Source organism: Aotus nancymaae, unplaced genomic scaffold (genome assembly GCF_030222135.1).
Source record: "Aotus nancymaae isolate 86718 unplaced genomic scaffold, 86718_ANA_hifiasm-v0.15.2.pri h1tg000108l, whole genome shotgun sequence".
NCBI lineage: Eukaryota > Metazoa > Chordata > Mammalia > Primates > Aotidae > Aotus > Aotus nancymaae.
In genome coordinates, this window is record NW_026988523.1 from 38,662,183 (window position 1) to 38,775,387 (window position 113,205).

The following is a 113,205-nucleotide window of genomic DNA, read 5'->3' on the forward strand; positions in this document are numbered from 1 at the left end:
AATACTCCCTGGAGACTCAGGGAGTGCCTGTTAGAAGGACATTAAAACGATAATGACACAACATCAGTGCTGACTCATGGACTCCTAGAACTTCCTCAGTGAGCCGACCAATTCCCACTCCCCACATCTAGTTGGATTTTCCCGTCTTCACTTCTCACCCACTACCCTGCATATGTGCCCCATACCTTTCCTTCTTGGCCCTTTCCCACTCTCTCTCTCCCCTGAGCCAGGAAATAAAGTAACCTGGCCAGGTCTCTCATTGTCTTCACCCTGCTGTTCTCCTTCTCATGCCGTTCACAGGGCTATGTGCCCCTTCGGTTTCCCCAACTACCAAGGTGATCTTCATTCCACTTCTCTAGCAGATCCTCACACTGCAGGTGTGGTGAGAAGGCTTCATAATTCTAAGTCTGCCCACCTGCAGGACTCTTCATGGCCCCTGTCACTCACCACCATCAGATGCACTGACTGATGACAACTTGACAATTCATAAACACAGGGGAGGAGGAGAACCATAAAAGAATATGTGTTCCACAAGTTAAATGGCACCATGAGAAGGCAATCACACAAATTCAGAATGTGAGATATTATTAAAGGCAACTGGCCTAGCTGCTTCAAAATATCAGTGTTATAAAAAGAATGAAGAAATGAATGAATGAATGAATGAATGGGGAAACTCTTCTAGATGAAAACAAACTACAGAAATACAACTGAATGCAATGTGCAAATCTTGATTAACGTCTAGTTTGGAAACAAGAAAGCCAGAAAGACATATTTGGAACAACTGGGGAATGTGAATGTGGATTAAATATTCGGTGGTATTACGGAATCACTGAATTCGAGTTTTTGATGGAGGAGGTGATAATGGTATTGGTGACTTGTGAAAGAGTGTCCTTGTTCTTCAGAGCTGCAGGCTGAAGCATTTAGTGGCAGAGTGTCAAGATATCCGCAATTTACTTTCAAGTAGATTAACAGTAAAAAATACATATATACACCTAGAAAGAAACAAGCAAGTAAGGCAAATGATTAACAGTCATTAAATCTAGATGAAGAGTTTATGGGTGTGATACAATTTTTTCAACTTTTCTGTGTGTGCAAAAATTTTCAAAATAAAAAATTGAAGGAAAAAAATAAATTTTCCAAGTGCCTGCCATGTCCCTCACTGTGCTAAAGGGTTTTATACATTGCTACAGCCCAGAGAAGGCACATAGAAGAGGACTTTTTAAATCTTAGTTTGAGCAGGTATGTCATCATTTCTTTTGCAATAGATATGCCTACTAATTTTATTTGGACTAACAGGAAGAAAAGATTTGACTTTACAACACAATTAATGACAATGGGATGCTATGTACTCTGAGTAAAATAACAGCAGGGAGCCTGGAATGAAAATATTGCCACTGTTTATCTATGAAGTATGTAATAGCCCTAGATGGTTGAAGGAAGACCATAAAACATCGTATGTTTACTTGCGCAAAGCATGTAGCCATATATATCCTTTACGTGTCTATTCACAATGATATGTCAGTCTTGGACCCCAAGTCCCTGGAAGGCAGGGACGGTATCTATCCAAATCACTGCTCATCCCCCAGCATGACACCATGGTGAAATAAATATTTAACATGGCAATAAAAAGTTGAAGGTGATGATGTTGTGAAATGAGCATGTGCCTGACAGAAAATCAGTCACAGCCTGAAAGCCCAGAGTCCTGAAGGGTTTCGCTGCTGCTGCTGCTGGTGAAACGTGGCACCGTCTGTCTGGCCTGTTACCTTTAGATCCTCCTCTTGGAGCTGCTCCATATACTCCAGCATCTGCTCCTTCTCCTGCTCCCGCTGCTCAGCAAGCAGCGATCGCTCCTCCTGGTTCTTTTCCATCTGTTCCACAATTTGCCGCCTTCCTCTAGGACAGAACAGTGCCACCGTGTCTTAGACACCCAGGGTCCACGTCTCCCAGGGTCTGACCTCCACCCAAACAACTCCCAAGATGGGTGATGTCACAGAAACAATTTGACAAGTGTCCCCTAAACATCGATATGTTTCATGAGCCCAGACCAAAGTCCTTCCCCCAGGAAGGACCTCAATGGTCAGCCTTCTTTCTCCTGAGCTCCTGGTTCTAAGGCTCACTCTCCCTGAGATTCTCCTTCTTTATTTTTTTGCCCAAGAGGGCACCCCACTTGATAAAGCTCATTGTACCTTCCAGTATATAAAGAGTTTCTGAAGTCCTACCACCTCCCAAGTCTTCCCGGAGCAATCGTAGGAAGCTAGCCGAACAGCAAAAAGACCAAAAAAAAAAACAGTGTCTACAAGCGGTTTGCCAGTGATTCCCTATGTGTTAGTGGCATGTCAATAAACCTGGACGCAGAGACCCCATGACATATGAGTAAAGGCTGGGAGAATGAGAGGAGACACAGATTAGGATAAGAATCAAGAGGAAAGAGTATGAGAGTCACATTCAGGTGGACTGCTTGAATGGCTTCATGACTCCAGATGAAATAAACAGGAATAAAGAGTAAAAGTGTTCCATGAAAACAGGTTAGGCTTAATATATTACCAATGCAAATCATAACAGTTGTCGAATGAGACAGATTTTTCCTTTGCTGGAGCCGTTTGTGCAGAAGACGGACAGCCACTTAGCCACTAAATAACATTTTACTGAGAACCTACTATAATATACCAGGTACCTACCAGAAGTGCAGAGGTGAATATACCAGGTGCAGTATACCAGGCACAGAGATGAATGGTTCCAGAGAACAGAATACAGCTGGGGAGATAGAACTGCCATTCAGTGTGGCACAAGGATTATTTATAGAGGTAATTCATTTATGGTATGGTTGGTGTTCTAAATCTAGGACACTATTATTCTATAATTTACTTGCTCTGGGACTTGTCCTTTTCTGCCCCAAATGAAGGGGAGACTGGATTTATTCATCCTAACATGAATTAAGCACCTACTACAGGCCTAACACTCTGCTGGGCTCAGAAGCTACAGAAATGGATATGATAGGACTTGTCCCCAAGGAGCATAGCATCTAGGAGGGTCAGAGAGCCACAGCACAAGAGTGGGGTGCTGGAGTCTAAACACAGAGTGACGGGAACAGAGAAGGGAGCCACGAAGCCTACCTGGTGACATGAGGGAGGCGACAGCAACACTGTATATGAAGGGAAGTAGAGATCATTTTCCAGGAGGAAAAGGAAAGAGAAGGATATTCAAAAAAAGAGAGAACAACAAAGAATCAAAACCTGTGACCAGGCCTGGCATGTTTGAGGCCTGGGAGAAAGCACAGAGTACCTAGCAGATAGGAGTGAGAAACGAGATTGATCGAAGCCAGATGGTGAAGTGCCTCCTAGGAAATGGAAATAAGCTTTTAAAAGTTCTGTGATTCGGGTCGGGCACAGTCGCTCATGCCTGTAATCCCAGCACTTTGGAGGCTGAGGCTGATGGATCACTTGAGGTCAGAAGTTTAAGACCAGTCTGGCCAACATGGGGAAACCCCGTCTCTACTAAATTCAAAAATTAGCTGGTGTGGTTGTGCGTGCCTGTCATCCCAGCTACTTGGGAGGCTGAGGCCGGAGGATTGCTTGAACCCAGGAGGAGGAGGTTACAGTGAGCTGAGATCATGCCACTGCACTCCAGCCTGGGCAACAGAGTGAGACTCCCTTTCAAAAAAAAAGTTCTATGATTCTATGTATTACTTCATACAGTTATGAGATAATAAGTAGATGACAGTAATGACCATTTCGTATCTCTTCCCTCTTTGCTAGGCTTCATGGACCTAAAAATACATGGAAATAGCTTAGAGAGAGAGATGCTGAAACCACATCTTTACCGAATTCTTTCCTCCCTCCTCTTCCTGTCCAGTTCCTCCTGCCTTTGAATGGATTTCTGCCGCTCCACTTCCATCATCTGATCCAACCGCTTCTCCTCTGTGTTCAATTCTTTTTGGATCTGCCGCTTCTCCAGGATTTGGGCATCCCGGATGGCGTGGCACTTAGCATTGAGGATAATCTAGAGAGTGGAGATAAAACTGTAGCACTAGGCCTAGGGATGGTAAGTTTCAAGGGAAGAAATGGAAACAGAATGCTGTGCTGCTGAGCATGCTGGAGGTGTGCATGACTGCTCACAAGTCCAGGGAAATAAGAACGTTCTTATATTTACCTTTCCCTTTAATATAGTTCAGCTCAAACATTTACTGGCCTCCTGCTGGCTGCCAGGGTCTGTGCAAGGAAGGACCTGGAATAGCATCTTTCAGGGAGCCACATCTTAGGGTTTTGGTGGTAATGGGTCACACTTTGGAAATATGATGAAAGCAATAGGCCCTCTCCTCCATCAGATTCACTTACATATATACACACAAAATTTCTATAAAACTTCAGAGGTCCATTGTTCCGCTTAGAGACCCATGAACTCCGGGTTAGACCCTTGTTCTCCTCAGGGGAGCTAAGACACTCTTGCAGAGGCCAGACCACAGGATTTTTAAGCTGGAAGAGCCCAACATGACACAAAAGGAATGAAAAACCACGAGTCCATCAATAAGAACCCAAAAGTAAAACCTTTAGAAAAGAAAACGAGGCATATGTAGAGAAGATTTACCTGAGAGACAGAAATCAGAGGTGAAGGGATTGGGGATTCAGCACCTTTCATTTGGTAAGGAAGTGAACCACATGCAAATGAGTTACGACAGAATTCAAATGAGCCTCTGGTCTTTAAGCTCTCAGCCAAAGGAAGAGCTTTGGGTACTTGAAAACGCATCCAATTGAATCGACCACCCTTTGTGGCCAGAACTGAACTAGCAGGATGAAAATAAAAGTAACACCTCACATGTAATTTACCAATCCACAGCTCACAAGCTCACAAAGCCTCTCCCATCTATTAGCTTATTTCATCCTGCCAATGATTCTGCGAAGTAGTTTCATTTTGTTTTTTGTTTTTGAGACAGAGTCTTACTCTGTCACCCAGGCTGGAGTGCAGTTGCATGATCTTGGCTCACTGCAACCTCCACTTCCCGGGTTCAAGCGATTCTCCTGCCTCAGCCTCCTGAGTAGCTGGGACTGCAGGCACCCGCCACCGTGCCCAGCCAATTTTTGTATTTTTAGTAGAGACAGGGTTTCACCATGTTAGCCAGGATTGTCTTGATCTCCTAACCTTGTGGTCCACCCGCCTCGGCCTCCCAAAGTCCTGGGATTACAGGCGTAAGCCACTGCGCCCAGCCTCTGTGAAGTAGTTTTACCACCCTCGAGTTACAAATGAAGAAAGTGAGGCTCAGGGAGGGCAAGTGACTTGCCCAAGGTCACACAGCAAGCAGGTGGCAGAGCCAGTCCTCCCTGTGATCACTGCAACTACCATGGCAGGTGAAGCCCTCCCCACATCCCACCCCTGCCCATGCCCCCACCAGTCCCTGGCCTGTCCAGTACGGGAATAAGAGGAGGGAGGAGGGATGGCAGTGAGTGGTCAGAGGGAATGGAGAGACAAAGAGCCCACCTTGCTCATGTCCTTGAGCTCCTCCTCCTGCTCCATCCTCAGCTTGCTGGCTCTCTGCAGGAGGTTCTGGGCCCGCTCCTTGGCCACCTCCTCCAGGTCACTGAGCTTCTTGTTGCTGTTCCACACCATCTCCTTCTGCTTCATGATCTTCTTTCGTGTCACCACTGCATCCTAAGGGAGACCAGTCTGGCTCAGTGGGGGATTATTCCATGCATTCTGTGCCCTGGGAACTAGCCTGCCTACCACAAGTGACCCAGTACAATGTTGCCTCTGCTACTGATGCTGTCAGAACCGGGAAGATCCACAGCCTGGCTTCACTCTCAGCCCTCCCGTTGCCCAGGTTGCTCCCACCTCTCCTCTCAGGTATTGCTCTTTGGTCTCCTTTCTGCAGTATTTCTTTATTAAGTACACAATTCATGCCTCCTTTCAGGGTCCCCTAACGAGAGCTCCCCAGTGCATTATTATTCTGCCACGCCTCTGCAGAGGTGAAGGCTTATGGAGGTTAACTACCATGATGGCTTCCTTCTCCTTCTTGAAGGCTTGGTCCCTGGCCTCAAGCTCTTCTCTGGTCAGGACATGGGATCCCCATTTGATTCGCTCAAACTCCTCAGGACTGATGATTAGGGATTCCCCGGAGGGATCCTCTGTGGGAACACTGACACAAGAATGAACAAAGTTAGGGAGGGGAGAGGGAAAGCTCTCGGCACCATGCTTCAGGCTTCTCTGCTCTCTTCCCCTCTCCCCATCATGCCAGTGGACACCCTCAATGGCAGAAGAAACTTTAAGTGTGCCATGGGTCCACTGAGGAGTAGAGGTTCCAAGTGGCAGGGATGGAGGGCGCGGAATCAGGTAGCATTACAGGCTAAAAAGAGACATGTTAAGTCCTTTTTCTATTAGGTCCAGCTCATACATTACCTTCTCTGTGCAGCTGTCTGACCCCCCCCACCACCATGTCCACCTGTGCCCACTCTGCCCCCACCAAGGCCCAATAGATCCCTTCCTCCTCTGAGCCCCCACTGCACTCTGTTCTTACTGCCTGTATCACAGCCCGTGGTGCAGCCTCTGTTTCCTTTATGAGCTCCTTCAGGACACAAACTCTGTCTTAACCACACTGGCAGCCTAGTCTCTGGCACAGCTCTTGACACAGAGTGAGAATTCAAAACAAAGCTGTTGAATTAAACTTTTAAAACAGATTATTCCTCAAGGATGACATAAAAAGGATAAGGGGACGCCAGACAAGGCTGATACAGATGCTAGTTAGAATCCTAAGCTTCCCTGCCCATCCAGCCTAAAGAGAAGCTTTGAACACTAAATATTAATTAAAATCTATGATCAACAATAGCCAGAGACATGTCTATAGACTTCTCCTTTCTAGCTGTCCAACGCATTCAACAAACCAATAGCTAATTATAATGATTACAAGCAAATGACATACATTAAAGATGGGGGAGGGAGTAGTTAGGGGGGTGGGAAGAAAGCTGCTTCTGGGTGAGGCAGGTACATGCCACTTTAACAGGTACATGCCAATAAGACACAGACAGCCTGAGACAGGAAGTGAAGCCTCATCTAATAAAGCTGGTGTGTGTGTGTTGGGGGAGGGTGGTCCAGGAGATGGACAGAATGAGTGAGTGGATTTGCAGCTTAGTCAAGATCTTGTGTTCCACAAAGCAGCATGGCCCTAAACAGCCTGGGATCTGGAGTGACCAGGGGTGATCCAAATCTAAGACAGCAGATCATGCTACTTTCAGCAGCCCTGAAAAATAAACAGCAACTTGTCCTCCAGCGTGTTTTCAGGACTAGATGGCTCCAAGAAGGAACCTCTGGGAGTGGCTGCAGGGCTCTAGCCACATCTGGCCACTTGATGCCAGGGCTGACCAGTCATGCTCAGGAAGGGGCCGCAGTCCAACACAGCCCCCAGGGTGTGTCCCAGATGTGCCTCCCCAGCTGTGACACAGGCAGCATTTTCTGGGAGTTTGGGTTGTTAGCGGGTGGAGCCAGAGCAGGGAGAACAGCTGTAGAGAGTGAAGCACTAACACAAGAGCTAAACCACCGAGCACGGTGTTGGCTCACGGCACAGGGCCAGGCTAGGCTTAAGCCCCACAGGAGGGGCTCAAGCCTGGGGGCAGCTCTAGTCAGGAAGTGGGGCTGAGCTAATCCCAAAGGAACCCAGAGAGCCCCTGCGAATTTCCTCTTATGGCCTTAGAGTCTGGGAGGAAGCCAGGGGGCTAATTAGGCATCTGGTCAGTTTCCCTTTGCTTTGGATTCTTAAATGCAGCCGAAAGGAAGTGACTCATCTGGATACTTCCCTCTACCGTGTGCACTAATGGGGACTTACAGAGGACTCACTAAGCACCTCCCCTCTACCAGTCCCTTGGCTCTTGCAGCCAGCCTGAAGTAAGGGAGGAGAATGAGGCTGAGAATAAAGGACAATGGCAATAATAGATACAACAATGAGAGAAACAAGAGAGGCCAGGTTGGAGAAGAAAGAAAGAACTATGAAACGAAAAGGGGAAAATGAATAGGAAAGCAGTGGGGATTGGACCAACAGGATGAAACCAGGTGGGTTTACTCACCTCCCTGCAAAGATCCTTAGCAAAAGAATGGGGGCAGGACAAAGAAGGGCAGGGGACTGTGTACTCACATGAGTTCTCGGACCATGTCCCGAGTGATGAGCTGGATAGTCTCTGGCTTGCGATCCAAGGCCACGGCAGTGAGAGATTTTCGAAGGGTATGCTTATCTCGGAGCAGCACGATGGGGCTGTCTCTCTGGCCCTGGGCTGGGGACTATGAGTTCATAAAGTATAGCTTAGAAGCTTGTCATCCCCACTTCTTGCTGGTCAGTCCTAGTTTCATGGATAGAGCAGCATGATGCCCTATATCTGAACATGGCTGGATGTGTTCTGTACTAACCAGCTTTTCTTTTCTTTTTTGAGACAAGGAATCTTGTCCTGTCACCCAGGCTGGAGTGCAGTGAAACAATCTTGGCTCACTACAACATCTGCCTCCTGGGTTCAAGTGATTCTCCTGCCTCAGCCTCCTGAGTAGGTGGGATTACAGGCACCCGCCACCATGCCTGGCTAATTTTTGTATTTTTAGTAGAGACAGGGTTTCACCATGTTGGCCAGGCTGTTCTAAAACTCCTGACCTCAGGTAATCTGCCCGCCTGGGCTTCCCAAAGTGCTGGGATTACAGGCGTGAGCCACCGCACCTGGCCCTGACCAGTTTTTCTGAGAACAAGTCTCTCGTTCTTGTACAGACACTAATCACAGAATAGTAGGGATAGCAGGGAGTGGGGGTCACTAGCGTGTGTCTATACCTCGACTAAAATCATCAGGAATGAAAGTAAATTTCTGGTCTGTAGGTTTTCCTCTCACCATGAAAGATTTTCCTTTATGAAAGAAGAAATAACTGTCTCTCTGGGACCACACAGTGAGTCTGAACCAATACAATTTGTTGCAGACTCTTAGACTCTATAACATTAGCAATTTAAAATTCTTTCTTGCAATTAAATTACTTTAAACCACTACCACCACCACCCCCGACCACGCCCACAAAGAGAAAGCCATATTGAGGGAATTAGAAATAGCTGAATGACCTGCAGAAACCTACCCTTAAGATCTAAGGGCAGTCCTCTACCAGATGATTGAGTTGGTGGTGAGGAGGTCAGTGAGTTAGAATTCAGCAAGAACACAGACTAGCTGTATGATTTTTTTTTTTTTTCAAAATTTTTCTGACCCTGAGGGAGTTAGGTAACAAGAAAATGAAATCCCTTGTTTCAGAAAATGTCTAAACACAGGAAAGAATCTGTCATTAATGCAGCAACTGTGATCCTGAGCAGAGGCAGGGGGATGGCCCCGCCTGTCCTACCTCACTTTGCACCCACAGTGCCCTGTGTGCTGCTGCCACCTGGTGCCCGTCTCTACTTTCACGTGGGCACAACTCAGTCGTGCCACAGGCCACTTCTGCCCTCTACTGCCAGTTGAGAGACTTCCTGAACTCTTACCCACCAATAAGTCCAAAGAAACTGGACAAGGGACACGCATTTTTCTGATAGCCCCCTTTGCCAGCCAGCATGACTACTCCTGGAGAACTCAGCCAATTCCACATCTCTCTTTGCTTTGACTAGAAAACTCCACATGTACCCAAAACAAACAAACAAACAAAAATGTAAGTGACATTGCATGTTGGCCGGTGGGGTGACTCATGCCTGTAATCCCAGCATTTTGGGAGGTTGAGGCAGGCAAATTGCTTGAGCTTGGGAGTTCAAGACCAGCCTGGGCAACATGATGAAACCCTGTCTTTACAAAAAATACAACAATGAGTCGGGTGCAGTGGTGTGCACCTGTGGTCCCAGCTACTTGGGAAGCTGAGGGAGGAGAATCACTTGAGTCTGGAAGGCGGAGGTTGCGGTGAGCCGAGATTGCACCATTGCACTCCAAGCTGGGTGACAGGAGTGAAACCCTGTCTTAAAAAAAATAAAAATAAAAAGGCCAGGCACGGTAGCTCATGCCTGTAATCTCAGCACTTTGAGAGGCCAAGGCGGGTGGATCACCAGGTCAGGAGTTCAAAACCAGCCTGACCAACATGGTGAAACTCCGTCTCTACTAAAAATACAAAAATTAACTGGGCATAGTGACATGCACCTGTAATCCCAGCTATTCAGGAGGCTGAGGTAGGAGAATTGCTTGAATAGGGAGGTGGAGGTTGCAGTGAGCCAAGATTGTGCCATTGCACTCCAGCCTGGGTGACAGAGGGAGACTCTGTCTCAAAAATAAATAGAGTATTCTGTTGATCCTTTCCCTTACCAATAGGAAAACTGCTGCAGAGTGAGAGTCTTCTACATGTGTTAAGAAGCCTATCTTAATCCCTCTGGATAGTCCTCTTCGATTCACAATGAAGATGTTGAAGAGCAGAGATAGACGTCAACTCTCCTCTCCCCACCTGCTCCACTGGCAGAGGGATTCAGGTCATGATTGCTGTCCCTCTTTCTCTTTTCCCCTCCTCTTAATCTCTCACTGCCCTTCTCTCCATGTCTCATTCTTTTTTTCTCCTTCCCTCTCTTCCTTCTCACCTACTAAACTCCACGTGTACCAAAATCAGCCAAAGCTCTATTATCTAGCTCTCTTTATCTGAAGGAGTTGTCAACCTCTTGGTCTAGATAACACTTGCAAGTAAAGACCTGCTCATTTCCCAAAGCTAAGTAATTGTTTCAGTTGAGCAACTGGGAAAGGAGGATGGTTTTGTGTTGTACTCTGAGGCTATTATCCTTGGACGGAGGGGGAAGATGTTGCTCTTGTCTGCAAGCTTAGCCCATCAGCCCTCCAATGTTTCCACCACGGAGCTCTCACTGAGCAACTATTGCACTCTCTGCAACCGAGCCTCCCTTTTGACATTACAACAGATTTTAAACACTGTGAAGACATGAGACGTTCCAGGGTAGAAGCCAGATGCCCATTTATACAGGCCCCACTAGATCTCAAAGCTTTGCAGCTCAGGTCTCAGAATTCCCCTTTGTCTTCGGTCTGAGAATTACCTAAGAAAGCAAGGTTACTCAGCATAAGCTTTGTCCTGAGCTACATTTTTGGGGCTCTGCCTGCAGGTAGCATCGACTCGGAAGGACTTGTTCAGGATTACCTTGGTATCTCCAAAGAGGTTCTCATCCACCTCAGAGCTCACAGCTTTGGTCCGATAGCGATTCTTATTCCTGGACCTGTTGGAAGCGGTAGAGGAGGAGCTCAGGACGCCAGCTGTGCTTAGCAGCTACAGGAAGAGGCAGAAAGTTTGGGTCATCAGTACCGAGTGGCATCCAGACCTTGTGCAGTCAACAATTCTCCAGCCCATGTTGGGGGAGTAGGTGGGCATGTGAAAAAGAAACAGGGAAAGCAGCTCTGTAAACTCTGACCCCTAGGGGACAAAGAGCAACAGATGGAGGGCATCCCCACAGAGCAGGGGGGTCTCTGCAGAAAGAGAGCTCTGCACAAAAGAGCATTTCTGTGAAACAGCTGATCTCATAGAAGTGTGAATAAAATGGTGGTTAAAGAGAGGAAGGGGAGGAGCGTGGAGAGAGGTTGGTCAATGAGTGTGCAGTTGCAGCTAGATAGGAGGAGTAAGTGCCGGTGCTCTATTGCACAGAAAGGCCACTATAGCTAATAATAATGGGCTGTCTATCTCAAAAGAGATACACAATATCTAGAAGAGAGGATTTTGAGAAATATAAATGGTGTGAAGATTAAATGAGATAAGATCAAGTATTTGATAGCACAATAGAATGACTAGAGTTAACAATAATGAATATTACTATGTATAAACATATATTAATATACATGTATACAATAATGTATATTAATTTATATTGAATATTTCAAACTAGCTAGAAGGGAGATTTTTTTTTTTAATTTTTTTTTTTTGAGACAGAGTCTTGTTCCATCACCAGGCGCCAGGCTGGAGTTCAGTGGCGCAATCTCGGCTCACTGCAACCTCCGCCTCCTGGGTTCAAGCAATTCTCCTGCCTCAGCCTCCCGAGTAGCTGAGACTACAGGCGTGCGCCACCACGCCCAGCTAATTTTTGTATTTTTAGTAGAGACAGGGTTTCACCGTGTTGGTCAGGATGGTCTTGATCTCTTGACCTCGTGATCCACCTGCCTCGGCCTCCCAAAGTGCTGGGATTACAGGCGTGAGCCACCGCGCCCAGCCAAGAGAATTTTGAGTGTTCTCACTGCAAAGAAATGGCAAGAGTTTGAGGTAATGGATATGCTAATTACCCTGGTTTAATCATTACACAATGTATACATGTATCAAAATATCACATTGTACACCATAAATGTATACAGTTATTATGTGTCAATTAAAAACAAAACTTTTTTTTTGAAAGAGCATTTCTTTAGTCTCCGAAGCTGAAGGCCAAGTCAGCCACATAGTATGGAAGTAAGGATAAAGGAAGCAGGGATGGCAGGAGAGAGAAGCAACAGTTTCTCATTATCTCCCTAGTACCAGTTTCCCACGAGGACAACCTCTCTGGGGCAGTTTGGGCTTGCCTCCCCAGAAATGCAGTGTCTCCTTTGCCTCCAATCTTTTCAGCCTGTGTTTCAAGCCTTTCTCACAAATGATACTACTGTTTGACTTGCTTCATGGCTCCACAATCTTACAAGGTTATGGTGGGGACCACAGGAATATAAAGGCTGGAAAAGCACCTCTCCCACTGCTTGGCATGTGGTTGATGTCCAATAAACTTGAGGCAGTGTGTGAATGATAAATGATTACTAGCTACAATCAGGCAAACCAGTTCATAATATCCACTATTTAGCTGTTTCTCCCCCAAAACCCTTTTAGTGTGCCTTAGTCATTTCTTAACCACCCACTATCTTCCTATTTTGGCGAATGCCCCATCTAGTATGGGAGATAGTGCTCATCTCCAACTACAGAAGTTGAAATCATCAATGTTCACCTTCCGAGCCTGGCCAAGGGACCTAGGCTTAGCCAATGAGATCGCCCTGGACTGACAATGACTAGGGAACTAGTGATGCAAGAGGCAGAACACGGAAAAGCTTTCTGACCCAAACAGCACTGGCAGCCAGACCCAGTGTCTGGGCGACATTGACAGCGATACCAGCAGCGGCTCCCTACGTACAGAGCTGGCCGTCTGGGGAGTGCAACAGTGCATTGGGGTCCTTGCCAGACCAGTCCTAGGTTTTGATTTTGGCCTTGGGTCCAGCTGCAGAACCTTCCTTAGTTGCTATTTGTGAGCTCTCCAAAACCCTCGTAACACATTCTCTTTTACTTGAATTGGAATTCTGGCTCTGTTGCTTGTAACTAAGACCCCGACTAACACAACCTCCATTCTCAAAGGACAGGCAGCTTCGGTTCAGTCCCACGAGTAGAAGTCTATCTCTAAAAGGTAGCATCTGTGAGGACCACTAGACAACTCCAGCCTTGTGCTAAAGCTGATTCAAACCTCACTCTGGTGGAGCCCAGGTGCCCCACTCCGCCCTCGAAACTGGGCTATCTTGAACGAATGGGCCAGACACACTGGGTCTTCTCAAGCTTGGGAATCAGCAGCTGTCAAGGGAACAGGGTAGACAGGGAAATATACCACGTGTTCCAGGTCACTAAAGCCCTGGACGGTGGTCTGAAAGCTCCTTCTGATCTGCTGTTACCAACCAGACACCCCAGCACCCGTTCCACCTGTATCACTCAATTGGACAATTATTTTCCAGCTGTCTCTGTGCTGTACATTCAACACTGCTGTGCATGCATTTCCCTCACTGCCTGGCACAGCCAGCAAAAGGCTTACACAGGGAGTCTCCCTCTACATCCTCAGCCAGCCCGGATACAGTAGAGCAGAAAAGCTTGGATTTATTAAAAGGCAAATATAGCAGCCCCAAGGATGCCCAGGAACAGCCTCTGAAGGGTTATTATATGATAGGTGGTGAGTTATGGCTCCCCTTTACACCAAAAATAGAATAAGAGGAAATGAATAGAAACTTCAGTAGGTGGGATTGAGGCTAAGCATTGGGAATAACTGGAAAAGGTGGAAGGCTTTGGATCATGAGTTTTGTATGTAATTAAGGGAAAAGGCACAGTGCCTGGCACATAGTAGGAACAATATAGCAATGTGCATTTGATGAAGAATGAATGAATGAAACTGAACAAGATGACCTCTCAAGGACAGGACTGCAGACCAGAGGGAGATGGATACTTTTCTGGAATACGCCTGCCTGACTCCAAGTCACTCCACCATTCCATGTTTTCCAGATCGCGTATGTGGTCTCCACTGTGGATAATAACGTATGTGAAAGGGCTTTGAAATACAGATGGAAAGCATTATTGTTTTTCATTTGTTTTCCTGTCTCTTTTCAAGGACTCTAACAGGTTTGCCCTTGTCCTAAAGTGTCCGCCAGATTGCAGGTTCCTACCGGCCTGAGGCTGCATCTCCTGTTTCCGATGCCCTTGGTACCCAGGTCAAGAGGAAGTCATAGCAAGGACTGCCTGAGCCAGAACAGAGGAAGAAAAACAGATGACCACAGAAAAGTGGCCACTGAGCCCGACAGAGGGAAGCTCTGAACTCTAGGGTTGGGTGGCTAAGAAAACCTCATTTAGGAAATGCTGACTTTGAAGCCACAGCCTTACACCAGGGTTAGAATAAGCAATTTTGCCAAGACTAACAAGGATTAGAGGAATCACTGTATAAAAGTATTAGAAAAAAATGAAGAACCAAGCATAAATGGAAAGTTGGATCCTTCTGGGCCAGAAGCAATAGCGAGGAAGTTCTTTTAGGCGGTGAAGGGCTGGTATTCTTCCTTGCATGACCAAGTAAATATTGCCAAGAGGCTGAACAGTGCCTAGCAAGAAGCACGTCCAGTCCTGCTTGTGGGGAGACAGATCTCGAAGGGAAGGCAGCTGAGAAGGGGAGACAGCTCTGGAAGGGAAGGCAGCTGAGAAGGCAGGCAGGCCTGGGGAAGATGAGGACTGGGGACAGATAAAGATGCCAGCTCTGCTTTGGTATTTTTGTCTTGGTGACTCAGCTGACTCCCCCTCTCTTCATAAGCCATCCAACTCCTGGAGCATAAGAATTCAGCCACAGCTAGGAGCTCTATGAGAGACTCTGATGCAGAAAGATTTGCTGATCAAACAAATGATGATACTGACTTACAGTCATTGATATAGGATGATCTCCGTAACATGTTAAGTTGTAAAGAAAACAGATTGTAAGAAACACGTAAGGCTGGATGCAGTAGCTCATACCTATAATCCCAGCACTTTGGGAAGCCAAGACAGGTGGGATCGATTGAACTCAGGAGTTTAAGACCAGCCTGGGCAACATGGCAAAACCCCATCTCTACAAAAAATATGAAAATTAACCAGATGTGGCAACATACACCTATAGTCCCAGCTACTTTGGGAGGCTGAGGCAGGAGGATCGCTTGAGCCCAGGAGGCAGAGGTTGCAGTGAGCCAAGGTTAGCCACTGCACTTCAGCCTGGGTGATGGAGTTCAAGAATAGCCTGTCCAACATGGTGAAACCCCATCTCTACTAAAAATACAAAGACCACCCGGGTGTGGTGGCGCACACCAGTAATACCAGCTACTCAGGAGGCTGAGGCAGGAGAATGACTTGAACCCGGGAGGCGGAGGTTGCAGTGAGCTGAGATCATGCCACTGCACTGCAGCCTAGGTGACAGAGCCAGACTCCATCTCAAAAAGAAAAAGAAATGCCAGGCATAGTGGCTTATGCCTATAATCCCAGCACTTTGGAAAACCAAGGTGGGTGGATGGCAAGGTCAGGAGTTCAAGACCTGACTGACCCAACACCATGAAACCCCGTCTCTACTAAAAATACAAAAAATTAGCTGGGCGTGGTGGCAGGCACCTGTAATCCCAGCTACTTGGGAGGCTGAGGCAGGAGAATTGCTTGAACCCAGGAGGCAGAGGTTGCAGTGAGCCAAGATCGCTCAACTGTACTCCAGCTTGGGTGGATGGAGCGATACTTTGTCTCAAAAAAAAAAAAATATATATATATATATATATATATATATGTATTCTGGCAAAGATGTTTGTATAGCGGGTATGCACCCAGAATGTATTACCAAAAGCATGTTCACAAAAATGGACAGTATGTCAGGTTAGCTTTACCATATTAAGATTTTTTTGTATTGAATAATTTTCTGCAATGAGTAACTTTTTATGACCAGAAAAAAAAATAATAAAACTATTTTTATTTGAAAACAAAGCATAGCAATGGGCCTGGTGCCCCAACTCTGCAAGTAAAAGAGTATAGACCTTAAAAAAAAAACCACAGCATTCCCATGCACCAGAACCCTTGCCTTTTACTCTGAATGATTCATGTAGTTCTCCTCTTTCTTCAAATGGGACCAAGTTGGCCATCTGTAGGATGCCACCAGAAAATAACATCCCAGTCAGTACTGAGGTCCCAGCTCTCCTTCTGAACGATGTTGATCATTATTTTTGTAAGAGTTCTGGAAGTCTGCCCAATTGTGAGCCTCACCACCCCTACTATCTCTTCTCACTCCTTTAAATATTCTCCAAACCTAGTTGAGTGGCACCTTATGTACACAAACACACACACACACCTGGCCTGCCACAGATCACTAACTTACGCCCACTGCTTCTCAAAGGTGTCCATATGCCAGTCCTATCCCAGGGATTTCAGAGGGGCTCAGTCAGTGAGTCAAACCCCTGCCCAAAGTGGCTCCTGGATGGGGAATCCCTGATCTGGGTGCTTTGAAGCCCAAAAGGCTAGGCCAGGTGCAACTTAAAATCTGTGAGAGCTTGGAAATAGGAAATTCTAAAAAGAGGACAAAATGGGAACTGACATTGACTACATGCCCTTAGAAGCCAGGCATGACGGTAGGTGCTCACATGTATACGTACGCCATTGCATTTGTAAGGTGCTGAGGGAAGATGGGACACTGAATCAAATAGAATGCATAAGTGAAAGGGGAACCCCCCACACACTACAACACTGCAGGGAGTCCTCAAAAGTCAGGAACTGCTCTTTGTTGGAGACTTATTTATTTAATAATTGACAAAACTCTTTCGAAGCTCACTGAGCCCCAGAAAAGCAATGCAGCCTCTGGGCCTGAAGTCTGTCCACAAATAAACCGAAGTAGCAACTTTTGCCACCTGTTGTGCCCCAGACGTTCTAGGTCAGTCCCAATAACCCAAGACTCCATGACTTCTCCTCTGCCCTTCCCCCTCCCCTCTGGGACCAACACACTCAAGCCCAGGCATCCTTCCTCCCAGGCATCCTTCCTCCCAGGCCTTGCTGGCCTTCTCAACCTTCAGGACCCTGACAGTCCCCCCCCATCCCAGCGAACCCCAGGCTGCCAGGCCTGTCCTAATCTCTCTCCTGGGCCTTGCAAACCTAAGACCCTCCTCATTCACTCATTCATTCACTCATTCATTCATTCATTCATTCACTGACAAATATTTATTGACTAGCTACTGAGGGACACGGAGGCCCACTAACAGAAGAAAAACTTGAGGCTCAGGCACATTAAATGACTTACCCACAGTCACCTTGCCAAAGTGGCAAAGCAGGTACCACTACCCATTATCTAGCCTCCTCACCAGTGTTTTTCCCCACACCACATTAACAATCTTTGGTCCACGGAGGCCCCGGTCTGATGGCATAAAGGAGAAGGTTGGGCCATCCCCTTCTCTCCAACTCCCCCGTTCAGCTCACTCCACATTTCCAATCACTATCGACACCATCCCTAATTCCTCTTCTAAACCCACCTCAGGATCGCCCTTGCTTCTTCTAGAGGTGTTCTCCTTGCTCCTGGGCCTTCCTAACCCCTAGACCCAACCCTGTCCTCCCCTAAACCCCCACTTTCCCCACTCAGAGTCCCCACCCAATTCAGGACAGAAGAGGCCCCATCTGAGGTTCAACCCTCACCATCTCCTCAGCCACACGCCCTGATTCCGGACCTCTGCCGCCGCCCCGGCGCCGCCAAGGCCCCGGTGTTTACGCGTTACCGTGGCAACCACTAGCCCGCGTTCTTCGGCTCAGGCCCCGCCCCCGGCCCCGCCCCTCCCACCTCCAGTGGGCAGTTGCCTTGTGCTGGTGGCTTAGGACCAGAGACCCCCGCTCGAAACGTTCCAGCCCCGCGCTCCAGCCCAACCGCGGCTCTGAAAGAGTGACCCACCCTGGCGTGCCCTGCTCTCCACTTTGGCTTTGGCCAAACTTTTGGGTCAGGACCCGAACCTAAAGAGCTTACCATGCATTGGCCGAGGGGATTCTAACTGTCGGCGGCCCCAAGTGCCTGGCCCAGGGTCACAGTTTTCTCCTGCGACTCCACCTAGGTTACTATGGTTACCCTTGCCCCACTGCCCAGGAGGCGCCAAGCCAAACCCTGATGAGTGTAGTCTGCAGAGAAGCCAGCAGGATCAGATCAAACTAGTTTCACAGCAGTAGAGAGTCTGATCAGGTCAAGAAAGAACTTCCAGCCCTGAGGATGTCTATGCAGTCTCAGGAGCAGTTTCTTAAATTGCGGGCCTCAAATCTGCGGCTAAGAATCACCTGGGAGAGTTTATTAAAAATATAGGCCCAGCCCGGCGCGGCAGCTCATGCCTGTAATCCCAGCACTTTGGGAGGCTGAGGTGAGTGGATCATGAGGTCAGGAGTTCGAGACCAGCCTGGCCAATATAAACCTGTCTCTACTAAAAATATAAACATTCGCTGGACGTGATGGTGCATGCCTGTAGTACCAGCTACTGGGGAGGCTGAGGCAGAAGAATCGCTTGAACCCGGGAGGCAGAGGTTGCAGTGAGCTGGGATCACACCACTGCACTCCAGCCTGGATGACACAGTGAGATAGACAAAGAAACAAAGAGAGAGAGAGAGAGAGAATGAGAGAGAGAGAAAAGGAAGGAAGGAAGGAAGGAGGGAAGGAAGGAAGGAAGGAAGAAGGCAGGCAGGCCGGCCAGCCCTACATTAGACAATCAAAAGCTAAGAAATTGACTTTGGGGAACTTGTCTTTTAACTTCCTAGCTGGTATGTACTGTTCTAGAAAAGCGTTTAGGGGTTTTATCACTTTTCCAATTTGGTTTGGCCTCTCTACCTCCCAACTTGCAGGGATGGCATTGAGCACACTTTGGTAGGCTGCGTGCTCCAAGCCTCACGAAGCTGTCTCACGAGACCACGGATATTTGTCTTCCTCCAGTGCTGACTAGCTAAGCTCTTGGTATGGCTCTGTGAGTCTCTCAGCAGCTTTCTCAAGGCTCTCTCCAGACCCTCACAGCCAGCCTTTCTGAAGCTTTTATTCCAACTTGAGCACCGAGGGCTGTTCACAACCCCCGGGGGAATGGAAGAAGGGAGACAAGGTCATTTCTTGCTGCTTTTAAAAGGACTCACTCCAACAGGCTTCACATTCCTTCCCCAGATTTCCCAGCCTTTATCTCCTTTGGGATCAAGAGTACAAAACTGTGTCCCCTGCCCAGAGTCCCGCAAAGTGTTGAAGGCTTAATCAGAGGGAGAATAGAAGGCCTGGAGTGGAAGAGCACAGTCCTTGGGAGGCCTGCGACTGAGAGAAGGGGTTGTTCTGTTCCTGGGAACCCTCCTCGCTAAGCCTTGGCATTATAACCTCCTTTGCTGCAGCTCAGAGAGAAGGGAAGACAAGTAACTGGCCCACTGTGGATAAGGTGCTTCCTGTATTCTTCTCACCCCATTCACCCAGCCACATCTGTGTGATGCAGTTACTATCCCTGTAACCAAAGAGGAAACTGAGACCAAGAGAAATAACTGTCCAAACTCAAAGTCTGTATTCTTTTCTCAGCCTGAAGAATGATTATCTGAAGAAATGGTGCAAAGTTGAGGCTTGAAGGAGGGAATGACAGAGTGCAGTATAAGGGACTTGCCTCCCAGCAGGCGATTACACGCCTGTAATCCCAACACTTTGGGAGCCTGTGGCAGGAGGATTACTTGCATCCAGGAGTTTGAGACCAGCCTGGGCAACATAGGGAGATCCCATCTCTAAAAAACTCAAAAATTGCCAGGCATAGTGGTGCAGGCCTGTGGTCCCAGCTACTCGGGGGGCTGCCCTAGGAGGGTCACCTGAGCTTGGGAGGTCGAGGCTGCTGTGAGCCATGATCGTGCCAATGCACCCAGCCTGGGGGACAGAGTGAGACCCTGTCTTGAAAAATAAATAAAATAAAAATGTATCTCAAAGCTAACAATGCTTAAGCTTCAGGCCTCTCATTTACATAAGCACATGTCAAGGCTCAGAGAAGAACCCTTGGCGATCTGTCTACAGGTATGTATACCTTGGAGATATTGCAGATTAGGCTCCAGAGTACTGCAATAAAACTAATATCACAATACAGTGTGAGTAACACAAATTATTTGGTTTCCCAGTGCATATGAAAGTCACATTTGCACCATACTGTGGCCTATTAGGTGTGTGACAGCATTATGTCTAAAAACATGTGCATACCTTAATTGAAATATACTTTATTGCCAAAAAGGGCTAACAATCATCTGAGCCTTCAGAGAGAGTCATAATCATTTTGTTGGTGGAGGGTCTTGCCTCAGCGTTAATGGCTGCTGACTGATCAGGGTAGTGCTTGCTGAGGGCGGAGGTGGCTGCGGCAGTTTCTTACAATAAGACAACGGTGAAGTGTGCTGCATCAGTTGACTCTTCCTTTCATGAAAGAGTTCTCTGTAAGATGTAATGCTGTTTCATAGCATTTTGCCCACAGAAGAACTTCTTTCAAAGTTGGTATTGGAAATAGATGCTCAGTGCTGCAAAGGAAAATTAGCACCTTGACAAAGGATCTTTCAGCAACGCAATTTTTACTTCCTGGACTGCAGGAAAGGTACCCTCACTAGCCATCATGCTAGGAGAGTACAATGAACAACAGAAAACAGACAAGTTTATCACTTACACATTTGGGGTCATCCTTACTGCTGTGTCTGGTCTCCATTGGCTGGAGCCAGACCTCACAATCTAAACTAAAACCCGATTGGCTAATAACCTTTCTAAACAGGTAAAAGCAATGGAGAGCTGGGACATGCTTGTGAGCCGTAGAATGTACTACGTGCCTGTAAGCACGGCATGTCTAACAGCTCCATAGGATAGGGCTTAACAAAGTTATTAGCACAACTTATTCTTTAACAAGAAAGGAAACTTTAAAAATGAACTTTTCTATTTCCCACACTTAGCATCAATCCTCTTAAGCCCTGCCACTGCTTATCATCTAAATTTATGAAATTTTCTAAATTCTTTTTTGTCATTTCAGTAATGATCACAGTGTCTTTACCAGGAGTAAACTCTTTTCTGTTTGTTTATTTTAAAGCCCCATTGTCAGTGGAATAGGAATCAATTCTAACCCCTAAGAAACAACTCCTCCTCACTGGGTGCGGTGGCTCACACCTGTAATCCCAGCAAGGCAGGGAGGCCAAGGCAGGCAGATCACAAGGTTAGGAGTTCAAGACCAGCCTGGCCAACGTGGTGAAACCCTATCTCTATTTAAAATAAAAAAATTAGCTGAGCGTGGTGGCGTGTGCCTGTAATCCCAGCTACTTGGGAGGCTGAGGCAGGAGAATTGCTCAAACTAGGACCCAGAAGGCAGAGGTTGCAGTAGCCAAGATTGCACGATTGCACTCCAGCCTGGGCTGTAGAGCAAAACTCTGTCACAAAAAAAAAAGAAAAGAAAAGAAAGAAAGAAAAGAAACAATTCCTCATCCATTCCAGTTTTATCATGAGATTGCAACAATTTGGTCACATCTTCAGGTTCCATTTCTGATTCTAATTCTCTTGCTATTTCCACCATGTCTGCAGTTACTTCTTGCACTGTAGTTCTGAACCCCTCAAAGTCATCCATGAGAATTTAAATCACCTTCCTCCAAACTCCTGTTTACGTCAATGTTTTGATCTTTTCTCATCAATCATGAATGTTCTTAATGGAATCTAGAATAGCAAGTCTTTTTCAGAAGGTTTTCAGTTTACTTTGCCTAGATTCATCAGAAAAATCATTATCTATGGCAGTTATAGCCTTACAAAATTTATTTCTTAAATAATAAGACTTGAAATTGGAAATTACACCTTGATCCATGGGCTACAAAATGAATATTGTGTTAGCAGAAATAAAAACAATATTACTCTTCTCCTACATCTCCATCAGAGCCCTTGGGTGACTAGTTGTGCTGTCAGTGAGCAGTAATATTCTAAGGAATCTTTTTTTCTGGGCAGTAGGTCTCAATAATGGACTTAAAATAGTCAATAAACCATGCTGTAAAGAAATGTGCTGTCATCCCGGCTTTGTTGGTCCATTGATAGAGCACAGGCAGAGCCAATTTGGTATAATTATTAAGGACCTTAGGATTTTTGGAATGGTAAGTAAGCATTGCCTTCAACTTAAAGGAACCAGCTGACTAGGCCTGGTGGCTCATGCCTATAATCCCAGCACTTTGGGAGGTAGAGGTGGGTGAATCATTTGAGGTCAGGAATTCGAGACCAGCCTGGCCAACATGTGAAACCCTATCTCTACTGAAAATACCAAAAAATGAGCCAGGCATAGTGACATGTGCCTGTAATCCCAGCTACTCAGGAGGCCGAGACACAAGAATCACTTGAACCCAGGAGACAGAAGTTGCAGTAAGCTAAGATTGTGCTGCTGCACTCCAGCCTGGGTGACAGAGTGAGACCCTGTCTCAAAAAAATAAAAGTAAAGAAATAAAGGAACCAGCTGCATTAACCCCTAACAAGAAAGTCAACCATCCCTTGGAAGTTTGGAAGCATTGACTTCTCCCTAGCCATGAAAGTTCTAGATGGTATCTTCTTCCATAGAAGGCTGTTTCATCTACATTCAAAATCTGTAAACGTAGCCACCTTCCTCAAGTGTCTTAGCTATAGGTCTTCTGGAAAACCTGCTTCAGGTTCTGCATCGGCACTTGCTGCTTAACCTTGCACTTTTATGTTACGGAGAAACCTCTTTCCTTAAACTTCACGAACCAACCTCTGCTAGCTTCAAACTTTTTTCTTCCTCGCCTCTCTCAGCCTTCACAGAATTGAAGAGAGTTAGGGCGTTGCTCTTGACTAGGAAAACTTAAGGGAATGTTGTGGCTGGTTTGATCTTCTATCCAGAGCACTAAAACTTTCTACATATCAGGAGTAAGGCTGTTTCTTTGGCTTATCATTCATGTGTTCACTGGAGTAGCACTTTAATTTCCTTTAAGAACATTTCTTTTGCATTTGCAACTTGGCTAACTGGCACGAGAAGCCTAGTTTTCAGATTATCTTGGCTTTTGACGTGCCTTCCTTGCTGAGCTTAATCATTTCCAGCTTTTGATTTTTTTCAGAGAAAGATGGGGTCTTGCTACATAGCCCAGGCTGGACTCCAACTCCTGGGCTCAAGCCATCCTCCTGCCTCAGCTCTTGAGGAGCGGGAACTACAGGCGTGCCCCCTCACCTGGATCAGCTTTGGATTTAAAGTGAGAGACATGCAACTCTTCCTTTCATTTAAATGCTTGCAGGCCATTGCAGCGTTATTAACTAGCCTAATTTCGATATTGTTGTGTTGAATACACACAACACTTATTGATTCGGTTTGGCATTTTATACAGGTGCTGTTTGTGGTGCCCCAGGGCAATTACAACAGTAATATCAGAAATCACTGATCACAGATCACTGTAGCAGATATAATAATAATGAAAAAGTTTGGAATATTGCAAGAATTACCAAAATGTGACACAGAGACATGAAGTGAGCACACGCTGTTGGGAAAATGGTGCCGATAGACTCACTCAAACCGTGTGTCGCACACCTTTATTTTGTAAACACTGTAGTATCTGTGAAACACAATAAAGCACAGTGCAATAAAATGAGATCTGCCTATAATTCAATGGCAGGAATAGACAGGCCAGGCACAGTGGCTCATGCCTGTAATCCCAGCACTTCGGGAAGCTGAGGTGGGAGGGTGGCTTGAGCACAGAAGCTCAAGAACAGCCTGGGCAACATCGCAAGACTCCATCTCTATTTTTTCTCTTATTTTTTTTTCTTTGTATTATTAGATAAAATTGAAGCCTGTCCACCCTTTTTATTAAAAGAAAAAGGAATAGACCTTTTTTTTTTTTTGAGACGGAGTCTCACTCTATCTCCAGGCTGGAGTGCCATGGCTCAATCTTAGTTCACTGCAACCTCCACTTCCCGGGTTCAAGCAATTCTCCTGCCTCAGCCTCCCCAGTAGCTGGGACTACAGGCAGGCTACAGCTCAGCTAATTTTTTTATTTTTAGTGGAGACGGGGTTTCGCCATGTTGGCCAGGATGGTCTCGATCTCCTGACATGGTGATCTGCCTGCCTCAGCCTCCCAAAGTGCTGGGATTACAGGCATGAACCACTGCGCCCAGCCAGAATAGACAAATTTTTAATAGAATAAATAGGCCTTTGGATTGTTTGTAATCCAATAAGAAGAAAATTCCATGAATACAATGGGAAAATACTAAGTGTCTTGTTTATTTGACATAAGACATTGACACTGTGGAGACAGTATGAAATTCACATTAGTACACTAAAATGAGGACCTATGACAAACTGGTTAATGAGTGCCATCAATTCAAAGAACATTTAGGAGTCAGGCATGGTGGCACATGCCTATAGTCGGCTACTTGGGGGCTGAGGCAGAAGGATCTCCTGAACCCTCAGCTACTGCAGTGGCTGAGATCATGCCACTGCACTCCAGCCTGGGTGACAAAGTGAGACTCTATCTTAAAAAAAAAAAAAAAAGAGAGAGAGAGAAGAGAGAGAACATTTAGGGTTAATTACTGAACAGTGCTCTGAAATCACACAACTCATAAAAAATTTAATACAGATTTCCCCAAACTGACAACAATCATAAAAATTGATATGATTTACAAAAAAACTGTGAAGTGAAACATTCTAATCTATCATAGAAGTGTTGATCAATCCATGCCTGTGATATTTATCTATCAATCAATCAATCACCTACATATATATTTTTTTCATCCACCATTCCTGGCTCATAACTTGCATAGATAGTCCTTTGTTATAATGTTTGGGTGCCCTAGGCCTCAGAAGCAGGTCTCAGGAAACAGAATCGCTCTCTCTGATCTTCTTCTGCTCTCCTTTCATCTGCCCTAATCTGGCTGTGGGCCACAAGATCCTTATTTCAGACAGAGTCATGCCCCATACCCTAAGTGAAGGAATGCTGCACAGAGAGGCCAAGAAGAATCTCAACAGACAGGTCCTGTGGGGTTTTCCCCAATCGGTCTCTCTTTTTTTTTTTTTTTTTATAGAGACCATGTTGGCCAGGATGGTCTCTATCTCTTGACCTTGTGATCTGCCCGCCTCGGCCTCCCAAAGTCCTGGGATTATAGGTGTGAGCCACCGCGTCCGGCCCCCAGTCGGTCTCTTAATATCAGATTATTCCCTTTTTGTCCAATCATATTTCTACACAATGTCCGTGCTTCAATCGTGGCTATCCAACCAAGTCTCCATAAAAGGCCTGAGAGGACAGAGTTCAGGAGCTTCCAGATAGCTGAACATCTGGAGGTTCCTGGGGGTAGTGCAACCGGAGAGGGCATAGAAACTCTACACCTCTCTCTCCAAACCTCACCCTATGCATCTCTTCAGCTGTATCCTTTACAATATCCCTTATAATAAATGAGTGAACATAAATGTCGCCCTGAGCTCTCTGAGCTGCTCCAGCAAATGAATCGAACCCAAAGGGGGGGTTGTGGGAACTCCAGCTTGAAGCTGGTCAGTAAGAAGTTCCTGACACCCAGACTTGTGACTGCTGTCTGAAGCGGAGAGCAGTTTTAGAGGCTAAGGCCCCAACCTTTGGGATCTGACACTATTTCCAGGTAGACAGCATGAGCTGCATTTGAGCTGTTACCTGCTGCAGAATTGACTGCTTGTTTGTTGGTGGGGACAGAACCCCCATGTTTCATCACAGAAATCTCCTGTCTGCCTTGATTGTTGTTATTGAGAGAACAAGAAAAAGCATTTTGAGTGTAGAAAATAATATTAGAATATTGTCATATAAAGAGACAAAGTATATGCAGGCAAAAATGGAACTGAGCACAATGACTCACACCTGTAATCCCAGCACTTTGGGAGGTTGAGGCAGGCGAATCACCTGAGGCTGGGAGTTTGAGACCAGCCTGACCAACATGGAGAAACCCCGTCTCTACTAAAAATACAAAAAATTAGCCGGCGTGGTGGTGCATGCCTGTAATCCCTGTTACTCTGGAGGCTGAGGCAGAAGAATCGCTTGAACCCGGGAGGCAGAAGTTGTGGTGAGCCGAGATCACACCACTGCACTCCAGCCTGGGCAATAAGAGCAAAACTCCGTCTCAAAAAAATAAATAAAAGTAAGGATAAAACTACTGTATTTTAGAGTTGCTTTAAGCAGTTAATTCACACAAATCCTGTGTTACTTTTCTAGATCTTATGATGTTTATAGCATTTGCCAGGTTTTTTAAATTTGTAATTTGTTGTGAATTTATTATTCAAAACAAATGTTTACTTCTGTAATCTTGTCTTAATAATTTTGTGTCGTTTTTCACAAATGGAGCTTTCGAAATTGTATAAGCTTCATACCTCACAAAACCAGGGTCCACCCTGATAAGGAGAAAGGCAACCTTCTCCTTTTCAGCAAAACTTGGTTCAAAAATGCAGCCATATCCGGTGCTGCTGGGGACGGGAAGCGGGGTGCCCTTACTCTCACCTCCCAACCTCGGCCAAGCTCTGCTCACTCTTCTCCTCGCTGTTGTTTTCCAGCTCTTCTTTCCCCCATTTCTACTTCTTCATCTTTGGAGTCCCTTTCCTTCCCCCATGCTCTCATTTCCCTCTCTGCCTAGTTCGCTATCCCATTTTCAACCGGCTCTCACTGCCCAGCAAGCTAAGGACTGAGAACAGTGGGGAAAGTTTAGAGGCTAAAGATGCCTGAGAAAGAGGGCAGGTCCAGATTCTCAGTCCAACTCTAACCCCACCTCAGGCTCCCTGATCCTTCCTACTCCCAGAGAAGTCTCAGGATAAAGCCTGATTGTCGGCCAGAGGCCAGGAGCTCAGAGCCAAGAAAGGAGCCGGGTGTAGAGGAGCCAGGAGCAGAGCCCAGCAATCTCGGGCTGGACTTGGTCCTGGCACCTCTACCTCACAGCCACTAGACCTGGGTGCTGGTCACCCCGCTGGCCCGGAGGCGCTCCCCGTTTGGCGCTTGGTGGAGGTGGGAGGGATAGGAATTTTGACTCTCTGATGAATAAGCACATTTAAATGGGAGGAGCCTGGGAGACAAGGTCCAGCAGAGCCGTTTGGTTACAATGAAAAGTCTGGCCTGTTACTTGAGCCTGTCTCCTGTCTAAGAATAATGAGAAAGGAGACTGGTTCCCTGATTCCTGCTCTGCCCTTCCCATCCCCTTCCCTCCCCTCCTGTCCCCTGCCTTCTCCTCCTCTCTTCCCTGTCCCTCTTCTCTGAAAAACATTTAGGAAACTGCACCTCGCAGGGCAGGGATCAGAGATGCTGAAACTGGATGTGAAAGAAGAAGGAACTGGGATGGGGGTAGCAGGACCATAGATTTGGAACGAGACATGGGATTTCCACATTCCTGTGGAAGAGTCTGTGTACGTGCATATAGCTTGTGTTAGTGATGGTCTATTTCTCTCAGGCTGCCTCTGAACTCCTTTGCTAACTGCTGGGAATTCTCCAAGATAGGGGTCACCCAGCTTCCTTTGGACCTGTTCACATTTCCCTATACAGCCTCTGCTCCCATTTTAGGGGTACCCCCCCATAAAGGAATTCTGCGATGCCCATTCAGTCCTCAGTACAGCATTACTTCTTCTAGGCTTGGTTCCTAGTCAATAATTCCATCTAGGATATCCTAGAAGAAGCTCTCGCTAATTTGTGTTCCCCGGAGGAGCAAGGTGGAGAAGTGGTGACTAATTCTGGAGACAGATCAGCAGGGTTTGAACCCTGTCTCAGCTACTTAGAGGTGAGAGACCTTGGCTAACTTCCTGAACCACCTGGGCCTCATTTCTCTATCTGTGAGATAGGGTCAGAGCCCCAAAGAAAGATATCATGAAGATAAGACCAGGCTGGAAAATCAATTTTCATAGTGTCTGGCTGTTTTCTTTCCTGCAGAGCATGGGAATATGGTGATGGGAGTGGGGGGTTATTTGTTCTTAATGTAATATAAGCACCATCAGGAATCAGATCATAAATCCTCCAAGTTGCATAGAGGCCTGAGAGGCTGTTTCACTATTTTCATTATTCCCCTTCTTCCTGGAACACTTGAATTCTCAAAACTGCTTTAAATTCTTTCTAAATCAAAGTATGGCTGAAAACATAAACAAATACTTAAATGCATGAATTATTTTACTCAACTATTTCCTTTCTTCCCTCGTTCTTCAAAACTTTTTCTCTTTTCCATTCTTGAAGACTCTCAGGGCTTCCTGCTACCTTCTAAGAGACCCAGCATGGGCCACGGTGAGGGGACGGAGTCTGAAGAACAGGAAGAAATTTGCAGCCAAGGAGAATAAGTAGGGGTGAATAAAGCTGGGGCAGAGATGTTAGGGTGGGGATGGTAGTGAGGAGTACTGAGGGCACTGGAGGCCCTGGGTCTAGAGAGCAGAGGGAGGAAGGAGGAGAAAGGGGGACGCAGGCCAGGCCACAGTATTATTGGCGCCCCTACTCCCAGGAAGGGGGAATTAGGCCATGAATGAGGAGTTGAAATGCCAGAATAATGACAGACAGAGCCCCAGGCTGACCAACGCCCTTCCCCACATTCCCACAGTGCAGCTATCTCTCAGACCAAAGAGAAAGACATTAACAAAATCTGCAGCCTCTTGCCTGCCCCAAGTCCTTGGGCCAGCCTTGCCCTGGTGTCCTAGGCACGCCTCCACACGCCTGGCACCAGCTTCTCCTCCTACGTGACCAGCACAGGCGCTGGACTGGGTGGCGGATGCTGAGATAAGGCCAAGGAGGGGAAAACCGCCAAAGCCAGGAAGTTACACAGCCTGGTTCCCCTGGCAACCCAGCCACAGTCACCAAACAGTGCAGGGGGAGGGGGAGGGCCAACTCTTGTTCAAGGCCTCAAGGCCAGGCCTTGCAGACCTCAATTTTCTTGCTGGAGAAACTCCTCTTGTGAATCTCCTAGGTCATTGTTACCTAAGGATTATGGAGGAAGCCTGTTTAAATGCAAATTCAAGATGCCATGTCCACTACCTCTGCTTCAGATTCTCAGTCCAGAGGTCTCATAGGTCTAACTGGAATCTGCATTTTTTTTTTTTTCATTCATTTAACACATTTATTTGTGGAAGGCCCACTCTACCAGGCAGCATGTGGAGGCATGGCAGGGAATCAAGATAGTCCATGCAGAGACCACATCCCTTGGTGACCACTGGGCCTTGTGTCTCTATGACCAGACCACATCATGGAATCTGCATTTCTAACTAGCATCCCGGGAGATTCCAATGCTGGCAGACTGAGGATGTCACTTAGAGAACAGAACAAGTTTCAAGAAGTTGAGACTCCTCGTAGCAGGGTTAGGAGAAAACAGAGGATGGGAGCTGGGGTATCCCACCATCCTGTGTCCACTGTAGTCTACAGCCAAATTCATCTCCAGGGGTACACTTGACTTTGGGTATTTTCAACATCAAGTGAGTAACCAGGAGTCCAGAGACCCAGATTCTAGCCCGTGCAGAACCGATTCAAAACAATAGACTTGAACTAAGCTCCTTCTGGGCCTGACACTGTTCTGAGACCCGTGAGCCACATAAAGATACATAAGACATGCTTTCTACTCCGAAGAGCACTGAGACCCTGAAAATCACTTACACTCGCTAGGCTTAGTTTTCTCTTCTCTCTAAAGGGCATAAAACTACTAAAACCTTACCAGGAGGAGACAAGCCTCTCGGGAATTAAGATATGCTAATGCCTTGAAAGTGCAAGTCTCAGGCATCATCCTGACGGTTGTGGTGGCTTTTATTGCTGGAGATAAGAGTTAGCTGTCTGAGGAGCATCTAGAAAGATCAGGGGGACTTGGGGACAGAAACCCCCAGTTGCTGGATCCAGGGGCTGGACCTCAGGTACTCTCCATTGGTTCCCATCTAAAGCTGCCAGATCCTCACTTGCTTCAGAGAAGTGGCAGCTGCAGAACTGAACTTCCTGCACGTCTTCCCAAACCCGACCTCTTCCTTCCTCCACTGTGGCCCTGGGCCTCCACTCACAGAGAAACCGCAGCTCAAGCCTTCTGCAGGCTGAACCCTTCCCCAGGGTCAGCCACCTCACAGGGGAGCCCCATGACAGGGTGGCCAATAGCTTGGACTTCAGTGGTCAGAAGCTTAAGGTTTTCCACTAGCTGGGTTCAGCAAGTTACTTTTATTCCCTTAGCTTCAGTTTCCTCATCTATAAAATGAGAGAGGGGCCAGGGGCGGTCCCAGCACTTTGGGAGGCTGAGGCGGGCGGATCACCTGAGGTCAGGAGTTCGAGACCAGCCTGGCCAACATGGTGAAACCCTGTCTCTACTAAAATACGAAAATTATCCAGGCATGGTGGTGGGTGCCTGTAATCCCAGCTACTCGGGAGGCTAAGGCAGGAGAATTGCTTGAACCCAGGAGGCAGAGGTTGGAGTGAGCCGAGATCGCGCTACTGCATGCCAGCCTGGGCGACAGAGCAAGACTTCGTCTCAGGTCTTGCCAACAGTGATGTAAAACAGTTGACAGTCCCAGTGTCTGAGGAGATGTTTATATAACCCCTTCAGACCTACCCCCAGCTCCAGTGATGTTGATCTGTCCTTACCTGATCCCTGGTTCTCATTGTCACTCAGGCCTTTTTGCCCTTCCCCACTCCAGGCAGGAAAGAAATAGCCCCTCACCCCACACTGAAACCTGACTTCTGACCACAAAGCCAGGGACTGCTCCTTCTTCCAGAACGGTCCCCCCACCCAGCTCTCCTACTACCCTGGGCTGATCATCAAGGGAGATGATCCCTGAGGTATGCCACCTCGGCTCCCCGTGACATCACCACCAGTAACCATGCAGGAATTCATCCAGAGCGTTGAAAGGTAGACAGTAGTCCTCCCACAAAGCCCTATTTGCATTTCTCCAAAGGCACACGTCACAGGTTTCCTGAATTATTGTGGCTCCTATCTGTGTTGTATCTACAGAACTAAGCACTCTTTGAGCAGAGAGATCGTGTATTAATAATCCACACCCCCCATAAAACCTGACATAAAGTAGGACCTCAATAACTGTTAAATGAATGAATATATGAATGAAAAAAAATCAGTGCGTATATGAGCATTCCCAGGCAGAACTGCCCATTTTCCTCTGCAACAAGATGCCGTTTGTCCTGTTATGAAAGACATTCCTCCTGACCCTTAAGAGATTCCAAAGGCTAATAACCTTCAGAGTCAAGAGGATCGTTTTTCCTTGTCTAATCTAAGTTTCTCTAGATGCAACTTTGGTGCAATTTCTTCTAATCTGCCTCCCTGGCCACTGGGACTAAAACCCATTTCTTCTCAAGAAGACAGTTATTAATTCACCCTTTTAGCCTTTTCTTCAACAAATTTAATCCCAGGCCCTTTATTGTTCCCTCCCGGGGGTCCTATCCCAGCACTTTCCCTGCTCCACTGCTCCTTGGGCCTTCTGCCAAGCTCTCAGAGGCCTCCTTCAGCTGTTAAGGCAGGAATGGGACATATTGTTCTCCACGGAGCCACGTACAAACACACAGATGCCTACGCACGCAGGACAAACACCTCTCTGCACCCATTATCCCCAATCCTTGGTAAACACACACTCATAGGCAGCCTCCACCCACAGTCACAGGTTCATCTCCTCCCACCTGCACTGCCCCCGGCCCTAGCCCTGCGAATTCTCACACACCTGGATGCACACTCACACGCATATGAATAAGCTGCACAGAGCTACGCTTGTTACCCACAGGTGAGCCAAACTGGGTGGAGCATCTGAAACCCTCTTCCTTCTCCCCCTCCTCCTCCTCCTCCTCTCTGCCTCCCTTCTCCAGCTCTCCTTTCCATTGGCCACCGTGAGCCAAGCCTACTTTCCCTCCACCTCCATGGTGATTTTCCACTTCCAGGCTGAAGGCAAGGAACAAATAAACTGAAGCTGGTTCCTCCCTCTTCCTCCTGCCCTCCTCCCATTCTTTTTTCCCCAAATCCTCAAATCACCTTCCATTGAGAGAGAGGTGTGGGGAAAAAAAAAAAATCACCTTCCATTTATCCAGAGCATGGACTCCACCCTCCAACCTCCTCTCCTCTGTCTGTAGGAAATGCAGCTTTTCGGGCTTTTATTCTTTGGAAATGAATAATCTGGAAGCACTGGAAGCAGACGGACAAGCTGGGCTTAATCTCAGATCTGATGGCAGGCTGGGTTGCTAGGCCCTTGGGCTGGCTGGGCACTATGTTGCCAAGCCGGGGGACTGAGGAGCATGAGGGTGGTGTCGTGCTCATTCATTCATTCAACAAATATTTATCCAGCACCTACAACATGCCAGCCCCTACTCCACGTGAGCAAAACCAACAAAAGCCTGCTTTTCTGTAGTGTACATTCTATGGGAGGGGACAGAAAATGAATAAGTAAAATATATTGGGTGTCAGGTAGTGATAAAAGCAAGCAGGAATGGAGCACGGGGCGCAGGCTGAGGGTGAAGTGTGCAGTTTTAAATGAGGTGATCAGGGAAGGTGACGTCTGAACAAAAACCTGAAGGAGATAAGGAGCAACTGGGGGTGAGACCTGGAAGGAGATAGTTCCAGGCGGCAGCAGCAGCCCTGCAAGGGCGGAGTGTTAGGAGACACCTGATAGGGTGCTGAACAATGAGAACACATAGACACAGGCAGGGGAACAACACACGTGGGCGCCTGTGGTGGGTAGAGCGGTGGGTGTGGGGCTTAAAACCTAGGTGATGGGCTGATAGTTGGAGCAAAGCACCATAGCACACGTACACCTATGTAATAAACCTGCACATTCTACACATGTATCCGGAACTTAAAAAAAAAAGAGAGAGAGAGAGAGATTGCCACCGTAGGGAGCCACGGAGAATAAGGTATTGGGAGAGGGCAAGAAATGGCAGAATCATACACAGGCTGGGGCCTAGTCTGGGCTCCTGGGCCTGAAGTGGGGTCACGGATGAGAGAGGCCGAGTTGGGGATGCAATTGTGACCTCAGGTGAGACAAAATACTAAAAAGTAGACAAACAGAAAGCAAAACAAAATGCTGAGACGCCAGTGGAGGCCAGTTCCAGAAGGAAGCGGCAGCTGAGCCTGCAGTTAGATGGAGTAAGGGGACACTGAGATTCCTTACAAGGCTTGTGTAAGGTTTGTTCTTGTCGGATTTAAAAAGGAAGAAACTGAGGCCAACACAAGAAGATTCAATGTGAAAGAATTTATTCAGGCTCCCGGACGAGGTTCTGCAGTCTGACAGGAGGGGCCAGAGAAGTCGCAGGGACTCCTGTCAGACGTGGGGTTTTATAGGGAGTGGAAGAGCTCGATTGGTTGTGGGAGAGCAGGACTGCTATTGGATAAGGTTACAAGCCTTTGTTTGCATACAGGACTTGGTTGCTATTGGCTAGAATCACAAGACCCTGCTTGCATACTGGGTTCTTTAGGGGAAAGCCAGGCTGTGCGAGAAAGGGAGAAGGAAACATGCCCGAGCTTGTCTGAGCTTTTGGGGGGCGGGGGGAAGGGGGTGCGGGTGTGCGTCCAAGCTCCCGGTGAGGCAATCGGCCTTACAGCTTGGGTGGTGGTGGGTGCAGCCAGAAGAAAGGTGAGCCCCATGGATGAGCACCTCTCAAATCCAGCTGGCGCCTTTCTTGAAAATAAACTATTCCAGGGAGTGGGGATAGGGCAACTCGAGGCATCTTCGTCCGTGTTCAACAGGACGGTGGTGAAGGGCGTGACACTGCCGGCATCCGCTTCCTCTCAGCCCAGGGTCCACACACTTTTATTCCCCACACTTCCACTTCCTGAGCACTGTGTGCTCGCATTCCCCGTGCAAAGTGCTTTCCGTGGCTCATCTAATCCTCAGGGCAACTTCACGAGGGAGGAACTATCACCTTCAGCTTGCAGATGAGTAGCACCGCCCTGCCACCACCACCACCTCTGTCCCCTAGTCCCTCCACAGCGTCACTTCTTGCTGAGCCTAGAACTGCACAGACTCAGCTGGGTTCAGAGCCAGGTTGATTGGATGCAAATCCCTGCTCCTCCCTTAATTGCTTTGTGGCCCTGGGCACGTTCCTTGGCCCTTCTGAGACCCAGTATCCTCATCTAAGGACAAAATGGGGAACATATTACAGTGATATCCACCTCCTGGGCGTTAGTGAGAGTCTTCTAGGAGAAGGCAGTGGTTCTCAGTGCTGACACGGTGACAAACGGTATTTCTGAGTTGTGAGGCGTGTGGCCAAAAATTTATAGCTATAAATAGTTAAACCAGGGAAGGTGATGGTTTGTTGTTCTAGTATAAATAGCGAATTCAATGTTTTCTCTGCGATGACATCACTCTCCCTCACTAGCATTCCACAAAGCCTTCCTGAATGGGAGATAAAGGATCTAATCCCCTGGGAATTTGCCCATAGGCTGCAGCCTATCTTATCTGTGCCACGGTCTGTGAGAGCGCAGCAAGCAAGCAAATACAGCCCCTCCCAAGGTGTGGCGTGGTGTGGCGGGGCACGGGCGAGGTGTGGGGCCAAGGCTGACAGCCATGGCTATGGAGCACTGGCAGGGGGCTTGGCCCCTAATGGGTGCTTCTTGGAAGAGAGAGCCTCTGAGAAACAGGGGAGCAAAAGGGGAGAAAATAAAAGCCCTAGTTATAAACCTGTTTCCCTCAGGCACAGGGTCCTGACTTTCTCCTCCTAGGGAGACAGAGATAACCCTAAAGTAGAAAGGGGGAGAGGGGCAAGGAAGGCTGATGGGGCTGGAACCTAATGTCAGGCTGGCCCAGGGCACCTCAAATTCCCTCTGGGGAGACACAGGGTCTGTTTGGGAAGCCTTGGGGTGAAGGTTAGAAACTGTGGTTGGGGCTGGGCGTGGTGGCTCACAAGCCCGAAATCCCAGCACTTCCGGAAGGCCGAGGCTGAGGTGTTGGGAGATGGCAAGAAAAGGTGGAACCATGAGTTCAGGTGAATCACTTGAGGTCAGGAGTTCGAGACCAGCCTGGCCAACATGGTGAAACCCCATCTCTACTAAAAATACAAAAATTGGCTAGGCGTAGTGGTGGGCACGTGTAGTCCCAGCTACTCGGGAGGCTGAGGCAGGAGAACTGCTTGAACCCGAAGGCAGCAGTTGCTGTGAACGAAGTGGAGCCACTGCCTTCTATCCAGCCTGGATGTCAGAGCCAGACTCTGTCTTAAAAAGAAAACTATGGGTAGTGCACTCATGTATGGGTCAGGGATGGGCGCTGGAGACAATGTGACCCAAAACTGACGATCTTGGCCCAAGGCCACCCACCTAGAAAGGAAGCTCTGTCACTAGTCCCTCCCAGGCCCGTAGTTAGCATCAATCAACAAGGCTCCTTCCCTCCAGCCGCCACCACCAACTCACTCCTGCTCATTCCCCAGCTTTCCACTTTCCTCACCACCGCAGCCCCCACCCTCAGCCCCTACACAGGTCTGGCCAACTCCAACACAGACCACCTCGTCCCAAGCCTGCCTGAGGGCCTCTCACCTGGAGACAGCTGCCCTTGCCAGGATTCATGGCGGTGCCAGCAGCCAGCCCCACCCTCCTAGTGACTGAGAAGCTGCTCTGGCTGTAGAGGCAGACCCAGCCAGAGGCATTGACTAGAAAGGGCCTTACCTCCCAGTGGACACTGTCTACAGTCTTCATCCAGCTGTGAGATCCTATCCCCACCTCAATTCCAACCCACCCTCCCCTAAGCCAAGTGAAAATGGGGATGGGGAGGAAGCTGAAGGCAGGGGTTAGCACTGCAAACTCTCATCTCTGCCCTCCTTCCTGCATCACTCACTGCACTTTGCCCAGTATTCCTCCCTTCCCCACAGTGGCACAGTGGTCCCAGACACAGCCAGAGTCCATTCAAAAAAGACAAATTCTTTATTTAAATCATCAACAAACTCATCTTCCTCAAGCCCCAGACCATGGTAGACAGCCCTCCCTCTCCATCCCCTCACCCCACCCCTCAGCCACAGTGAAGGGAATGGAAAATGAGAAGCCGTGAGGGCCTTTGCCAGGGAAGGCTGCCCCAGATGTGTGGTGAGCACAGTCAGTGCAGCTGGGGCTGGGGCAGCAGCTGCCACAGGCTCCTCCCTATAAATTAAGTTCCTGCAGCCAGCCACAGCTGTGGGAGAAGCATGCTTGTAGAAGCAAGGCGAGTCCAGCATCAGAAAGCGGAGGCAGCATCACTGACGCCCAGCATGGATGGATGGAGGGCAGAGCTCAGGGACAGAGCAGGCCAGGAGAGAGGAGAGGCATGGTGGTGGGGGTGCTGAGGCCCCTACATTTTGGTCCCAGGGGAAAAGAAGAGCCCAGTTGGTCCAGTTTTGATGGGTATGGGGTAGGGAATGTATTAGTAAGCTGGGGGGAGGGGCTGCCAACAGGCACCCCAGAGGTGACAGGACAGGCTGAACCCCCACCCTAACAGAAGGGAGCTTGAGAGCTCTGGGGCTCCCTGGGAATGTCACTGCTAAAATATATATCTACATATATATTAACCATCCGTGGGAGGGCAGGGGCAAGGCCTGGGCAGGATCAGAGGATCTGGCGTGGCATCCCGTAGCCGGTCATGCCTGCCTGAGACGCCCCGCGGTTGGTGCCCATCTGTAACCCGATCACGTTCCTGCCCTCTTGCAGCTGGTTGTCCGAGAAGTTCCGAGGATTCTCCTTGGATTTCCTGCATGGAAAGGGAGAACCGGTTAGGAGGAGGTCACAGGCTGCCCCAGTAAATCCCTTCCCTGGACAGAGGGCAGGCTTTGCTGTTGACTCAAGGACTGGTGCCAGCTCTGCTCTCAAGAGCCATAAGCTGTCTGAAGCCACCTCCCCATCTGTCCAAAGGGACAATCACTTGCCATGCCAGAGGGTATTGTGAGGATTAAGTGAGATGAGGAATGTTCTGAAAGTGCTTTGTAAAGGGCCAGCTGCTACTGAGATTACTTAGTTCCCAGGGACAGGGCTGGGTACCTGCCGGACCCTGAGGCTGCCCCAGCAATACTTACTTAGGGAACCAATTGGGATCCCCAGAGAAGAGCCCATCATCCCGGGCTACTGCCAGCCCACCCAGATTCATCAGCGTCCGCTGCACACAGGCCATGTTCTTTCCTGGGAAGGAGAATGGGAATGTGTCAGCCTCCACAGGGTCCCAGATGCCAGGATTCCACCTCTGTCACTAAGCCAGCAGGCCTAGCTTCCTGATTATTTTTACAATTCATTTGCATACCCTTCTCCATATTCCAGCCCGCAATATGACCAAGTCCTCCGTGAAACACAAACACACCCCTCTTTCTCCTCAGGGAGCCAGAAAACAGTCCCTTCTCCCTGGTCAAGAGGGCCCAGCCCAATCTCTGGTCTCCTGGATGACAGGCCCCAGACCCTGGCCCTGTCCCACCTTCCCAGAGGTCCACAGTTTGGAAGATGTCAGTGGTGTTAATGCCATAGCGCTCAGCTGCCTGCAGGAACTGAGAGATCTGCTCCATCTGCTTGAAGGCCATGGTGGAGGCCTGGATCTTCTTTACAGGGGCCTGCCCCTCAGGGTACAGTGCATTAATGAGCTCACATAGCACCTGGATGAGGACAGCAAAGGTGAGAGCATGCCTACCTACCACAGCTCAGCGTGCACCACCCTCAGAACCAGAGACAAGGAACCAGAGAGGCTCCTGTCCTGCCTGAAGACAGCTTGGACTCTTTCACTAGGGTAAGCCTCAGGGTCCTTCTTGCCAGCCTCCTGCCTCCAAGCCCAGAGTGAAAAGCCGGTTTTTAGTCTTTCCTTGCTAATACACTCTCCCACAGTCCTTTCCTCAGAGCATTCGCCCTTACCCTTCACTCCATGGGAAAGGAGGAAAGCATGGGCCCCCTCACATCCTCGACAAAGACCTTCAGGCTGAGGAAGAGGCTGGGATTTGCGTGCTCTCAGCCTTCCCCTCTGCAGGTTAAACAATCCCCAGTCCACTGGACCCAGGCCTGCTCTGCCCACACTTCTAAGCCAGTGGGGCTCAGCTCTCACCGTGCCATCCTTGAGCCAGTTCTGGAAGTTCTCCCGCCCAGGCTGGGGCCGGCCCACATCCTTTCGGCACTGGGTGGTGATCCACTGGATCAGGATCTGCTCCAGGTCTGCGTCATATTGCTTTTCAATCTTCTGCTGCACCTCCCGGCTCAGGCCATATGCAGGTCCCCTGTTGGCCATTCCAATGGGTGGCGGTGGCTGTGGGGAGCGAGGGAGAGGACACACCCAGGCCTTCGGTCAACACCTTGCAGTCTGGGGACTGGGGAATTCAGGAATTCTGCCTGCCATATCCCCCAGGGTGAGCCCCAGGGGTGAGGACCAGAACTGCTGCCAAATGCAACCCTGCTCTTTATAGCCCTGGAAAAGAGAATGATTTGGGGAGAGGAGGAAGAATGTGGAACAGCTTGGGAAACTGGTTGGATCTACTCTCACTCAACCTCTGGGTTTTCTTTGCTTTTTTTAACCATCTAGATTGGTGCAAACCACTGGAATTTTAATTGAGCACCTACTATTTGTGCTAGGGATTGTGAAAGAGAAAGAAGTCGCTGGTCCTCAAGTACCCCCAGTGCCATCAGGGAGACATAGTGAGTACGTATGAACAGGTAAGGATTGCACACAAAGAATACTGAAGTGTACAGTTCAGATCACGTGTTGTAGGAATTAAAAGAAGCAGATGGGCAGGAGCAGCCTGGGAAAGCTTTCTGGAAGAGGTAGGCCTCAATAGGTCCTTGAGGGATTTCAGCAAGCAAAAGAAATTGGCTACGAGAAACCAGGCAATAAAAACAAATTCTAGGGCAGGGCCCGGTGGCTCACGCCAGTAATCACAACACTTTGGGAGACCAAGGCAGCCGGATGATCACAAGGTTAGGAGATCAAGACCATCCTGGCTAACACAGTGAAACCCCATCTCTACTAAAAACACAAAAAATCAGCCAGGCATGATGGCTCATGCCTGTAGTCCCAGCTACTTGGGAAGCTGAGGCAGGAGAATTGCTTGAACCGGGAAGGTGGAGGTTGCAGTGAGCCAAGATCACACCACTGCACTCCAGCCTCAGCAACAAGAACAAAACTCCGTCTCAAAAAAAAAGAAAAAAAGAAAAAAAAAATCTACTTTCCCTTCTCGGAGCTATGATAGGCAGAATCATGGCTCCTTAAAAGGTGTCCATGTCCTAATTCCCAGAACCTGTGGATATGTTACCTTACAGGACAAAAAGGGACTTCATAGATGTGATTAAGATCTTGAGATGAGGAGATTATCCTGGATCATCCAGATGAGCCCAGTATAATCACAAGGGTCCTTACTAACTGAAAGTGGGAGACAGGTGAGTCAGAGTGGGAGAAGTGATAATGAAAGCAGAAGTTGGAATCACACAGGGTCAAAAACCAAGCAATGCAGGTGGCCTCCAAAAGCCAGAAAAGGCAAGGAAATGGATTCGCCCGAAAACCCCCAGAAGGAACACAGCCCTGCCAACACCTGCATTTTAGCCAGCGCCCTGTTGAAGTCTGTAGAACTATAAGATACTGTATTTGCGTTGCTTTAAATCACTAAGCTTGTAGCAATTTGTTACAGCAGAAATAGGGAACTAATATAGGAGCCCTGGGTGATATTTTTGGGGAAACCTGGGAAGAGAGGGCAGGATGGGGAAATACACGGGAGGATTTCTTTAACTTACTTGGAGGACCTTGATTAGCAAGAACTGGGTGGTTTCCCAACCACCAATGGCCTGAATCGGTCAACCTCACTGTGGCAGTGTGTTCCCATCCAACACCTCACCGCCTGGGTCTGACACTCAGAGGCTGAGCAAGACCCAGGCATGCTACTGATGCCAAGGGGAGCCAAGAACCGAGAAGGGGCACAGTCCCCATTTTCTGTCCCATCCCCACCCTGGTTTGGTCTTTCTTCTCCAAAACAGAACTAGCTGTCAGGCTGCTCATGAAAGGGGACCTCCAGGACAGTCATCTTCATTCAAGGGAGGAAAGAGAGTCACCCTTTCTTTATTTTTGAGACGGAGTCTTGCTCTGTTGCCATGCTGGAGTGCAGTGGCGCAATCTCGGCTCACTGCAACCTCTGTCTCCCAGGTTCAAGTGATTCTTCAGCCTCAGCCTCCCGAGTAGCTGGGACTACAGGCATGTGACACCACGCCCAGCTAATTTTTACATTTTTAGTAGAGATGAGGTTTCACCATGTTGGCCAGGATGGTCTTGATCTCTTGACCTCGTGATCCGCCTGCCTCAATCCCCTAAAGTGCTGGGATTACAAGCATGAGCCACCTCACCCAGCTGAGAGCCACCCCTTCTAACCACATCTGGCTCCAGGCCAGGTCAGCCTTCAGGGATGAAGTCACTCTGGCTCCCCCTCTCCCACACACTCAGGTTAAACAGTCCCACCACCCCCTCAGTAGGCCTTGGGGCTCTGCAAAATACAAGGGGACCAGCGTGCCTCAAACCCTCAACACCTCTCAGTCACACAAGCTGTGTTGCGGGCCAGTCCCTCCCATCCCGACTCCAGCATGGCTGCTCCTTTCTCCCCCAGCTTATCAAGCTGCACATTTCCGGCATACCCTCCCCGAAATCAGTTATTTTTAAACCTCATTAAGAGCAATTCACCCCCTCACTTCCCCCAGCCCAAAAGCTGGGTCAGATAAGTGTCAGTCTGGGCCTTGACCCACAGTGCCAGGCACCCACACCATCAGCTGGGGGAAGGCAGGTTGGGGGGGTGGCTGAGGTCTGAAGAGAAGGCAAGACAAGCGGCCCTGCCCTCCCCTACGGCCACTCCGCCATAGAAACCTCTAACCTCTGATGCGCGGGGAATGGCTGGAAGACAGGTAGGAGGAGGAAGGGGCTAAGGGCTACTACCACCAGTAAGCCCCCTTTCTGCAGCCCAGTCCCACACCTCTCTTCTGGGAGTGGCTGTGCTCTAGTCACCTGGGTCTCTCAGGACTGTGTTTCCAGGGACCAAGTGGCCTGAGGCTCAGGGATTACCATGGCACAGGTAAAGAAAGGGCAGGACAATGATTAACCTAGATACTGGGGATAAGAGCAGAGAAGAGACTGAAGCCAGACCCTTCCAGGGCCCCCCAAACCCCAAGCCAGGACAAACTCGGCCTCCCAGACCCACCACTGGGTGGAAAGTGGAGGCTGAGGGCCCCCCGCCCCCACTCCGGGGCCTGGACACAGCTGGCAGGGTCACGGCCTCCAGCTGCAGTGCATCTGCTCCACTCTGGGGCCATTGCCCTCCAGCTCTGAGGTGCCAGAGCCACAGGGCGGAGTCCTGAGAAGGGGCAGCTCCAGCCAGGCCAGCAGCTGTTTCTCCTCCCCACCCCCACGGGCAGGCAAGAGCTGATGGGCTGCGGCTGCTGGAGCTGGGAAGGTCCAGCCTAGGGACCCCCAGGGGACCTGCCCCTGCCCTCCCTAAATCACAAAGAAAACAGCAAGCAAGTTGCCTACCAGGGTGGGGAGAAGAGATATGCCCAGCTGCAAGACAGGTGTGGGGGACCCCCAGAGCTGGGGAGCCCAAGGGAAGGCGGCAGCTGAACAACCCGGGGGATGGGCTGGCAGGGAGCAATCTAAACCCTAGTGCTACAGCAGCCGGGAGAACAACCCTCACCCTCACCCTGGAGTTACAATAGGCGGGAAATGGGGAGGGGCCACGCCAGGCACTCGGCCCCACCCAGACCCTAGGCTGGAAGCTTACCTCACCAAAGCCAAAGCCAAAGAAAGGGCGGACACGGGTGGGGGAGGGGAGACTTCAGGGTTCTTGGCTAGGGTGTTTAATTGGGAAGACAAAGGGACTCCCATCCTCCGTGCAGATGGGACACGGGGGAACTTCCCAACTCAGATTTGGGGCAGAGACTGTTCTCAAACAGCACAGTGAGGGCACCAGCCCACTGAGCGAGGTGCCACAGGCAGCCGCAAGGATGGGGGGCGGCCCACCGTTAAGGGAACCACCGTAGGGCAGCCCCTCACCACCAAGAGTCAGGAGCAGAAGAGAAAGCTGAGGCTACACAAACAGGAAGCTCCAAGGGTTGCGTGGGAGGAGGGATGAGGTGGGGGCCGTTGCCATGGCTTCTGTATACCAAACACAGTGTTGGAGGCTGGGTGGGGGCCCCGGGCAGGAACACTCGCTGCACACAGACATTGTGGTGAGCAGGCTGTGAGTACGGGGGCAGAAGTGGGATCGTCCCAGCAGTTCCCCGGTGTAGCCAGGTGCAAGGGATTCTTCCAGGAGGCAGCTACAGTGGGAACGGACAGCACGTGGGGGAGATAGGAAATGACCCGCGTTGGGGAAGAAGCAGGCGCAGGAAGCAGCAGTCCAGGAGTACAAATGCCCTGGGAAGGGAAAGCGTGTTCTGAGCTAGAGAACTCACAACTGAAAATTCTGGAGGGAGAAGGGATGGAATGAGAAAGGATTGTGGGGGGAGTTTGGCGGGGAGGAGGGCCGGGGCAGAGGCCTTGGGGTGAGGAAGGGAGGTGCTGTTGGACCTATTTGTTGGTTCTGGAATGGTAGGGCCCTACTGGGCCCGCCCTGCCTTGGCCTCCTCTGCAGTTTTAGGTCTCCCTTGCAGTGGGGAGGAGAAACTGGGGCTGGAGATAGAGCGCTATCGCTGTCTGGTGCTTTGGAGTTAAAGAGAAAACTGGGGGGAGTCCCGTCCCAGCCACAGGTCTACTACATCGGATCCCACACTCCATCCCCACTCTCACCCCGTTTCTCTCTGCCCCACAGATACCAACTGCCCACAGAACTCCCAGCACACCGGCTCCAGGTGGCCCCGGGAGGCCCGCGGCGCGGGAGGAGGCGGCAGTTCACTTCCGCTCCCGCAGGTCCGGCCCCCCAGCCGCCGCCCCCACCCCCACGACCACACCCTGGGCCGTTACAACACATGAGTCACCCACCGCCCTCCCACCGCTGGGGTGACGCAGTGGTCTGGGCAGCCCGCCCGCACGCCCGCGGCCACCACCGGCTTTCCCAGCAGCAGGGGGCACCCGGTGGGGGCAGCGGCGCTCCGACTGGGGTAAAAGCCGCCATCCCTACCCCCACAACCTCACACAGGCAGGGCACCCCGGGGCGCAGTCAGGGCTGCAGCACTCGGACCTCCGAGGTCCGGGGACTGTCACAGAGATGACTGGAGCTTCACAGAAAGTCACCGTGCGACCCAAGCACAGCCCTCCACCCCCAGCCCGTGACCTCGAGTCCCCAGAACAGCAAGCTGGCAGGAGCAGGAATGAAAAGGGCGGCCTCGGGGACGCAGAGGGCACGCAGTGCCCACACGTGCTCCTGGAACCAGGAAGTGAAGGGTCGCGCGGGAAAGCCCGGGAGCCCGAGCTGAGCCAGGGCCGGCGCCGGGACCCGGGGTCACTCGGGGACAGCCAGCTAATGTCCGACGCCCTTTTTTCCCCTCGCCCCATTGAGGACGCGGCGATGGAGCCCGCGGCTGGGGCTCAGTCCCCGAGTCCCTGCTCCGGACGGACGCCCCGTCTGTGCACAGGCTAACCTCGCCTGACCTCGTCGTCCAACAATGTCGGGTCAGGGCTTGGAGACAGGACCTGACGGCACGGGGAGGGGCACAGCAGTCACCGCACCCTTGCCTGGTGGCGGCCCTAGATCCCGGAGCTCGCTGGAGCCAGTCCAAAGCGCTGGCCTCTTGCTTTCTACAGAATGCGCACAACCCCCCCACCCGCGTCCCCCTCGACCTGCTCACCGTTCGAGCGGGCTGGAGAGCTGCGCACTCACTCAAGGCAGGGGCTGCAGCTGCAAGTGGTGTGCCCTGCCCAGCCGGGGGTTTTCTGGAGGGTCCGCCTCAGACGGGGCGGACCCGGGGCGGGGCAAGGGCCAAGAAGGTTTAAAGGAGCCGCAGCGCAGAGGGCGGGAGGACTGCTTGAGGGAGAGGAACAGTGGACCAGAACAAGGGTTAAAGGTTCGGGGAGTCTGGACCTGCAGAGGCAGCTGCAGCGGTCTCCACCCTGGAGAACTTCAGCCTCCACCGGGAGCCCGTAGACTTGTGCCACAGTAGGAAACTTTCTGCCTAGAAAGTTAGCTAAAGACTGTGGGCGTGTTTATGTGGGAAGAAGCCTCCTAGTTTAGAGGCTGGCAAGGTAAACGAAAGCACAGGAAGACCTTCCCCGACCCCAACTGACTAGTGTGTGGCAGGACTGGGACTTGCACGCCGGGACAGCACCCCCACGTGATCTTGCTCCCCTCTTACTTCAAGCCTGGGCGGCGACTAACAGTGAGGTCACTCTTTGCCCAGGGCCCTAGGGGCGTAGTTGGTGTTGGGACCCAGGGTTCAGACCTGTCTTCTCCCCACCTTTCATCCCCTCTTTATGACCTGGTATCTCTTCCTAAATCCTGGAGGGATCAGAGGGGGAGGCCTCAGCAGGAGGAGGCTAGCCGGGGTTCTTTTGTCTCTGAGGGTGGAGGATAGCAAAGTTCAGGGGTGGAGAGCTCCCGATCCTTTCACGCTTCTGTTAAGCAGAGTCCCCCCGCCCCCCGTGGAGTCCTGGTTACAGCCTTCATGGAGTTTTTCACACATGATAGAGCCCTCCCTTGACCTGAGATTCCAGGATGTCAATATCCAGTCCTGTCCAACTTTTCTATTCTGTTCCCTCCCTTACTACCCAGCCCTATATTCCAATCCCACTGATTGTCAAGCTTTCTCACTCCTCTGTGCCTTTACAAAGGCACAGAGGAGTGAGAAACGTATCCTCTGCCTAGGATACGTTCCCTTCCTTAACTGGCTTCCCACCTGCTCTTCCCTTTACCTGCTGTGTGACTGTTGTGCATATTACTAAAGCATTCTATACTTCAGTTCCTTGCTTTATAAAACAGAGCTAATGCGACTGCCTAACTCAGAATTGTAGAGAACTAAAACAGTCCACCTACAGGGCTTAGAGCAGTGCGTGGCACATAGTGAATGCCATTATTATTTTTTGACGGAGTTTCGCTCTTTTGCCCAGGCTGGAGTGAATTGGCGTTATCTCTGCTCACTGCAACCTCTGCCCCTGGGTTCAAACGATTCTCCTGCCTCAGCCTCCCAAGTAGCTGGGATTACAGGCACCCGCCACCACGCCCAGCTAATGGTTATATTTTTAATAGAGACAGGGTATCACCATGTTGGCCAGGCTGGTCTCGAACTCCTGACTTCAGGTGATCCACCCACCTCGGCTTCCCAAAGTGATAGGATTACAGGTGTGAGCCACCACGCCCGGCCACTATTATCATTATCACCACCATCTGTGAGGGTCCTGAGGACCCCCCCCCCATATGTGGCGTTTGTCCCAGCACAAGATGTAAGCCTTCTCTAAATGTGGCCTTGAATGCAACTCCTTCCTTTGTGCCACCACAATAACCAACACATAGCTTTATCACGAACTTATCATGTTATACTGTAACTATTTCTTTACTTGTCTGCCTCACTGACTACAAAGAACACCCCAAGGGCAAAGGCATGTCTTCAACAATTGTGTATTTTCTCAGTATCTAGTTCAATGGCAGGCCTTTAGCAGCCGGCCTCAGTAAGCACTCAATAAATGCTTCTTGAATGAATGCTGAATGCACCTCCATTCATTCAAGAAGATTCCCCTTCTCTTTAAGGGTCCAGGGATTTTCCCAACACTCTCTCAGATTCAAAGACAGATAACACACAGAAACATCTTTCAGATTTAGTTTATTCACCTGTAAAAAACTTCACCCACACCACGAACACACACACACATGCACACGCACACATAAACACACACAGAGGGCAGACCTAAGATCCCTGTTCCAATCCCCAGAATCACCCTGGGGGTCAGCACATATATTCCATACCAAGGTGACCCAAGTCCACTATCAGGGTCTGTGCCTGGGCACCAAAGGGGCAGGGGCAGTGCCCTAGGTTGAAGCTAGGTCTGGTTGGGGGCCTCCTTTGCAGGTCCATTTGCCTTTTCCCAGCCTCGTATTAGGGGTGTTCACAGCAGAGTGGCCTGTTCGGGGTGGGGGACTGGCTGTCGATAGGCTGGCAGCCGAGCCCTGGTAGCATCTCGGCGGCGGCGGAAGGCCAGGAATTCCTCCCGAAGGGCAGCACAGCGGGCCTCAGGGCCAGTAACATGGGCAGTGTTCAGGAGGCAGCCCTCCTCTGGAGTCTTCACACCTGCAAGAGGCGGGCAGGATAATGAGAGAAGAGGCCCTGAGGTTCACTGAGTGAAGAGCTCAGATGTGAAGCTCGCTAGGCCCTTCCAGTACAGATGGGCCAAGAGGCACAGTCTAGAGCAGAGGAGCCTGGGAGGCAGGGCCTGACTGGGAATAGATGGGTCCTAAGGTGGCAGGGGGGATGTGGGACAGCGTGGCTGAGATGCCTGCCTTTCCAGGGGGCTCACACACCTAGCTCTGGCTCAGCTTCAGGTCTGAGCCGGGAGCTGGCCAAGCCCAGGTGCAAAGTCTCCAGCAATTCCATGTCCCCAGGGAATTCTGAGTCCCACTCATAGTTCTCATCCACAGATGTGTTCCTCCTGTTAAAAAAGAAAAATGTATGGCGTGGGTGGAGGAACAGAGGATATTCAGAAAAGACTGAACTCAGGGACCCCAAACTCAGGTAGGTCATGGGTTTCCCCTGAAAAAATGCCTGGACCTCAGCAAAAGCTTTTAAAAGGAGATGAGGTTTCCCGTTCCCAGGGTAGGAGTGGAGCAGAGAAGGTGCAGGGTATTGGGAGATGGGTGAGAAGGTCTGGGGCGGGAGTGGGGCCGAGGCGGGGACTGGGGCCGAGGCGGGGATGGGCAGGGACTGCTCTCACCTCTTGCTGACTGTCACCACATGCTCCCTTCGGGGCCACCTCTCAGGGCCACTGGCCCAGCTGCTGGTGTCTCCTGGAGCAGGGCTGAAGTAGCTGCCTCCTGCAGAGGGGGCTGTGGAGGGGGGCCGCAGGAACGAAGCGCTGCCTCGCCCGCTGCTCTGGCTGGTGAGGCTGCCCCGAGGGGCGGCAGGGAGAAGGCCTGGCAACAGCCGCTCCCTCAGTGTCCAGTCAGCCAGGGCTGTGTAAGGGGGCTCTGCAGCTGCCCCAGCCCCTACTACATCCCCAGGAAGTGATGCCCTGGGGGACATAGGAGGGGTGTCTGGGGGACGTAGGAAAGATGAGGTGGGGCAGGGCCGGGTATCCATGTAATCTGGGGGCACAGCAGGGCTGGGATCCTCAAGAGGGGGCCAGTCCCCATCCACATTCATCTCCCGGAAGAAAGGCAGGCTCAGGTACTGGAGCAGGGGCCCAGGACCTGGCAGGGGACTGGGTGGGGCTGCTGGAGGGGCCACCACAGGGCTGATGTCTTCAATGCAGAGGGGCTGCGGTGCCCCACTGGGGCTGCTGCTGCTACAGTCAAAGGACCTGGCCAGACGCTCGGCTGGAGTCCGAGCTTCTGCCTGCTCCAGGCCTGCCCTTTCCTGGGGGGCCACCACAGTGGGCCCCATCACAAAGCGCCCATCTGGGCCCCGGCAAATGGGCTCCAGGGGTAAGGGTCCCCGGCTAGGTGGAGGATCTGAGTGGGGGCTAGGAGTTCCGGCAGGATCCCCCCAGAGCAGACTCTGGCGCAGGCTGGGGACTGGGGAACCCTGGAGCTTCAGCTTCGCCACGCTGTCAGGACTGCCTGAGCCCAGAGCAGAGCTGGGGAAGGACAGGAGATCAGGGTCTGTGGTAGGGGCAGGTCCCCCTCCCAGGAGCCAGCGTCAGGCCTTGAGAGGTTTGGTGAACAACAGAGCAGAGCTAGGGAGAACAAGCGAGGAAAGGACCAACAAGGTGGAGGGGATGGAGGGAAGACACAGGCCACACTGGACCGGCCTCAGGCTGGGGCCTCTGCGCACCCCTTCTTACCCTCTCCCACTTTCGTTCCTGCCCCACCCCCACCATCCCCCCAGTAAAGGTGCAAAAAGAAAGCAGAGGATACTGGCACGCACGATGGAAAGGCAGAAGAAAGCCAAGGAAGTGGAGGCACTTACTGTGCAGCTGACTTCCCGGTGGGAGAGAAGATAAGAGGTGGATCTGGAAGGGCACGAGAATAGTAGGTGACACAGGCAAAAACCAAGGCCCTCTGGGCGCAGACTCTCTCACCCAACACCAGGCGCCCAACCCCATCCGTCTGGGAAGAGCGCAGGCAGGACCAGATGCAGAACTGAGAGAATGCACCTGGATCATCACACAGGAGGGAGGGATTTTCCCCAGGTAGGAGGGGCTTAAGGAGGGGCGGGGCCCTCCGGTGCGCTGGGTCCCAGTGCGCGAGAGGAGAGATGACGCTGGAGGGGCCTACCTTGGCGGAGGCGCTTGCGGCGGCGACGGGCAGCCCTGCGCCTGTTCATGAGGCAGGCCGCCAGGATGCTCACCAGGACGGCCACGCCCAGGAAGCAGACCCCGCCCAGCACGCCGGCCAGCACCGGCTGGGGCAGGAGGCCCGGCAGCTGCGTGCGCGACGGGTAGACCTCCAGGCCTGGGCGGGGGGCCACGAGGGAAGGTCAGTGGGCTCGCAGCCCCCGCAAGCCCCGGCGCTCCTCCCTCCCACCAGGTGCTCACCGGAAGTGGAGACGTTGGCCGTGTTGCTGGGGTCGCTGACGTAGCTGCTCGCGAAGGCCACGAGGCGGAACTCGTAGAAGACATCCTGCGACGGGGATGGGGTGCCAGGAGGGAGGTCAGGGCCCAGCACCGCCCATCCCAGCGGAGCGCGGAAAGACTGTGCAGGCGGAGCGGAAGGGTGAGGTGGGACGCGGAGGTGAAGAGGTCAAATCAAGATGAGAAGATGGGCTTTGGGGAATGGAGGAGGACGCAGCAGAGCCTCTGGGAGGCCGCGCCCTGTATCGCCTCCCGCACATACCTTGATGAGGCCTGGCACCAGCAGCTCTGTTTCTGTGCCTGCCACAGCCGAGTCCAGCACCTCCCAGCCCTGGGAGCCCTGCCGTCCTTCCAAGACATAGCCATCCAGTGTCTTAGGGACCAGCTCTGGGGGATCCCAATGCAGGAGTACTCCCCGGGGTGTTCTCACTGCCACCAGACTTCGCGGAGGGGACAGAGGAGGCGGCACCTCTGTCGGGGGAAGCCTGGGCGCAGCTGGTGTGGTAGGAAGCCCTGCATGAGGCAGATAGGCAGGTCAGAGAGGGGATTCCCAGCTCCCCTCCCCTGACCTTCCACGACCCCCAGAGCCCCTAAAGACAAGCCCAAATCATCTTCCACACACCCCTCTGGACCCCAAGCTGCCCAGCACCTCTGCCCCTTCCCATCCAGGACCTCCCATATCCCAGCTTTCCTAGCGGCCCTTTCCCATCCTTGTCTCTGCTGTTCTGGGATGAGAAGCCTCTCACCTTCAGGAGCAGACAGGACGATTTCGCTGAAGGGACCACTCCCCAGCTTGTTCTGAGCTAGCACGCTGAACTGGTACTGGGTGTGGGGCTGCAGCCCTGGCACTAGGAGGTGGGCAGCCCCCACAGGCACTGTCAAGGACACCCAGTCATGGTGCATTCGGTCAGGACGCTTGGCCCTGGGATACATGAAGACAGAGGGGGCACCTCATGAGCTAGGAAGATCTGGGGTCCACAGATCTAACCAACTCCCCTCTGCTCAACCATCCAAGGTCTCAGGACCTTGGCCCTGAATGTCTCAGAGTCTGGAAACAGGGAAGCAGAGCTAGGACCGGTGAGGGATTGAGGGATGGAAGAAAGGGCACAAGGCCAGATAGGTTCAAGGAGGAGAGGAGAGGAGGCAAGGTTGGTGCAGAGAAACGGCAGGAGCAAGTCACTCACAGTGGGGTGTACCAGACACTGAATCTCTGCAGATAGCCACCATCAAAGCCAGGCTCCCAGGAGACATTGGCACCCTTGGGCAAAGGCACCACGGACACATTGGTGACAACATGAGGGCTAGTGCCTGGGGAGGGGTGTGGAGGGAGGGATGGTGGTCAGGGCCTGAGGGAATATAGAAAGTCACAGGGGCCCCAGGACCACTGACCTTCACCCATCATCATCCCAGGTCTCCCACACCCATGATCCCCTTTCTGGCCCTCCAAAAACAATTCCCCTGTCTCCTGTCCCACGTGGTTTCTCCCAGCCCGGGTCCCCCTCTCCAGCCACTAACCCAGCACGTGGACATTCGTGGAGGTGGCCACTCGGGCCACAGCATTGCTGGCACTGCATTCCCAGCGCCCATGGGCCTCCTTGGTCAACGGTCGCAGGACGAGGCTGCTGTTGCTGTCCACCTGGGCCTGGCCTTGCAGCCCCCGACCCACCTACAGAACCACTGGTGAGCCCTGAGGACACACGCAGCCACCCCTCACGAAGGGCGCCCCTCATCTCTCCAAGCAGCTCCAGTTCCTCCCCACCCTGCCTCTGACAGCCCACTCCTTCCCACATCCTCCCTCCCACAAAATGGGGCACGTAGTGGGTGCAGGTACAGGCAGAGCAGGCTCAGAAGCCTTACCTTGGCCCAAGAGACAACAGGACTAGGGTCCCCTCGGGCAGAGCAGGGGATGAGTAGCTCCCGCCCTACTTCTTGGAAATATTCTTCCTTGGGCCGTTCTATAAAAGCTGGGGGAGGCTGCAAGCCAGATCTGGCATCGGGAGGGGCCCTCTCTTACACTGCTGTCTAAGGCTGGCTACTCCCTGGCTCTGTGATCCCTGTCATGCCATGTCTCACCTCACTCTTCTCACTCCCCCTAACTAAACACCCACCAAGCCTGTCTCTACCTCATTCTCTCTCCATCTCTCAATTCCTCTCTGGCTCTGTGTCTGTTCCCCAGTGGGTAGAGGCTGGAGGGAAATGGTGGTGTAGTAAGGACTGGCAGGCTTGGGCAGGACTCTCGGAGATGTATGAACCTCTGCAGAACATTCTTCCTCCCAGAACCCCAGAGAGGGAGGCAGCATGGTCAAGGTTAGTGAGAGTTGGACAGACAGGGTATCTTACTGTGTCTGTGACTGATGTCCCACCTCCCGAGCACCACCTCTGCGGAAACCTCTAGGATGGCATCAGGCAGCTGCTGCCATGGCCACCATGGGAGACAGACTTGGGAGCCCCTCCCCACCCCCATCAGCCTGGCCTTAGCTCCATCTGCAGCCATCTGACCCACTGTCACCACAGGCCCCCACCCCAGCCTCACCTTGAGCAGCACGCGGGTCACAGGGGAGGGCCCGGCGGTACCAAGACTGTTGTAGGGGGTGCAGGAGTATTCTCCCAGGGCATCCTCATTCCCCAGGGCAATGATCAGTGAGCCTTCTGTGCCCTGGGACCAGCCAGGAAACTGGAAGGAAGAGGAGGTGACAGCTAGAGAGAGGAGTTCAGCAGAGGCAAGGCCGGGATGGCAGTACAAGAGAGGGAGCAGGACGAGAAACCCACAGCTGTGCAGAGGACTCCACAGCTCTATGTCTAGGCCTGACCTCTCTCTGAATGCCAGTGCTTTCTTTCTCTCCTTCCTACACAGGGACCCCTCCCAACAGTGTGAGGCTGTGACTGCACAACTCCAGAGGGTGCCACTCCCAGAAAACACAGTGTGGATGGCCACCCCTGGAGCTGGGCCACATGGGGCTTCCTGCCTGCTGGGATTTCACCTAGCTGTCTTCCCAGCACTCCACAACCAAGTTCAGCATCTTCCACCCCAAACCGGCTCCTATTTCTCTATTAAAGGGCCCATCAGCCTCTTTACTGAAATCTGCCTCCTCACATTCCCTCATTCCTCCTAGCGAAATACCAAGCCAGTCATCCTGGGAAGTCCCTTTTATCTGGGCATGAGCCCACTCATCTTCATGTCCTCCTCTCCAACTCAGACTCCACAGCTCTCACCTGGGCCGTCTCAGCAGCCTCAGAACCCCGCTTCCTCTGTCCAGTGTCTCCCACTACATTCCACTGGACAAGCTCAGCCCCTGGTACTAGCTCGGATGCTATCACACCAATACTCAACAAACTCCAGTGGCTCCAGCTGCCTGGAGATTTTTTTCTTAAACATTCAACAAAGATGTACTGAGTACTATTGTTGTAGAAGCCCCAGGTACACTATGATGAAAAGATGCAATACTAGGCCTCAAAAAATTTATAGTCTCTGCAGACAAAAGATCCCAATTGCCTTGGAATGAGGTAATACTAACTTGGCATCCACAGTTCTTCCTTTTGATGCTAACCTGTCCTTCCAGCTTTCTCTGCACCATTCATGTCCCTACAGGCACTCCAGCTCCCACCCAGTTGGTCAATTCATAATTCCATAAATGCACTACATTGCTTCCTGCCTCTTGGCCCTCGTTTCTGCAATGGAATGACTATAGTCCCAGAATCTGTTGCTGGTCTATCCTCACCCACCCTAAGAGGAAGGCACGAGCTCCATCCCTGGCCTTCCACCAGTGTCTATGTTGCTGTCCTCTGCCCAGACAGCGCCCACTTTAAGGATGGATGCCTCCTTGCCCTGCCCCCTTCACAGCACCTGGTAACAAGTGTGTGTTCCCCCGGGACACACAATTCCCCAGTCATCAACCTTCAGTTCTGCTTTTTGACTCTTTGCCATCATTTCCCCAGAGATCATCTCTCACCTTTTCCCCAAAGACACAAAACTAGCACCTTAAACCATGGAAATTTTCCTCAGGGGTTTTAAGTAATTTCCTACGAAACGTGTTTTTTTTTTTTTTCTTGAGATGGGGTCTAGCTCTGTTGCCCAGGCTGGAGTGCAGTGGCACCATCTCGGCTCACTGCAACCTCCACCTCCCGAGTTCAAGCAATTCTCCTGCCTCAGCCTCCTGAGTAGCTGGGATTACAGGAAGCCGCCACCATGCCCAGCTAATTTTTGTATTTTTAGTAGAGATGGAGTTTCACTGTGTTGGCCAGACTGGTCTCGAACTCCTGACCTCGTGATCCACCCACCTCGGCCTCCCAAAGTGCTGGGAGTATAAGTGTGAGCCACGGTGCCTGGCCGAAACATGTCTTATAACACAAATTAAATTCACAAGATATATGTGCCACCAGTCACTGAATTGAATTAAATGGAGCTAACTCCACCCAGCTGTCCTGAGCAGACTAACACCAAGTTAAGACCCTCCTTCCCCTTCCCCAAGCCTGTACCTTGTCCAGCTGCAGGGCCTTTCCATCCTTGGTCCAGCTGACAAAGTGCAGTGGGGGGTTGGCGCGAACCGGGCAGTGGATCACCCCCGGCATGCCTATGGGCAGGAGTGTCTCAGGAGGCATAGTTGTCACCTGGGCTGGGTCTGGGGGAAAGTAGTGGCAAGTTAGGGGAGAGGGGCTTGGCTTGGCCCAGGGGAAGGGAGCAGGCTGAGGGAGAAGCTGGGGCCAGGCTTACAGAGCACGGTGAGGTAGGCAGAGGCTGAGGGTGGTTGCAGGAGGCCATTGCTGGGCACACAGGTGTAGCGGCCGGCGTCATCAGGCTGGGTGGCCTGCAGCCACAGGCTCCCGTCCACCAGGATCCGCACCCGGGACTGCAGGCGGCTGCAATGTGGCATGTGTGAGGAGGGGTCCAAGCCTTGTCCAGCCAAACGGCTCCTCAGAGACTGTCTGCCAATTCCCCACCTCCACCCTCCTAATGATGGCGACCCCACCTAATGTGGAAGACATTGGTGTTGTCCCAGAACCAGCTGTAGGTGAGGTTGGCAGGGTATGCCTCAGCATGGCAGGCCAAGGAAACATCCTGAGAGGCATTGACTGTGCTGTTCTTGGGGGGCACCACGATGACTGGGGGTCCTGTGGGGTGCACAAGGGGAGGAAGGTGGCCTCAGCCAACAGTCTTCCCAGAACCCTGAGGTCACCTCTACAACTCTTCCCAGCTCTGCCCTCTGGAATCGTAGGGCTCATTGTTATGGGGCTTTGGGGAATGGAAACAGAAGCTTCCCCCTGTATGTAACAAGAATTCATCCTCTCCCTGAGACCCATTCCTCTTTCCGAATTCTCTTTGTTCCATCAAGAACAACCCCATTCATGCACTTCCACTGCTTAGGAACGATGGTGTGTATGTTTGGGGGAGTCAGTTTAACTGCTCATTTGCCACTTGTATCCCTGCGTGTCACCTCTTGAATCGCTTCTGTCTCTGACCCTAACCCAGGTACCCAATACCTCACCTCAAGGTGCTGCAGCACCCCCTGACTCCAGGCTCCCCTGTGGCTGCCACTCTAATGGCCATTCCTACAGAAACAGACCCTTGTGCCACAGAACATTTCTGCTCAGGAACCTGCAACAGCACCTGACTCCTACCACACTAAGCTCAAACCTAGCCCTGTGGACCTCTTCGATCCAACCCCTCCCTACCTGGCCAGCCATCTTCCCATATGTCAGCCCTCATGAACTCTTTCAGGTCAGTGTGGGCAGCTGGCTGTCCCCCATCTCCATGCCTTTGCTCCCCTCAACCCCGGCCGGAATGCCCCTCCCAAGGTCCTGGCCACACCACATACCTCCTGCAAAAGCACCTCTGGCTACTACAGTTCCACTGCTCTTTCCCCGCTCTGGGCGGATACTGCATGAGCAATCAGTAAGAAGAGGCATGATGCGAGCTGGCTCAAACAGAGCACTGACGGCATGCCCCGCACTGAGTGCCACCTGCGTGACCTTATTTAATCCTCACCAGAACCTTTGTGGGGGAAATTGTCTCCATTTTATAGATGAAGAAATGAAGGCTTAGAGGCAGAGAGATTGTGAGGTGAGTGCCCAAGGACAGCAGGAGAGGCAACATTCATATGAGGCTTCCTGATGCCAGAGACGACACCTTTAACTACTACCCGGCACTGCCATTCTTACAGTACCACGGACAGCAACACTTCCCTGGTTCCCCAGTTAGTCTTCCCCACAAAGATAATAGGCTCTACAAAGACATAGTCCAGGTCTTCTATTTCTCAGTTTCTAAAGGAAGGATCTTGGCCAGGAATTACCATGTGCCACCAACTGGGCTCAGCAGGATCTAAGTAAATTCTAGTAACAGACCTGAGAGGTAGATGTTACTCTCTTTATAAAGATGAAGAAACTGGGATTCAGGGAGTTACCCAGCTCACAGCCTAACACAAGCTGTCTACTATAACACACTACTGGGCACTAAAGATCACTCTGTCTGCTTACTGAGCCTTTTAAAATTAAGGTGTTGGTTTCAGAGCAACAGTCTGCATTGGGAGCCCCCTCAGCCTCCACGGGCCCTGCCCTCAGGCACTAATCTCCTTCCCATCCTGCTGTGCACCAGTTCAGCCACAGGTCACAGCCCCCTTGCACAGGTGTCCCTGGACCCCAGCCCTCCCGCCAGAGAGCACCTAGCACCAGCAGCTGGGTGGAGTGGGTGGTGCTGCCCTCAGTGCTGGAGGCTTGGCAGGTGTAGATCCCAGAGCTGCCTCGCTCTACCCGGTGGATCTGCAGCGTCCCGTTCTGCACCTAGGGAAGGAATGGGTGAGGAAGAGTCCCTTCTCCTGCCAGCCTCAGACCCTGCACTTCTGAGGCTGGCCACCAGAGGGAGGCAGCACCCCAGGCTCAGGGAAAAACAATGCCAAGCCGCTCTTCCCGCCCATCTTCCAGCCTGGCCTTTGCCCCTTCTGTCCTCTGGCCCCACTGCCAGGCCCCCACTGCCAGGCCCCCACCTTCCCTTCACATTCTATCTGGTTCATTCTGTCCACGCCCAGAACTCACTTGCACCTGGCCCTGGCCCTGGCCAAGGTCCTGTCCTCGGAGCTTCCAAGTCACACGAGGCAGGGGGCTGCCACGGGCCACACAACGCAGGGTCACAGGCTCCAGTTCCTGCACTTCCAACACAGCAGGAGGTGTCTCCTGGAATTGAGGGGGCGCTGCGAGAGAGACAGGCATCAGGGGCCCCAGGGGGGCTATCAGCCCAAAGAGCTGTGTCCCAGGGCCAGGGAGACAGACCACTCAGGGCTACAGCCCACTGCCCACCTGCCAGCCTCACAGGAATCCCCAGCCTGGGGGCCATCCTCTCTAAGAGGATTCTATCAACCCACCCCACACAGTGGCCTGGGGCTGAACCCAGACTGGATGTCCAGAGCTGGGGAGAGAGCCACGTCCCCTCAGGAGGAGCACTGTTCTGGGAGTCAGGAGGCCTGGGTCCTAGACTCTGCTCTGCCACTAATCAGTAGCATGACCCAGCCTCGCCTATGCAATGGGGATGATTATGACCTCCTTCCTACTTAGGAGTGAGAGAGAAATAATAAGGGCCTGAGTGAAAAGGTGTTTTGAAAATATAGTGCTGGCCGGGCACAGTGGCTCACACCTGTAATCCCAGCACTTTGGGAGGCCAAGGCAGGTGGATCACCTGAGGTTGGGAGTTCGAGACCGGCCTGACCAACATGGAGAAACCCCATCTCTACTAAAAGATACAAAATTAGCCGGCATGGTGGCATATGCCTGTAATCCCAGCTACTCGGGAGGCTGAGGCAGGAGAATTGCTTGAACTCAGGAGGTAGAGGTTGCAGTGAGCAGAGATCACATGATTGCACTCCAGCCTGGGCAACAAGAGTGAAACTCCATCTCAAAAAAAGGAAAAGGAAAGGAAGGAAGGAAGGGATAGAAACACGAAGTGCTGTATATGTGAACTGTGTTTCACTCAGGGTCCAAGAGCCCCCTCTCTCCCACCCATTTTCCTGGCCAGGGAAGCAGCAGGGAAGAGAAAAAGGAAGTTCCTGACATGGAGCCTAGCAGACTGATTGGATTTATATTGAAGAACCGAAAAGGGCGGCATGGGGAGGGATGAGATGCAACCACTAAGTGAGCAAACAGGGGCTTCCAGGAAGGGTGGGAGCTGCTTGTGGAGTGGAAATAGAACTCCCTCTTCCCCTTTCTCCCACCAGCCAGAGCTCCCCATTCTCCTCCACCCTGTCTTTCTCCACCACCTGCCCCCCAGCTTCATACAATTAACTGTCAGATGCACCCAGGAGCCGTTAGCAAAATCGTCTTCAGGGATGTGCTGATCCAGGAAGAGCACGCGGCACTCGTACCAGCCCTGGTCTTCCACCCGCAGACCCTTGATCTGGAGAGAGGCCCCCTTCTGCAGCCGGACTCGTCCTGGGGAGGAACCCTGAATCAAGGGTGCTGAAGGGACCCCACGAGGGCCCCAATTTCCTGGTCACACTGGTAATTCGTAGAGGTAAGAGCAGGCTCAGTCTCTCCCAGTTACTCTGGGAGTGTGGGGTCCAGAGAGACACAGATGGGGTTGTGGTCATTCAGGACAGGTCCCTCCATTCAGCCCCTCTGACCACTCTTGCCATTCAACAGCTGGGACCCCGTCTAGACAAAGAGAAACCTAGAGGGACAGCAGGTGGACAGAACCTTCCCCTGAACTGCACTTGGCATCCAGGACTGCTGGGGAAGGAGGTGAAGAGCCAGCACGTAGTCTGCTCTGGATTCTTACAGGATCTGTCCACCTCTGGGTTCTTTTAGTAGGGGAAAGTGTGAGCTCCTAGGAGTACTCCTAATGGAGGACTGTGTCCCTGAAAACCTCAGCAGTGTTTGAGGCCCTAGCAGGGGAACCCAGACCCCGCCTGCCAAAGCCCCTAATCCCTGCGGGCTATTATCAGCAGCCTAAGCGCCTTAGGGTGGCTAGAGTCCAGCCCAGCAAGCAGCAAAGTCAGCAGCCTCCTCACCCCATCCTCTCCACGCCCCAGGGCACTCAGGCCCCAGCTGGCTGACCACACACAGTTCCACAAAGCCACACAAGCACAGCCCAGGCAGACACCTCAATCCCACCCTTAGTCAGCATCCACACCACACCATACCACCAGGCTCAGAGCGAGGGTGCCTACCCAACCCCTCAGCACCCTCCCTGGATGGCACTGTGCACCCCAGACAGCTTCATGGGACCCTGGCAGTGTAGCCTGGTGAGACAGGCACACACTTGGGAGCCAGATAGACCGAGGCACGAGTCCAGCTCAACTGCGTACTCTTTTGGGAAAGTTACTTAACCTCTCTCAATTTCAGTGTCCTCGTCTGTAAAAAGAAGAGAAAGAAACAGAATTGGGGTGGGGTGGAGGAGAGGAATAATGCAGGGAAGGTGCATAGCATGGTGCCTGGCATCCATGGATGCTCAAATAAATGTTGAACAAATAAATGAGCTCTAGATTTGAAATCAGAAAGCTGCACTCAAGTCCTGGCTCTGTCCCTAAACTCATCACACATCGTCTTCCTTTTCTCTCCCTGTATCAGTGAACAGCACCACCACACACCAAGTCACCTTATCAGGAACCTGGCGTCTCTGAGATTTCTGGATTACCTCCCATGTCTACTTGCTCATTAAGTGTTTCAAATCCTACCTCCTAAACCGTGTCCCTTCTCTGCTGTCCTCACCTTTATACCTGTGGCGTGTCTCACCTGGGTTTCCCCAAGAGCCTACTCGCAGGTCTCCCTACCTCCGGCCTCCTCCCCTCCACATCACATTGTTCATCCCCACCTTGGCCTCTGCTATGGGCAAATGGAACTTTCTTTTCTTTCTTTCTTTTTTTTTTAGAGACAGGGTCTCAGTCTATTGCCCAGGCTGGAGTGCAGTGATTCGATTGTAGCTCATTGCAGCCTCAAATTCCTGGGCTCAAGCAGTCCTCCTGCCTCGGCCTCTCAAGTAGCTAGTACTACACGCACGTGTCACCATGCCTAGCTAATTTTTTAATTTTTGCAGAGAAGGGTCTTGCTGTGTTGCCCAGGCTGGTTTCAAACTCATGGCCTTAAGGGATCTCCAGCCTCAGCCTCCCACAGTGCTGGGATGAAGCTGTGAGCCACTGTGCCTGGCTGCCTTTTCTTAATCTTATGTTGTATGCAAATGCAGCTCCAAGGCCCTTTACATAGTGTCCACCCCAGCTCTTTCTAAGACTAGAAATTCTGAAGCTGTGAATGCACTCAACCCCTCCAATTTGCTTCCATTCTACCTCTAGAGTGATCTATTTCAGAAATGAGATAATCTATTTCAGAAAGAAGAGAAGGATCAGGTTGAGGGAGGCTTTGTGATCTTAGGCAAGAGTCTTTTTCTACTTAGAATGAGTTCCAGGGGTGTGGATTCTCTAGAATGGGTGGACCTGCTTAAAGGGCTAGGTGTTTAAATCCCCACCCGGGAGATAAGACCAGGCCTAGCAGGTAAATATTTAACATAATCACACCCTTCCGCCCACGGTCAGGGTTCCTCAGGAAGGCTGATATGCCTGGCTCTGAGCCCTGCAGACCCCAGACTGCAGCCTCTTCTACGTCCCACATGATACTTTTATTATAGCGATCTTCTAGCTCTACAAAGAAGGAAGAAGAGGGAAGGAAGATTGAGTGTGGAATATGGGCCATGTAATACTATGCATTCTCACCATATTTAATCCCCTCAAGAATGCCATTGTAGCTGAAGGAATTAATGTTAAGTTTTTTTCCAAAATCACGTGGCTAGTAAGTGACAAAGCCAGGCTTCTTTCTCCAGATGCAGCAATGTGCTTTCCATGGACACGGGTGTTAGGACCAAGGGCTGTTCAGGACACTGAGCATAATCGGTGTATTCTCACTTGGGAGATGCTGGTAGTGGCTGGGTAACAGTCCAAATATTACTCAAAATATGCAATGAAGCACACTGCGTGTCCTAGCTTTTCTGTGACACTTGGACTGCTAGACCTGTAGTGTCACAGAAGAGCAGGAAGATTGCCAGTGGGGAGCCCTGAGTCCTCCTGAGTCCTGGGCCCACCTCCTGAAGGCCTCCCTCCACCTGCATCCCCAAAGCCTGTTGATTGCAGATCTTGCCATATGCATGGGTGTGTGAAGAAAGCAGGAGACACACTCTCCACTCTCCTAAGCTCTCAGAAGGCAGGGAACCCACGCTAACCTAAACAGGTAAGTTCATGCCCACACGTCCACAGAGAAGTTCAAAAAATGGTGCTAACTGTGCCCAGACATTGCACTAGGAAGCAAGAGCGGTAAGGAAGGCTTCTGGGAAGCTGCGACTGGGCGGAGGGTGAAGAATTAGAGGTGGTGAGAGGAAGTGACTCCCTTGCTAAGCAGAGGAGTTCAAAGTGGAGAACAAGGTCACTGATTTTTATCAGACAACTCGGGGCAGAGAAAAGCTGCACGTCCCTTCTGCTATGTGGGGCATCTTGAAAATCCCGATGTACAGCACAAAAGTCAAAGACCAAAAGCCCATCCCGGATCGACCTCAGGAAAGCCAGCATCGACTAAGCCTAGCCTGCCTTCCCTCCAGAGGCCTGGTCCTGGGTTCACACCACGCCGGCACTGTGAGGGCACAGGGCGGGGCGCTTACACACTGCGGCTACCTGAATCCTACTCTTGAGTGCTAGCTTGTTTGATATTACTTTCACTCCTTGGCACTCATTGATAAATCCAGTCCCCTCTGCTAGACGCTTCTAGAGTCCTCAAAGGTGGGAAGCCTTCGGTTCAGCGTGGTCCCTAATGCTCCCAACAGCCTCTCTCAGGGTTCCTCACGCATTCTAGGCCACCAGCCCCATAACAGTCCCCGGCCCATCTCCCCTTCACTGCCCAGAGGGTTTATGACAGAAGAGCATTGTCCTTAGCAACCTCCACCTCCTGTTGCTTAGCAACTGCAGTTCCGAGTCCCCTACACAAAGGCTGAGAGGCCCCTTCCACACCGTGAGGCAGTAAAAGGGTTAACAGGCTCAGGGGCCTCCCTCCGGTCCTGCTCCCTCCCTCGGCCAGCTCTGGCCTGACCAGGAGCTCCAGACCGAGGCAGGAGTGTGAACAAAGCATAGGGGTAGAAAGCAAGTCCCAGCGGCCACTGCTGACAGCCCCTACAGCTCAAGCAGCAGCACAGACAGAAGACCCACAGGTAGACAACGGTGCTAACCATCCAGTGGCTTGAGGCCTGAGGGACCTCAAGGCAGGACACAAGCTGGAGAGAAGGAACAGCTTCCCGTCTCCCTGGTGGAGTCCCAGGAAAAGCCCCTCTCTCCTCCGCCTCCCCTTGCCTTGCCCTCAGTCAGGCAACATTCTGAGTCTGTCCAGCCTCGGCCCGGCAGCCCAAGACCCCTCCCAAGCCCGGGCAGGCAGAGGCAGGGAGGGAGGGCTGGTGGGCACAGCCGTTTCTTCTCCACTGGTGCTAATTGGGGCCCGCTTTCATTCATTTCCACAGGGCTTGTGCAGACACATACACTCCCACCAGGCTGTTTGCCAATAACTGCCCCCAGTTTGAAAATAAATTTCCCATCTGTACCACCTGCCTGTACCTCCTCCCCTCTCTGCTCAGTCCACCCCGTGTCAAGGGCTCAGCCAATCCCAGGGTTTCCCTCAGGATTCAAACTGAAGAGGGAAAAGGTGGGGGTCTCCCCATCAACGCCCTCACAGGTGGCGTTTCCCAGATTTTCCCTCTGAAGAGGAGGCAACAAGACTCGCCCTCGCCCTCCAGACCAGGCCCGTCCTTAGGGCCTCCCGCGCGCTGCCCCTAAGACCTGGCACTAAACCGCTTAGACTAAGGCTCCATCCGGGATTAGGAGGAAGCAGAGCCATTGTAACCATTCTAGGGAGCCAGCTGGGGCGCAGCAGAAGGCACCCGGGGAGGCTACACACGATTTTAAGTCCCGACAGGAGCATCTAAAGCAGCAGCCCTGGCCAGCCCCTTCCAGTCACTGACCTTTGGGGAGCCTGGACCCTCCCCAGCCCACTCTCTCTGTACACCTGTGCTTCTCTACGCAGAAGCAGGCTGAGCCCCCCTGGAAAAGCAGAGAGGTCACAGCCACGCCCACCCTGCTGCCCCCTCAGCCCACTCCCAGAAGCCTAGAACCGCCAAACTAGCATTTAAGACAATGGGGAAGGAGAGGGCAGAGGAGTGAGCAGGCAGAGGAGTGAGCAGACAGGAGAGCCAGGACCAAGGTAGGGCCACGTGGGGAGACTCGAGTTCAGGATGAAATCTGGGAGGTTTCGATGAGATCTAGAAAAAGCAATTACAGAATTAGGATGGATACTTGGAATAGGGCTGCAGGATCTCCTTTGGAACAGACCACGTGGAGTTCTAAATAGCACAGCTATAAGTGTGTGTGTGTGTGTGTGTGTGTCTGTGTGTGTAAATGAATGAAGCGTTCAATGAATGAACTGCTTGGGAGCAGAGCCGTGCTTGTTAAGCAGAGTTAAGGCAGTAGAGCTGGAGATGAGATCGGCGCCTGGACAGAGCAGTTCACGGGGGGCCTTGCCCGACTCTACGCAGCCCACCTTTCTTGCTGATACCTCCCTACCCCCCACCTGAGGAGAACTCTTACCCACGTAATCAGGGTCAATTCGGGGAGAGTAGAGGCCGAACTGGATGAAGATGGGAAGCAGGAATCCAAAGCGCATCCACTCGATGACATGCAGAGGGGGCCGGCCGGCCGGGGGCAGCAGGTCACAGCCCAGCACCACACTCTCCCCAGCCCGGCCCACCACTGAGTCCACCTCAGGCTTCCCTCGACCTGCATGATGGGTGGTATGAGGGCACAACAGGGGGCCAGGGTCAGTGCTGGGAGGGGAGATGCCATCAGTATCTCTACAGGCACCTTAGGACTTTGGGTGACTGGAGGAACCCCCAGTTCAGCTTCTCCAGAACCAGCCCTGTTCATCCCCTGCCCTGCTCAAAGAGGAACCCTTGAGGAACACCCCCATCTCCACCCCAAGGCTAACAGGGAGTTCTTGAGCCCAGGAGTTCAGCTCACCGTCAGCTCCCTGGCTGATGACCAGGCTGAGGACGGCCAGGCCGAGGCACCACACCATAGCCCAGCTGGCCTGCTCGCCCAGCCCCTCCTATCCACAGGAGCCCAGGTGGAGGGGCCAAGGGATGTCCTTCCGATCAGCTCAGGGAACAGGTTTCAGCTCTCACTCTTCTGGACAGTGAGGGCTTGGCTCATGTAACACCCAAGGAAGCTGCTTTCTGGATCACCAGATCTAAATGCAAAGTGCAAGGCAACATGCAGAGTTGGCCAATACTGGAGTCCAGGAGAAACCCCACAGTTAGAGAAAGGCGCTGGGAAGAGAAAGGAGTGGGGAGTGTAGGTAACTAGGGGGAGGGGGAAAGGGGGAGGATCTTGAAGCCCTGGGGAATAAGAGTAGGGGTAGGAGTACTGGGAGAATGGTGAGTGCTGAATGCAGAGACCAGAAAGGTGAGGAAATGGGGAAGCTGGGAGAGTTGGGAAGGTCTTAGGAAATGTGGAAGGATTCTGGGGACGCCTAAGTTCTGAGGGTCTTGAAAAGCTAAGCCAGGAGAGAACTGGGGTTCCTTATATACTTGAAAAAATATTTTGGAAGGAAGTACGGTAGATCAAGACACTCACGGCCCAGCCTGCTCTTGCTTCTCCCCTTACCCTTGATGCTAACAAGGTATAGCAGCAAGAAGGAACCAGTGCTGTCGCCTTCACCCCACTGTGATAGATAAGGCCCCTGAGGATCTCTGCTCAGGGACAGAGAGCCAGTCAAGGGCAAATCTTGGATGCAAATCCAGGGTCCTTAACCATCAGAAAGTGGTCCCAAGGACACCCCCATACACTCCCTTGCTCTATTTCCCCAGCCTCTATGAAAATCCCTGGAAACTGGAGACCCGGAGGTCTTTCTCCACTCAGTCTCCCTACACTGCTACACTGCCTCGGCAGTGAGTGAGTCAGGCATTTGCGAGAGGAGGAGCTGCTTCCCCCACCTGCCTGTATGGGGGGCCCAGGCAGCATCCTCCAGGTCCGGACAGGTCCCGGGGCTGGCAGCTGGCGCCACTTCTTCCTCATGATACTGCCAAGCAGCCCGCCCCCTGCCAGGCACCACCACTCAAGGACCTCACCCAAATTCCTCCCACTCACTCCCCTCCAATATCTTCGGGGTGCTACAGTTTGGTTTGTCAGGCTCTCTCTTCCTCAACCCCAGGGGCATGGTCCAAAAAAAGCCTGTGAGTTCCTGAGGTGTACAAAATTAGCCCTGGGGCATGGAGAGTAGGAATTCTTGACAGCCCCACAGATTCTAGGGCAGTCTCAGAGAACCAGAGGGTCCATGCCAGGGCCTGGCACAGCCAAATGGACTCTGCTCTGAGGCCTCCACCCCACTCTTGGCCACAAAGTTCAGGACAAACTATAAAACATCCTCTATGGAGTCTGATCAGAATCTCTGCCTCTACTTAATGATCCTGTAAGTCTAACTTCTGGCAACTCACTAGCAACCAAGCCTCCTGCTTCCCACTGCCTCCAGGCAGCTCTCCCATACTTCCCTAAAAAACGGTTTTCCAAGTATATAGGAACCCCTAGTTCTCTCCTGGCTATTTTCCAAGACCCTGAGTAACCAGGCATCCCCGGAATTCCTCCGAGTCCCCTAAGATCTTTCCAACTCCCCAGCCTCCACTATTTCCTCACCTTTCTAGTCTCCCCACACACAACTCCCTCATCCTCCCAGGACTCCCTTCCCAGTTATTGCTACGACACACAGTCCCCCTCAATTCCAGCTTCTCGCACCTGATCTCAATTGCAGCAGGTCCTCCGCGCTACAAAGAACTCCCTTCTGGTTTCCCTACCCCACCCCCAGCCACTTCCCATCCTCTCCTCCCGAGAATTCCCCTCCCTGGGATTCTCCTGCCTCAGCCCACAATACACTTCTGATACCCCACCCCCAACAATTCCTTTCTCCCTCGCACTCTCGGGTCGCCTGGAACTCTTCCTTTCTCTTGGAACCCACCGAGAACTCCCCCACGTTGCCTCCCGAACTCCTCCAGTTCTCCGGGAACCCCCACCCACCCACCAAGAATTTCACTTCCCTCCCCAGAACTCCTCTAGTTCTGCTCCCCCAAAGAATTCAACTTCTCCCTAGAACTCCCCGCTTTCTCCTGTCCCCCATAACTCCGCACTACTCTCCTTGCCCCCGCCAGCACCCCCACTTCTATCCCCCCAGGACGCCCCCTCCCTCACCTGCTCCGCACGGCTCTGCTCCACTCTCGCCACTACACAATAGGGGGCGGACCCGCCTCCCCGCCTCGGATGCCCCGAGCGCCTCCCGTCGCCCTGGAGACCGCCAATCCTCCTCCCGCAGCGGCCAATTGGAGCCGCCAGAGGCGCGGCGAGGCGGGCGGGACCCCTGAGCGGCCTGGGAGTTGTAGTTTCAGGAGGGAAGGGCTCGGCGGCACGTGGGCTCAGGTCGCCCCCTCGTGGACCTCTGCACAGCCAAGCGCGGAAAGGAGGGTCGGCCGCTTCCCGCCGCCAGCAAGAGGGGCCGTGGGGTCCGGCCCGCGTTCCGGGGCTGCGGGAGCTGGCCCCTTGCCAGGCTCCTGGTACGCCGTCCTTTCTTCCCAGCCTACGGGCGACCCTCTCCGCTCCCCTAACGGGCGCGCCACGGAGGCGGCAGCTAGGGTTGAAATCTGAGCCTGGGGCCAGGAGCACCAGGAGGGGAGCAAGACTCCCCGCCCTCCTCCCAGGGGATCCACCCAGGTCCCGGGCTCATCCGATCTCCTCCCCATCCCCGTTTCCACCTCCACCCGTTGCTTCTCTAGCAGGACTGGAAATACCTGTCTGCATTGGCGAGCTCCCAAATCTTGCCCTGGCGCCTCCCACCGTGTGCAGCCGGGGAAGGCTGTGCTCTGAGCGTGGGGTTGCCAAGTCAGCTCCCGAGGCGGATCCAGCACCAACGACCCAGAGAAACAGGCCCAGAGGGGAGAAAAGACAGATACCCTGACACGGGAGATTGAAAGGGGCGAATGAAATAAAAGATCACTCACTGGACCCCTGCAGGGTGCCAGACCGAGACTAGATGCTTTATAACTCCTGTGTAAACTGCACAGAAACCCTGAGAAGTAAGTAGAGCTCCCTTTGACTAATGAGAAAACTGAGGCTCAGGGAGATGAAGTAACTTGGCCCCAAGCTTTCCCCTCTAGGAAACGGCAGAGCTGGATTCAGACCCAACCCACACTTCATCTAACCCACTGCCTTTGAGACTTCACCCTCAGACACAAAGATATCTTGCGTATCTCACCCCTTAGAGATTCGATTCTACCTCCTCAGCTTGGTGATGCTGCAGGGATACAGGGTCGAAGCAATCCTTGGTTGTCCAGGTCCTTCCTTTTTCGTTGGCTCCCTTGGAAGCTTTCCTTGAAAGCAACATGCCGATCTCATTCCAATCTGAAGTACTAAGGCTCACACTGAGTGCACCAGACATCAGACTCAGAATCACTGCTGCAACATCATGAGAGACCCTCCGGGATAGGCCTAGACGCTGCTTGGCCCCAGAATCCCTGGCACGTCGTTTCTCCAGGTAGTCATCCAAGCACCTATCTGATCACATCCTTGCCAGGAAGCTCAGCACTACTGTGATACCCATTCCATCCTTAGTAAGCTCTGCCTGCTGGACAGTTCTTCCAGGTGTAAAGGTTTTAGTGCTTTGGGGTGACTGAGATGGAAGAGAAGAGGCAGGAGCAGTGGGTCAGCCTCTCCCACCATCCCTCCAGCAAATGTTCCCAAAGTGGCAGCTTCTCAACATGACTTTTCAATGTAATACACTGATCTACTGGTAAGATTATAATGGAAACGTGTTAATGAATGCAGCATGGAAGCAAGGCTAGAAAAGATGGTCAAAGAGCGAAGCGTTTTTAAAACTTTGGATCCTCACCAGTCATCGGGAAGGAGCTCCCTCCTACCCTGTTAGAATTGGCCACACTTCTCATCTAAACTGCTGTCTCCACTGGTTTCTTGAGGATAAACTAATCTCATTTGGATATTAAAATAAGTTTTTGTTAAATGACATTTAAAACGGCTTTCAATTTTTTAAAGTTTATGATACAGCCTCCTTTCTTTCTGGAAGTTTATTTTGCGAGTTTTATTGTTACTGCCATTTTTTTTTTTTTTTTTGTCTGATTCACAGGTATATTGGAGGAACCTGGCCCTATAACTTGTTCCCTCACTGTGCTCGGAGTGAAAGCTGATTTAAAAAATAGTCCCTGAAGTTCAAAACAAAAGATTTTCCTCTAGGTTGTCCTTGATTCATAGTCATTACTCTCTGGGAACGCTTATTCAGCCAACGAGGATTCCACCTAATCTAAGTATCAGCCAGCCCCCATATTTTCAAATCGCTGACAAGGATATCAGAAAATATTCTCTCTCTCCCTCTCCCTCTCCTCCTCATCCTCCTCTGGTTCCTTTTCCGCCTCCTCCTCCTCTTCCTCCTCCTCCTCCCTCTTTCTTCTTCTTCTTTCTTTCTCTCTCTCTCTCTCTTTCTCACAGAGCTGGACTACTCTCCTCCTCCCTGAACATCAAAACTCCAGACTCTCCAGACTTGGGACTGAGAGTTATACCACTGGCCTCCCCGGTCGTGAGGCTTTTGGACTTCACCAAGCCACACTTCCGGCAGCCCAGGGCCTTCAGTTTGGCCTCCATAATCATGTAAGCCAATTTCCCTAATAAATCCCATCTCACTTTTCTGTATCTGTATCTATCTATCCTATTGGTTCTGTCTTCCTGGTGTATACCTAATATTTCAGCAGGCCTTGTGAAGAGAGGACCCGAACTACTCCACAGCCCTGCCTGCACAAAGGGGATGGTGTGACCTCAGAGGTGTCTGCCTGGCACCATTAAGCACATGTGTTCCCAATCAGCAATTTCTCATTGTCCATAGATAAGCAGAGAATTACTTGATATCAATGAACCCTGAAAGTTGGAACACATGAACTTTCAGTAGGAACCATATTTGATGTGTTAATGCTGCTTGTACCAATTAAGCACCACATAACTATCCCATATTCTAGAATAGATAGTGCAGATTTAATCATCAATAATGTGGACGTTGTTAATCAGGCATATATTAAATTATATCTGAGCTGAAAAAGAAAAGAAAAGGTTGTCAATTCCAGGCACTCTGCTGACCACATGCCTATAAGCGGCAGTCTTCTTACCACATCAGTAAAGAAGTGTGGTTTCTCATCTACTGTCATTTAACTTCTTGTGTGCCTGTCTTCTGTCCCAGTGAGACACTAAGCCCCACAAGGGTGTGGCTATTGTCCTGTTTGTCCTCGAATTCCCCCTTCAGAAAGGCCCTGCTTACCTTTCCAGCCTGGTTTTCTCAGCTAGCCCTTAACCGCAGCGTGCATGGCCTTGCAGGCTTAGAACCACTGTGCTCTTTCACGGGTCAGTGTCTTGGCACTTAGCTGCCCTCTGGCTAGAATGCCCTTTTCTCCTTTCCCCAGACTCACTGCTGATCACAGGTCAAATTTCTATTGATCTGTTCCCTCCAGGACACCCTCCCTGACTCCTCCCACCACACCCTCATCTTCACCCCAGCCCTGTCACACCTTGTTATTTTAACTTTACACACTCCACAAAACATTCCTTGAAGGCGTAGGTGTCTCTTCTGCCTCCCCAGTCCTTGCCAAGTTTCTGTCTTCTTGCAGAGGCAGAGGCCTGTGCCTCTCTGAGTTAATATTCAACTTTCTTTCTTTTTGTTTTAATTTTATTTGAGACGAAGTCTTACTCTGTTGCCCAGGCTGGAGTGCAGTGGTGAGATCTCGGCTCACTGCAACCTCCACCTCCTGGGTTCAAGAGATTCTCCTGCCTCAGCCTCCCGAGTACCTGGGATTACAGATGCATGCCACTGTACCTGGCTAATTTTTTGTATTTTTAGTAGAGATGGGGCTTCGCCATGTTGGCCAGGCTGGTCTTGAACTCCTGACCTCAGGTGATCCGCCCGCCTCTGTCTCCCTCAACTTTCTTTAAGGTCTCATCCTTCCTTTTCCAGACGCTCGGCCTGTTTTGAAGCCTCAGCCCTTCTCTGCTCAGAGATTGGCTGTGAGAAGAAGAAACTTTGCTAACCTCCAGGAAAATCCCTGGGCCTATCATACGTTCATTCCTTTGTTTATTTTCTATGAACTCAACCCTGCAATAACGAGAAATGAGCTGCCCCTTTGTGTACAGATGGACTCAAGGTGACCCTTCCAGACAGTCCTCAGCCCTGCAGTGGTAACTCCTAGGACAGGTATAAAAGGAATCGGAGGAACTGGGGGCTGCTGGCCTTTTGGGAAGCAAGACTGCTCAGGGCCTGAGGGAGGCCCAGAGAACCAGCCTCAGGCCAGGGACTGCCTTCCAGAGGGACAAGGGCTCAGGCCCTCAGAAAGCAGAGGGGACCAGTTCACCAGCACTAGGAGCTCTTGGGGCCGGTTTCCCAACCTTACTACCTCCTTCCCAAGCCCCAAGGGGCTGCATCTCCTGCACAAATACCTAGGGAGACCCCTATTCTTGGCTTCTGGCCTGCCCCACACAACTCTCAAGGCCCTCCTCCTGGGTGGTCCTGTGCCAGCCCATGTGTCCTACTTTCCTAAAAGCCAGGTGTCCTTGGTCTCATTGGTTTCCCAGTTGAATGCACTTCACTGACCCCTTCATAGACTTCTCGTTCCTTTTTTGGAAGATACTTTGGAGATCGGCATCCTCTCCTTCAAAAACAAAGAGGAAGAAGAGACCCACAGCAATGTCAGGCGTGCCTCCTGCCACGTGGCCCTCTCCTCACCCTTCAGATACCTCTTCGGAAGCTTCCTAGGGCGCCCAGCCCACCCTGTCTCGTGGGAGCTCCGAGCTGCCAGGCTGCCTGCCTCTGTTTTCCGGTGTGCGCTTCTTGCAGAAAGGGGCTGTAGGTGAATGGAAGTTTGCTGAACACAGGGTCACAGGCCAGAGGTAAGTGGCAGATCAAAGCCCAGAGCTCCAAAATGTCACCTAGGCTCTCCCCGCCATACATATCACAGCCTTCACCAGTTTCTGCAATTCGCCCACTGTGGACACCCATCCTGGTTTCTAATTCTCTCTCCAGGCCCCTCTCCCTCTAACCCCCTGCCCCATGGCAGCTGCATAAGTAACGTCCACAAGATCTGATTTGGAGGGAATAATGGAGACTTGGGCAGGGGCACTTCAGGCCTGGGAGGAGAATTCAGGCTGATCACCGGGCTAAGGAAACAGCAAGCACATAAACTTACAAGCCTTTGCCAGGGAGTGGGGGGTGGGCCCTAACCCAGGACAAGACTCCAACGAGAAGGCCTAAGCCATGGAAATCTATAAGCAGGGGACAGACAGGACAGTAATACTAATCACAAGCAGAAGTCAAGGCTCCATAATCTCGGCTAACGATCCAGTGGAGCTGTCATTCCTATGAGGTAGGCACCAGAGGCCCAGAGCGACTGGCATCAGGGAGATGATGGAGAGGTCGCGGGGCTCAACTCAGACCCAGAGTAGGTCTGAACGAGGCCCTTCCTACCTCCCTGTTTAGGACAGTTTCTACACCAGGCTGGGATGGATGGAGTTGTTAAGCAAATGTATCTGCCAGGATGAGAGTTGGGTAAGAGAGCAGAAGAATCTTAATAGGAATAAGGCCACTTTTATGCAAGATTTGAAATGCCTGAAATTCTCAAATTATAGGTTCAGTTAGATTCAAAGAAATCTCTCACTTTTCTTATTTAATGCATAAATAGCAAGCATGTTGGTGGAGAATGGGATAGGTGGTGAGTGACAGCACACCAACACTTCCCTGTGAGGGGCCTTTTAGACCCACTTTCCTCCCCAGAGGTGGGCCTGAAAAAGCACGTGGACTTGGGGGAAGGCAATTGGATTTGGGGGAAAGGCAGCAGAGTGGGTTTTGCCAGAGCCACCCAGCGAGGACAGAAGGACCCAACACAGCTCCTGCAGAGTTGTGGTCGCTTAATTTGACTTTATTGCCAGCCAGTCTTCCCTCAGAAGTATGGCTCTCCGGATACCCACCCCTGGGCACCTCCGTCCTCTGGAAGGAAATGTTGAGGAAGGACTCTCTGGGTGCTGGGAAGAAACCAAGCTCAGGACTGGGGTTCCCAAGGAGCAATCAGGCAGGACTAGAGCCAGGCTTTGCCTTCCTTCTCAGGCTTTGCCTTCCTTCTCAATTTCATTCTGTTTCTCCTGAGTTTCTTCATCCTTGGCATTCTGCATCTTTTCTGGACTCGGATGACCCAGATCCCAATGGCCAGAATAACCAAGAGGAGGAAGACGAGTAATCCCTTGGTCAAGAGGCAGAGGTCTGTTGAGGGCTTTTCAGAAGCATAGTCAGGATCTGGGATGGAAGAAGGGAGGAAACAGGCCCATCAGAGATAGGGCTAGAATTAAGATTAGGGGCAGACTCCCATCCAAATTTCATGTAGGGGTCTCAAGTTCACAAACAGTTGATGTCCCCTTGCAATGTCTCTGGAAATATATTCTATGCACAGAAGCTCAGAAACTGAGATCTAGGAATCATTCTGAAGCCAAGCAAGAGAAAAGAAAAGTTGGGAGCACTAGAAAAAGGGAGGACCTCCTCTCCAATCCAGGTGTCAAGCCTCCATGGAAGGGGGTTAGCTTCTGGATTCCTTGGGCTCTCTTGGGAAGAGCTGGGGGAGGGAGATGATGCTATGGTGCTCCAGGCACGGTCTTGCATGAGCTCAGGGGAAGTCTCAGGGGTTCTGGTACCTGCACAGAAGGGCCCAGCAGGGATGGGGCGAGAGCTGACGTTGCTGATGGGGTTGCTGGCTCTGCAAGTGTAGGAGAGGGCACTGTCCCCCGGCCTCCAGGCTGTGCTGAGGACAGGGCCTTCATGGGATGTATAAGTGCTATCCTCCCAGGAGAGCCAGCTGTAGGTCACGTCCATGCCTGCCTTCTCCACAGAGCACATCAGGGACACATTGCAGGCACCTTCCCCAGAGATCTCAAAGTTCACAGTGATGTGGGGCTTTGACAGCCGTCCTAGATGAACAAAAACACAAAGGCCCTCTAAACAATCAGGGTTTGGGTCTGTTTTCCTAAACTCCTCAAACCCGGGGTACTGATGCTACCCCTTGACAGTCCCTTCGCCTAAACAACAAAAAAGCAAAAACAAACAAACCCATCCACTATAAAAGCTGTGGTTCCAAGGTCCCCAAGGCAACTGTCGAGGTAGACGGGGCTGCCTTTGGCATCTTCCACTTCCCCTTTATATCTTCTCTCTCTTACTTTTGTACTCTACCTTCCTCCCATCCTCATTCTGTCTCTTTGATCCCATCAAATATTATCACCCCTCTCGGGGGCATTTACATTTTAATCAGTGTCTCTGCAAGCTTCAAGGTAGATGCAATGTGACAGGCACTAAGAAGAAATCTGGGTTCAAGTAAAGAGAAGATACTCATTAGTAGCCCTCATCACACAGGAAAATAAAAGGCTCAAGAATGCAGGTGGTGTTCATCCCCAGGACGCAGTTTCGTTGGAAGAGAAAAGCCCTCTACAGGGTCTGTACATGAAGCCCTGATCCCTGCCCCTGCATCGAACACCTCCACGGGAACAGCCTCCTTGCCCCAGCTCACTTCACCTGTTGCTGCAGTTCAGATACGACAGGTGGATTGGGCACGCTCAATCCCAGCATCTAGATTGGAGACAGTCTGCCTCCAGTTCCAGCCCCTCAGACTATCATCCCGGGTCCTGAGACCCTACTTCATGGTGTGAGAAGCTCAGAAGAGCTCCAAAAAAGCAGCTTTATGGTTCCCAGCCTAAACTCACGGTAGACACGGAGATTGTACTGCTGCATGATAGAGATCTGGGATGATCTCAGGTTGACTTGAGCCTGGTAAAGCCCCGAGTCCTCCCAGCTCAGATTGCTGATATGCAGGGAATAGCTGGGGTCCAGGAGGCTCACTCGGCCCTCGTACTGTGGGTTGGTCACCATGATGGTAGCTGGATGTCCCTCTTTCCCTGGCACCACAGTTGCAAGAGTTTTGTGGGAGGACCAGATGATGTTCTCAGCCTCTTCATCGGGCGGTATTTCCAGGGGGAGGCTGATGGACTCCTGAAGGACCGCAACCACTTCCTCAGGATCCACACCATCTCCAGAGTCTCCTTTGGCTGCAGATACAGGAAGAAAAGAGAAACAAACAGTCCAGCTGGTGTCTCTGGGCTGCTGAACCTGGCAGCGGAGCTGTAGGGTAATCTCAGCTGGGCAGCTTCTATGGCTCTCACACTAAATCCTGTTCTCCAGCTGCTGCTTCTGGCTCTAGAGTTCCCCTATGCCTGAGTTGAGCACCTACCAGGAGTTTGCTTCTGTCTGTCCCTTCACCTTCCAAGTTTTACCTTCTCCTTTGCCGTCTTGGGATTGCTCTTCCTTCCATATCCCCAGGTGTCTCTAGGACCTGGCCTGAAGCCACACATCCTATTCCTTGTAACTCCAGGAGAGCTGACACATTCACGCCCTAAGGAAGGGTCTTGCTGGCCCTGGCCCAGAGGGACAGGAGAACAGAGGTGGAAGGGGACATTCCTGTGCAGGAGCTGGCAGCCTCACTCACCCTCCTGGAGCAGCAGGAGACGGAGCAGCCAAGGAAAGGCATACATGTCAGCAGCCCCCGGTTCCAGAGGTGTGACTCAGTCGGTCGGTCCCCAGGACTGCACAGAAGACTGGGTTAGGAGGCTCCTAGAGACAGAGCCTGACAGTCCTGAGGAAAGGGAAATGATTTTCCCCTAACTACAGTCCTCTGACTTCCGCTGTCCTCACTAAGCCCCACCCTATCCATCGTGGCTTTCTTAGTTCTCTCTCAGGTCCTGATTGTCAAGACAGTTTACTCACTGACTCGTGATGCAATCCACCAAACTCAGCCCAAATCCCACTTCTTAAATGAAGTCTTTCAAGACTTCCTACCCGCTGAATCCCCAGGTCGTCACACATACTGCATGCCCCAAACTCTTACAACATTCCCTATTTGGTTCCCAGGATACTCTGCCCTAGCTCTCTCTGGGTAGTTTCTATGTTGCTGTGATGATGTGGTCTTATAAACATCTGTATCTCCCCAGCCAGACTCCACTTTCATTTCCTGCGTCTGTCCCACTGTTGCTGGCTGGCCCCCATACTGCACGTGTCTGCACTCACCTGATAGTTTTACAATGGATGAATGATGAAGCCTTTTTATTTAAAGCTAATTACGTTCCCACCTGAGAGGCTATTCACAGGGGAAAAATTTTGATTCGATCCTCTTTAAGAAAGCAGTTTGGTCAGGTGCAGCGGCTCACACCTGTAATCACAGCACTCTGGGAGGCCAAGGCAGGCGGATCACCTGAGGTCAGGAGTTTGAGACCAGCCTGGCCAATATGGTGAAACCCCATCTCTACTAAAAATACAAAAATTAACTGGGTATGGTGGTGTGCGCCTGTAATCCCAGCTACTTAGGAGGCTGAGGCAAGAGAATCACTTGAACCCAGTAGGTGGAGGTTGCAGTGAGCCGAGATTGTTCCACTGCACTCCAGCCTAGGAGAGAATGAGACTCCATCTAAAAAAAAGAAAAAAGAAAGAAAAGAAAAGCAAAAAAAAAGAGCAGTTTGAACCAGAGAGTTGAACTATGTTGTTCATATTATGAAAAGACTTTAAATCATTTTGTGAGAATATAATGTTGATCAAACCCATATGAAATCAGATTCAGGAAGAGACTGCAGAGGATCAGGGTTATTAAACAGCTTCCTGACAGTCAAAGCTGTTCTCGATGCAATGAGTTGCCTTAGAGAGTAGTTTCTGTCCCTAGATGGACAATCTAAGCTAAGATGGACAATCACTTCCTTGGATGATCTGCAACATCTCTGGCATCAGGTGGATTCTCAGACTGAATAATCTTTAAGTTCCTTCTAATAATCGATTCTATGAGTCTGTGCTGTGATGAGGAAGTAAGAGTGGTTCCTTAAGACCAAGGGAACAATAGAGGAAGATGTATTCAGTTTTGGTCTTATGCCAAAATTTTGCAATTTTAGGTTAGCGAATTCAGAAATCTGTTAAATGTTTATTTATTGAGTGGCTTCTATGGCCCACACACTGTCTTAAGTGCTGAGGAATTAACAGTGACCAAGAATTTTAGATCGTGACTTCATGGAGCTCATATGCTAACAATTGACATTGGACAAGTAACTACAAGTTTGATGAATCTTACCGAAGGAATAGTTGAAGGAGCCTATAACAAGGAGATCTGGCAAAGTTGGAGTCACGAGGGTTGGGGAAAAGCTATCGAGGAGAGATGTTTAAGATGAGACCTCAATCCTTCAAACATTGATAGAATCTGCTTAGTGAAGAAGATAATGAAGTGAGTGTTAAAGTTCTTAAAGTTCAATTTATGAGTATAAAATCTGAGGGATTAGAATTTTTTCTTAAAGGTGAATCAGATTTGAGTCTGGGTATAAAAATTTTTTTATGTAATAAATCCATTTAACAAAGAAATTTAGATCCAGCAATGCCACTATTGAGTATATATCCAAAGGAAATGAAATCAGTATGTTGAGGTATCCACTCCACGCTCACTGCAGCACTATTTACTATGGCCAACATATGCAATCAACTTAATTGTCTATCAATGGATGAATGTGTAAAGAAATTGTAGATATATACACAATGAAATGCTATCCACCCTTAAACAAAGAAGGAGGCTGGGCAAGAGGGCTTCTGCCTATAATCCCAGTGCTTTGGGAGGCCAAGGCAGGAAGATCCCTTGAGGCCAGGAGTTTTAGACCAGCCTAGGAAACATGGAAAGACCCTATGTCTACAAAAAAAAACTTATTAAAAAACATTTTTAAAAAATTCAAAAACACTATCAGGGCATGGTGATGCATGCCTGTAGTCCTTGCTGTTTGTTTGTGAGGCTGAGGTGGGAGGATGCTTGAGCCCGGGAGTTAGAGGGTGCAGTGAGCTATGATCATGCCACTGTACTCCAGCAGAGACCACCTAGAATAGAGATGCATCCACCCCCAGGCAGGGGTGAGAGAGAGGCAACCAGTGGAAACTTAACCAGCAAAACTGCCCTTAACAGAAAACAGTTGATCCTAGCCATCTGCCAGACCCACAGAATGCAAAGTCGCTTAGCTAGATAAGAAGAGTTTTAACACTCACCCTCCCCATCCTTCTGGAGTGCGAAAACCTGAGAGTGGGGTGGTGAGTTGAGGGGGAGCAAAACAAATGAATCACACAAAGAAGGCAACACTATCATTTACAACAGCACGGACGGACCTGGAGGACGTTATGTTTAGTGAAAGAAGCCAGACACAGACAAATACCACGTAATTCACTTACATGTGGAATCTAAAAATGTTGAACTATGAGTAGAGAGTGGAATGGTGGTTACCAGAAGCTGTGGAGGGACGGGGATTGGAGAAATGTTGGTGAAAAGGTTTCAAAAGTCAGTTAGATAGAAGGAATAAGTTCAAGAGATCTATTATACAATACGGTGACTATAGTTAATAGCAATGTATTGTATTCTTAAAAATTGCTAAGACAGTAGATTTTCAGTATTCTCACCACAAAAAAAGATAGGTGTGTAAGACAACACTTACATCAAGTGCTCAATTTAGCCATCTCACAACATATTCACACATTTTTTTTTGAGACGGAGTTTCACTCTTGTTGTCCAGGCTCGATCTCAGCTCACCGCAACCTCTGCCTCCTGGATTTAAGCAATTCTCCTGCCTCATCCTCCCAAGTAGCTGAGAATACAGGCATGTGCCACCATGCCCGGCTAATTTTTTTTGCAGAGACAAGGTTTCTCCATGTTGGTCAGGCTGGTCTTGAACTCCTGACCTCAGGTGATCCACCCACCTCACCCTCCCAAAGTACTGGAATTACAGGTATGAGCCATAGTGCCCGGCCTGTATTCATGTTTTCAAACAACATGTTGTACACCATAAATATTTATAAATTTTCGTAAATTAAAAAAATAGAAATAAAAAATAAAAGCAAGGAAAGAAAAGAGGGTCATGTGCATCATGCTCAGAGCTTAAAAGATGAGTATATCAGTTAGGTTCTCTGAGAAGCAGAAGCTGAAGTTCAGAGCAAGAGTTTTAATGTGGGGAAAGGCCTGGAAAAGATAAAGAGAAGGAAGCAGGGTGGAGCCAGAAGAGCCTCAGATTTTGATGCAGGTCCCAGAGTCTCAGCTGACTTAGCAGGGAGCTCTGGCACCGACTGCCCATTAGAGGAGGCCCGTGGTGGGCAGGCATGTCCAGGCACTGGGACTCTCGCTGTGCAAGGATGTCCCGGTGCCAGGACCCACGCTGTGCACGGGAGCGTAGGTCCCGAAGCTAGAGCCTATTGGTTAACTGCACTTCTTGCAGCCAAAAATGTGTTTACTCTTGAAGGGGGAGCCAAGGCTGCTATGTGAGTATGCTGATAGCCAGAGGTAACTGTTCAGATTTATTAAACCTGTCTCCATAAGTAGGCATAAACAGTCCATTACGCCTATTGAGGAGAGGAAAATAATTTCCACCCCACTGAGCTCTCAGAGTCCAGTGCAGAGAAAGTCATTTCTGAGAGGATAATTGTCAAATCTAATTTTCGTTTATTTACTTTTTTTTTTTTTAAGAGACAGGGTCTTGCTCTGTCACCCATGCTGGCGTGCGGTGGTGCAATCATGGTTCACTGCAGCCTCAACCTCCCGGGCTCCCGTCATCTTTCCATCTCAGCCTCCCAATTAGCTGGGACTACAGGTGAGCCCCACCATGCCCAGCTAAGTTTTAAAAACTTTTTTTGTTGAGACAGGACCTGGCTATGTTGCCCAGGCTGGTCTTAAACTCCTGGCCTCAAGGGATCCTCCCACCTCAACTTCCCAAAATGCTGGGTTTCCGGGTGTGAGCCCCAGTGCCGGGCCAAGTGGGATTTTCGTTCTTGCTCATGGATTGTGATTCCAATAAAACTTCAATTTTGTCTCTTACTGCCCTTTTAATCTTATTCAGTGGGGTAGTCTTCCCTGCCCCAGAACTCTGGCCTCCGTCTCAGTCCAGAAATGAGTACTGGTCTCAGTTTAGAAATGAATACTTCCTGTCCTATGTAATATACAAAATTTCAAACTGACCTTATTATCAAAGAATCTCCCTTATCCTGGCTTAGGTCATCCACGCTAGAGGCCGTAGGTGCAGGAGGGAGCAGTCTCTCCTCTCCGCTGTGCTCAGCTTGCCTTTCCCCATCTGCTCCCCTCACCAGTGCTCCCCGTCAACTCACCTCCCCCTACTCAGGTTTCCCCACTAGGAGGATGGGGAGTGTGGGGAAGTGTTACAACTCTTCTTACCTAGCTGAGTGGCTTTGCACTCTGTGGGCCTCGCGGATGGCCAAGATGAACTATTTTCTGTTAAGAGCAGTTTTGCTGGTTCCTTCTCTTTTACTCTTCACCAGGGGTGGATGCACCTCTATTCTGGGTGGTCCTTTGCAACTCCTTCCTCAGCCCCTGGTCATCTGGCCACACATCTCATCTCCTCCTCCTACGATAGAGGCCTGTCCAAATGTCCCTATCGTAGAGCACCCGGGACAGCCAAGCAGGCTGTGTCTCATGGGTGGCCCTCAGCTACCCATCATAAACACCCCTTGCCCTGACAGATGCCAGGATCTACAACATGGCACCATACTCGTGACCACCTCGTGGGAGCCCATTACCGGTTTTAACTCTCCCAGACCTGTCATAGGTGCCTGTCCCCTCTGACTCCCACCTGCAGGGCCACATTCCAAAGCTCCCTAAGCTTTCTCCTTGAAGTCTCCTTTATTTGGCTTGTGGTCAGAGGCAACGTCACCATACCTTGGGGAAGAAGTGTGGACTCACAGTAAAGCTCTTTCCAAAGAAGCCTCTTTCCCATTCTCCCTTTCTCAGCCCTCCATCTATAGATGAGGGGGTTCCAAAGGCAGTGACACCAGTTCTCCTTGAGTCCCACTGCACATTCCTCAAGGGCAGATCTCCCTCACATTGCCTTGGAGCTCCTGATACCCATCACACTGTCAGCTTAGGGTAGCGCAACCAAGGCAGGAAGAGATCAATTCTAACATCTTACTTGTAGCAGACACTTAGGATTCCCTGTAGCACGGCCTGTTTACCCACCTGACTTCTACACTGCTGTGTGGCCAGTTTCATGATGGAGCCCCCCATGGAGTTTACACCTGGGCAGTCTGTTTTTCTGCTTCCAGGCTTTCTCTATGACAGTGAAGGCTGCTCAGCCCAGCAACTGGGAAGTACGCAGGCGGGGTGGGTGGAGCTAAGGGAGGGCCACGTTGGTGGGTAAATGTGGATAAATGTTCCAGCCCCCCAGCCCTATTTCCTAAGCAGTTCTGAGGCATGTTCTCTCTGGTTCCTCAGAGGGATTGGGCCCCAGGTGTCCACAACAGTAATCAGCTATTAACACACTTTTTCTTTTTTTTTTGGCTTTCTTCTTTTCCTTGTCTCATTTTCCTCATTCTTTCTTCTTGGATTATCTCCCAGAAAGACTTCCTCCACCCAAGCTTTCATCTAAGGGTGTGCCTTGGAGAGAGACAAAACTATGACATTACTATATATAATAAAGTACTTGCATCAGTAACGTTTAGATCTTCTCTCTCTTCTTCCCGGATCTTTAGGAGAAATTAAGCCAATGAGAAATCAGCCCCCCACCCTACTTCTGATGTAACAGCCTTGGGAAAGAGGGTGCAGTGTAAAGCTGGCCCTGCTCTGGTACAGAGAACGGAGGAAAGATAATAAAATGCCAAACCTTTCTCAAACTTTCTCCTCAGCTTCTCTTCGGATCTGGAAAGCTGGGGATGCACACAGCAGAGCCGTGGTCCTGCAGGAGTCATTCACAAGTAAGTTCCAAATAAACCACCTGCCTCCCAAGGCAACGCATGTTGAGGTCTGCACCTGTCTTCTATCCTATTCTGGGGCCAGCCTGTGTGCTTGATATATGGTTTCTTTTTCCTTTCTTTCCTTTTTCTTTTTTAAGTGTCAGTGTTAAAAGGGTGATTATTCAGTTGAACCATGAAGGTGGCTGGAGAAAACTGTAAGAGTCTGCAAATTGTTGAAGTGCACCCGAAGGAGTCATTGTCAAACAGAAGAGAAAAGAGTAGTCCTCGCAGAGGGAGCTGCCTGTGCAGGATCCCTGGGGTGGAGGAGAGAGCGGGGCACACAGAGGCACGGAGAAGCCCACACAGCTGGGGCCGAGAGCTGGAGGTGGAGACGAGTGGAGATGAGGCTACAAAGATGAACTGCAGGCAGCGCATCAGGGGCGTACAGACCTGCTGAGTTTATAAGTCATGCACTCAGGAAGTTTACCTTTGATGGCGAGGGGAAATAGAGGATGGGAGGCAAAAGGGAAGCATGGGGTGGAGGGATGGTTTTATTGCCAAAGATTTTGTTTTAATATGGGAGAGATTTGAACATATTTAAATGCTAAGGAGCAGAGCCAGTAGGGAGAGCGGATGAAGATTGGGGGAAAAGGTGATGATAATGGAGCAAGGCCTCTCTTCCACCCATCGCATCCCCCACATACCCAGAAGACAGGAGGGAGCTGAGATTCAGAGCCGAGGGAAAGGAAGACTGACCTTGGATTACAAGATGGGCCTCTGCTCTCATGAGAAAAAAATGAGCAGAGATGCAGATAGGTTTGTATGTGACAAGCAGTTAAGGGAAGGCCTGCATGGTGGTTTTGATTTTCTCTGAAGTGGAGTCAAAGTTATCTGCTAAAACCGAAGGTTTACATGAAAGACAGACATTTGAAGAGAATGGACGCAGTTTGAAGCAGATGATGCAACTGTGTTAAGGTTTCTTAGGAAGGTCCTCATGTCAGCCTATTATCCTGGCCCAATTATTAATAATGCCCCCTTTCACTCTCAAAAAGTGCGCGACTTTGGAGGATTAGTTATGGTTACCCTAGAGCAAAAGCAAAATCTTACTAAAGGAATCATCGTGAAACAGCTAAACTTTTAAGAGTTCAAAGCTGCCCTTACCTTTTTCAGTCAGCAAATTGCCCTGAAGATTTGGAAGGAGACAGTGGGTGGGCAGTGTGGAAGAGCATGCCTCTGGAACCAAACTGGCTGGGTTCCTTTGTCTATAGGATGGGATACTCACAATACCCACCTTATAGGGTGGTTGCGAAAATCAGATGAGCTAATGGCTAGAAAGCATTTGGCATGGAGTTGGCACATGGTGAGGGCTCAGTGAATGTGAGTGGTGGTTATTACTGAAGGTTGGTTAAGCATAAAGACCGTGGGCTTCAGCATCAGGAAGACCTGGGGCCCCTTGCTAATTGGCCAAGGTCTGTGATTATTGAAGAAAATACACAGGAAGTCTCTAACATAAGACATGTGAATAGGTTTATTCAAAAATGTTAGCTGGCAGCACCAATCAGCCCATAGACTGAAGAGACAGCAAGCATTGCTGTCGGGAGGTACAACCCAGCTCGGTGTTTCCATGCCAGCCGCCTGTTCATCAGATGAGCCTGTTACATATGCAGAGATGGAACACGCGGGGCTGATCCCCTTAACCACACTGCAAGAGCAACCCATTCCTTGTCTCTCAGGCTTCACATATCACAGATTGGTTCATGCACACACAGACCCTTCCCTCAACTTACATCTTAAGTACAGTGTGTCTGCCCTTCTTTCCTAAAATGGCCTCAGCTCATGTTCCTCTTGATTGCATGTCCTGTGACTCCCTGATGCTTATTGCTCTCAACGTGTAGATTTCGTACCACCTGCATCATAATCAAGCTGAGAGCTAGTTAAAACGCTGATTCAGACCCACAGAGCCACAATGGGGGAAAGCGGAGTGTGGCCTGTGAATCCACCTGCTTTATCAAGGTCCCCAGATGATTCTACTCCAAGCTAAAGTTTGGGAATCACTACACTTCACCTGCTCTTCTGTTCTGTTGGAGCAAAGAGGAAGTTCCCCAGCCAGTGATATCTTTTGTCTCCCATCACAAAGAGCTTCTTTCCCCCTGAGTAAAGCCATGAAATAACACTCTCTGCTTCATTCTTGGTCTGGCCTTTGGAGAACATGAGAGGGGCTCCGGGAGCTTTTAATCTGTTCTCCTGGGCTTTCTGAGGAGCTGTCTTAAGGACTGCCGCAGGGAAGCAGGTGCAAGGCCAGGGAGCTTCAACCACAGACAGCCTGCTTTTATCTTTTCACATAGGGAGTTCTGATGCAGGATTGTTTGAAAATAGGGTGCTCTTGCTAAAAGAAAAAAGTTTAGAATCTACGGATCTTGTCCAACCCTTTATTTCACTAATTAAAAACTAAAAAGCAAACAAACAACAAACAAAAACCAGAGATTTGGAGGGGTGGAGAGACTTCCTCAAGGTCACACAGTTTAACAGCAAATCTGGGGCCAAAACTCGGGTCTCCTGGTGTCTTGCTGGTAGAATTTTACTTGATTAAACAAATTTGAGAAGTAACAAAACTACCTGGCATATAGAAAGCCTCCAGTGTGATTATTATTGTTGATGTCATCATTAATTTGTATTTTTATTCCTTTGTTGTTATTAATTTGTATTTGAGACTGAAGGCACACAAAGAAAGCACAAAAGAAACGGAGGGGAGTGGCCAGAGGAAAGCTGTGGGCTGCTCAGACAGGTCTGCACATGATGCCATTTTTCTTGGTTAATTCAGCACTTTTCACAGTACAGGCTCAAATTCTAACTCATCAATGTCCCAGAGTTGATCAGAATCTGGAATACTGCTTCATTTTATCAGAGGTGTCATCAAACTGACATATAAAATTAGCCATTCATCTTACAAATATTTATCAAGCTTCAATTAAATGCCAGGCACCATTCTAGGTGTGGGATGCAGCAGTGAACAGGAAAACTTGAAGCTTACATTATCATCAGGGTCAAGGTTGGGGGAGGATAAGCAATACACAACAAACAGATCTGTAGCATCAGGTGATAAAGTACCGTGAGGAAAAACAAGGCAGGATAAAGGAACACCAAGGGATGGGGGCAAGAAGCCTTCTTTGGTTAGAGTTCTGGTCAAATACGCCAGTTGTAGCTCCATTGCCCTGACATTCTCTCCTTGTACACAGTCAGTATGAGGAGCTGTCAATAGAAGGCTGCCTAGGGAACATGGTGCTAGAGAAAAGGAGATGAGCTAAGATTCAGCACTCTGATGACTATCTATGGTGTCCATCTCCCTTCTGTGAGGTTGCCTGATGCTGAGTCTGGCTGACAGAGTCCCTAGACAGGACTTGAATGGGCACTGTCAGGGTGTATACTTCCATGACTCTCCTTTTGCAATAGGTCCACAACACCCACCTCATTTTTCTAATAATGTACATAGCTTCATTTTATTATTTGTTTTGTTAGGGATAATTTGCACACCTCATCTTTGATCCACTAAATATTGTCTTAATACTTTGGAACTCAGAAGGCAATATCATTGTTTCCTTTTCCAGGGGTATTCACTTCCCTTACCCCCCACATTACAATGTTTCTTTTTAAGAATACTTAAATAATACTTAATTGACAAATTATAATTATATTATATTTATATAGTACGATGTGATGTTTTGATACATGTCTATAATTCAGAGTGATTAAATCAAGCTAATTAACATATCCATCACTTCACTTTCTTGATATTTTTGTGATGATACATTTGAAATTGCTCTCTTAGTTATTTTGAAATATATAACATATTATCATTGATTACAGTCATCCTGCTGTGCAGCAGATCTCATAACTTATTCTTCTTGTCCAGCTGAAACTTTGTACCCTTGGATCGGTAATTCCCCATTCCTTCGCTCCTCCCCTACCCACTGCCTCTAGGAACCATTATTCTTCCACAGATTCAAATTTTTTTTTTTTTTTTTAAGGCTAGTCAAGTGAAGCAGTGGGAGTGGAGAAGGAACAAAGAAATCTGTAACTGGTTGTGATCAATTAGTTGTAAACACCACTGCACTCGGACCAGCCTCAACTTTTTTTACATTCCACATCTAAATGAGATCATGCATTATTTATCTTTCTGTGCCCAGCTTATTTCACTTAGCATAGTATCATCTAGATTCATTCATGTTGTTCAAAATGACAGAATTTCATTCTTTTTAAAAGTTGAATAGTATTCCATTGTGTGTATACACCTCATTTTCTTTATCTATTTATCCACTGATGGACATTTAGATTGATTTCACATCTTATCGATTGTATATAATGCTACAGTAAACATGGGAGTTCATGTTAAAGGGATATCCCTTCAACATAGTTATTTTAATTCCTTTGGATATATTCCCAGAAGTGGGATTGTTGGATCATAGGGAAGTTACATTTTTAGTTTTTTGAGAAACCTCCATACTGTTTTCTATAACAGCTGTACTAATTTACATTCCTACTAACAGTGTACAAGTGTTCCCTTTTTTCTGTGTCTTTGTCAATACATGTTATCTTTTAGCATTTTGGTAAAAGCCGTTCTAACAGGTGTGAAGTGATACCTCATCGAGGTTTTAATTTGCATTTCCTTAGTGATTAGTGATGCTGAGCATTTTTTAATGAACCTGTTAGCCATTTGAATACCTTCTTTTGAGAAGTGTCTGTTCAAGTCCTTTGCCCATTTTTTAATCAAGTTACTTGTTTTTTTGCTAATGAGTTGTTTGGATTCTTCATATTTTTGGATATTAACTCCTAATCAGATGTATAGCTTGAAAATACTTTTCCCATTCCGTGGGTCTCTTCACTTTGTTGTTTTCATTTTGCTATGCATAAACATTTTAGTTTTATGCAATCCCATTTGTTTATTTTGCTTTTGTTGCCTGAACTGTCAGAGTCAAATCCAAAAAAGTCTTGTCCAGACCAGTGTTAATGAGGGTTTCCCCTCATGCTTTCTTCTAGTAGTTTTACAGTGTCAAGTCTTACATTTAAAGTCTTTCCTCCATTTTGAGTTAATTTTTATGCATAGTGGAAGATAAAGGACTAATTTCATTCTTCTGTATGTGGATAACCAGCTTTCCTGCACAGTTTATTGAATAGATTGTCCTTTCCTCATTGTAGGCTTTTGGTACCTTTGTCAAAAATCAATCAACTACAAATGCATTGGTTTATTTCTGTTCCATTGGTTGATGGATCTGTTTTTATGGCATTACGATGTTGTTTTTATTACAATTGCTTTATAATATACTTTAAATTTAAGTTCTGCAATGCCTTTAGCTTTGTTATTTTTGTTCAAAATTATTTTGGCCATTTTTGGTCTTTTGTTTTTCCCTACGAATTCAGGGATTTGTTTTTTGATTCCTGTGAAAAGTGACATTGGAATAAAATTAAAAATAGGGATTGCATTGAATCTGTAGACTCCTTTGGGTTAATTATGGACATTATAACAGTATTAACTTTTCCAATCCATGAATATGGAATATCTTGCCATTTATGTGTGTTTTCATCCATTCTTTCATTAGTGTTTTATAGTTTTCAGTATATAAGTCTTTCACCTCCTAAGTTAAATTTACATCTATTTTATCTTTTATTGCTATTGTAAATTGGATGGTTCCTAATTTTCTTTTTGGATAGCCTGTTATTAGCATACAGAAATGCTACTAATTTTTGTGTGTTGATTTTGTATTCTGCAACTTTATGGAATTTATCAGTTCTAAGAGTTTTTGATTGAGTCTTTAGTGTGTGTATATATATATATATATATATATGATCATGTCATCAGCAAATGAAGGCAATTTCTCTTCTTCCTTTCCTATTAAGATGCCTTCTATTTCTTTCTCTTGAAGAATTGCTCTAGCTAGGACTTTGAGAACTATGTTGAAAAGGAGTAGTGAAAGTGGACATCCTTGTTGTGCTTCTGATATTAGAAGCAAAGCTTTCAACTTTTCTCCATTGAGTATAATATTAGCTGTGGGCTTGTCATATATGGGTTTTATTGTGTTGAGGTACATTCCCCCATACTTACTCTGTTGAGAGCTGTTCACAACACCTCATCTCATTTTTGTAGTTCTTTAGGGGTAACATGCATGCCTCATCTCTGATGTACCAAGTATGTACTTAACACTTTGAGATTCAGAAGGCAATCTCATTTTCCCTTTTCTCAGGGCTACTCACTCCTCTCCTTCCCATTAAATATTTTCCATTATCACATGCAAGATCCTCTCTCTTCCCTGTCAAGTTCCCCAAATGCCTTGCCAGATACAATGGTTTTGTGGCACCCATGGCCCTCTGCTCTCTTGGTCAAATCCTTCTTTGAAGGGGAGAGAGAGACTGCCTGGGATTCTGACTTTGGAACGTTGGAGGTGGCTTGGAGTTTGAGTCATTGGACTGTGAGGCAGGATTTTCTATGTTTGAGAGGTTTCTTCCTCTGAGGGGAGAAAGCGTGGTAGCAGTGCACCAACAATGGAGATATTTTCTTCTAATCTACAGAAATGGTTTAGAATTAGGGAAGGACTAGGCATGGTGGTTCACGCCTGTAATCCCAATACTTTGGGAGGCCAAGTGGGGTGGATCACCTGAGGTTAGGAGTTCAAGACCAGCCTGGCCAACATGGTGAAACTCTGTCTCAAAAAAAAAAAAATCAGCCAGGTGTGGTGGCAGGCACCTGTAATCCCAGCTACTCGGGAGGCTGAGGCAGGAGAATCGCTTGAACTCAGGAGGCACAGGTTGCAGTGAGCTGAGATCTCACCACTGCACTCCAGCCTGAGCGATGGAGCAAGACTCCATCTCAAAGAAAAAACAAAAAGAAGAAGAAGAAGAAAGAGCAGAAGAAGAAGAAGAGGAGAAGTAGGGGAGGGCTTGGGGATTCCCTCTCAAACTTCTAGAAGAGGAAATGAGAAACAGAAGGAGAAGTGGAGGGTTAAGGAGCAACCTCTATACTGCTCTCTGCATGGAGCAAGAAGAGGTGGAGAGTAGTTTTCTATGATGGACAATTTCTAGCACTAGGGATAGCCAATTTTGCTGACTGTGGCTAGCTGTGTGGGGGGATGGAGAAGGGGGGATGGGGTATAGTCCCTAATTCTCTACCTTTCCAAGCTCACCTTATGAAGTATTATCCAAAGGCTATGCAACTAAGTCCCTCCTTTAGAACAGTGGCTACTGAACTTTAAAAAAAAATCCATGCAAACTTTCCTCAATAGAAATGTTACAAGAAAACCAATATGATAAAAAAAATAAAATAAACTGTTCTTGTAGAAGTTGGAGGGAGTAGCCCATCTCAGCACTTCACGTAAACCCCAAGGCAATGCCTTGGAGCCTTAAGGATTCTAGGGAGCTCCTCTGCTCAGGGATTGCAGATGAGCAAAAAATGGGGCAGCATTGGCAGGTGTAATTCCTGGGCTTTCATCTCTATTTCAACTAGAATAGCTGGACTTTCACCTAGTTACATATTGGGCTTATGAAAATATTTCCTGGACAGGGGAGAGGAATATTACCCTTAAAAAAATGCTCCCATGCTCTACTCAAAATCCTTTAAAATAGTGTTTATTGACTGGGCATGGTAGTTCATGCCTGAAATCCCACCACTTTGGGAGGCTGAGGCAGGCAGATCACTTGAGCCCAGAAGTTCAAGACTCGCCTGGGCAACATGGCAAAACACAGTCTCTACCAAAAATACAAAATCAGCTGGGCATGGTGCACTTCTGTAGTCCCAGCTACTCAGGCAACTGAGGTGGGAGGATGGCGTGAGGCCAGGGGTGAAGGGGGAGTGGAGATTACAGTGAGCCATGATCGCAGCTCCTTACTCCAGAGTGGGTGATAGAGCAAGACTCTGTCTCAATCCGTCAATCAATCGAATGTTTATCACCTTTTTTTATAGCCTTAAAACAACAAAAGCATGCCATATGCTTCTATACATAATTATGGCTCAGTCTGGCACAGGTCCTCCAAGTTGGGATTTCTACCTCCACTGAGAATCACTAAGTTTAGCTCAATGATCAGAAAGACAAAACCCAAGCCACCTCATATGGGGATGGTGCAGACTTGTTCCCCTGAAATGTTTTGTTGCAATCAATGACCATAGCTTGTGTCAAAGACTGTTATAAAGCAGGAATATTCAGTGGGGCTTTGGAAAAGATAAGGCTAAAGATGCTGTTCATTATCACACAGTGTTTTCTTGAGAAAAAATGCCTCCCAGTGGTAGGAACAGGAGGGCCATTTCTCTAAGCAGCCCTGTGATTTTACAGTAGACTTTATTGCCCTCTTGGAGTTGCTGCTGGAAAGCAGAAAGCTGCATTTGTAGCCCTCCTGTAGCCATGGATCAAACACTAAAACATCGTTTGGATACTGAGCTTGTTCCTTGCTGCGACTTATTTTCCTATCCTGCTTTCTTCTGACCTCATCTTCCTAACTGGTATTTTATCTTGCGACAGTGTGTACATTTTATAAGACGTGTGAGAGTTTAGCCAAGTGTACAGTTAGAGAGAACACAGTCCACACAGGACCGCCCTTGCTTCTGACACCTATTGCAAGTTCAAGGAGTTCCAAAACCTACTCTCAGTTTTAATAATTTGCTACAAGGATTCACAGAATACAATGAAAGCTGTTATATTCATGGTTATGTCTTATTGTAGGGAAAGGATACAGATTAAAATCAGCCTGGGAAAGAAGCACACAGAGTCCAGGGAAGTACTAAGTATGTCCTCTCCCATGGAGTTGGGATGGGGTACTCTCCTGGCATCAGTGTGTGACAACACACACACAATATTTCCAACCAGGAAAGCTCGGCCAAGCCTCAGAATTTTTACTAGGACTAAATCATACGCTGCCCACGTGGCTGACTGTCAGTCACCAGCCCTTCCAAAGGTCAGGCTGATATCTTTGGTCTCCAGTCCCTCTGGAGGTAGAAATGACAGTACTTAGCCCAAATCCCCCATCATAAATCACACTGTTGAACTGCCTGATGGCCAAGGCCCCTGGACAAACAAAGATGCTCTTATCAGGTATGGCATCCCGGGGCCTAGAGATCGGCACCCCATAGCGGGGGGCAAAGGTCAGACCTCTCTCTGGGAGAGATTGATTCTTTGCTAGGGAACTTGTAAGATTCACCTTTCAAACAAGGCAACAAGAAGGAAGGAAGGAACAAACCAACCAATCAAACCAAATCAGTCCGGTATGGCCAGACTCCTGAATCCTGCCCTGCACTGACAATGACGCTGCTGGAGAACAAGGTCCCTCGGGGAGAAATCCAGGGCAAAGGATTCTAGCAGGGACTCTCTGTGCCCACAGCCAATGAGCCCCTTTATGAGCTGGTACCCTGGGCTGGAGAAGGGGCTTAAGGGTGCCACCCAGCTCTGAGTGAGGTGAGGAGAGAGAGCTCATAGAGTCCTCTGAGACCAAGGAAGCTGCAGAATGCTGACACACATTGAGACTGACTTGCACTCATTCTGTCACCTCACTTTATTGGGTAAGATTCCCAGGCATGGAAGGTTAGGACATGCAGTAGAAAGTGGGAGTCCTGGCAGCTTTGCAGGACCATTTGGAAAGGATGCGGGGTCAGGGTCACAGTTGACACCCAGGCCCCAGAGCCTTAGAGCTACTTTCACGAATCTTCAGGCCACACCTAGACAAAACCGCTATTGTTTCTCCCCTGGCACTATGAGGAGTTCTGGGGAACTCAGAGGCCTGTGATTCCCCCAAAAAATACAAAAACAAAAGAAAAAACAAACCAACCAACCCTGTTTGTAAGGCCACAGAGCTTCCTCTGCAGAACGGCATACAGACCCGTATCAATGGCTCACCCCAGCAGCAAAGGGGAAGAAGGAAATGTAGATGGCTCAGAGGGGAGGGTGCCTAGAGAGCCTGGAGAGTCATGAGGGCCAAGCCGAGGATTCTGGGCTCCTGCAGGTCTCCCAAGCCCACCTGCACACGGGACTCCAGCTCCTTCCACCTCTCTGTTCCCATCCTGTGTGTGCCTCGAGCTCTGCCCCCGCCCCCACCCCACCCCTCACACACACCCTATGGCCTCACTGCAGGAGAGAAGTTGCCTATGTCTCAGGCCAAGACCTAGAAGGCTCAGAGTTGGTGAGACCACAGGAAACCAGTTCTCTAGAAGGATCCACAACTTCTATGGTTGTGAAAAGAGGACACGTCTCACTGCTTGAGTCCTGTTGCCCTTTCTTGTTTTCCTAATGCTTGAGATTCCTCTTCCTCCACACATCTGCCCCTCCAAGCTCCCCTCACTCCATGCCAGGCTGCTGAGGGTGCAGTGATGAGTGAACTGTTATCCTAACCTCCAGGGCTCTGAGCCCAGTTAGAGGACAAGATGCACCAACAAGGGAGAGCTTTTGGTCTCACTCCTCTGCAGACTCTGTTCTCAGCCTCACAGGACGGGATCCCAGCATCATGCTCTGACGTCACTGGGAAGAGGAGGGTGGCGTTTCCCCCACAGGGAGCTGAGTGGTTCCCCACAATCTTCTCATCAAGGTAGAATGAATACCGGATTGGAGGGGAGCCTTTCTGGGCCTCGCAGAGGAGCTGCACCATGTCCCCCGCAGCAGGGTCAGCAGGCCCATGGTGCAGAGTGAGCACAGGGCGGGACACAGGAGCTGGGACACACATTGGGTGGGAGGCTCAGCCTGACCACCCAGGACCCTGGCTTCCTCCTCTCCCAGGGACCCTTCCTCCAACTTCCTTCCTCCCAGGGGGTCCCACTGCCCCGCGCCCAGACCCCTGGGTGTGTCTCCCCACCCTCGTGCACTTACCCCACACTCTGACCTCCAGCTGGGGGCTCTGCTTCTGGACCTGGCCACCCTCAAGGGCTGCCTCACACCTGTAAAGCCCAGAGTCTCCCCCCTTGACTCCTGGGATGCAGAGTTCTGGGTGGGGGCCCCTGTCCTGCAAGGTGCGGCCGTCTTTGTGGAAGGAGATGAGGAGCCTCAAGGCTGACCTCAGGGGGTGTAGCTTTGTCTGACATCTCAGGGTCACCAGGCTCCCCTCTCGGGGCTCAGGAGAGGGGATGGCACTCAGCACAGGAGGCGGGAACAGCTCTGGGGAGATGCAGGCCCAGGGCTCAGGAGACAAGTCCATGGTGGTGAAGCCCCAGGAGGCTGAGACCTGAGCTTCTACTCATCCCAGGCTGCAGCCTGGGGACCCTGATGGGAGGCAGTTTCATCCCCAGGACCTGTCCTCTTGTCCTCACCCACAAGCTTTGAAATGACTCCCTCACAGCCAGTGGGGGCCTTCGAGGTCCTCTAGTCCACAGAGGGGAAGGGTGAGCCTGGACTGGTCCATCCTCTTCCCAGCATCCCCTCCCAGTGATCTCCCTGCTCCTTCCCCTAGTTCCAGATGTGTCCCGTGGTGGGGAGGGGGACATTCATACAACGTCTTGGGAAACCTCAGGGCCCCACACATTGGTCCAGCATGAGGGGCAGCCAGAGACAGGGGTCCTGCCCAGAGAGCTACTGACCCCTAGAGACAGGACCCCTGAGTGGCACCTCCTGCCCCACAAACTCCCAGCTGGTGACTCACCTTGGACTTGAACCATGGCAGCCTCTGAAGTTTGTGAGAATGTCTGTGAAATATACATCACCTGCCCGGTGCAGCGGTACTGGCCATGGCTCTGCACTGTTGCTGCTCCCATGGACAGAGTCTGCTTTCCTTCAGAGAAACGAAGGACTTTCCCATCTTTGTAGAACTTTACCTGAGACAGTGGTATATTCTTCCGTCCCTGACATCGCAGAGTCAGGGCATCTCCTTCAAACACAGGGTTTGGCCAGGCTTGGAGGTGCAGCCAGTCTGTGAGACACAGAAACAGGGAAACCCTGGAGCAGCAGGTCCCATGGGTCACTTCTCTCCCTCTGTCCCCCAGCCTAAGGCCTCTGCTGGGGATGGAGGCCCTTGGGTGGCACCGGTGCAGCGTCTCTGTCTCCAGTCCTTCATGCCGGCCAGGGCAGGGCAGGTCTGGACTTCCTTCACTCCCTCTCCTTCCTTTCCTTCTTTCCTCCCTTTCCTTCTTCTCCCCTTCCTCTTCCCTTCTCATCTGCCTCTATCCTTTCCCTTTTCTTCTCCCTTTTTCTCCCCCCCGATCCTACCATATATCGGGTTTTCCTCCCCATTGACATGTTTGGTTCCAGCTGGAATCATCCTAATTATGTAGCTATCTGATTCCTCTTGCATAGATTCCAATTTCTTCACGCTTCACATGCTGCCCTAGTCCAGGCTGACCCAATAGTCCCCACCTCTAGTGACAGCTCCAGGTCCAGACCTGTGAGAATCCAGGGATTGAGGGAGCCTGATCCGGCTCACTCCTACCTTCCTCCTCAAAGGCTCCCGGAGGTCCAGACTCTATCAATGCCCCAGGCCAATACCCATCCCCAGCAGGGGCTCCAGTTTTCTCCCCAGCCATACAGAGGCCTGGTCCTATCTGTTCTCATCCTCAACTTAACTTCTCTGCCCTGATTGGGCAGGACAAGGGGTCTCTCCACAGGTGTGGAGTTGCCCACAAGTAAGATTGCCTCAAGAGCCAAACGCCATGGCTAGGAGTCAGGCCTGAGGATCGTGACAAAGGATGGCAGAAATGGGATTTGTGGAAGAGTTCCCTTCTCATTCCCATTGTGAGCAAAAACACAGGTGTAATCAGCCTCTTCCTGGACCATAGGCATCTTCCATCACTCCTGGAACTTATGAGGCTCACAGGGCCACTTGTGCACAGGCCCAGTGTTCAAACCTGGTTCCTCTATTACCAACAACCACAAAGCACTTGGGTTTCCAAGTGTGCTCAAACTCCTTCCCCAAGCAGTAACATAGGTAACTCCCTGGGAGTCTCAATACTCAGATATATGTCAGAGTTCTCACCTCTTCAACAAAGGTAATGATTCGATGGAAGGCAGAGAAGCAGGATTTAATTCATTCATTGACTTATTCATTCACCAATCATTTATTTATTTATTTACTGAGATGCAGTCTTGCCCTGTCCCCTAGGCTGGAGTGCAATGGCGCAATCTCGGCTCACTGCAACCTCTGCCTCCCGAGTTCAAACAATTCTCCTGCTCAGCCTCCTGAGTAGCTGGGATTACAGGCACCCATTACCATGCCCAGCTAATTTTTGTATTTTTAGTAGAGATGGGGTTTCACCATGTTGGCCAGGCTGGTTTTGAACTCCTGACCTCGTGATCCGCCCGCCTCGGCCTCCCAAAGTGCTGGGATTACAGGCGTGAGCCACCGCACCCAGCCTCATCAATCATTTATTGAGAACCTCTACATGCCAGGCCCTCAGGTATACCCTGGTTCACAGTGTAGAAGGTAAGAAAAGAGACAAAGTGTTACAAGTGTGACAGAGGGGGCCCAGAGAGGAACTGCTTAATTCTACCTGGGGAGGACACCCAAAGAGGTGAGTTCGCCTTGACCTCATCTTGAAAGACAAGTATTCAATATAAGGGAGATGTAGGGAGAGGCCGTTTCAAGATGTAGCCACAGGAGCAAGGACACAGCCAGGAGTAGCCTGGGAACTGGTAGAATGTGGCATGGCTGGAGAGGCAGGCTGTGAAGAGGGTGTGCTAAGAAGTAAGCCTGTGGAGGCAGTAATCAGACGAATTCAAACTACACCAGAGCGGTGGAAAGGAAAGGAGGGATTTGAGATTGGGAGTAATAGACTCAAACTTGCATTTGAGATCCTGTGGCTGCCAAGTAAAGAATGATCAGAACAGGGTGAGAAAAAGACAGTGAGCCTATTGCAATTGCCTGGACAAGAGAGGGAGGTGTCAGCTAAAACAAGGGCAGTGAGGTGGAAAGGAGGGCGCAGACCTGACACTAAGGAGATACAATCTACAAGACTTGATGATACAGACTTGAAGATTTGATGGATGTGAGGGGCAAAGAAGAGGGAGGAATTGAGGATAATAGGAAATTGAGGACAAGACGCTGATCTGCAGGAAAATGTGAGTTAAAATGTATCCATCTTCAGATGAGGTGTTCTTGGCATGGCCAGGTGAAGATATCCCTCAGTTCAGAGTCTGTACATAACTTCAGGGTCCATTCTGGGCTGGAGATAGAGACTTGGGAGTCATTTATATTTGGTGGTGCTTGAAGCCAGCTGTGTGGATGGAGCACTCCAGAACTCAAGGAAGTAGTGTAGATTGTAGTGTGTGTAAGTTATTTTTACCCTTTTACTTTTTATATATAAAGAATATCTATATAATATACATGGCTTAAAATAGCACAAGTGTAAAAACAACTAAGATGTTTATTAATAAGGAATTTGTGAAATAAATTATGGTCCAGCCACATAATGAAATAAAATATAGCCATGAGAAAGAACAAGGCTGATCCATAAATACCTATGTGGAATGAGCCCAAGATAAAGTGTTAGTGAAAAACATGAAAAGCAATGTGTGAAACCATGTGTACAGTGCACCTCCATTTGAATATAAAAAGAAACACTCATACATATTCACACACCTATATATGATTGCATATGCATTAAAATGTTTAGACTGGGTAACCAACTCATGGGTTAAGGTATGTGCTTCTTTGTTCTTTTTTAAAAATTTACTGTTTTTGCCATATCCACATATATGTTTCAATCAAAAAGCTAGATTAAATAAAATATTCCAATCTTTTTTATTTCCCCATATAGCTTTCAATAAACCTCTCTTGACATCACCTGAGAATGGGTCCATTCCCTGCAACTGAAGATTCTAAGGAACTGAGTTTCTCAGTATACAATGGGAATGGCTGGGAGGAGATGAAGAGTAGAAGACAGTATCAAGAATCCAGAACCCAGCACAGTAGTGTTCACCTGTAGTCCTCACTACTCAGATTCCTTGAGCCCAGGAGTTTGAGTCCAGCCGGGCAACATACTGAGACCCCATCTGTCTTTAAAAAAAAAAAAAAAGGGCCGGGCGCGGTGTCTCAAGCCTGTAATCCCAGCACTTTGGGAGGCCGAGGCGGGTGGATCATGAGGTCAAGATATCGAGACCATCCTGGTCAACATGGTGAAACCCCGTCTCTACTAATACAAAAAAATTAGCTGGGCATGGTGGTGTGTGCCTGTAATCCCAGCTGCTCAGGAGGCTGAGGCAGGAGAATTGCCTGAACCCAGGAGGCAGAGGTTGCAGTGAGCCGAGATCGCGCCATTGCACTCCAGCCTGGGTAACAAGAGCAAAGCTCCGTCTCAAAAAAAAAAAAAGGAAAAGAAAAAATACAGGAGATTGTAGCTTAGGGGAAGAGTAGGTGAAAAGATGAACAATGTGAATGTGACTGGAAAGATTTCCTAACCTCTCCAGAACTGGGCTCTTCCGTAAGGTAGGTAAAGGAACAAGCATAGCCACCTGGGTCACGGATGCTAAGATGACATCCACACAGGTCAGGAATTGAGAAGAAAGGCAGATGAGGAAGCATAAACTGTATCTTATAAGACAGATTCCTAGCACTCTTTTCTTTTTAAGTTTCCTTTTTGCTTTCCCTAGTCCTGCATTTTTGTTGAAGGCAGAAGATTAAAGAAAGAATGGCTGAGCTGATATCCTTGGAGTTACAGGCTGAGGTCCCAGGTAGTATTGGAAGACATGAGGTTAGCAGATGTAGTCTTTACTTCGGGAGAAAAAGAAGAGTTTTCTGCTACAAGTTGGTTCTTGTCTCTTTTCTACCCTCCTCCCATGCCATCTCCCCAGTTATAGAAAAGATTAGTCATGTCCCTGAGGATTAGCTCCCTATAGGGCCAGTGACAGGATACTTCAGCTATTGCTGGAAGGGCTAGGACTTCAGTTGGTAGAGAAGCCTGGTGTAAATGGAAGAAAATGACCAGAGAAAAGAAGAATGTGCCTAGGTGTAGATGTTTGCCACCAGGAACCAGGGAGGGAAAGGACCCTGAGACTTTCTTACCTAGACACAGACCACAGCCCTGTGCAGATAGGCACAAAAGCCAGGGCTCAGTAAGACGGAGACTCAGCCAGACAGCTGTTCCCTCAGACAGATAATTTCCAAACAGCTCGAGCGGTCAGAATGGGACATGAACACAGGCATACTCATGGAGACATGCAGGAATGTGAGATCAAAGGCTTGCCAAACTTTCCATCACGGGGGCCTGCCATGGAGAAAAGGGAGGGGGTGAGATGAGACAATAAGGACCTCCTGACAGAAAGAGTGGATAGAAGTGGGACTGGTGCATACAGGAGGATCTCTGGGCTCCCTCCCTCCCTCTCCCTACACAGATTTGAGAAGTGCCAGCCCCCACCACTGCCCCATCCCACCAGGTCATAGTTCCTACTAAGTTGCATAGGAACATTTCTGCACTGCATCCTGGCCATCCTGGCTTTAGGGTCTCCACAGAGTGAGCCCATGTCATGCCCCTCCCCACTTCAGGAGGAGCAAGACAAAAAGACTAAATGAGACCTCAGCTATGACCATCTCGTCCTCCAAAAAGAAGCAGGCAGGATAAGACTCAGGGGTGAGAGAGGCGGGTAGAAGCAGGGAATTTAATAAAGGAGACCTTGACTTTAGTGTTAATTGTTAGGAAGAAGGTGGCTCTTAAGACAGGGCTCCAGATCTGATAAGGTGGGTCTCAGGCAAATGGGAAGATTTCCTAATCTCTCCAGAACCTGGCTCTACTTTAAGGTAGGTAGATGGACAAGTGTAGCCACCTGGGTCACAGATGCAAAGAATGGCATCCAGACAGGCCAGCAGCTAAGAAGGAAGACAGATGAGGATGTATAAACTGTATCTTATAAGACAGATTCCTGGCACTATCTTCTTATTTAAGTTTCCCTATTGTTTTCCCTAGTCTTTAATAAAAACTTGTCTGAAGGTACCAAGATGTGTTGAAGGGGAAGCAATGTTCTCCAAAGTCCAGCATGGTAGACATCAGTGGTGGTAACCAAGGAGAGACCCCAAGGGAAGGTGAACCTCAAAAATGGAACCTCGAGTCTATGTCGTCCAGCTGCCCTCGCCACTAAGAAATCCTTGTTCCCACCCAACATCAGTGGCTCTGAGTTTGGTTACTAGAAACGAAGAGAGAATTTTCTTGTAAAGATATAGACAGAGCAGTCCCTGACTTTCCCCTCTTGCAGGAAGGAGGGATTCTCCCATTCCATACCATCTTCCCCCAACGCTGGCCCCAGAAATACTTAATTTGACTATAAGAAAATAAAGATTGTTTTCGGTTTGAGGGCATAGGGATCCATTTATCCTTATTCTTTATGAGGCACTAAATTAGCCTTGTATGTTATCAAATGTGTCTCATCAATGCAGTCAGCACTGTTTCATTTTAACTTCTGTTCGGTGATGTTCAGTTTTCTGAATGTCTGGATCACTTAGCATGAGCAGAAAACCTTGCAAAATTGGCGTGGGTAAGGGAAAGTTGTAATTATGGTTACAGGGCAGGAGGAGCAGAGGCTGCCTAGGCGACATGGTTTGAGGTGTTTAGGAAAAGCCCGTCTCAGGCACCTCGCTCCAGGACACCGCCCAACACACGTGAAATTCCACTGATGGTTTTTGGTTGCCACTATGTTCCTCAAGTTCTTCTTTGAATATGCAAATACTGCTAGGAAAATAAGAAAAATCATATCATATCTCTGTTGTGAAACTGGTCTAAGACGTTTATAAATGTTCAGAAAAAAATGTAAAACTCCTTGGGTAAGCAGGCTTAGATGAAACTGTGAGTTCAAGTTGGCAAATGTGCACACTTAGCATTTAAAGCCAAGTGCTTTAAATCAATCTGAGCTTCAAAAGGCAATAGTTAAAAGTCGAAGTATAGTAGACAAAAAATATTTTCTTGACTGGAAGAGATCTTCCTGGGACTCTCTACCATGAATGACCTAGAAAAAATAACATCAGGCAATCTTTTTTTTTTTTTAACTTTAATTCAACTCAACAAAGACGAATTGAATTCTATTATATGTAAGGCACTGTGGTAAATAAAACTGAGGACACAGAGTTGCATAAAACAGTTTTGTCCCCAGACACTCTAACCACACAGGACAAAACATGTGCGGAGACACAAAGCCAAGCATCAGGTTGCCGTGAGGGTTCAAAGAAGGGAGACAGCCCATCCTGGTGGAGGTCTCACCAGTAGCATCGAGAAGGGGTTTGGAGGGAGCCATAAATCAATAAACTACACATGAAAGAACTGGCTCAGAGACTGGAAATCAAGGCTGTTTTAGGAAACTGTATGGTCAGGTCTGGATGGAGCACAGAATCAGAGTGAGGACTTAGAGGAAAATTAGGGTGGGGGAGAAGATCGGGATGCTCCGAGCAAAACCAAGGCAAAGGAAGTTTAAGGCCAATCAGCAAAGTGTGTCTTCCCTCCTTTTCCTTTTCTCTTACTGTGGAGGGTTCATTCCTATCCACCTGACAGAACACGGATTCTGAACACACTCCCAGGAGGGGCTTCTGGGCTGTAGGCACCTCCCCACGGTGAGCTGTGCCCTTGGACCTGCTCATGTCAAGAGGACTGGCCTCATCTGGCTCAGTGTCCACCCTCCTGAGACCCCTCTTCCCAGCCTCTTCCCCTCTCCCACATCCCCTGACACCCTCCGCCAGCCTTGTCCCTCTGGTCCCTTTACCTCATGGCTGAAAGTGGCTGGCGGTAGAATGGCACCCAACCTCACTGCAAGGGATAAAGTGGCTTTAATTTCCCCTCATGTCAGAGCTCAGCCCTATTTAATGCCTACTGTTCACTCTCTAACACTTTCCATGCTCTCTTCCATCACTCTCTGCATGTCAGTGCCTCTTGGACCCAGCTGACTTTCTTTGTGTCAGAGGGCAGAAGCAGGACCCTCAGGAAGGAGAAGCCCACATGCACCAAGGGACACGGCTCTCGATGTGTGAGAGGGCTGTGGAGGCCGCTCACAGCTTACCTTCCGTGATGGGCTGAACTGTGGCCCCCAAAATTCCTATGTTGAAGCCCTGACCCCATATCCCAGAATGTGATTGTATTTGGATACAGGGAATTTTAAGGGGTAAATCAAGTTAAAATAAGGCCATCAGGGTGGGCCCTAATCCATTCCGATTGGTGTCCTTATAAGAAAAGGAAACCAGGACACAGACACACATAGAGGGATGACTGCTCAGAGACACAAGGAAAAGACAGCTGTCTACAAGCCAAGGAGGGAAGCCTCAGAAGAAACCAACCCTGGCCAGATGCGGTGGCTCACATCCATAATCCCAGCACTTTGGGAGGCTGAGGCAGGTGGATCACTTGAGGTCGGGAGTTCGAGACCAGCCTGACCAACATGGAGAAACCCCATCTCTACTAAAAATACAAAAATTAGCCGTGCGTGTTGGTGGGCACCTGTAGTCCCAGCTACTTGGGAGACTGAGGCAGGAGAATCACTTGAACCTGGGAGGTGGAGGTTGCTGTGAGCTGAGATTGCGCCATTGCACTCCAGCCTGGGCAACAAGAGCAAAACTCTGTCTAAAAAACAAAAAAGAAAAAGGAAAGCAACCCTGCTGACCTTTGACTTTAGACTTCAGCCTCCAAATCTGTGAGGAAATTAATTTCTGTTGTTTAAGCCACCCAGTCTGTGCCATGTGTTACAGCAGCCTAAGCTGACTCCTGCATCTGCCAAGCCTGTGATGTTCTCAAGAAGAGCAGAGGACAACTTCTAGCCCCAGCCAAGAAAGGAGCAAGGACAGCAACCTCACAAGCCGGAGGGGAAACAGCTTTCCTAGACCAGCGGGTGCTGGCAAACAAGGCAAGCTCCTCTTTCCCATCTGCTTTCCATTCTCCCGTGACTGCCTTAGAGCAGACTGGGCTGCTGCAGGCATCTCTGTGCTGGCAGGGAGTGTGCTCAGGTCTGCCTTCAAAAGAACCTGGTGCAAGAAGCCTCCAGCCTCCTGCTGCTGTGTTTTGGATATGTTGGGTGTTCACACCATCCCAGACTGCTCCCGGCGAACGACTGAGCACAGAGGGTGCCAGAAACAGGGCAAGAAACAGGCCACTGTGCCTGATGTGGGGCTAAGAGGCGAGCTCTGTTCTGGGACACTAAGCCTGGCAGGGACGTCCAGGAGCTGCAGTGCAGTTTGAGGATCATCCTACCCGATCCTCTTCCCAGCCTGCTCTTCTTTCCCAGGTGTCCCACCAGCCCTGCTGTCTGAAGTCTCTCCTGACCACTCCTGCTCCCCGCTCTTCATCCTTCACAGGCGCGGCGTTTCCCACAATGACGCCTCTGCAGCTTTAATCTTGTCTTGGCCTCTGCTTCTCTTCACGGATCTGGCTACCCCTAGTTGTCCTTCCTTCAATCCACCCTCCACACTGTTAGAGTCCTCCTCCTTCTAAAGACTGAATCTCATCTTGTCACATTCGGCTTCCATTCTTTCCAAGATGTCTGGTTGCTTACAAGATAAATTAGAAGCTTACGTCTCTTCAGACCCAGCCTGTGCTCAACTGTCTCCTCTCTGATCCTCTTCCCAAGGCCTGTCCTGACAGCCACCTGGAACTATCTACACTCATCTATACGCCAGTGCCACTTGACAGCAAGCCCTCGGGCCGTATGACTCCTCCATTTTGGAACATCTTTCTCCATTCCCACCACCCCTTCCTGCCAGACGCTCACACACACACACACACACACACACACACACACACACACACACTCTTACTTCACCCAGTGATCTCTGAATTCCTATTAAGATCCACTACAAATGTTCCCTTCTCAATAAAAGTTTCTTGGACACACCCAAGCAGAGGAAATCATGCCTCCCTTTGTGCTATTTTTAGCACTTACTAATATCTCTTGTGGCATTTACTAAATTGTCCCACAGTTCTTTGTCTTTTAGGGACACCTTTAGGGTAGGCATAAAGTCATTTTGGTATCTCCAACACTAGCATAGTACTTTGTGTAATGTTAAGTATGTCTGTATGTGTACATATGCATACACACACGTGTGTGCATGAAACATGATGGCATCAGAGTTTCTAGCTTATATCCCAGTATCTTGGCCATTCATTAGCACCCTGGTTAGGATCCTCTCTTATCAACTTATCCTCATGACCAGCTTCTGCCTCCCGTTCCCATCAGAGGTCCCATCTGTGCCTCCTCATCTGTTGGGTGGGGTGCAGCACATATGATAGGTGGGTTATGGAGTGGCCCTGGACTGGAGTCACAATCACCGATTATGTGCTGGAAGTCAGAAGGGGGCAGGGAAGGTCCCCCTTTCCTAGGAAAAGGGTCTTCAAGTTGCCAAGAAAAGTAAGAGATCAAATTCCCCCAAGAAGTAGATTTCTGACCACTCCATGGATTTTTTTATTTTTTGCTTGAGTTAATTTAAGTTAGTTTCTACTACGTGCAACTAAAAGGCTTTCATGAATTCACTTGAAATACTGTTGTTAGGAAGGAAATGACTTGCTTGAGAGATCAAGCTTGGGTTGAAGGTCAACATTGGCCAGGACAGTTAGAGAGCAATTAATCCTCGTGGCAGGGCAGGATGGGGTGGAGGGGATAGATGATCTCTAAGGTCCCTTCTGAGAGGACAAGGGTGCTTCCCCTGATGTGGAGCTTCGCTAAGAAGCAAGCTCTGTTCTGGGACACTAAGCCTGGCAGGGATGTCCTGGAGCTGCAGTGCAGTCTGACGATCGTTCTACCCGATCCACCTGTTCCAACCCATCTCCTCCCTCCCTTCCAAATGTAAAGCAAAAGACAGGACGATCTCCTTGCAGATCTTCAGCTCCCTCAGGGAAAGAGACCCAGCAGAGTCCTGCATGGCAGCAAGGGGTCAGGGCGGAAGAAAAACGAAAGATGCCCAGAGAAGAAAGGCATTGTCTCTCCCTGCAGCAGCCAGGGCTGCAGAGATGACGGAGCACAGGCGGTGGTGTCTTCTAGAGCAGCATGAGCCAAGTTACTCACATGATGTAAGGAGGAAGTAGAGAAACTGCAGTCTCAGCTCAGAGTTTTCCTTACATGCTTTGAAAATAAAGTTACCCTCTGTACAGACTGAATAATGTCCCCCTCCCCTAAAGATGTCCACATTCTAATCCGTGGAACCTGTCCCTGTTTTGTTATATGGCAAAAGAGACTTTGTAGATGTGATTAAATTAAGGATCTTGAGATTGGGAGATTATCCTGGATTATCAGAGTAGGCTTGATGTAATCACAAGAGTCCTAAGAGAAAAGCAGGATGCTGCCCCATGAAGACAGAAGCAGAGAGGGAAGCAGAGTTGGGGACAGAAGACGCTATGCTGTTAGCTTCCTAAAGACAGAGGAAAGGGCCACAAACCAAGGAATACACCTGTATTCTTCAGTAAATAGCAGCTGCCTTGGAATATTACTGCTTGTTATTAAATGATTCAATACACGTAATAGTAATTGCTCAATAAATGCTCGCTATTACACCCGTGGATCTCTTAGAGCTGCACTGCCCAGTATGGCAGCCACAAGCCACGTGTGACCATGCAACACAGGTGTGGCTTTTCTGAATTGAGGTTTGCTGGACATGTAAAATACACATCAAAATTCAAATATTGAGTACAAAATAAAGAATGTAAAATAGCTCAGTAATCTTAATGTTGACTATATGCTGAAATGACATTTTTACCACATCAAATTAAATAAAATATATTATTAAAATTAAATTTCACCTTTTTTCAGTGTGGCTACTAGAAACTTTAAAATTCTGCATAGGCTCACATTATATTTCTATCAGACAGTGCTCTTTAAGTCTCTAACCCCTTGCTGAATAGAACAGACTAGAAGCAAGCCCTACACATTTAGGGAAAGTGGTGTCACACACTGACTCCTTTACAGTCACCCCCGGCACTCATCCACTGCCTCTGCTCTGAATTTCTGTGATGCTGACTGAGGAACATCCCTGGGCTGACAGGTATAACTAAACCAAGAGGGTGATCAGTTGGCCTCAGAGACAGCACAGGCCCCTGCACCAGGACAGACAGAAGTAATCACTTCTTTCTCTGTAAATGTCCAATGAGTTCAGAGCACCAGGCCCCCACACAGTGCCTCAGGGGGCACCTGTACACTCCATGCTGTGGCTATTCCTTTAATCCCTACCACCTGCTCCAAAATGTTTACCCAGTAGTTTGCCATGGTGCTCGAACTTCTACCATTTGGTTGCCTCTTTGGAACAGGAAATTTAACTCTGTCTGGTGACCGTGCCCAGGATTTATAGCTGTTGAGCCTCAGGAGCCATCAGGAACTGAGCTTGCTTTCTTTTCGTCTCTAGCCCTGCTCATTCACTCTCTGTCCAAGAGTGGCCCTAAACCAGAAGAAACCTCCCAGCTTCCTTTTCCTAACAGGCCCTTAAGACCACACACATGGTCTGCTTCCTTATGAAAGGCTCTACTGCCAATCACTGCAGTGATTGCTATGCAGCAATAGAAACTAATGCAACATCTAAAGACTTCATATGGGGCAAACTAAACATAGTGTTAAAAGTGCCCATGAAAATTTCAGAAGAGCTGACACCGACGGCTCAACACAGCCAGGTTTTTTCTTCCTGATTGACTGTGTAAAACACAGCAACAAAAGGACTCAGGCCAGATCTTCTACCTCCATCTACCCCAGAGAGAATAATTCATAATAAGTGAAAAACAGCAAAACTGTCACTAAAATGACCTGAGACTTGGAATTAGGCAAAAGAAAATTCTAAGTGTTCTTTCAGTGCAGTACGAGGCTTGATTTCTATGGACTAGTTTATTTCACAAGACTGTAGGAATACACCAGGCATGGTGGTTCATGCCTGTAATCCCAAAAATTTGGAAGCCTGAGGCAGGAGGATCCCTTGATCCCAGGAGTTCAAGACCAACCTGGGCCACACAGTGAGACTCTGAGAGACAAAGGCTGGACAGACACAGGGGCTGGACACATGGGGTTTTCTGGACAGGCTCTGCAGCACAGCAGCCTTCATGAGAAACAGGCAGAAGGGCCCGGGCATGAGAAGCTACCGCAAACAAAGAGCAGCAGCAGCCATACAAGGCCTTGTTCCCAAGCAACATGAATCATCTCTGAACTGGTCTGCTCCAATCCCTACCGTCTAAATAGCAAATATATTTTTTTAAATATTAACAAACACATATACTAAAAACAGATTTTCATCTTTGCTGAGTGTGTGTTTTTTTCCTACACCAACCTATTCTCCAATTCTCCTACACCAACTGAGTATTATCCTAGAATTCCGTTCCACTCTGAAACTCAGTGGCAGGGAGACTCCTTAAGGGCATAGTCCCATAGGACTGCCGTCATCTCAGATGTCAGTCACAAGCATCAGATCCCCAGGCTACCCACACTTGCATCTGACTTTGCTACAAAGTCGGTCTTCCCACACCCCATCCCTTGCCAGGGCTCAATAATTTGCTAGAATGAGTCATAGAACTCAGGAGCTGCTTTACTTACATTTACCAATTTATTATAAAGGATACAAATGAAGAGCCAAAGGAACAGGCCCAGAGGGTGAGGTCCGGGAGGGTCCCAAGCACAGGTCTTCTGTCCCCATGGAGTTGGGGCACACCATCCTCCCAGGACGTGAATGTATTCCCCAACTCAGAACCTCATTGGTTAAGGGTTTTTATGGAGCTTTTATTACATAGCCATGATTGATGGAATTACTGGCCATTGGTGACTGAATTCAATCCTCAGCCCCTCTCCCTTTCCCAGAGGAGGAGGAAGTGGAGCTCAAAGTTCTGAGCTTGATCAGAATCAGCTCCCATCTTAAAATGATCTAGGCAACCCTGCCAAGAGTCACCTCGTTAGCACAAACACAGATTGCTGAAAGGGGTGCATAATGAATAACAAAAGATGCTTCTACCACTCAGGAAATTTCAAAGGTTTCAGGAGCTTTGTGCCAAGGTTGTGACAGTAAATCTAAATAAGTTATATTTTTCTATGAAATGACAAAGATCTTCATATTCAATCTAACCATATATTGTCTACGAGAGGCACATCCAAAGCAAAATGACTCAGTAGATTTAAAAAGAAAAAGACATAGTATGCCAAAAGAATTAAAGTCCTAAACTATTAAAAATAAAGGATAAGTAGTAAAAATCAAGATCCGCAGTGAAGGTGTGTTTGTCACAAACCTTTAGTTTCTGAATAAGAGGAAAAGGATCAAAACACAATAGCTATGGAGACTTTGTCAGTTCTTAACAGATCAAGTAAACAAACAAAAGATGTAGAATGTCAGAAAAAAAGTCACTGCTGGGATCCACTTTGTAAATATTGAGAAAACAAAACAACAACAGCAACAAAAACCATCTTTTTCACTGTCTATTGAACACTTTTAAAAAATCGATTACATATTAAACCACTAGAAACCTTAAATAAATTTCAAGCCCAGAAATTTCATGACTACATTGCATACCATAGTACAACAAAACTAGAAACTGAAAAAAATGTGGAAACAAAAATTGGGCTGAGTGTGGTGGGTCATGCCTGTAATCCCAGTACTTTGGGAGGCCGAGGTAGGCGGATCACCTGAGGTCAGGAGTTCGAGACCAGCCTGGCCAACATGATGAAACCCTGTCTCTACTAAAAATAAAAAAAATTAGTCAGGCATGGTGGTGGGCACCTGTAATCCCAGCTACTCAGGAGGCTGAGGCAGGAGAATCACTTGAACCCAGAAGGCGGAGGTTGCAGTGAGCCAAGATCACACCACTGCACTCCAGCCTGGGCGACAAGAGCAAAACTCTGTCTCAAAAAAAAAAAAAATTATCCAACTACTTGATTTGAAAACACTCTTCAAAATAATCCATGGATCAAACAAGAAACCAAAACTGCAATAAACAGAACTCTTGGACAATAACGATAATGAAAATACCACATATCAACATCAAGAGAAGACATCAAAATTTATAATCAGAAGTGTAAAATCAAGTTTAGCCTAACGCTGCAGGAGTTACTTATTTTGAGCTCGGCCTAAAGGTTTCTCAGTATATCATGAACTGTAACCTAACTGGATGTGTAAACAGACTGTAGCCTACTTCTGTGCCAATCATCAAGCTTGGGCCAGTCACAGGCATTGAAACCATGTTCAAATAAGGCAAATGCCTGAGGTGTAACCAGTCCAGCTGTTTCTGTGTCTCACTTCTGTTTCCTGTAGGTCACTTTTCCTTTTCTGTCCATAAATATTCTTGCGCCACACAGCAGCGCCATAGTCACTCTGATCCTATTCTAGTTCGGGAGGCTGCCTGGTTCACAAGTCATTCTTCACCCAGTTAAACTCTGCTAAATTTAATTTCTCTGAAGTTTATCTTTTAACCGAAGTGACTTCAAAGAGTTTGATCAAAACAGTAATGAACGTTTGTTGAGCAATTACGGTGTGCTGGACACTGCGCTAAGTAAGCACTTACACAAGTGGTTTCTCAACTTTCCCCTAACTAACCTGAATTGCTTTAATTATCAAATAAGAAAGAATGAAAATATATGAAGTAAGCATACAACTCAAGATGTCAAAAAGAGGGATGTTAAGTTAAGCTTTAGAAACAGAAGAAAAGAAGTAATAAACTTAAGAGATGAAACTCATGAGAAAGCTATGAAGGAGCAGAATTTATCAATCAGCCCCAGCAGGTGTACACAGCAGAAGCTGCCGCGCCCCTCCCATATGCTCAGAGCCACATCAATCCAGTGTCTTCCAAAAGAATTCCAGTGTCAGTGTCTGCATTCCTTTGCCTACCAGCCTTTTCTGAGGCTGTAAGAAGCCTTTCTGCCTGTGCCTGAGACAGGCTATAAATGCCAGGGAATTAACACCCTGACACCACCCACCACCACACACAGTAACCTTCAACTGGTGACTGTCATGAGTTGTATGTGAATAACTCCACTCTGCCACCTCAGGAGTGGAACCCTCTGAGGCATGCTTTTACTCCCCAGATATTCCCACCATGTCCCAGTGCCTATAGAGGTAGCCGGCTGGATAATTCCTCCTCTGCGGACCACCTTTCTACCCCGGGTCACCTCCCTGCTCCCCACCAGGATTTTCCTGTACCAACCAAAAAACAACTTGAATTCAAACCCTTTTCTCAGAGGGAAGAAACCATACACGGAATAAACGTCAAAAAAAGAAAATATTCTACATCTATCAAGGGGGAAGAAAGAAAACACAAATGTGCCATATTAGGAATGATGCATTATAGCCTCAGTTTAAAACTAAAGATTATAACCCTGCCTATGGACTAAAATTTAAAAATATTTCTATGTAAAACTTTATACTAACCTATTTGAAAATATTTTTTTTTAATTTTTTAAATTTTTTAATTTTTATTTTTTAAGACAGGGTTTCACCATGTTGGTCAGGCTAGTCTTGAACTCCTGACCTCAGGTGATCCACCCACCTTGGCCTCCAAAGTGCTTGGATTACAGACATGAGCCACCATGCCCAGCCTGAAAATCTTAATAAAATTGTAAACTTATGGGAAATATATAAGCAATTAAAACTAACTCAAGAGAATGTAGGTCTGAAAGGACTAACAAACATGGAATCATTTGGAAAACATTGGCAAAGGATTGCATCCTCCAAAGAGGGTAGGTCTAAGTAGATAGTTCCTTAATATGATAAAAAAACATATATTTCAAACCAACAGTCAGTTGTTAATGCTATCCAAAAAAAGTAGACTCTACAATATTAATAGTAGATAAAATAGATTTCAAGTCAGAAATATGACTAAAATAGCACCAAAAAAGAGAAAATTACAGACCAATCTGACTTATGAATATAGATGCAAAAATCCTGAATAAAAAATTATCCAATTAAATGCAGCAGTGTGATAAAAGAATAATGCACTTTGATCAAGTAGGTTTATTTTTATAAGAATGCAAGTACCAAAATTAGAATATCTATTAATGTAATATTACCCATAAGAAAAAGATGATCTCCATAGACACTAAAAACAGACTTTTTTGATACTGAAAAAGAAAAATAAACTAGAGATGAAAATATACTTGCTTAATGCGAGAAGAAATATTCATCTCAAACCAATAGGCAATGTTATATTTAAAAGAAAAACTTTGGAGACACTCTCAACAAACAGTACAGTAAAGATGGTTGCCATTGTCACTATTATATAATATTGTTGTGGTTGCTTCAACTCTCTGCAATGAAACAGAAATGTACATCTATCAAAAATAGAAATTTACAGCTATCATAATATAATAGAAATACAAATGCACAGCTATTATAATAGAACTATAAATGTACAGCTATCAGAATCAGAAATGTAATAAATGTACAGCTATTAGAAAAGAGGAAGAGCCAGGTGCAGTGGCTCATGCCTGTAATCCCAACACTTTGTGGGGCTAAGGCAGGAGAACTGCTTGGGCCCCGGGGTTTGATACCAGCCTGGGCAACAAAGTTTTTTTTTTACAAAAAAAGTTTAAAAATTAGCTGGGCATGGTAGTGCATGCCTGTAGTCCCAATTACTTAGGAGGCTGAGGCAGGAGGATCACTTGAGCCCAAGAGACTGAGGCTGCAGTGAGCCGTGATTGTGTCACTGCACTCCAGCCTGGGTGACAAAGTGAGACCCCCATTTCAAATAAAAGAAAGAAAGGAGGAAAGTCTTAACTGCAGTTGACATAATTGCCTATCTTTAAAACTCAAGAATATTGTAGAAATAAACAAAGACCACTCAAATTAAAGCAAGCAGAGGCTATTGATTCTGAGCTTGCTATTTTTAGTGGGTGGTCTGCCACCATCACTTGCATTTAGCAGATACAGAGGCAGGCAGAGAGTAGAAAAGCATTACAGCAGGAGAAAAAGGAAGGGAAGATTTCAGATACACTCTGTGCAATGTTCTGAATGTTTGGCCCCCTGCCACATACACAAAAAATCATATATTGAAACCTACCCCCTAATCCTAATGTGATGGTGTTTGAAGGTGGAGCTTTGAGAAGTGTATTAGTCATGGTGCTCTAGAGGGACAGAACAGGATATATATAAACTCCCCTTTACACACACACACACACACACACAGTTCTGTCCTTCTAGAACACATATATGCGTGTGTGTGTGTGTGTGTAAAGGGGAGTTTAAGGAGTATTAACTCACACAATCACAAGGTCCCACAATAGGCCATCTGCAAGCTGAGGAGCAAGAAAGCCAGTCCGAGACCCAAAGCTGAAGAACCTGGAGTCCAGTGTTCGAGGGCAAGAAGCATCCAGCACAGGAGAAAGATATAGTCTCAGAGGCTAAGCCAGTCTCTTTGCTAAAACATAACAAGAGTCACCTTTGCTCCAGTTCCCAACAAGTTCCTCATCTCCATCTAAAACCACCTCAGACTGGATTTCGTTGTCTGTATCCTTATCAGCATTTTGGTCAAAGCCATTCAGCAAGTCTCTAGGGAGTTCCAAATTTTCCCACCTTTTCCCATCTTCTGAGCCCTCCAAACTGTTCCAACCTCTGCCTGCTGCCCAGTTCCAAAGTCGCCTCCACATTTTCAGGTATCTTTTCAGCAGTGCTTCACTCTACTGGCACCAATTTACTGTATTAGTCCATTTTCATGCTGCTGATAAAGACATACCTAAGGGTGGGCAATTTACAAAAAAAAAAGAGAGAGAGAGAGATTTATTGGCCTTACAATTCCACATGGCTGGGAAGGCCTCAGAATCATGGCAGAAGGTGAAAGTCACATCTCACATGGCGGCAAACAAGAGAAGAGAGCTTGTGCAGAGAAATTCCCCTTTTTAAAAACCATCAGATCTTGTGAGACTTATTAACTATCACGAGAACAGCACGGGAAAGACCTGTCCCCATGATTCAATTACCTCCTACCAGGTCCCTCCCACAACACATGAGAATTCAAGATGAGAGTTGGGTGGTGACACAGCCAAACCACATCAAGAAGTAATTAGGTCATGATGATGGAGCCCTCATGAACAGGACTGGTTCCCTTATAAGAGGCCAGAGACCTCTCTCACCCTCTTTCTGCCAAGTGAGGCTACAACAAGAAATCAGCAGTCTGCAATCCAAAAGAGGGTCCTCACCAGAACTCAATCATGCTGGCACCCTGATCTCGGACTTCCTGCCTCCAAAACTGTGAGAAATAAATTTCTGTTGTTTATAACCTATGCAGTATGTTAAAGCAGCCAGAACTAAGACACCCTGATAGATTTGTGGCATGGGAAAGCAGGAGGTAGGCTAACTAGAAGCATCGTATGTGATCAGTTGGAGAGCATATTTGGCTTCCTCTGGTTGGTCTTGAATTGGAAGCAGGGGCAAAAACTGGGGAGTGAGCCGTCATTGACTAAATCCTGACTTCTGGGCCAACTGCTACAGAGGTCCTGCTCTGACTTCCTGGGCTGTTTGCTGCAAAAATTGTGGGTCAGATCTCTGCTGTCATATATGGTCTGAGCATGGTCTATTTGTATATTTATTCTGAATAGCAATCAAAAAATAAAACTAGTAACAACATAACGTAATGAACTATAGTTTTAACTTGGATTTCTGCCTCCAGAGTATCTTCAAGTCATTCAGCCTTCTTAAATCACCTTTCTCTTTAATTCAAACAGAATAGCTTGATCCTCCATCCCATGTAGAAAACCTGGCATTTTTCCAGTTGAGCAGGATTATCAGCAGACTTGATACTTCTCCTGGTTACCTCTTGCTGTAACTTCTCAATTTCACTGGATTCTCAGTCTTTGCTCTTCACTTGCCTCTCATTGCAATTTTATTCCTCCTGCATTGCTTAGCCCCATGCTGAACACTGCCCCCATTCCTTCATTCATCAAAGCATCATAAATCCAAGCCCTTTACATACAGCAGGATTTTCCCCAAAGCAACTGGGAAAATAAAGAGTATATTTATTGCACAGTAGCAGAGGCAACAACGTTGACTATAAGTCAACCCTGTAGAGAAATGCATTTTCCATTGCTCAGTACAGGGACTTTCTCACTGGCCATGTCCCTCCCTAAGGGCCAGTCTACACTAGCATCTCCACCACTTTCTCTCCAGTTCTTCTTCTACTCCCTCTCTACACATTCCTCATACTCTTCTCACCTTCCCGTTCTTGGTCCCTCACCCACTCTCCCAGATTGCCTGCAACCATTTAAAATACTTTATGATACAGTCATTTGGGTCTCTTTGCTCTTGCCAGACCAAATACCAGGCTGTGACTTTCTCAACCAAAAGACCCATTAAGGCATTTGCTTAAGACATAGGCAGAAGATGGACTCCAGAGATGAGTTATGACATTGCTCCAGGATGAAGAAGTAGCTGAATTTTTCTTAATCTAATTTTTTATGCCCTCTTAATAATATAAATGAACAGCCCTTTTCACAAGATGGCACCGAAAGCAAAAAAGGAAGCTCCTGCTCCTCCTAGAGCCGAAGCCAAAGCAAAGACTTTAAAGGCCAAAAGGACAGTGTTGACAGGTGTCCACAGCCACAAAAAAAAGATCCACACGTTACCCTCCTTCCAGTGGCTGCGACTCCGGAGGCACAGTGTCCTCGGAACAGTGTCCCCAGGAGAAACAAGCTTGACCACTATGCTATCATCAAGTTTCCGCTGACCACTGAGCCTGCCATGAAGAAGACAGAAGACGACAACACACTTGTGTTCATTGTGGATGTTAAAGCCAACAAGCACCAGATCAAACAGGCTGTGAAGAAGTTCTATGACATTGATGTGGCCAAGGTCAACACCCTGATTCGGCCTGATGGAGAGAAGAAGGCATATGTTCGACTGGCTCCTGATTATGATGCTTTGGATGTTGCCAACAAAATTGGGATCATCTAAACTGAGTCCAGCTGGCTAATTCTAAATATATGTATATCTTTTCACCATAAAAAATACATAAATTTACAAAAATCAACTATATCTTAGAGTAATAATTTATGTGAATAAATTCAATTTGCAATGTAAACAATAAAAATAAGATATCCAATATTAAGTATAAAAATCATGTAAAACTGATGTAAAAGAAAATATAAACCTATTTGAGGAATATAAGAAAGATTTGAGAGATATATTTCTGGATAGTAAAGACTCAATATTTATAAAGATTTCAGTGCTTTTATATTAATTCATAAGTGTAACACAATTTCAATCAAAATCCAAAAGTGATTTTTTTGGATTTACAAAGTAACATAATTATCATAAGGTCTACCAAGAAAAATAACAGAAGAGAATAGCCAAGAAAATACTGAAAAAGAAGAAAGAGAAGTACCTGCATTGTATCATATTAAGATGTGTTACAATGTTAAAGTCAAATTGCATAACCTTGTTACATGAATATGCAGATAGACCAGTGATACCTAACACAAAGTCCCATCACTTAGGATTAGGCTCACCTGCAATGACCACTAAAAAAAAATCAACATAAAAAGGGCTCAAATCAGATACAAGTTGTAGGGGAAGAAAAATGATTTTCTCACTACCCTTCACAGTTCTTAACTGGGACCCTCTTTAACAAAGGACAGATTAGCAAGAGAAAAATAGAAGTTTTTTTTTTTTTAATACTTCAAGTTCTGGAGTACACATGCAGAATGTGCAGGTTTGGTACATAGGTATACACGTGCCGTGGTGATTGGCTGCATCCATTACCGCGTCATCTACATTATGTATTTCTCCTAATGCTCTTCCTCCCCTAGTCCCCCACCCACCAACAGATCCCAGTGTGTGATTTTCCCCTCCCTGTATTCATGTGTTTTCATTGTTCAACTCCCACTTATGAGTGAGAACATGTGGTGTTCGGATTTCTGTTCTTGTGTTAGTTTGCTGAGAATGATGGTTTCCAGCTTCATCCATGTCCCTGCAAAGGACATGAACTCATATTTTTTATGGCTGCATAGTATTCCATGATGTATATGTGCCACATTTTCTTTATCCAGACTATAATTGATGGGCATAACATGTATGCCTCATATATACATGGAAGAAAACCCAGAGAAATGAGTAAATCTCTAGAGTAGATCTCAAAAAAAAAAAAAAATGTAAACTTCAGGCGTAAATGCCATTTTTCTCTGAAACAAAGAAAGAAGAGTGTGGGGGAAACCCAGGTTAAGAGCAGATGGCCAGGAAAAGCACCATAAAACAAGGATGAGGTTTGCTATGTGGATTTAAGTCTATGCCTTTTCTATTGATAAGAATCTCTAGTGATTTAGTCCTCCTCTTCTTGGCACAGAGAGGAAAACATACTTACAAATGGAGTTTTCCTTTACTGATGTAAATTTCTCCTACAAAAGGGCAACTTTTCAGAGCTACTCCTTTGACTGCAGTTTCTCAAAATAGCTAACTTAAAATAACCAAGATGACAAAGAGGCATATTTTTGGATGGCATATTTTTGGTCTCCTACAGTGATATTTTGGAGTGGTGTGTCCTGAGCCCCATCAAAGTTTATTTTTCTCTTATTTAAGATAAGCAATCCTCAGGTGACAGAAAGTCATCGAGGCCTCTTAGGAGATCAAGACTACTTCTATTTTACAATAACATTCAACAAGAAACTTCTACCTCATGGTCCGAGATGGCTGCCAGAGTTCTTTTTATTTACATCACAGTTGTTAGAAAGGAGGAAAAGGGGTGAAGAGGAGCGTAGCCCTTCTCATTCAGAACCATCCTGAAAGTTACATACAACATTCCTGTTTCTATCTCATTGGCCACAGCTAGCAGCAAAAGAAGTTGGGAAACCTAGTAATGATTTAGAAGAACCACGTGTCCAGATGAATT

At 48.9% G+C, this 113,205-nt stretch overlaps 5 protein-coding genes across 12 annotated transcripts in view; all 5 read right to left on the reverse strand.

Moving 5' to 3' along the window:
- Window positions 1-8,256, reverse strand: part of CFAP45 (cilia and flagella associated protein 45) — a 19,161-nt gene extending 10,905 nt beyond the window's left edge. Inside the window, exons 1-5 of the mRNA XM_012449709.2 lie at window positions 8,114-8,256; window positions 5,983-6,127; window positions 5,473-5,643; window positions 3,821-3,999; window positions 1,764-1,893 (exon numbers count right to left, since the gene is read on the reverse strand). Of these exons, the coding sequence (XP_012305132.2) occupies window positions 1,764-1,893; window positions 3,821-3,999; window positions 5,473-5,643; window positions 5,983-6,127; window positions 8,114-8,130 (642 nt within the window). The 5' untranslated portion in view covers window positions 8,131-8,256. The remainder of the gene's footprint in view (window positions 1-1,763; window positions 1,894-3,820; window positions 4,000-5,472; window positions 5,644-5,982; window positions 6,128-8,113) is intronic.
- Window positions 8,257-35,984: 27,728 nt separating this feature from the next.
- On the reverse strand, window positions 35,985-43,930 carry TAGLN2 (transgelin 2). 2 transcript variants are annotated; one of them, XM_012449708.3, is made up of 5 exons: window positions 43,829-43,930; window positions 38,130-38,327; window positions 37,515-37,689; window positions 37,126-37,228; window positions 35,985-36,803 (listed from the first exon to the last, which is right to left on the reverse strand). In XM_012449708.3, exons 2-5 carry the CDS (start codon window positions 38,307-38,309, stop codon window positions 36,662-36,664), a joined length of 600 nt encoding a protein of 199 aa, XP_012305131.1. In that variant the 5' UTR covers window positions 38,310-38,327; window positions 43,829-43,930; the 3' UTR covers window positions 35,985-36,661. The 2 variants fall into 2 exon arrangements, with proteins under 2 accessions (XP_012305131.1, XP_064226398.1); XM_064370328.1 differs by lacking the exon at window positions 43,829-43,930 and having other exon boundaries at window positions 38,130-41,234.
- Window positions 43,931-45,776: 1,846 nt separating this feature from the next.
- On the reverse strand, window positions 45,777-64,985 carry IGSF9 (immunoglobulin superfamily member 9). Its single transcript, XM_012449707.2, has 21 exons — window positions 64,931-64,985; window positions 62,711-62,939; window positions 62,282-62,470; window positions 56,955-57,107; window positions 55,722-55,876; window positions 55,352-55,469; window positions 53,663-53,804; window positions 53,407-53,552; window positions 53,172-53,314; window positions 51,229-51,369; window positions 50,553-50,669; window positions 50,211-50,361; window positions 49,880-50,003; window positions 49,442-49,617; window positions 48,958-49,208; window positions 48,660-48,744; window positions 48,400-48,576; window positions 48,092-48,134; window positions 46,899-47,759; window positions 46,489-46,616; window positions 45,777-46,258 (listed from the first exon to the last, which is right to left on the reverse strand). Exons 2-21 carry the CDS (start codon window positions 62,766-62,768, stop codon window positions 46,077-46,079), a joined length of 3,540 nt encoding a protein of 1,179 aa, XP_012305130.2. The 5' UTR covers window positions 62,769-62,939; window positions 64,931-64,985; the 3' UTR covers window positions 45,777-46,076.
- A 5,686-nt stretch (window positions 64,986-70,671) lies between these two features.
- On the reverse strand, window positions 70,672-78,403 carry SLAMF9 (SLAM family member 9). Of its 7 annotated transcripts, none has more exons than XM_012449700.3 (5): window positions 78,031-78,403; window positions 73,294-73,390; window positions 72,515-72,856; window positions 71,456-71,728; window positions 70,672-71,063 (listed from the first exon to the last, which is right to left on the reverse strand). In XM_012449700.3, exons 2-5 carry the CDS (start codon window positions 73,337-73,339, stop codon window positions 70,849-70,851), a joined length of 876 nt encoding a protein of 291 aa, XP_012305123.2. In that variant the 5' UTR covers window positions 73,340-73,390; window positions 78,031-78,403; the 3' UTR covers window positions 70,672-70,848. The 7 variants fall into 7 exon arrangements, with proteins under 7 accessions (XP_012305123.2, XP_012305121.2, XP_012305122.2 ...); XM_012449698.3 differs by having other exon boundaries at window positions 73,294-73,440; XM_012449699.2 differs by lacking the exon at window positions 78,031-78,403 and adding an exon at window positions 76,569-76,642 and having other exon boundaries at window positions 73,294-74,055.
- On the reverse strand, window positions 78,165-108,995 carry LOC105715500 (Fc receptor-like protein 6). Its single transcript, XM_064370818.1, has 7 exons — window positions 108,940-108,995; window positions 91,140-91,406; window positions 90,374-90,658; window positions 89,903-90,217; window positions 79,472-79,543; window positions 78,446-78,531; window positions 78,165-78,233 (listed from the first exon to the last, which is right to left on the reverse strand). Exons 1-7 carry the CDS (start codon window positions 108,974-108,976, stop codon window positions 78,180-78,182), a joined length of 1,116 nt encoding a protein of 371 aa, XP_064226888.1. The 5' UTR covers window positions 108,977-108,995; the 3' UTR covers window positions 78,165-78,179.
- Window positions 108,996-113,205: the final 4,210 nt, after the last annotated feature.

What these genes read in the sequence shown, in the direction of transcription:
- SLAMF9 (XM_012449700.3), bottom strand. Translation starts at nt 73,339, where the DNA reads ATGTATGCCTTTCCTTGGCTGCTCCGTCTCCTGCTGCTCCAGGAGG. An exon ending in TCTCCTGCTGCTCCAGGAGG is followed by an intron (nt 72,857 to 73,293) that starts GTGAGTGAGGCT and finishes CTGTATCTGCAG; the next exon opens with CCAAAGGAGACTCTGGAGAT. An exon ending in GTACAATCTCCGTGTCTACC is followed by an intron (nt 71,729 to 72,514) that starts GTGAGTTTAGGC and finishes TTGTTCATCTAG; the next exon opens with GACGGCTGTCAAAGCCCCAC.
- IGSF9 (XM_012449707.2), bottom strand. Translation starts at nt 62,768, where the DNA reads ATGGTGTGGTGCCTCGGCCTGGCCGTCCTCAGCCTGGTCATCAGCCAG. An exon ending in AATTGACCCTGATTACGTGG is followed by an intron (nt 57,108 to 62,281) that starts GTAAGAGTTCTC and finishes GTTCCTCCCCAG; the next exon opens with GACGAGTCCGGCTGCAGAAG. An exon ending in CCGCAAGCGCCTCCGCCAAG is followed by an intron (nt 48,135 to 48,399) that starts GTAGGCCCCTCC and finishes GTGCCCTTCCAG; the next exon opens with ATCCACCTCTTATCTTCTCT.
- TAGLN2 (XM_012449708.3), bottom strand. Translation starts at nt 38,309, where the DNA reads ATGGCCAACAGGGGACCTGCATATGGCCTGAGCCGGGAGGTGCAGCAG. An exon ending in ACTGGCTCAAGGATGGCACG is followed by an intron (nt 37,690 to 38,129) that starts GTGAGAGCTGAG and finishes GTCCTCATCCAG; the next exon opens with GTGCTATGTGAGCTCATTAA. An exon ending in AACTGTGGACCTCTGGGAAG is followed by an intron (nt 37,229 to 37,514) that starts GTGGGACAGGGC and finishes TCTCCTTCCCAG; the next exon opens with GAAAGAACATGGCCTGTGTG.
- LOC105715500 (XM_064370818.1), bottom strand. Translation starts at nt 108,976, where the DNA reads ATGTGGAGGCGACTTTGGAACTGGGCAGCAGGCAGAG. An exon ending in TGCCATGGTTCAAGTCCAAG is followed by an intron (nt 90,659 to 91,139) that starts GTGAGTCACCAG and finishes GCATCTCCCCAG; the next exon opens with AGCTGTTCCCGCCTCCTGTG. An exon ending in CTGGGCTCAGAGCCCTGGAG is followed by an intron (nt 79,544 to 89,902) that starts GTTAGGATAACA and finishes TGACTCCTGCAG; the next exon opens with GACCACGGCTCTGCTGTGTG.